We start from the raw sequence: 144,179 nt of genomic DNA on the forward strand, positions 1-144,179 counted from the left end.
CAGTGGGATGGGGGAGAGAATTGGAAAAAAAAAAAAAAAAAAGAAAGTTTGTAGGTTGAGATAAAAATAGTTTATTAGGACAAGAAATAAAGGAAAATAATAATGATAATAATACTACTAATGTGTACAAAACAAGTGATGCACAATGCAATTGATCACCACCTGCTGCCTAGTCTATCCCCAATCAGCCAGTCCCCCAGCCCCGACAAACCACATTAATTGTTCAGTATGATGCCATAAGGTATGGAATACCCCTTTGGACAGTTTGGGTCAGCTGTCCTTGGTCTATCCCCTCCCAGTTCCTGCTGCACCCCCAGCCTGCCTACTCACAGTGTGAGAAGTTGAGAAGTCCTTGGCTTAGTGTAAGCACTGCTTTGCAACAATTAAAACATCAGTGTGTTATCAACGTTATTCTCATCCTAAATCCAAAACACAGCACCCTACCAGCTACTAGGAGGAAAATTAACTCTATCCTAGTTGAAATCTGGACAGAGAACTGTACAAAAAATAAGTAAACCCATTTGTTATTAACATTCATAGGATAAAGAATTAATGAAATTTCTTAAAATAAGCAGAATAAAAATAATGCAAAATAAGCAGTGCAAAAAGCTTTATTTGCTTTTTACAGTGAAAGACCTTTTCACAGGGATAGTCAAAAGGACATTCCCATCATTATTTTTTTTAAGCTAAATTTCTTAAGTCTTTAAAGAACATTAAGTAGTAGGATACAGTAATTGTAATTAAACCTACTTGTGAGGAAAAATGCTTAGTAGCAGATTACTCGTTAAAGAAGTCAGCCAGACAGCTGCTTATTTTGCCAACAGATGTTCTTTTTTCCAGTCATGATAATCCTGAAAGTCATTTTTCCCCATAGCTCAGTGACAAAATCTGTAAGATCCATAGTTCATCTCCAAAGGCATATAAAGGCTGTAGGACTTCCTGGTGTTTAATAAGAAAGGAAAAGTAACAAACAGGAAATCTACTTTTGTAGATTGAATTGTTATCCTGTTATCCTGTTGCATATGCTGATTTTGAAAATCCTTTCAGGAAATTTACTGAGGTGGAGGGGTGGGGGGGGGTGGGCAGCGAGAGAAAGTGGATGTGATAAATAATAATTTGTTATAAAACATTTATAAATGGTTCTAAAAATGCCAGGTTTTATTTTACCTACCAAATGAACACAGAAGATATTGCTCTGCTTGTAAATATTTCAATAATATAAAGGCAATCACATGATTACTGAAAGAAAGGCTTTTGATCATATCTCTAGTAGGCAGAAAAATACCTGTGCATATTCTAATGATGTCTCAGGCACACAGGACCAGTTCAACATGGGTGATTATCCAAGTTACGCAAACTGAATATATTGCCAAATGAGATTCTGTTATGTAACAAGTCTGAATTAAGCTAAACCTTTAATAAAAACTTAGTGTAAGACTTTTTAAAAATAAATTATAATGATAATGACAATACAAATAATAATATAAAGTGCATTGCAATTTTTAAATTTTCTTTTCCTTTTTTTGGGGGGTGGGATTTTTTTTTTTTCCTCTTCTGTTTTTCTTTTCTTAGAGGAAACTTTTAAGAGCTGTTCTTTGCTTGGGAAATGTGCTGACTCCTTCTGTCCTAAACTTGCCATTATGCAGCTTCTATGAATTTATCAAATCCCCAGGCAGAGCTGTAATTTTCTAATTCTTTCCTACGTCTAAAATCTCTGCATTCCATATGGTGTGTAGCTATGAAATTAACGGAGTCAGGTAAATGGAAATTCACATTGCAGTGGCAGTTTTTTGTTTTGTTTTGTTTTGTTTTGTTTTTTAATGTTCAGGCAGGGTCCAAATAAGCACAAAGAAACTGCATCAGCTATAGCCATATGATTTGATTACAGATCATAACTTTCTTTTCTACTAGCCCCCTAAATCTCATCATTCTACTTCACGAGAATCTAAGAGAAAATGCCATATGGATGGTGTCTGGTTTCTAGACACTGACAGCTTAGCAGTTGTCCATATTGACAAAAACTGCTTTAATATGGGATACCTAAAGTTACAGTATTAGAAGTGACAGTAGTATTAAGTGTGAGCACAAAGGTGCTTGAACCAATCAGCTCAAACTGGTTTCAGTCTGGAAACAATCTATTGCATTCATACAGTAGCAAGTTACTCAAATCTCTTTTACTACCAGATCTCTGTGGCATGCTTTGCAACTTTACCGTTTTTATTAACAATGTCTCAGGGCTGTGTTTCTCATTGCATGATACTAACCAGTATCAACTGGCACAAATCAGGAATTTTTCAGTAAGATTTTTTTATTTTTTTTTTTTGGTCAAGACAGGCAAATTAATTGGAGCTTCTTTGTAGAAATATTAAATATCAGCAAAGCTTTAATTAGTAAAGTTTTGTTTGTTTTCCCTCCTAATTCTTGATAGTTCTTTAGGTGGATTAATTGCCTCATTTTTATTTTTTTTTTCAGTCAAGTGAGGAATGTCTCTCTTTTATTTCTGTTTAATGTTGAAATGCCATGGATTTATACAAATTCTCCTCCCCTCAGTTGTAGTCAAAAGATTTTTGTGCTTATTTAGAAAAGGATTTTCTTTCTCTATTTTATTTCTTTCTTTCTTTTCTTTTTTTTTTTTTTTTCTTCTCTTTCTTTTCTTTCTTTCTCTATTTTCTTTCACCATTTATAGTCCAGGAAAATAATTTTACACTAGTGCACATAATGCCATGCATCTTTAAGTTTATAAATCTTCTTTTAAGTGTATTTTTTTTTAAAGTTTTATAAATCTTTTTAAGATTATAACCTTTTATATCATTTCCAATAGAAAAATATCTACTCATAGAATCACCAGAAAGCTTTTAAATTAAGCTTCTTATTAAGAAATATCTTCTCTTTTGTGTCCCCCTTATTGGAGGATTTCCCTACATCATGAACACTTTCTAGACAACCAATTATATTAAAAAATTATATACTATTAATTATGATTTGCAAAAATATGATGTTCAGTGTTCAGACATAAATAAGTGTTCAGAGTCATTTAGAAAAATACACACATCTAGATAGTACCTCTGCTTTTCAAAGGACAGCATACTTTCCCTAATAATTCTTTATTTGGACACAGCAGAATGAGCAATTTTTTTAAAAATATGATTTTTTTTTTTTTTCCTGAATTTTGGATTCAGACAATTAGAAAAAAGAAAGTTCAGTTTTGTTCTAACAACTTATTGTGGCAATTACATGATCTGGAATAGTGTGTATAAATCCTATTCACAATCAGTCTTAGGTGATAAGTACTACATATACAAGGAAAATCTTAAAATGAGAATCTTACAGTACATGTCAAGATTGTATTATATACCATTATATATTATATAAAATCCAACAAGAAAAATAAATTCAATTACTATCAACATACAATTCTTCAGGTTTCCTATTTTACTGTATTGAAGCCCTGTTTACAGAGCAATGGGAGCAAAGTATCTATTTTTAAACTTGTCAGATGAGTTGTTAGGGGAATGGGAAGGTAGGGAACAAAATTCGTCATACAACATTGGATATTTCATTCCATATTGCTGTCAATATAGCCAAGATCAGTCTCAGCTGTTTAGAGAGGTTTGAGTTTCCAAAGCAAGCAAACAAAAACAAAAAACAAACAAACAAACAACATCAAAAAACACAACATAACCCAACATATGGTGATTGTTGTTGAAAGTAACCTCCTTTTCAACTAATATGATGTACCATTGAAAGAAATGCCATTTTCTCATTCATCTGGCCAAGTCTCTAATTGTTTTACAGTCAAGATTTATCTGAACTACTGTGATTTTCACTCCAAGTCATTTTCTGTTCCAGTTCTCCATTTTTCTTCTCATTTCTTCATTTCCTACTCATTTCTTATCACTACACAGCATGTGTAATCACTGACATTTTTACAATAATAACTTCATATTTTTTGCCTTTTTTTTTTTTTTTAGTATCAGTTTCATTACCCCTGAAGTCACAGAAACTATACGTTGGATATTTTAAACTAGGAAGTATAGTATTTTGTGAAAGACAATTATATTGTCCTCTAGGTCTAGAACTTTTAAGTCTAAACATCACAGTATCCATTTATCATAAGTACGAGCTGGCAGCTTGTACTGTTTGTACGAGCTTGTCGTGTTTCATAGGCAGTAGCTATAAATATTTGGTAAAAGACTTTCAGAAAATGTTATCAAAATGTTTAAAAATAATAGATCTAGGTCTCAGCTCTGAAGTAGACAGAATCATGTAAAAATATGATGAAAATATATTATTTTAATACAGCTCATTTGAGAAATGTAGGAGAAAAATAACTGAAGAACTTTGACATAAGATCCTTAATATAGCATTAAAATGTATTGGACATACACCAAAGCTGTCCAGTAGAGCTTATTGGATCATTTGTGAGTTTAAAGTTTTATAACAGACATAAAATATAAGTACTATCTATGCAGTACTTTATGTTTGTAACTCTTTTAGCACAAGCTTTACAATAGCTCCATGAATTACTTGAGTAGTACCAATAGGAAAAAGCCTACTGAGAGCAATGCAAATGAATGAGAACAGAAAGGTGTGTAAGTAGCATAGCACAGCTTCACAAACAAATCTCTTGTTCTGAAAACAAGTTCCTTTTTATTTAACTAAATAATTTCTGAGCCTTTTTGGAAGTGTTTAGGGATGCACTTCCAATCACATCAGTGATATATTTGCAAACAAAAAAGTTAGCAATATAATTTAGATCTACCAAGGTGAATAGTGAAGCTATTCATCTCTCCCCAGAAAGAAAATAGTTATAGCTGAAAAAGATAAGAATCATGGAACTGCCATGATCATAGATTGTATGTTAGACTATTTAGTAATAAATTAATTCATTTAATAATCATGGAATGGTATGTATAAAAAAGTGAAATAAAATTAATTTAATAATATAACCTAAAGCAACCCCTGCCTTTCCAGTGTCCTTACCTTTACACTTTGAAAATTATTTTTCCCCAGATAAAATATGTATGTATAATAAATATAAATATAATGTATAAAATATGTATGTATGCATAGTGATCACACTAGTATGGCTATATAAACACATAAACTGAAAATTTACAGGAATGTTTTTAGTTTATACTTATTTATTTATTTATTTATTTATTTATTTATTTTTCTATTTTGGAATTGCCATGCTTAAAAATAATCCAGTTTAAGTAAAAATACTGAAACCTCTTGAAAAGAAATGCAATCATTCTGGCAGGTACTGACTGACAATAATAAAACTTTACTATCCAAGAGGGGAAGATGTAATATGGTATTAACAGAGAAATGAGAGAAACACAGCTCAGCATCAGTTTGCAAACATTATTAACTAATAATAAATGAGATTCTCATCCAATTTTCTTTTAAATAATGTTTTCCTTTCAGTTCTTCCAGGACCTTTTTACACTTTATTAAATGATTCTCTTCTGCCCTGTCCTTTTTATCTTGCTCTCATACCTATCTCCATCAAACCCAAACTTATCTTACCAGTCCCCAAAACAATATAGCCCAAAGTTGGAAGGACACTGAACTGGACATCTTCTCAGTCAGATTCCTTTTCTTTGAACCAACACTTTTTTTTTTTTTTTTTTTTTTTTTCCCCTTGTATTTAAATACAGATTGCATTTTTAAAGAAAAAAGACACGTTCCTCTGGATTAATTTTTTTGGAAGATGATTTATTTAAATTGATTACAGGAATAATATATCTCTTTCAAACCATACATGATGTGTGTAACCCCTCAAAAATAAATAAATACATGTAAATAATGATAATTTAAATATATGTATATATATTGATATATATATTAATACTTATCAAATTTCATATTAAATATTTGATGATATTTATAAATATTTTTCATTTTTTATCAAATTATATACTTATCTATATATATATGTTTATATATTGATATATATGTATCAATGCCCTTAATATATATATCTCACTGGCAATGTATGGAAAGGCAAGAACGTCATTCAAAATCAGACTCCCCATTGTTTACTGATTATAAAACTTTAATATTAAAAACGAAAAGTGATTTTTCCCCTTAGTTTCCATTATACATGTAAAATATATTTCCTACTTTAAACTGATCTGAATTAATACTTAATGGATTATGAATATAACGTATTATCAAAAAAAAAAAAAAAAGTGTATTTTCATCAAATGTGGCTTAATGGAGATGCAGTGATGTTGAGATCTGTTACATAAAAAAGGCAGAAGAATTAGCTGCTACTTGCATCTCTTTTAAAATGAATTATCCTGCTGTGTCATCTGGGAGAAATTTAGAAGATACATACTTTTTTTTTTTTTTTTTTTTTTTTTCTGTGGCAGAAGTTAGAATTATTTTTTTTTGTTCCAATTTACAAAGGAGAATTTACAGGTTTGAGTCTCAAATTTAGCCATTAGACACTGCAGATGTAAAAGGCATAACTCTTGGAGAATTCCGCTTTAAACAGTGACTTATGAACAGAAGGAGACAAAAGGCATGAACACAATCAACATAAGTAAGTAGTAACACCTTCTGTGTTACTAGCCAGTAGGGCTGTGTGAGTGGTTATAATACTATTATTGGATTTGCAAAGTGTTTGCTGCCTCCTGTGCAGAAACCTTAAGTGGGGAATAGAATCCCTTTTGGAATACTCCTCTTGTACTAAAAGAGCTGTTGTTCTGGTCTAAATGTGCACATTTACGTTTACTAAATAAGAGTACACTGTTATGGCCAAATAAATCCACTTAACCATATGTGCATGTCACTTTACTCTGCATAAACAGTACATGTCTTCCAACCCTTAAGAATCAGGAAATCTCATGAAAGATTATAACTCTCTAAATTATTCCATTTGGAGAAAAATATTCTGCCTTTACAGATTTTTTTAATTTCTTTTTAGTTTAATTACAACTATAAAGAGAAGTTGGATAGCAGTTCTGTTTGCTCAAGAAGACTTTACTTGAGATGAAAAATTGCAGCTGAAAAATTGCTTGGAACTTGTGTTACCAACCTATTAGATGACCTATCAACTCAAGATCTCAGTAATGTATCTTCACAAATATAATATCCCTCCTAGTAATGCTGCACCCCATTAATAATGCTGTTTCTTTGAAATAAATTTGTAGATGTACCATGTATTCCAACATCCATTGCAAAATTGGATTAAAGAAATTACAACAAAGAGGGCACATTCTCCTTACACCCACTTGATATCTAAATAGGTTGATGAATATATACAATTGCATGTGGAAATCAGGGATTAGTATTTTTATTGTGCTAGGCAATACAACTTAACCATCTTCCAAAGAATATACTGTATAATGTCAGCAAAAAACAAACAGAAGAAGGCAGCTATTAAGAATCATGCGACTGGAGTTAAAAATAACAGATTAAAAAATAAATCGTATTGTTTTGGGGATGGGGTGGGAGTTTGAATACTGTATGTAAAAATGTCATATTTTTGTGTGGGAAAGTTATAGGTTTTTTTAGAAACAGATCCATTTTATTAATAAAATTAACAGAGATGAGATGCAGTGTAGCTCCATCAAATTACTTAGAGCTACGTAATAATTGCCAGTATTCCTCTGGTGAACTGGGACATGATGAAGTTAAATTAGTTGCCTAGGACTGCATAGTAAGACTACACTTGACATAAAGTCTAACTTTTCAGCTCAAGTCTACACTCTGCTACTATTCCTGAATTCATTTCCATATCGCCCACTGTGAAGCAAAAAGGATTGCAATGTCTAACACTGAAAGAGAGCAGGAATGCTTTCAAAGATAGAAGCAGCTTTGTTCGCAGAAACATCTTTTGTAACTGTGAGTGGCTACAAAGAGAATATTTTACAGTAACAACAACAACAAAAAAAATCAATCCACAAAGACATTGGAGTAAGGAAAACAGTTTTACAGTATCATATGTGGCTGCATGATTCAGAAGTTGGCAAGACTCATAAGGAGAGGTACCGAGGTGAGACTCCTCAAATGGGGGTGGACCCCCTGCCCTGTAGCCGTCGGGCAGAGGGAGGGGACCTGGGAGTTGAGGAGGAATGGAAAAAGGTCCCTGCTCGACATTGCAGGCGATGCACTCCCCTTCCAGGCCCGGCATTCTCTGGTGCCCTTACGCAACAGGTTTGAGGCCCTGGAGCTTGACAGACCAGTAGCTGAGGAAGAGGTAGCAAGTGTTCCCAGGAGGATGCCTAGGGTGAGGAGGTCGACTCCATGCCTCAGGACTGCCTCCATCAAGAAAGACAGAAGGATTATTGTTGTTTGAGACTCTATTCTTAGGGGAACAGAGGGCCCTATTTGTCGGCCTGACCCTACCCGTAGGGAAGTCTGCTGCCTCCCTGGGGCCACGGTCAGGGATGTTGCCAGGAAGCTTCCCAACCTGGTACGCCCCTCTGATTATTATCCTCTTTTGATAGTCCAGGCGGGCAGTGACAACACTGAAGAGAGAAGCCTGAAGGCTATCAAACGAGACTTTAGGGGGCTGGGTCGGTTAGTGGACGGAGCGGGAGTGCAGGTGGTGTTTTCATCCATCCCTACAGTGGCAGGGAGGGGTACAGAGAGGACACAGAAAGCCCACCTGTTAAACACGTGGCTCCAGGGCTGGTGCCAACGCAGAAATCTTGGGTTTTTCGATCATGGGGCACTTTACTCAGCGCCTGGCCTGATGGCCTCAGACGGGTCCCTATCTTTTAGGGGAAAAAGGATCCTGGGCCAGGAGCTGGCAGGGCTCATTGAGAGGGCTTTAAACTAGGTAGGAAGGGGGATGGGGCTGAAGCAACGATTGTTGGGGCTGTGCCAGGGGGAGCAATGGCAAGGCCGGGGGATAAGGTAATGGCCCAGCTGAAGTGCATCTACACCAATGCACGCAGCATGGGTAACAAACAGGAGGAGCTGGAAGCCATCATGCAGCAGGCAGGCTACGACTTGGTTGCCATCACGGAGACGTGGTGGGACCAGTCTCATGACTGGAGTGCTGCAATGCCTGGCTATAAGCTCTTCAGAAGGGACAGGCAGCACAGAATGGGTGGTGGTGTGGCTCTCTATATTAGAGAGTCTTTCGATGTTGTAGAACTCGAGGCTGGGAATGACAAGGTCGAGTCCCTTTGGGTTAGGATTGGCAGGGACAACAAGGCTAGTGTCCTGGTCGGGGTCTGCTATAGACCGCCGAACCAGGATGAGGAGACTGATGAGGAGGTCTACAGGCAGCTGACAGAAGTTGCGAAATCGTCAGCTCTTGTACTCGTGGGGGACTTCAACTTCCCTGACATATCCTGGAAGCACAACACAGCCCTGAGAAAGCAGTCTAGGAGGTTTCTGGAGAGCGTGGAAGATAGCTTCCTGACGCAGCTGGTTAGTGAACCTACCGGGGAGGTGCCCCGCTAGACCTTCTCTTCACAAACAGAGAAGGACTGGTGGAGGATGTGATTGTCGGGAGCTGTCTTGGGCAGAGTGACCATGAAATGGTGGAGTTCACTATTCTTGGCGAGGCCAGGAAGGGGACCAGTAAAACCGCTGTATTGGACTTTTGGAGGGCTTACTTTGAGCTGCTCAGGACACTAGTTGGTGGAGTCCCTTGGGAGGCGGTTCTGAAGGGCAGAGGGGTCCAGGAAGGCTGGGCGCTCTTCAAGAGGGAAATCTTAATGGCGCAGGAACGGTCTGTTCCCACGTGCCCAGAGACGAGCTGGCGGGGAAGAAGACCGGCCTGGTTCAACAGAGAATTATGACTTGATCTTAGGAGAAAAAAGAGGGTTTATAAGCTTTGGAAAAGTGGGCAGGCCACTAGGGACGACTTTAAGGATGTAGCGAGGCTGTGCAGGGACAAAATTAGGAAGGCTAAAGCTCATCTGGAGCTCAATCTGGCTACTGCCGTCAAAGACAACAAAAAATGTTTTTACAAATACATTAATGCAAAACAGAGGACTAAGGAGAATCTCCATCCTTTACTGGATGCGGGGGGAAACTTAGTTACAAGAGATGAGGAAAAGGCGGAGGTGCTCAATGCCTTCTTTGCCTCAGTCTTTAGTGGCAATACTGGTTGTTCTCTGGATACTCAGTACCCTGAGCTGGTGGAAGGGGATGGGGAGCAGGATGTGGCCCTCACTATCCATGAAGAACTGGTTGGTGACCTGCTACGGCACTTAGATGTGCACAAGTCGATGGGGCCGGATGGGATCCACCCAAGGGTACTGAGAGAACTGGCAGAGGAGCTGGCCAAGCCACTATCCATCATTTATCAGCAGTCCTGGCTATCGGGGGAGGTCCCAGTTGACTGGCGGCTACCAAATGTGACGCCCATCTACAAGAAGGGCCGGAGGGCAGACCCGGGAAATTACAGGCCTGTCAGTTTGACCTCAGTGCCAGGGAAGCTCATGGAGCAGATCCTCTTGACAGTCATCACACAGCACTTGCAGGGCAAGCAGGCGATCAGGCCCAGTCAGCATGGGTTTATGAAAGGCAGGTCCTGCTTGACGAACCTGAACTCCTTCTATGACAAAGTGACGCACTGGGTGGATGAGGGAAAGGCAGTGGATGTGGTCTACCTTGACTTCAGCAAGGTTTTTGACACTGTTTCCCACAGCATTCTCCTCAAGAAACTGGCTGCTCTTGGCTTGGACTGGCGCATGCTTCGTTGGGTTAGAAACTGGCTGGATAGCTGGGCCCAAAGAGTCATGGTGAATGGAGCCAAGTCCAGTTGGAGGCCAGTCACTAGTGGCATCCCCCAGGGCTCGGTGCTGGGGCCGGTCCTCTTTAATATCTTCATCGATGATCTGGACGAGGGCATTGAGTGCACCCTCAGTAAGTTTGCAGATGACACCAAGCTATGCGCATGTGTCGATCTGCTTGAGGGTAGGAAAGCTCTGCAGGAGGATCTGGATAGGCTGCACCGATGGGCTGAGGTCAACTGCATGAAGTTCAACAAGGCCAAGTGCCAGGTCCTGCACCTGGGGTGCAATAACCCCAAGCAGAGCTACAGGCTGGGAGATGAGTGGTTGGAGAGCTGCCAGGCAGAGAAGGACCTGGGAGTGATGGTGGATAGTCGGCTGAATATGAGCCAGCAGTGTGTTCAGGTGGCCAAGAAGGCCAACGGCATCCTGGCTTGTATCAGGAACAGTGTGACTAGCAGGGCTAGGGAGGTGATCGTCCCCCTGTACTCAGCTCTGGTGAGGCCGCACCTCGAGTACTGTGTTCAGTTTTGGGCCCCTCGCTACAAGAAGGACATGGAGGTGCTTGAGCGGGTCCAGAGAAGGGCGACGAAGCTGGTGAGGGGCCTGGAGAACAAGTCCTACGAGGAGCGGCTGAGGGAGCTGGGCTTGTTCAGCCTGGAGAAAAGGAGGCTCAGGGGTGACCTTATTACTCTCTGCAGATACCTTAAAGGAGGCTGTAGTGAGGTGGGGGTTGGCCTGTTCTCCCACATGCCTGGTGACAGGACGAGGGGGAATGGGCTAAAGTTGCGCCAGGGGAGTTTTAGGTTAGATGTTAGGAAGAACTTCTTTACTGAAAGGGTTGTTAGACATTGGAACAAGCTGCCCAGGGAAGTGGTGGAGTCACCATCCCTGGAAGTCTTTAAAAGACGTTTAGACGTAGAGCTTAGGGATATGGTTTAGTGGGGATTGTTAGCGTTAGGTAGAGGTTGGACTCGATGATCTTGAGGTCGCTTCCAACCTAGTAATTCTGTGATTCTCTGATAAGTGGATTCTTTTTACAGTGGATTCTTAAACAAAGGAATTGTTTAAGTAGGAAAATATTTTTACTTTCCATCATGAAGTCTCAAGTGTCCTGAGGCCACCTGGGAGCTTGGGATGGTTCTCAAACAGGCTCTCTCCTCTCACACTGCAGCTCCCAGATAATCCGGAGGCTTGGCTGGCTGGGAAACCCGTCTTCAGGTTCTCCCTTCCTTCTTTCACCATGCCTAATTCCTTGCCTGTTGCCTGGTATGCGAGTGGTGCTCCAAATACTGTAACTTGTCTGTTCAGAGGTAGAATACGACCTCTTTTACTGCAGCCAAGTAAGGCACTTTGAAGTGCTCTGTGCTGTGCCAGAATGCTTAAGACAGAAAGTTCCAGCCTTCTTCGCTTTGTTGCCCTTTACCCAAACTGAAGGGCAATGGGTTCGTTTTATATAGTTTATAGAATATAAATTGAGTGATATATGTCATGTAGCAGAGAACTGTCTCCAGGAGTAGTTTTTACAATCTGTGCATTAAAAACTGTCTGAAAAATTCCACTGGACCTCTCCTACCCAACTTGCAGGTAGACTTCAATAAATAATCTACATTAACATGGTATTTGGTACTTAATAAAGTAGCTTAAATATTCACATCTTCTATAGATCTTATGAAAACACAGTGGATGGAATTAATATTTTTTGTTTCTTTGTTTCTTGATTTATGAATATATGCTGGAGATAGAAAACATAAAACATGTTTTGCAATCTGATCTTAATTGCTCCTGCTATAGTTATTATCTTTGCATCGCATAAAGTCTAAAAGAACAAGCAGATGTCTGGTAGAGTGATGCAGGTATAAAGCATTATTGTGAAACTTACTGCTGCACCTCATCGAAGCCATCAGCAAGCAAAGCTTAATGACATATTGTATTTTTATACATGGCTATCTGTAAACACTATGTAGTATTCTATTCCTTTCTATGACCTTATCCTATTATTTTTACACCTTCTCCTTCAAATCTAGATTCAGTCAGTCAATCAACTTATATACCTGTCTAGACTGTTTTAACCGCATATATTCCAAACCAATTTTTGGAGGAGGCAGAATGTTAGAAAGGAATGTGAAGACGCTTTCTTTCCCTACATAAATGCACTATGGGATTCTGGCGAAGTTGAACACACAAAGAAGGCAGATATCTTTTTGCAGTGCAGTCCCACTAATAAATTGGAACAATGAAAGGTTCTGTTAATTCAATTTCTGAAAGCATGCAGTGTTTTAGAGGCCTAGTATAAGTGCATCCTCTAAACACAACTTTGCAATCTCCACTGCCCTCCAAAGTTTCTGAACTTCTGAAGAAAAGCAATTTGAAGAATAGCAATTTGTCTTCAGTTATGCCTAGGACAGACATTACATGATCACTTACAATTTTAATTGAAACACAGACTGAGGGTCTTATCTACCGATTGTTCTTGAATAAATGAACGATTAAACGCAAGTGTGCAGTTCAGAGTACATGTTAGACTCAGTCCATAAAGTAAGGTTCATTCTACTCTTGATGAAGCAAAAAGTTATTTTTATCCTGGTCAAACAATTACCCTGTATATGACTCTCTGAAAACATGTTTGCAGGTGTTGTCTCCAGACATATATGCACTGACGCAAAGAGCAGCCAAATGACCCTACAAATATAAACTATGTTTCAAAGAAGATGACCAAATTCAACATAAAAATAACACTTGAAGACTTAGAACTAGATTTATAGCTTGGTGATCGCTGGCAATGTACTGTATTCTTAGTTTAACTCCCCAAAGGGATGGTATGAGACTGGTTGATAGACAGGTTATTTTTATATAAGATACGAGTAGATGATTATTTCCCACCCTACTGTAACGAAACAGGCAGTAGATTCCACATTTGCTTGTGTCCCAGCTCTCTTCTTAAAATGACAGGCAGAACTGTGTGTCCTTGTTAACATCAGGCAGAATGTATGCTTCCCACATGCTTGGCTACACTTATGTTCATTTCTATTGATGCATTCTATTTATATTACATTTAATCTGCTATCACAGTAGATTTGCAAGGGTAACTAGAATTAGCTGCTCACTTCTAACTCTAAGAGCCCCATGCAGTTCTGTGCAATACCGTGTTCCATTCTAAGTGTAATGCTTCAGCTGATCTATGCTAACAGAGGCATAACTACATTAATTTTAAGCTGTCTTTCCTGACAATATCCCATCACAAGTGAGAGCCACAGATGTTTATTTGATCTTAAGACTTAGGTTTGTCATGCTTTTCCTGATAGAGAAGTTACAAATCACAGCAGGTCTATATGTCTAAGCATGCCACAGTAAGGATGACGGGCCATATTCAATTAGCCAGAAAACATTTACTTCTTCCAAGACTGTTTGCAGAAAATCTTACAGTGCTCACCTTTAATAGCTTACCCATTGTGACCAGTACCTTTTATCAAGCTTATGTATAGTCAACATTCAAAAATCTGATGACAGATTGACTATGTGCTACAATTAACACACTATTTCATTTCAGTTGTGCTTATAAAAATAGGTTTGACTAAGTGTAATCAGAAGCATTTGTGAACTGGTGTTAATTATGTTTGTCATAATTAATTCACTTGATCTGTGCTTTAAAACTGTAAAAAAAAAAAAAAAATTGGAAAAATAAACTGACCACTTTGAGATGCAATCGATTTTGATAGATTGAGTGATTGGGTGAGTATAGCAGAAATGCTTGGTTCTCATCATAATGGTCCTAGTTGCCATTTTCATTATTGATTCATCAGTTTTTTATTAACACCAGGTAAGTAATCTCATTCTATAACAATGGACTCAGATCTTAATTATCAGCATCAGTTTTTGTAGTTCATATATGTAATATTGTTTGGCTGACACAGCAGAAAACAAAACAAAACAAAACAAAAAGATTAATTGAAGAATTAAATTGGAACAAAGACTTGCATTTATAAGACATCATATTTGCATTGGAATAGATATTTAGACTGGTAGCCTCTGAATGCCCTTGCTAATCAGGAGACTGGGGATTCAGTCCATCCAAATTAACATACTGAAGCAGCCATGAGTCACTAAGTTACTGTTGGTTAGCTGAGTTGTAATAGCAGATTATCTTTCCTTTAAGTACACTCCAGTCAATTGGTTGAATGATTTTAGACTAACAGAAGTTACCTTACAGCTAAGTCAGGCTACAGATTAAACAGGCATTAAAGATGTTATGATTGAGTATCTACACTTACCCTTAATTATTTTTCAGGGCCTGATATTTCTGATGTGGCCTTAGTCAAACTGCCCTATTGAGACAGATTTGGAATTCACTCCTTCAGAGAAGCTGAGTATTCAGATTACTCCCTTTTAAAACTCATAAAGACAAGTCATGACTTTCAATGAGATTTTTTTTTTCTCTCATTGAATATATTTCATTTTCTACCACTTTATTTATTTGTTTGTTTATTTTCTTTGAAGGAAACAAAGTAAAAATAAATCAACTTCACAGCATCAACAACAAGTCTTCATGGCATCCCATAGCTTCAATGAGTTTTTATATTAAGCTCATTTTAGTACTGCTATCTAAATTTGTAAATTTTATAAGTAAATCTGTAGGACAGTTTTTGTAAGACTGCATGCAATTTGTATATGTTGAGTAATGACCATACTGCCACTTCTAAACAGTAAAAACCTAGTCATATCCAAATGTAAGGATGCCTTTTTTATCCTTTCCATTATAATAGAAATATCAATGGCATTTTTCTTTGAATATATTTGATAATTTTATAATTTTATAATCTTAAGTACAGCAATTAAATAGGAATTGCCTCTTTGGACACAAATATATTCACTGCCTAAAATATATTCTACCTATGTATATTGTATTGTGGAGGGCTGACCTTGCCAGATGTCCACCCAGCTGCTTTCTCTCTGCTCTTCTTCAACAGAACAGGGAGAGAAAATAAAAGGGAAAAGATTGTGGTTTGAGATAAAGACAGGTAGATTACTTTCCAGTTATTGTCATGGGCAAAACAATGTCAGCTGGGGGGAAAAAATCCTTTAATTTATTGCCAATCATTATAGATTTGTATGATAAGAAACAGAGACAAATGCTAAAACACCCTCCCCCACTGACCCTTTGTACCTGGATTAAACTTCACTCCTTCATTCCCAACTTCTATCTATCTTCTCTTCATTCTCTTCTTGAGCAGCACAGGACAATAGAGCTTGTGTCAGTTTGTAACATTTCATCTCTGCCACTCCTTCCTCCCCTCTCTTCCCCTGCTCCAGTGTGGGGTCCCTTCCCCAGGATACAGTCCTTCATGAACTTCTCCGGCATGCATTCTTCTCACAGGCTGCAGCTTCCTTCAGGACACATCTATCTGTTACAGCATGGGGTCCTCTCCATGGGCTTCAGTGTGTTCTGGCATACATGTAGTCCTCTCCAGAGGCTGAAGATGGACAAACTAGTTCAGCATGGTCTTCTCCACAGGCCGCAGGAAAATCTATTCTCCAGCACCTGAAGCACTTCCTCCTTCTCTGACCTCTGCAGGGCTGTTTCTAACACATTCTCCTCACTCCTCTCTTTCACAGTTGCTGCACAGGATTTCTCCCTCTCCTACATACCTCTTTCCCAAGGCACCACCAGAGTGGCTGCTGGGCTCAGCTGTGCCCTGAACTGGAGCTACTGGATATTAAATAATATAATGTATATTAAGATATGCATAATTTATGATATAATATGTGATGCATGTATATTAAATATGATAATGTATTTTAATTACATTATAATAAAATACTTTTAAACAACTTGCTTAGTTCTAAATTTTAAGAAGTGTTTAAGTGTTAAGAAGATCCAAATGTAAATATCAACGTAAATCATGCAGAATCTTTGAAGGAAAAATGCAGTATATGAAGGGTGAAATAAGTAACTAAATGATGCAGCTCAAGTGGTTTAACTACCCTGACGGAGTACAAGACAGCCTGAGAGCTGAAATAAAATAAAAGGAACATTCTCTTAAAGCTTCAAAGAATTCATTTAGTAGTAAGTATACCACTCTCTCAGTTCATATTACAGCGAGCCGTTTCCTATTTTAATGCAAAACAGTGGTATCAATTACCCCTAAACCTGAGGTAATCAAACAATATGTAGTTTAATCATTAAGTTATCAGAATTGAAAGCTTCAGTTTATTCCTTGTATAGAGATAATAACTGAAGTTTTGACCATGACAAATAATTGTTGTTTCCATGTATTAAGAGGTCCTGAATAGCAAAACCAGTTTATCTGTAGTATCACAAGTAAGAAAGGTAATCCCATATTAGCAATGCAAGAGACATAAATATTCAGAAATTTTGAATTTTAAAGAAGTAAAATCCTGATATTTTCAATTATTGTGTTCTTCAACTATTTATAGACAGCTAAACCTTATCAAATCCAACCTTAAAATGTTTTCAACTTTAAAATGCACTATTTTTTTATTATAAACATTATTTTTGTTTATTTGTTTGATTGATTTATAGTTGTCCCCTCCAAATAACAGTCTAGAGAAATCAAAGCACACAGGTACAATTCTGTTGATATAGTTATGAAAAGTATGCAAACGCATCTCATCTTCAGAAAAGAAGTTGCAAAGGAATAAAAAGGATATTCACATGGGTTAATAACTTGTGAGGAGAGGATACAGAAAATAAGAAAAAATGGCCATTTTTCAGATATCACATGTATGATCAGAAGAGACTCACAGGTACTGTACTGGAATGAGCTACATGTAATATATTAAGAAATGATTGGGGTGGAAGAGAGTGAAATTATAGTGTTAAATTTCTCAGTACATTAAAAACAAGGGCTAGTTGTGAGGTACTGCAGAAGAACATCACAATACTGAATGACTAAAGGGTGAATTAAATTCAACCTGAAGAGATGCATAGCTGCCAAGAAAACAAATAGAATGTTAAAAGTTATTAGAAACAATCCAAATAAAGGAAAAAAAAAATCATTCTGTCACTTCATAAATCTAAGGTACAGTGATATTTTGAATACTATTTGCAGATTCATCACAGACCCCTCCTGTCTCCAAAAAGCATGCTGTGTAATTGGAAAAAGACAATTGCACCTGTACAAAAGTTTCCAGATGAAGAATGATTAAGCAGAGTAGATTCTTCAGCCTGAAAAAAAGAAATGACTGAATAGGTAATGATAGATATTTATAAAATAAATGAGACATATATAGAAATTGAATAGAAAATGATTATTCGCTCTTTGCACTCATATGGTAAGTAAAACTAGGAGGTGACAGGTTCAAAATAAAAGAACTTTGCTTCTTCACTAGGTGTATAGTGAAGCTGTGGAATCCCTTGCTTCAGCATCATAGGCTCATTCCAGTCCAGGCTGGAAAACAAGCTCAAGAAGGTCTCTTGTCCAGACTCCTACACAAATCAGTGTCAGTTCTGAGGTCAGACTCACGAGATGAGGTCAAATTCATAGTAGGAAATTATATCATGGTCTACTATACCTACTCCACTCTCCAACCCTTTTGTGGCTCTGGGGAACTCAAGGGTGGTGGTGGGTACAAGAGTATTCTAGAGATGGAATACTTCAGTTAGAAACTAGATGGAAAACAAGTGTGCTTGTTTTCATATTTCCTAGCCATGTATTCTTGATGGAGATGAACTATTCAGATTATATATAGTATATAGCAAATATGTATATATATGTATATATGTATATATATATATATGTATATATACTATATAGTGGATATAGTATATATACAGATCTTTTTCTGATCCAGTATAGCCTCTCTTATGTTCATGTTCCATGTTCATGGAGGTACTAGTCAACAGTGTGACTCAACAGTGAAATTTGTAAATAAGTGAATAATGTTTCCAAATTAAAATAAGATGCTGTAATGTAGCTGTAAAAGGAAATAGGTCTATTATAAAGATTAAAGAATATATGTGAGAATGAGAACTCCATTTCCAGTTTTCGCACCAAGCCCACAAGAGATGTCTTAATTGCCACTGGGACAGCATGCTGAAATAATTGTCTGGAAGTGCAGATTCACATTTTTTTGTATTTGAACAGCTTCTTTGCATTCTGGCACACTCCTTAGATCTGGTTCAAGAGAATAATCACAGTAAAATGTAAGAGTTGTAAGCAATTGAAAAAAAAAAAAAAAAGCCACTCTGCTGTCAGAGTTTAAACAGATATCAATTTTAGAGTGATTTTAGCTCAGAGCGGCTGAGTCAAGAATAGTGACTATATAACTAATGCCATTTTGCATGTACATAAAGACTGCTGTGAGGGTGACAGAGCACTGGAACAGGCTGCCCAGAGGGGCTGTACAGTCTCCTTCTCTGGAGACATTCAATACCCACCTGGACGTGTTCCTGAGTGACCTGATCTAGGTGTTCCTGCTCTGGCAAGAGGATTGGACTAGATGATCTTTCAAGGTCTCTTCCAATCCCTAACATTCTGTGACTCTGTGATTATATACCTGTTGACTTTAAATCATATTTATTTATTTATTTATTTATTTATTGGTGCTCAGCATTTCTCAAAAAGGGATCAAGTGGGTCAGCATTCACATTCCTGTGTGTTACAATTATGTCCATCTAACTCCTCTAAAACAGGTGACAAGTGAGTCACCTCTTTGTTTGGGATCGGGTCATTACAAGCGTTAGCCTGAAGGCTATCATTGATATGTGTGAGCAGCCCAAGGAGCAAAGATTGTCGGATAAATTTTAATTTTAAAGTTGGATATGAACAGAAGCCAGTGATCAGAACTCTGCAACATTTAAACATCAGCCTCAAATATACCTGTCCTGGTTTTAACTAGGATAGGATTAATTTTCCTCCTAGTATGGTGCTGTGTTTTGGATTTAGGATGAGAATAATGTTGATAACATGCTGATGTTTTAATTGTTGCAAAGCAGTGCTTACACTAAGCCAAGGACTTTTCAGCTTCTCACATCACCCTGACAGACAGGAGGCTGGCAGTGCAACAGGAGCTGGGAGGAGACAGAATCAGGACAGCTGTCCCAAATTGGCTAAAGGGATATTCCATACCATCTGACATCAAGCTAAACAATTAGTATAGGGGGGCTGGCTGTGGTGGGGGGATCAGCTACTCGGGGATAGGCTGGGCATTGGTCAGAAGGTGGTGAGCAATTGCGTTGTGTATCACTTGTTTTGCACACAGTAGTAGTAGTAGTAGTACTGTTATTGATATTGTTGTTGTTTTTATTATTATTATTATTACTACTATTATTTCCCTTTCTTTCCTGTCCTAATAAACTATCCTCAAGCTTTCATTTTTTCCCGATGCTCTCCCCCATCCTGCTTGGGCATCGGGGCGGGGGGGGAGGGAGGAGAGGGGAGGGTGAGCAATGCGGTGCTTAGATGCTGGACGGGTTAAAACACTACATTATATATCTAACATTCATAAATTTATGCTAAGAATATTACAGTGTAAATGCAAGCATTTAAAAGTCAGAAGCTACTAGAAATAATACAACTTTTGTCCTAACTTAGTCCCTTTATATGTAGTGTAATTTTGTTGTACTTTCATACAACAAAGCTTCATTCACGGTAGCTTTCATTCTCTGCACTATTCATACTCAACATATTTATCTTCATTATTCAGTGTGTGGCCATAAACCTTGTTTACTGAATACTACTCACACTCTGCCTTGAAGCCAAAACTAATTTGTTTGTAGGCTTTTCCACAGTATTTATTGCTGATAGTACAGTGTGGCCCAAACAAATCACTTGATTTTCCCAATACCTTTGGAGAATGAAATGTTATTTTCCTTTACACATGCAAAGAGAAAACACAGAGGGTCAGATTAACCTATTAATTTGGAGTTCCTATTGTGGCATGAGTTTTTATGCTGTGTGACATTATATGGCATTTCATGTGTTCAGGAATAAGCTCTAATTACATTTGCTCCTTACTGAACAGTCTTTTGACAAATCAAATCCTAAGACACTCAGAAAATGAAAGATGGACAATTTAATGACCTATAATAAGTCTGACTAATGTCACCCTCCCAGAAGTACCTCCATTTCTCCCTTTCTTCCTCCAATTTCCAACTTTCTGAAGAAGCAAAGCAGAATTCCTACAAACAGCAGTTTCTTTACATAGTTTTTGTTCATATCTAGAGCATGTCAATTCTTTGCACATATATATATACACATAATAAAGGGATTTAAAATTACATCTGTCATTATTTCTGGACCTGTGTGAACCTCATGACATTCAGCAAGGCCCAGTGCAAGGTCTTGACGAACTTGACATAAGCCTGCAATGTGCACTTGCAGCCCAGAAAGCCAACCATATCCTGAACTGCATCAAAAGAAGCATGGCCAGCACATCGAGGGAGGTGACTCTTCCCCTCTATTTTGCTCTCATGAGACCTCACCTGGAGTACAATGTTCAGCTCTGGGGCCCCCAGCACAAGAATCATAGAATCATAAAGGTTGGAAAAGACCTCCAAGATCATTTGGTCTAATGATCCCCCTACCACCAATATAACCTGCAAACACATGTACCTAAGCACAACGTACAACCTTTCCTTAAAGATCCCTAGGGACAGTGACGCTACCACTTCCCTGGGAAATCCATTCCAATGTCTAACTGCTTTTCCCGAGAAGTAATGACTCCTAATTTCCAACCAGAACCTCTCCTGGTTCAACTTCAGGGCATTCCCTCTTGTCCTATTGCTAGTTATCTATGAGAAGAGGCTGAACCCCAGGTCCCCACAACTTCATTTCAGGTAGTTGTAGAGAGCAATAAGGTTTCCCCTGAGCATTCTCTTCCCCATACTAAACAACCCCAGTTCCTTCAGCTACTTTTCATAAGACATGTTTCAGGCCCTTCACCAGCTTTGTAGCCCTTCTCTGGACATGTTCCAGGGCTTCCATGTCCTTCTTGTAGTGAGGGGCCCAAATCTGGACACAGTATTCAAGGTGCGGCCTCACCAGAGCTGAGTACAGGGAAACAATCACTCCTTGGTCTTACTGGCTACACTATTCCTGATACAAGCCAGGATGCTGTTGGCCTTCTTGGCCACCTGGGCACACTGCTGGCTCATGTTCAGGTGAGCATCGATTAGCATTCCCAGGTCCTTTTCCTCTGCACAGCTTTCAAGCCACTCTCCCCCAAACCTGTAACACTGCATGGGGTTGCTGTGCCTCAAGTGCAGGACCTGGCACTTAGCCATGCTGAACCTCAGCCCACTGGCCTCTGCCCATTGACCCATCATGTCCAGGTCCCTCTGCAGGGCCTTCCTATCCTCTGGCAGATCAACAGTTCCCCCCAACTTGGTGTCATCTGCAATCTTACTGAGGGTGCACTCAATTCTCTCATCCAAATCATCAATAAAGATATTAAAGAGGATGGGTCCCAATACCGACCCCACCACTCCAGCTGGATTTCAGGTTAGGAGGCTGAGTACTCTGAGGATAAGCAGTCTGGCTTGTAAAGACAGATGTAAAGAAGGCATTAAGAACGTCAGACTGTTCCTTAGCCTCAGTAGTCATGTTTTCCCCCTGTGTCCAGTAAAGAATGGAGACTCTCCTTGGCCCTTCTCTTGCCATTAATATATTTATAAAAACATTTTTTGTTATCCTTGACCATAGTGGCCAGGTTGAGCTCATTATGGGCTTTAGCCTTCCTGATTTTTTCTCCGCATGTGCTGGCAACTTCCTTTTACTCTCCCTGAGTTGCTTGTCCCTTCTTCCACCAGACATGGACATATTAGAATGAGTCCAGAGGATGGCCACAAGAATGATCAAAGGGCTGAAGCACCTCTCCTATGAAAAAAGGCTGAGAGAGTTAGGGTTGTTCAGGCTGGAGAAGAGAAGGCTCCTGGGAGACCTTATAGCAGACTTCTAGTACCCAAAAGAGGCCTAAAGTGAAACTGGGGTTGGGATTTTAGTGATAGGACAAGGAGTATTTTAGTTTTAAACTAAAATAGGTTAGATTTAGATTAGATTTTTGGAAGACTTTTATTTATTTATTTATTTATTTATTTTGCTGTGAGGGTTATGGGGTACTGAAACAGGTTACGCAGAGAAGTTGTGACTGCTCTGACTGCTCTGTCCCTGGAAGTGTTCAAGGCCAGGTTGGATGGGGCTTTGAGCAACCTGATCTAGTGGGAGGTTTCCCAGCCTTGGCAGGAGGGTTGGAATTCTATGATATTTAAGGTCCCTTCCAACCCATACTGTTCAGTGACAGAATGCAGTATCGAACAGGGAAACATGGGAAAAATATTTCTGGTAGTTAGATTAGGCTCAGATTGGGAAGTAGAGCACATGGGTGTGGACAGGTCTTAAGGGAATTTAAGAAAGTAAGAAACTGCTGCTGAAGTACAGAGAGTGCAATTTTTCAAAAGGAAGAACTTGGCACCATATGGTCAGATGTTTCCAGTGATGTCAACAGACCAAATCTGTCATGAAGGATAGTTTTGTGCCCCAAAGAACAGATGTTAGCATTTTCCAGTGAAAGTTTCCATATTTTTATAACACTGACAAAAGGCAACTTTTCTGTTTTTCTTTAATGTATGTCTTCAGTATACAGATGAGGAGCAAATATTACACGATACAAAGATTTCTCTAGGACAAACATCTAGCAGATCATTTCAGTGTAATATCTGACAAAATTCTAAGCAACCAAGCACAATTTTTCATAAAATGTCAAACAACTTTCACACTGTCATTAGACACTTAGTCATCATGTGATCAACTCCAACTAAGTTTTTACTTCTATTACAATGTCAAAGAAACTCAACCCCACAGTTAATTATCAGTTCACATTGTTAAAACTTATCTGTAGAGAGAGAGAATTAACATACACAGGAAGGAAGGAAGGCTTCTTCAAAATTCTGTCAAGGAAGATTTCATGTTCTATCAATAGTAGTACAAAATAGGAATTGTATAAATTTTGGTCATTATTACTGCTGTTGGGGGAAACAAGTTTCTTCCTTTATGAATGGAACTGAACAGCAGGACTAAATGTTAAAAATTGCAACAGAATAATTTCTGATTTAAAGAACACTTGGCAAGACCTTTCTGAATTTATAATGTTGGTCATTACATTCATACTATGTACATGTATTTTATACAATAACTATTAAGAGAAAGATTAGACAACTCTTTAGCTCTTATGTCTTTCTGCTTTGTCTACATTGCCTGTTTCTTAAAGCTTTTTTTTTTTCCTCCCCATTGAAGCCATGCAAAGTGAGCAAGTAGATGGTTAAGCATAGTTTTGCTTTCCAACAAAAGTACTTTACCATTAGTTATTTACCTTGAACTATATCACTGTAGTAGTAGATATGCTCTGATAAACTAGGATAATCAGTAACACTGTCCAACTCAGGTCTTTGCTAATAAGTGAAGTGAATGCTCTGAAAACGATTTTGAGAAGCCAGATTAAATAAAATTTTCCATTTTGTCCTAACCACTGGGCAGAAGATTCTTAATTGCTGCAAATACTAGATGTGCATGATGCCTTGGAGAAGATGCTGAGCCATGAACTCCATGGTATTAATCTTCAGAAAAGCTGTAGAAGCTTTGGGAAAGCCAAGGATGGAGCTAACATCTTAACTCACTGCAAATCACCTTGTTAATTATCTTAGTGCCAATGCTTTTGTTAAGAACCTGGGAGTATGAGGAAATAAGATGACACAAAATTTTAGCAACATCTGCCTTACACGTTGTATATAGAAAATTAGTGAAATTGAAACAAATTTGAATTGACCAAGTAAAAAAAATACTGTCTGCACAAATAGGCTATTTGTGCCACAATATAATGAGTTGTAATACTTTAATAAATTATAAATATGTTATTAATTAATACAGAAGCTCTTATCAATTGTAAAGTATAAATCATTACAGAAAAAAATAGACAAGTTATATTGATGTATTGATGCACCGTGAAGTACTTCAGCAACAGCTTATTTACCACTAAATATTAAATTAAAAAGAGGTTTTGATATTGAATCAAGATTGATGGTAGCTGTATTTCTTCTGCTGATGAGCTCAATCCTCAATCTGATTGAAAAAGATTGATTTCTTGCATTGGTTCAGTGAAGTTCTCTCTCTTGGAGGTCATATTTGTGCATAGTTTCTTTCAGTCCTACACCTTTTACTAACTCCACTTGCTTTCTGTAGTCCTATTAAAAGGATAAGCATCATTTGTTAAGGCAACCTCTTGGCTGGAGAAAGAGTAATCTTTTAACCAATGTTCCCATGGTACTCCACATTGTTAACTGTATATATCATTGTCATGAACTACTAATAGTAATTTTCCATAACTATGGAGTCCTGAGGAAGTATGAAAGGACAAAACCAACTGACCAAACAAACAAACAAATAAACCAAACCAACCAACCAAACAAACAAACTCTAGAAACTCTATTGTGCTGTCTTTTTGAAGGGGAAATAGTATTTATGAACAGTTAGAGATTGTCAATCTGACATAAACCCTTAATTTTAATTAAAAATTTTAAATAAAAAAATGAAGCAAGATACTGTCAATGCCATGTAACTAAGAATCTACAGATTGTCAGAATAACTTAATTAGAAATGCATAAAACCAACCAACTAACCAACCAACCAAAACAACAACAACAAAAAAAAGTACGGCTGAAAAAAATTTAAAAGCAATACTATGCTTCCATCTTTTGATACAATGCTTTCCAGAAATTACCTTGGTACTGCATGAGTTACCATATATCAGGAGACTTAAAACTGGTGATTATTACATCTTGAAATTCATTAATTAAACTGGTGTTAATCTCTTTAGCAGAAATATTTCAGAGAATCATTCCTTGGACTTACAGTTTCTGACTCTTATTAGCAAGTCTGATGACGCCAGAATTAATTATAAAGATTTAAGATAACAGAATTTGTGATATAAATAACAAATGAAGGCATATATTAGAATGATACTGTACATTTTATGCAGGTAAATGACAAGATTAAGGAACACAAATCTGAGTAGAAGATATAAAAGAATTATCATAGAGGTTAGTATACATATGAAACATTTATTAGAATTTGCTTTGGATTTTATTCCATGATAACATTTTAAAATCAAGACTGAAAATTTTGAAAGATTTGTTTGACTGAAATTACTGCAGTTCATTCAGACAATTAGAAAGATCTTATAGTATATGTATTGCAGATCAGTGAGTTCACAGAAGTTCTGCTTGGCTTTATGTTATAAGAATTTATGTGAAGAAATATTAGCACATCTCCAGTTTACAGATATAAAATGGAAAAATAAAAAATAAGATTTAAAAGTGTTTGGATGTCAGTAGGAATTTCTTCCCCATCACCTGGTGTTCATATAGAAATAGAGAGAGCATTGTCCAAAAACTTCTTGAAGGTTTGGTGCCATGAACCAAACAGGCTCCCTGGGGAGCCTGTTGCAGTGCCCAAGCACCCTCTTGGTGAAGAGCCTTTTCCTGACATCCAGCCTGACCCTCCCCTGCTGAAGCTTCATGCTTTGGGTCCTATCACTGGTAACCAAAGAGAAGAGATCAGATTATTATAAAATCTGATCTGATAAATTAGGTTTCCTTTCAATTTTCAGTGAATAGAGCTCATTTCTAACTAATTACTTAGTTCATTCCTCCAAAGAGTTAAGTAAAGATTATATAGAAGAGGAATGGAATTTGACTATCTGCTAGAATTCAAAGTCAAGATGAACAACAGAGCAGACAAATAAGTTCTGTCATGTTTGTGTTTCCATCATGACAAACATCACAAATGCTGGGCATTAACATGTCAGTTAAGATATTTGTTGAAAAACAAATCTAAAGAACAATGTTTTATTGATAATAAACTCTATTTGTATTTACATCATTATGTCAGAAGAGATTTAAAGCTAACCTCTCCTTGCAAATACACAGGAGCTATTCTAAAGTCGAAATGACTTATCTTTATAAGACATCTTATCAAATGTAGATGTCAAACCAACTTTATTAACCTGGCCTAAGTCATTGATTTCTCACATTGCTAAGTTTTATCTCTCATTGACAAGCCAGTCACCTCCTAGATCAGTAGTAAATCATCAACACATCTTTCTATCTGTATAAATGACCAAAGCTGCTAACTCAGCAAAACTCACTAGGCCTTACTAAATTCTAATTCTTCTTTTAGTCATTTAATAAAAATAACAAAAACTTAATTTATAAGCTCCCCTCCCCACTACCCACCCTGATCCAACAAGCATGAGTCATAGAATAATTTATTTTGGAAAAGGCCTCTAAGATCAACAAATCCAAAGAATTTTGTTTATGCACACGTACATCTTTTTTTTTTTTTTTTTCCGGGTCTCTCTAATGAATGTATTTCCTTGGAGCAAGTGAGCCTTCTCTATCACTGTTTAAAATATGCTATAGCTCAGTTTGTTTCTGGTGATTTACCTTCAGGTCTTGACAGCAGAAAAGGCAATGCCAGTCCAGCTCAGTTCTCACAAGCACACATAGTTTTGTGTACCAACTGGCTCTTATTACACTCCCCTTTAATACCTATGTCATATGAAGTTTAAATCATGTTAATTTTTAGGGATAGATACTAGAAGTAGAAGACAGGAGGTTGGCTTGCTTTTCACTCATCTCATTAATTTCTATTAGTTTTCATTTAATCCATTTTTGGATGAAACGTGCTTTGTAAACTCCTTGAACTGAAATAGAGTCGGTGAGAAATTGACTGAACAATTTCTGAATTTGAAGAAGTTACAGGTATTTGTCTGAACTTGAAAAAGCTACAGGTATTTCTTCCTTCACCTAAAACCATTTTTACAGTATTTCATACTGTGTTTAAACATTAAAATTAGTTAATTTAAAAAGAGGAAGATTGATTGATCATCCATTGTACTTTTTACACCAGTTTCCCCCTGCTTTACTGCTGTTTTACACTGCTAAACCTTTACATGAAGGATGAGATATTGTTTCCTTTTCTGCAGAAGTACCCATGGTTTAATCAGCGGTGTTTCCACTTGTGTCTGTAATTCACTGTCAACATTATTGAAGGACAAATAATAATTTATATTGTTTTGTAGACAGCACCTTATTTTTCTTAATTAAATTTGACAGGATAGATATTTAAATCCCCCAAATTTAAGTTGATTCAAGCCTATCCCGTTCTATTTAGATTCTTACACTAGACCACAATATTGCTCAAGGACATACCAATTTAAAATGAACCTAGAAAACTAACATTTGTTATGCAGAATTTTTGTCTTGAAGCTTTCACTGGGGAAAGGATACAGTCTTCCTAGTTTGATTTAAAGTAATAAATACTTAAAAATATGGTGTATACTTTTCCCCATATACATAAGATCAATAATTCTCTAACTGTTAAAGTGAAAACCGGGTGCTTCAGAAGCTGGTGTCCCTAAGGGGGCTGTATTGGGACCCCTTGCTCTTTTATGTCTTTGTCAATGACATAGACCAAGATGTCATTGCCTATGGGATCCAGTGCACTCTCAGCAAGTTTGCAGATGCCACAGAGCTGAGTGGTGCAGCTGATACAAAGGAAGGAAGGCATTCCACCCAGAGGGATCTGGACAAGCTTGAGAAGTGAGTCCATTTGAATCTAATGAGGTCCAATAAGGCCAGAGAAAGGTATTGCACCTGGGTCATGGCAATCCCAAACTGGAAGAAGAACTCACTGAGAGCAGCCTGGCAGAGAAGGACATGGCATTTCTGGTGAATGAAAAGCTTTAAATGAGCCAGCAGTATGTGCCTGCAGCCCAGGCCAACTGCATCCTGGGTTGCATCAACAGAGTTGTGGCCAGCAGGTTGAGGGAGATGATTCTCCTCCTCTACTCTGCCTTCATAAAACCCTGTTTGGAGTACTGTATCCAGATCTGGGGCCAATAGGACAAGAAGGATGTATATCTGAACAGGTCTAGAGGAGGGCCACAAGGATAAATAATCAAAGGGCTGTAATACCTCTCCTACGAAGGTAGACCAAGAGAGTTGGAGCTGGGGAGACCTTATAGTCGCCTTCCAGTACTTAGAGGAGACCTTCAAGAAAGCAGGAGAGGGACTCTTTGTCAAAGAGTATAGTGATCAGAGGGCTGGAGCAACTCTCGTATGAAGAAAGGCTAAGTGAGCTGAGGCTGTTCAGATTGCAGAAGAGGAGGCTCCATCACAGCCTTTCAGGACATAAAGTGGGCTTATAAAAAAAGATGGAGAGAAACTTTTTACTTAGACAGATAATGATAGAACAAGGGGCAATGATTTCAGGGGAGATTATGATTAGATGTTAGGAGGAAATTCTTCACTCAGAGGGTGGTGAGGCACTGGAACAGGTTGCCTAGAGGAGTTATAACTACCCTATCCCTAGAGACTTTCAAGGTCAGGTTGGATAGGGCCGTAGGCAACCTGATCTAATTGGCAGCTTTCATAACCACGTCAGGGGTGTTGGAACTAGACAGTCTTTACGGTCGATTCCAGCCCAAGCCATTCAATGATTCTATGCTTATCTAAGAAACGTATCCTTAATAATTCACTGTATGTCGTGGTTCCGCTCGAGTTCCACCTGAGCTCCACCACAGCCGTTCACACCACTCCCCCTCCTCAAAGAGGAATGGGGAGAAAATATGTGAAAAGGGCTCAAAGGTTGAGAAAAGGATGAGAAAGTCATGCAGTAATTATTGTAATGGGCAAAACAGACTTAGCATAAGGAGACAGTAAGATTTATTGCTCATTACTAACAAGCTAGAGAAGTGAGAAACAAAGGAAAGAAACCAAAAGCACCTTCCCCCCCATCCACCCTCTTCCACATCCTCCCCCCAAGTGGAGCAGGGGAACGGGGGAATGGAGGTTATGGTCAGTCTACAGCGCTTCTTTGCCGCTCCTTCTCGGTCACTCTTGTCCCCTGTGCTGTGGGGTCCAACCCATGGGATACAGTCCTTGATGAACTGATCCGGCGTGGGCTTCCCACAGGCAGCAGCTCTTCCAGAGCTGCTCCAGGTATGGGTCCGTACCACGGGGTCCATCCGTCAGGAGAAAACTGCTCCAACCTGGGTCCCCCATGGGCAGCAGCTCCTGCCAGGTCACCTGCTCCTGTGTGGTCTCCTCTCCATGAGCGACAGGTCCGGCCCAGAATCTGCTCCGGCAGGGGTCTTCCACAGGTGGCAGCCTCCATCGGTGCAGGGCCACCTGCTCCACCATGGTCTCCTCCATGGGCTGCAGCGTGGAACCCTGCTCCACCGTGGTACTCCATGGGCTGCAGGGGGACATCCTGCTTCACCATGGTCCTCACCACAGGCCGCAGGGGACTTCTGCTCCGGTGCCTGGAGCACCTCTCCCCCTCCTTCTTCACTGACCTTGGCACCTGCAAGGCTGTTTTTCTCACTCCTCTCACTCTCCCAGCTGCTGTGTGGTACAGCGTTTTTTTTCCCTGTCTTAAATATGCTCTCACAGAGGCGCAAAACAACATCGCTTATTGGCTCAGCTCTGGAGAACAATGGGGCCCTTACCAAACATGGGGCAGCTTCTAGATCCTTCTAACAGAAACCACCCCTATGGCCCCCTGCTACCAAAACCTTGCCACATAAACCCACTACATTGTATCAAAATTCAAAAGAATTATATTGCTCTGGATCCAGAAGCATTATTTAAGAATTAAGAATAATTATTGGGGAGCAAAAGACAATGTTGTTAAAGCATTGCCAATTTTGTATTCCATTTAACTTTAGACATTCCATTCCAACTAAGAGAAGAGAAATGAGACCATAGGTTATACTACCTACAGTACCAGTACTATATTAATACTATGGACTGCCTGCATAGTTCATGAAAACTCTTTTCTTTGTAATGAATCTCAAATGGCAGGTTGCTCACTGATAACTGAGGGAAGGAAGGAAAAGACAGAGAAGAAAAATCTGCTGAAACAAAACATGGTTTCAACACAGCACACACAATAAGTAGCTATCAAATCTGTGGAAAAAAAATAAAACACCTACTTATGTTTGACAAGTGTACCCAGTTAACACTTTGTTTCCCTTTTTCATATTTAACTTCTATATTAGAAGTCAAAGCCCAGTGTTCAGTTCAGTAATTCCAAGTCGGGAAATAGCTCCAGATACTACATGATACTACGTATCAATAAATTTTACATTTACTGGCCTTATTTCTTTGCTGACACTGCCAGATCTCTTCTCTTCACACACAATGAATGTTGTCAAATTATAGATATATTTTCTCTTTATTTCTCATGGATAGAGAACTCACTTTAGATGATAGAAGTAAATTACCACTCCAATGTACAACATAGAGATTCAAGTCAAATTTTAGCCTTACTGAATTTAATTATTCAGTGGTTTCCATAAGCAAAGTGAAAGCATCACAATTTTATATTTAGACTTCTTTGTAGATGGCAGCAGCAGCTTGTTTCCAAAGTACTTCTAAACATAAAAACAATGTATGTGTTCACTCAGAAATAATGATAACTAGTGGCCTTCTGAAACCAGTAATTTCCTGCTTTTTTTTTCTTTGTTTGTTCGTTTTGTTTTGTTTTGTTTTGTTTTGTTTTTAATGATGACTTTAAAAAGCTTTTCTCAGAATTTTCTGATTGAAAAGTACAAGTGTTGTTCTGATTGTTAGTCTAGATTTTTATCATTCTGTTTGTAGTTAGTAAATGATGCCTTAATTATAATTTAAAAAAAAAAAAAAAAAAAGAGTCATTTATCTTGCGACATAATCTACATCACATATCTAGATGTGAGGCCCATTTTGTCTTGACAAGTCACTGATTTTTTTTTAAAGAACATATATATTCTTCTAAGACTGCCTGCACCTTAATTCATAAACTGTCAGATAAATCTTCTCCCAGTTTGTTAAAGCTGTTGCCTTCTCAGACTCTTTTATTGCAGAGGTACCAAATTGAATCTTACACACCTGAAGTCATTTCAGGCAGAGGAGAAAGCTAGCCCTTTCTATAATTTCCTACAGAAAATTTACTGTAACCATTTTCATCTTTATGAAAGAGAGAGAGAATAATTCTTAATGTAAAGAAAAATTAAATATATGTTTTACTTGGTGTAATTCAGCTTATTTTTGTCATTATGAGTGAAAAGGCATAAGTTCTAACCAATTAATTACTGCAATAAAAAAGTTGTAACTTGCAAATAAGTAACTTTGCATAAGGAACTTGTAACTTTGCATAAGGAACAAATTCTCTGCAGTGTTCTCCTCACCCACCCCCCCCCCCAAAAAAAAAAAAAAAAAAGAGCAAAATATTTATATACATGTATATAAATATATATTTAAATCTCTAGAATGCAGAACTAACTAGGAATATCAGTGCATCTAATTTACAGCAACTATTTATCTTTTCAGAATCCCAACTATAACTTTTTTGTTGTCTACATAGTCCTTGAGTAGGACTATTAGTAGGATGATTTAGTCCTACTATGAGTAGGACTAAAAACTGTTTTTACTAAAACAGTTTTCTTTAGTTTTCTTTAATGACATCCCTATCATTAATAGTTGTTATGTTCTGTCTGTTTAACCATTGTATCTTCAAGTAACTGCAAAGTAACTTCAAAATAAATAATTTACTTTTAGAGTGTTTGTTTGTTTGTTTGTTTGTTTTCTTCCTTCATTTATTTATAAGTTTATTTTCAAGATTTCTTGAAAATTTAAGTCATGGTAACAAGTCAAAATAAACTCTGACATCATATTGTGTGAAAACTACAAAGCTTCTGGTTTTTTTTTCCTTTTTTTTTTTTTTTTTTTTAATGTCTAAAGCAGCTATCACAATTACTTTAAGTTTAATGTTTCTCTTTCTCTTTCTCTTTCTCTTTCGCTTTCACTTTCTCTTTTTTCTTTTTCTTCTCTTATGGATTTTCAACTTACTGTTCACTACAAAAATGTAAACAAGGTTAAATTTAGCTGAAATGAATGGGAAGCAGGGAAAGAAAAAGGAGTCAATGCACTCCAACCTCAATGTAAACTAGTTACATGTTAAAATTATAAAATACTTCCTCTTTGACTGATTTCTTATGAGCAGCTGAATTCTGTAGTAGGAGAAAATACCAGATAAATTTTGAGGAAGTTCATCTTTTGGATGCAAAATAAGACTGAAGATATGATATTTAACTGTAGCACAATATTCCTACAGCCAATGCACGAAACCTGATATGCTTACAAAGAAGGAGTAGAAAGAATTTATGGCTACTGCTCAATAACAGGGTAGACACCATGTTTCTCACCAGATTTGCAGAGAGATTTGACAGAACTGAAGGAGCTTCTCATCATTTCTTCCTGGGCATGTACATAAAGCAGTAGCTCAGTAAAAATGCTGTCAGCAGTCACACACAGATACACAGTCACCCTATGCTCTAATGACTAATAACCACACATACACACCAAAAAAAAAATCATTAGAATAGTATATGTAAAGAAGTGGTTCTTTTCCCCAGCAGCCTGAGTAATCAGGCTCTGTGAAGATACCAAAGACTATTTGACACAACAGACAACCAAAACAAGGACCACTGAGGCCTCAGAAATCTGGTCATCCTGAAACACAATATGAACACACAGCATGCTGTGGGCTGAAGTGCTCATCATTGGCCCACACTGAGTACGTCTGAAGGCATGAAGTCTAGTGTTCCTCTTTTGTGCTTATAGACACGTATGCATGTTGTGTGGTTGGCCAGCAGGAGAAAATTAACAGCATCGCAACCAGATCCAGTGCAATGTGACATGCGAAGCAATGTCTTTGAAGATTAATATAGTCTTTTGATTTGTTGGCCTTGACTAGGAGTTTCTAGTGTTGGGATTGGCTTTTTGTGCTAGTTTGCCTTAATGCTAGAGAACTGTCCTATGCACGATCAGGTTGCTCCTAGGGGCAGCACACTTATATTTACAGAACTAAATGAAACCAACAAACATATTCTAAGAATAAACAACATTAGTTTTACAAAAATGAAACACAGAAAAATAAGTTTAAGAGTAATAGAATATTCCCCTGCATCAGTAGGAGAGAAGAATATGTTCTCAACAAAATTTTAAAGATCAACAATACAGTTCTCAGCAGAATTAAAGTGCTCTATTAAAATACCATATATTCTTATGAAAATAATGTCTTTAACTATGACCATTTCATTTGATCCTTATGAACTATTCTAGGAGTTTTTCATAAGAGAAAACATGTACCAGGATAAATTAATTTTGTATTGTAAAATCTTTCTAGGAATTAAACAAGCTATTTTTACAACATATACAGTATTCCACGTTGAGGGATTTTTGAAACAGCAAAGATCCCATGGCTTGCTGCAGCTGAGCAAACCAAGCTACCAGGACGACTATGAGAAGTTCCCATGACAGTGTTCCCACATAGCCCAATTGAGGAATTTAGAAAAATATTGTTGCCAGCAGCTGGCTTCAAGGACAAGGTCTATGTGACTGCTAATCACAAGGGGGTTGTTTTCTTGCAGGTGGGGTTGTTTTCATGCAGTTGTTTGTCTGAGTGCTTTTGACCAATAATTTTGTGTGAGACACTATCCGCCCCTGTTAAGTTCACTATAAAAGTCAGGCTATTCGGGTAATAAAGCAGAGCATGATCTGACCATACTAGTGTCTGTTGTGTTTTCAGCTGTTCTTCCTGCAACAATTACAGATTTTTCTTTTAGTGTGAGGGTGTAAAAACAAAACAGATGTTTTACATATTTGCACCAAATCATCGAAGTTATGGTAAATCATATGCACCAGACTGTATCTACATTACATTAAAATAAATATACAATCAGTTCCTGACCTTTTGACATCAAAAGGAGGTGGGATTTGTGTGTGTGTGTGTGTGTGCTTTTTTTATTATTATTTTTTTTTTTCTTCCCAGATAGGAAATGGGTATTATTGATTTAATTCTAATTCGAATATCAACATACTAATTTAAACATTAAATATAGGCTAATAATAATAGGCTATACTATAAGTAAAATTTTTATTGCAAGTTTCATTTCCATATTAGGTTTTATGGGATAGTGTAATCAAGTATTTATTTACTTTTTTAAAGTTAAAGCCCTGGTGGGGCTTTAATCAAGTATCCTGTTATGTTAGATACTATATGAACATATGCTAAGAAGCAACTCCTGCACTGAATATAGATATTAAACTCTTTAATGATGGGAGAAGACACTTCAAAGACTATGTTTTCATTTAATGTAGCCTTTAGTGTCTTCATTTAGTGTAGCCTCCAAGATCTGGAATTTAAACACACACACAAAATAAAAATAAAAATTAAAAAAAAAAAATCTGGATTTTTTTTTTTTTTTTCTGCTGTACAGGTAACCACAGTGTATAATTTAGCTAAGAAAACCTTAAATGTTTTACTAGTCACCTGCTGGTCAGTAATTAACTTCATATCCACACCTCTGTTTAACACAATATGAGAATATTAATTTGCTTACGAAGGAATGCTGACAATTTTCTTAAATCCTCACCTATTTTTATGAAAGACATAGTTTAGAAAGAATAAGAAGTCTCTTCTTTCTGGTATGCAAATATTATCTGTATTTATGAATACAGCAACCTGATAAAAATATCTCCCACACTTAATAATAGTTCAACATTCTGTTCTTATTTGCTCAATGTATAGCACTTCTGTCTTTCAATCAAGATATGAAAGCCTGATCTCTCAGACACTGGACAGAAAGAGAACAGCTTAAACACCTCAGCGGGGAAAAAAAAAAAATCTCTGCCTTTTCTCACCTGCCTGGTACTTCAAATTTGAGTTCTAATAATGTAAAGCCATTAGTAATTATTGAAGTATTCCAGTACTGCCTCATATACGGAGGTCTTGTCTTTTCCTCTGAGATTTACTGGACAGAAGTAAGCATACTTGAGCATAAACTCTGAATCCAGCCTGTTTTTAAAGTGTTGGCAAGGGAACTAGTATATCTGGAAAATACATTATGGGTCTGTACATGTGTACATGTGCAATAAACTCTATATAGCCATGAGAAGAGCACGTCAAGACAGACCTGGACAGATGGTACCCTATTCATGCAGAGCTAAATCGGGAGTTTTTGTTATACATTTCTCTTTTAAGGTTCACTTCTACTGTGGCGCCTCAGTGATAAATTGTCATGCATAGACCCATTGAAAACCAAGGCATATTTTTTCACTGTTAGGATTAGCATTCAAGAGTCCAGATTTCCAAGCTGTCCTAAGAATGCAGTAGCTCTTTTATCATATTATTATCTTCAATAAATGCAGATATTTTCACATATCACTGCAGAATTACTATTAGAATTACTGTTTAGATTAAATATATTTTATCTGAGGTGTCTGTGCTGAAAAGCTAAGTTAATACTGGTAATGCAGAGATGAAGAAAAGATGTCAAATTTTCTGAATCTTCTTGTAAAGACATTTTTTCCTCAGGAATTAACTTTCTATTATCTTAACCAAGTACAAGTCAGCTATTTCACTGGGAAGAGAGGATGATAGACTGTTCCTTACTGATTACAAGAATATATGAATCTCTTTCAGTCCACTGGTGAACTAGTGAATCCATTAGATTTCATTCAGTATTCCTATAAATAAGAACAGCATCTCTTTCACAATAAACTGGAGAGTAATGTTATTAAACTATTAACTAGATGTCATCCCCAATGCTCTCAAAGTTTGTTGTTGTTGCTGCTGCTTTGTTGTTGTTTTTAATTAAGGAGAAATTTTAAGAGGTAGGATATAGGGAAAATATGTTATGCTTTTTTAAACAGTAAGATTTGACTCATAAATGAAAAAGAACTGTAAATGGTGTTTTGAAACAGCTGAAATAAACCTGTCTCTAGATAACTGGAAGATGACACTTTCCACATTTTGTCAAATCAATCTAAATTAGAAAATGTCTGGTCTGTAAATTTAGATTTCTAAGAACTGTTTAAAAGAGCTTTGCTTGAAGACAGCAGAACAGTTCACATTATCAGATTAGAAGGAAATTCAGTTAATACAGCAAGTATTTATTTTGATAAATATAGTAAATTATAAAGTATAATATTTTACATGAATAGTATTAAAATTTCAGTGGGGAAAAAAAGCATGATAGAAAAAAAGATTATTTCATAGTACAGTAATTTTGCAAAGAAAATGACTACTTCTTCAAAAAAATCTTTAAGATAGCTGTTTAGTGGGAGGTTTTGTTCAGGTTTTGTGGTGGTAGGGTTTTTATTTATTTGTTTGTTGTTGGATTGGTTTGTTTTGGTTTTGGTGGGGAATGAAAAAGATGGTGGGTTAAGAAAAGAGGAGAGGGGGTGCGAAAAACCCGTATTTAAAGGTGTGAGTCCTTTGCTTTATTTCACCTCACTTACACAACTTTCACAAGTTTCACAAGTTTCTGCCAGCTGAAAGCTAATGGGATTTTCTTCCCTCTGTGGTGAATTTCATTTATAAGATCCAGCCAAGCAGAAAAATCTGATACATTATCAGTACTTTTTTCTTATAGAATAGTTCATGTTTGACTTTTAAAGTATATTTCCTGTATTATCACTCTGTGCTCTGTGATCATCAATAATATAGATTCAGATTAAGTTTTTCTCAACTGTTTGCAGGCAGTTTATGTTGCATTACTACGTATTTGTTGTATCTTATCATTCTTTTTTCTGCCAACTTTATATATTCAGTTGTAGCTAATTTTTTAAATCGTTGAAATGTAGAGAATAGTAATTCTGTATAAAATAATCAATATTCCTCATTCTAAAATTAAAGACATACATTAGACATACATTATTTGTCTAGGTCTCACAGCCTTACCAAGTAGTGTCACAGCTAACCATCTGATTTACTTAGTACTAACGCTTGAATTATACATGATAAAAACAACTTGAATATTTCTAGAAATTATTACAAAATTATTTATATAGTAGTCCAGACCAGGTGTTACTACATTCATACAAAATAGAACTTTTGCTGTGATCATATACAGAAAATATCTGTTTGAAATGTTCACATCCTTCTTCTAAGAAAATGAAACAAAGAAACCATGTGCTGTGGTTTAACCCCACAGGCAGTCAAGCCCCACACAACCATTCCCCCCGCAATGTGATGGGGAAGAGAATTGAAAAAAGAGGTTAAACTTGTGGTCTGAAATAAAAACAGTCTAATATGAGTTATATTAGAGTCATATTAGGAGTCTAATAAAAGGAATGGATAATAATAATAATAATAATAATAATAATAATAATAATAAAAGAATATACAAAACAAGTAATGCACAATGCAATTGCTCACCACCACCCAAACAATGCCCAGCCTACCAGCATCAACAGCCTCCCTCACCAACTCCCAACAGTTTTATTGTTCTGCATGATGCCATATGGTATGGAACATCCCTTTGGCCAGTTTGGGTCAGTTGTCCTTGCTCTGTCCCCTGCCAGCTTCTTATGCACACCCAGTCTCTTTGCTGGCAGGGCAACATGAGAATCTGGAAAGTCCTTAACTCTGTAAGCACTGCTCAGCAGCAACTAAAACATCGGTGTGTTATCAGCATTTTTTTTCTTTCTTGTAAATTCAAAACATTGTACCATTCTAAACACTACGAAGAAAATTAACTGTCTCAGCCAAAACCATGACACCATGGTCAGAAGTACAGCCAAACTCATAACAACTGTGGAGAAAAAAATGGTTCTTGAACTGTTTTATCTAGTGCACTGTGGTGTAGAAACAGAATCAATCAAGACAATGTACAAAGCTGGCTTGCATATAGCAATAATACAATTTCTCGTTTTGTTAGCAGATGAAAAGCTGACAAACCAGCCATTGTAAAAACTTTAGGAGAGGTTTCCAGAAGTGAGAAAAATGCATTGCTTAGAATATCTTTTAAAAACTATGGAAATGTAAAATAATATCATTCATAAGACCCCAGTGCAGATTTAGAGCAGCATTCATTTCACATCCCATGCTGCAATTAAATTATTTTAACTGCCTCTAAACTTAACAGCATATCACTTCCTAGGAGTAATAACTGTGAAAACAAGCCATGGATTTATTCAGCAGAAATGATATTCACCAGGTAAAACATTCATATGTGTAAGATATTCTTTAGTAACACAACACGTATAAAAATAAGAAGAATGTGATCTCAAATAAGAACAAAAATCTTTACGCTTGAGTCCTCCAATGTTAGCTTCATTACTTCCAGCTGCCTAAGTCTTGCAGTCAAGAGGCCTTCCATCCACATTGAAAGGAAGATTTTAATAGCATCTGGAAAAGCAGAAGACATGTATATGACTTTTAAGTACACAAAATCACATATACTACATGTAGGTAGATATTATTTTTAGAAAGAAAGTTCACCATTATTCAGTTATAGGCAGTTTGCTTTGACTAAAAGCCTCAGAAAGAAACAACACCGAATAAGTGTGATCAACAGTCTCCAAATAAGTGATTTGTAGAACTGTTTGAAAATACTGAAAAACTGGCAGAAAGAATGAAAGGAAAGAATATTCTTAAAACTTCTGAACAGTTTCAAATTAGAGATCAGATAGATAGCAATACAGACTTGTTTTCTAATTACCATGAAGGGCTTAAGATCACTTAAATTTAGTGTTCTGGCTAAATTAGAGGAAAAATGCATATGAGATAAAGATCAAGAAAATATATTGACAAGAGATTCCTTATTACCAGTTGAGACACTCTTTCTCTTTTTATCTTCTAATATACTGTGACTTTTAACCTCTTCCAGTAGTGTTCAGCTGTGGAGGTGTTTCCATCCAACCTAGCCTGAGCTTCTCTGTGCGTGTTACTGCCACCTTCTGCCTAACACAAGAACTTACATTCTTTTCAGGAGGACACGGATGCCAAAAGTAACCAACCTTTTTGATTACTGTAATTTCTCAGAGACATTTCTTAATCTTCCCCTGTAGCCACTGCCTCTGATTCAGACTATCTGCAATTGCTGTGTTAAGGTTTCAGATTGTTCTTGAACCTCATTATCCATACCACAATCTAGTATGTCAGTTTGGTATGCTCATCTGATGCCTTTTCAGAAGAGATACAGCATTCCTCCTCCAGGGACAGGCCACCACTAGACAAAACTGGGATTATACCTTTAAACACTTATACTTTTTAAACCTTCCTTAAAAGTTAAGTCCCTGTATGCCAGTCATTTCTATTTTTTAATTTTGTTCTGTCCCTTCCTTAGATGATCTGCTGTCTACTTTACCTTTCTCAGGATCTCCAGGGAAAAGCCCCAAAGAATTGTTTGGTTATATTTTGATTTGGGATTAGGGCACACAACTTTCATCTAAAAGAAAACATCTTCAATTGCACAAGTAGAGAATAAAAATCAACCCTCTATTTAGACCGTTGTTGCTACTACATTAAAGTCTGCAGTTTTTCCATGTTCTTACAGGTATCTCGATTCTTTCTACTTCATGGCATCCCATATCTATGTTCATTTTCATGTTCTTGATATGCAAGAATGTGCTCTCCTATGCAAAAATCACAACAAGAACTAGATATAAGCAAGACTAAGTTGTTTAGATAAGCCCTACGTTGATTAATATAGCTGCATGATACTGAAGCAGTTTTTCTTCTTCAGATGAACTCTCTCATTTCCTAAGGAAGAACATTTTGTAGTGGAATACCCATCTGCACAGGTGAAAAGCTATGTCCTGCTTCATCTTCTATGTGAATATAAATTACTGTCCCCTTTTCTCTAGAAAATGACCTAGCACCAAGCCACACAATATTCCAGAACTATGACACTTAACTTTAGATAACAATGACAATTTTCAAACTGTTCCACTGAAAGATGTGGAGTGAAGCCCAGATGTAAATAAAACCTGTTTTTCATTCATTCCACATCAGTTTGACATAATTTGTTATAAAATTTATATGAACAGTGGAAAAACAGGACATGCTGTTTTTTGTCTTTTTTACCTCTAAAAAAAAAAAATCTATTCTAAAGTCCCAGGAACCTTTTAAGAGTTCTTTCTGGTTTCAAGATAAAGAATAAAAACAGAAGGAGAAAATAAAATTGATTTCCTATGTATAAAGATAATCTCAAATTCAGCTAAGAATTATGAACTGTTTGCAAGAAGTTCTTAATAAAAAATTATGCCCGATGGGCCAGAATAGCCTTACAGACTGTCATAGGAACAAGGAAAATGGAAAACAAAGTCAGAGCTTTCCAGAATAAAGTTATGGTAATAAGGAGTATCTTCATTCCTTCACTCTCAGGGATTTTCACTGGCCAAAACACTGGGATTGAACTAATATATTTTTTAAATGACATTGATTTACCTCTTTAACTTGAATAAGCAAATGCTTGTCCATCTACCATCTCTCTGTCTGCCAAATTCCAAGACAGCACCGTTCAAAACAGCAGTGTCTTAGGTACATCTACATGTATGCAGCAAATACTGGCAATTTTAAGTGTTTTTTGTGTAAATGCCCACTGCATGTTTTAGGAAAAAAATGACTTACTGCATCATCATTATTATTATTAATAATAATAATTATTATTATTATTATTAAAGACTTGGATGATATTTCTTCCAATAACAATGAGGAATCTTCTATTATTTGTCCTAACATAATGAAATTAGTGGATACTACCTATTGAAGGACATCAAGCTCTCAAGCTCTAACATAAATCCTTGTTTAGAGATAACAACACAATGCAACTTTAGTAGCAGTAACAGTAACAGTAGCTAGGCTCTAAGAATGTATCATAGAATCATATAATATAGTGAGCTGGAAGGGACCCACAAGGATCATCAAGTCCAACTCCCAGTTCTACAAAAGACAACCCCAAAAACAAACCATTTGTCTGAGAACATTGTCCTTGAGCTCTGTCAGGCATGGGGCCATAACTACTTTCCTGGGGAGCCTGGTCCAGTGCCCAGTTACCCTCTCAGTGAAGAAACTTTTCCTAACATTCAACACGAACCTCTCCTGGTACCACTTCATGCTGTTCCCTCAGGTCCTGTTGCTGATCACCAGAGAGAAGAAATTAACTTGCTCTCATTAAACTTCATATTGTTGGTGATTGCTCAGCTCTTTAATTTGTCTAGATCTCTCTGCAAGGCCTCAACACACTTGACAGAGACTACAGCTCCACCCAATTTGGAATCATCTGTGAACTTGCTCAAAACACCTTCAAGTCTTATATATGGCACAGATGAAAAAAAAATAATAATAAAATACATGTATATGTATATAAATCAGATTGTTAGAATTTGAGAAATTCACAGATTCTTTTTTGTGCAGAAACATGTCAAAATTTTTGACATGTCATATATGTAGGAAAAAAAAAGATCATTACACTGATATAATAAGATTTTGTTTGCATTTAGATTTGCCAGGAATTATTTTTTTAACTACTATTATTTCCTACCAATTAAAAGAAATATATTAATTTTATAGTAAAATAATAATAATAAAAATTCTTCATACCAGAAAACAAAAGTAATATACATCTGACAACAAAAGTAATTTACAGCACTTAACTAGACTGCCTCCAAAATGACAAGCATTCTCTTGCCCTTTGGACATGTATCTATGAGTAGAGCACTGTTGTACTTTGAAAAGTGAACCTGTGACAACGACATCATGGAGTTCCATATTTATTCTTCTCTCAAAGCTTACCACATCACATCTGTTTTCCTTGTAAGTCAAAGGGTGATTTCTATGATTGCTGAAACTTCAGTTTTACCTAAGATCTGAAAAACAAGCCACACATTTATTGGTTTATACATCAACATCAGCAATTATAATCTTGCGGTCAGGAATTACTGACCATTTATGTGCTGTTGATATATGAGACAGAAAATGACATAGAATAGGTTTGTATAGTTGTTTTGTCTTAGCAGCAGTGGCCAAAATAAAATTTATTTATTAGTCAAACAATTAAATTTCTAAAATCATAAATAATCCATATTTTAATGTGTTACACTACTAATGATAATGTTGCTCTCTACAGTTAAAAAAAAAAAAGTGTCTTATTTACTTATTTTGCTAAGAAATAAAATAAGTTTTTCCAATGTTATAGATAGAGTTATATATAGTTATAAGATTAATTGTATTAGATTCATGGAACCTAGCAGTTTTTGGTTTAAAAAATTTTCAGAGGGCTTTTTTTTTTTTTTTTTTTTTTTAATGGAAATATTCCTGAATCCTGCATCAGAAATTTTCTGAAAATTATTTAATCAGATATTCTTGATTAAATTAATTGTTTATTTTTTCACTACTTATAATGTGATATTTTTCTTCTGTAAAATGTTGCAGTTATCTCCTGAGGAAAAAGAAACATCATTACATTTAAGTAGCCAGAAAAATAGGAATGCATAAACAAAACATTTGTTTCCCGTGACTCTGAGATCTATCCTTTGACTAAACACTTTCTGAAAAAAAAATAATACAATTTCAAATTATAAAATACAAACTACGGAGTAGTGCATCTAAGTGCTTGGAGAAGTTGAGGACAATGACTATATTATTTTGCTGATTAAAGTGACAAGGAATATTATTTTCAGTATCAATGACTAGTTGTGTCATTACTGATCATTGCACTGCAAGTATGGCATAGTAGGCAAACAAAGTAGAATGGACTAGTATTTAATTCTCAGACTATAATATTAATCTTCATACTACATGATAAGCAACATTCAAATGTGTTCTTGTTTGTTTTTCATTAAATAGCCTCACAGAGCATCAAATAGCTTCACACAGCTCAAAACATAGTTTAAGCATTAGCATTTACCTCCTCATAAGAAAAAGAAAGTAAAAAAATAATAATAATCTGTCTTGAGTGATCAGAGCACACAAAGAAAACAACCATGTGGGAAGGACTCTTTTCTACATTAAACAAAGGGAGGAGGATGAGAGACTGTTCAATGAGATGAAGAATACCGACCTGCAGGGTCAGGCAGAGTAATTTCAATACTGCTGCTAGCAGAATTTTCAAGAGAGGTGTCTGAAGTAAGTGATGAAGCCAGCATTAACCACAAGGAGAATCTCTGAAGAAAACTACAATGTTTCCTTGCAATTGATGGCTACTTAAAGGAACATTTTCCCTTTCCCTTTATTTACTTTATAACTTCTCCTGTTCCATATATGTCTCCAAAGAAAGAAAATACAGCATATTGTTCCTGTAATGTTGTTTACTGTCTTCTATTTTTTCCTTCTTTTTCTCAAAATGAATGAATCGGAAAAATCACAGTTGTTCAGTTGAACTCATATAGCAATCCTGTGGCTAGCAATACTGATAGGATGCCTGAAAGTACTGAAAGGAACAAAAACAGTGACGTGACCTTGCCTTCAAGCAAACACTGGTTACACAGACACTCAAATATTTTATCAGATATTGTCTGTACAAGCTTCAGTAAAGTTTTGAAAATAAATAAATAAATACAAAGAATTGAAAAAGTTGACAATTCTTTCTGTTGCTGGAAATAAAATCCTGCCATCTGCGATTAATACAGTCAGTTTGCTCAGTCAACCAAGGGCAAATCAACTTGGTCACCAATACACGTCAATTACAATTGAAATTGGGGGGATTTTTTTACTCATAAGAGAAAAAAAAAATAATAATAATTGCAGTCTTTTCTATCCAGAGGCTACCTGTCTGTGCCTACACTGATTTAAAAAATATTTTTTGAGCTCCATGTTCTTTCAAACTGACCATATCTTCACTCCTCCATGTAGGCCACAAGTCCAACTGATAAAGTAATATTCTGTGCTGCTCTGAATTGCTGAAATTGAAAGGAATGGGATAATATCATCCCTACATCCTTTTTTTTTCAAAATGACAGATATAGAAACTTGGTATCCAACTTGAACTACTGTTTCACAAAACCAAAGAACTATTTGTTCTGTGGAAATTGAAACGTAATCACATTGTTTCTAAAATATGTTTTAAAAGCTCCATTTATAAGCTCTCCTTGGACAGCTTTTGCCTAGCAAAGATTATCCTAAAAGCACAATATTTCACTAGGACAAAAAAGACTGAGAAAGAAACATGAATGGTAAAAAACAATCAGACATTTTCAATCGTGACTGTGAGATCAGAAGTTAATAAGCCAACAAATCAAAATGTTGTTCTGCAACTTGTAGGTAGGCTACCTTTTAAACTTAGATAATCAAAAAGAAAAAAGTTGATTCTGGGCCTAAGAGTAGGTAACAGTTTGTGCTCGAATTTATTTTTTTCATCATCCATAATACACATCCATCACATAATACACATTCATCATCCACATCCTCCATAGTAGTGATTCCAAGAATTATTTTTATAGTGTCATTCCACAGCTGAGCATCAGTACCCCTGAAATAAGCACCTTGTTTATCTTTATCCTTATTTCAGGAGAGACTTGTTTTATTTAACAACTTGTATATGGAGTATTCATATTTTCATGGAAAATTAAAACAATCAGAATATAATCTAAAAGAAAAATAAAACATCACCACTAAAGAAGTTTATCTTTTACTAAAATTACATAACAAAAGAGACAGCTTTAAAAATATGCATATATAAAAACTATATGTTTCTCCAAACGGAAGGTAAAAGAATTCATGAAGGCAAACAACCAGTTTTTATAAGTGCAGTTTACAGGCTGGATGATCATAAGACTTAGGAAAAGGGTAGATATTACAAAGGTTGTGACTATCAGTTTTCATGGTGTATTTATTGAATGCTGGAAATCTTGGGATCATTTGGAACATAAGTATCAGTATCATTATAATTGGACTAACAATCATTTTATCAGATTACTAAACCTTAATTAGACTGACAGGAAAGTCTTGGATCCAAGTGTCTTGTGTCCAAGACACACATATCCAAGTTTTGGATATGTGTGATTCATTAGTCCATGTTGTATGAGGTCTTTAGTCCCTTGTGAAATTGAGGCCATTGAGGATTAGTTCTCATTTGTACAGAACATATCAAATCACAAACAAGTAAAATTTTAGCTCTGCTTTTGTGGATGGCTGAAAAGTAACTAGAGTTTCCCCACAGAGCTCATATTGCTAAATTCAGTACTGTGTATTCTGATGAACTTTTCTTTGGAGAGACATGAAGAAAAGGGAAGAACAGCTACCATTAACTCAGAGAGACTGAACTGTCTCACTGATTAACACATTCTGTGTTTCTCACTCTTGGAAGGTTTTTAAAAGATCCCATTTAAAAGATCCCATTACCCACATAGTAGGTAGCATGAAGGCAGGAGGTATTGACTATAATTAAACTAATGTCAAACCTATCAAGGAACAGGTCCTCTATACTTTACTGAGTGAAAAATTCTGCTTGGAGAAGGGAACAAAGAAAGTCTTCTCTGAAATCCATTATTTCTCTGGAACTTCCAAGAGGTAAATATACATTCTTCTGTGTTTATTTGTAAGCTTTGAAATATTTATTCACTCATCCACAGGGTGCAATGTGTCCATGTTTTCTTTAGTTTCAAAAATTTAGATTTTTGCTTCCCTTGAGAAATATGTATGCTCTTTCAGAGGAAAAAAAAAAAAAAAAAAAAGATTATAATAATTAACAGGATTATTATCCTTATGATCTTTAGATCACTGATCTATACATGCCATGAACAGGAGATGAAACTGGTACTAATATTGTTTGCTTGTTTGTTTAGGGTTTTAGCACGCCTTACTAAGGGAGCTTTCTGAACATAGATAGTGGCATACACTTACGTGATGATGTTGCTAATACTGACTGTAAATACATATTCCAAAAATGAAGAACACATTAATTCTTAAAAAGAAGCTGTATAGTGTAAGAAGAAAAATTAGAGCCAAGTTCCTTAGGGCAAAATAATTTCTGTGTACCATATAAACTAAAAAAGCCTCTGCTATCAAGCTTTTCAAGTCTGTCCTGTCCCTGTCCCCGTCCCCCCCCCCCCTTTTTTTTTTTTTTTTGTTTTTTTTTGGGGGGGGGGCGGGGCTATAGTTGGTTTAATGTGGTCCTTACAGGGACAATCAAAATGGCTCACGAGTAGAGGAAGATTAAAAAGAAGAGTACTTTATGAACAGCAAAAGAAAACCAGCCACAGTACCCAAAGCAGTATCATGGAAACATGTTTCAAACATCCATTAAGGGAGTAATACAATGCTTGCCTTCCCACCTTTGTAAGAGAGTTCAACACTATCAGCTTCTGATATAGTAGATTACATGATTACTTACTTAGATTACTTTTTTGCTGCTGTTTTCTTCTTCCTCTCCCTTCTTCCTTCCCCCCCTCCCCATCCTCCCCCCCCAAATAATTCTTAAAGGAAAGATGATACATGTGCTTGTGGGTTTTTATCATGGCTAGAATATTATTCTTTTTGACAGGAATTTGAATACCTTTTATAGACCACAAGAGCTACTTAAAGCCTAAGGAAGCTATTTGATTGGAAGAGCAAATATTAATTTAACTGTGGAAACTATTTTGCAATGAACCCTTTCCCAGTGTGTACACAAATGTGAAATACATAAATTTCTACAGTGGAAAAGAATGGTACAAATATTTTATAATGCACGAGAACTCCTGCTCAAAACAGTCTTACATGTTTTAACAGCAGTGTCATGCTAAAAGTTATTGGGTATAACCAATTCTTTGTTATCAACAAAAAACATCATCTTAAATGCTGTCCAGAAAAGAGATCTCCCAACAAAAACAACCAGCATGCCATATAGATGCAAATGACTCCCATTAGTTTTAGTAGACTCTTAAACACAATCAGCTGATCATGTCTTCCAAAAAGAACAGTAAACTTCTGGCTTCACCTGTCTTGTCTCCTGTCCTGACTTCAAAGTTAATATTTCATGCAAATATCTTCTCTAGCATTAAATAACAAGTCATGAAATAACCAATGTCAATGCTCACACTTCCACATGGCTACCTAGTAATTAGCCTCCCAGATTAGATAGACATGTGTCTCATTCATCCACGCTGTAAACATAAAAATGAAGCTAATAATCTGTATTTAAATACATGGCAAAGCAAATAAACACAACTATTTAATATCATGAGATCAAATAGCATATGGTATAGTTCAATGCAAATTATGTTACTAAAAAAAAAAAAAAAAGAGAGAGAGAAGAAAAGAGAGAAGAAATTGATATGATTATTGGCCTTATACCATTAGTTACATCTACAGTAAGAGTAATTAAAGGATTAAAGGAAGGCATAGGGAAAGAAATTCCTCAAAAAGAAATTCATTCTCCCATTTGGCTTATGATAGTCCTGTTCTGGATAATGAAAACGCTAATTAGCACAATTAGAATAAGCATTATGTCCTTTAAATACTGAAGAATATAATTTCAACATTCAGAGAGTTTTATTTTGAGCTTTAGGTGGACCCATTACTTCTCCATCCCCCCTCATCTCTTTTTTTTTTGTTTTCTTTTTTGAAAAATAAATTATCCTCTCGCACCTTAAATGAAGGGAGAACAGACAATATAGGAAATTAATAGATGGCTAGAGGACTCAAGGAAGATTTATTCTTATCTCCACATCAACCATGGTATTGCTGACATCTTGTAGGTACTTTAGTACAACTTACAAAGTTGCTTGCTCTTTAACAAACATGAAAATTGTCTTGTTGATGTTTCTAATTTGCCCATAGCAGAACAGGACAGATAATCTTGTCAGACACTGATGATCTGAACTTCTCTTTGTAGCAACAGAGGAAACTTACCAACCCACACAATAACTCTTCATACAGACTTTTCAGCTTTGTCAGGTCACGTTTGGATATTGCTGAGAAATGCACATCACTGCTCAGGGTTAATGTACTTAAACAACCCCCCCCCCCCCCCCCCAAACAACAACAACAACAAAAGCAAATAACAACAACAAAACATAATCAAAAGAAAAACACTGGGAATACTGATTGTAAAAGGCTACTGGCTGGTCTGGAACCTCTCTTTCCAGACAGAGTAGCACCTGGTGTTTTCATAAGCTCCAAGTGTATGCACGGCCAAAGAGGCAAATGGGAAGAAGTGGTCTGAAACTAACTGCCAGTATTGACAGTTGTGGTGGTTTTACTCAGCAGCTGAGCTCCACCACAGCCAATCACTCACTCTCCCTCCTCAAAGAAAGAAGAGGAGAGAACAGGCTGGAAAGGGCTCAAGGGTTGACATAATGACTCAACAATTATCATCACAGGAAAGATAGAATCAGCATAGGAAGATTAAAATAGTTTAATGCCTACTGCTAAAAAGGGAAGGGGAGGGGAGGGAAGAGGAGGAGAGTGGAGGGGAGACGAGGGGAGGGGGAAAAAAACATCAGGAAGCTTCATGTAAGGGTAATTGCTTGTTTGTTTTAAGCTATAATAGCTACACAAATATGGTGTGGTGGTATTACTTGGCTGAGCAGCTGAACTCCACCACAACTGCACTCTTGCTCCCCCTCCTAAAAGGTACAGGGAGACAAAATATGATGGAAAGAGCTCAAGGGAGGAGACAAGGACAGGAAAATCACTCAACAATTATCTTCACAGGCAAAATAGACTCAGTATAGGCAGACTAATGTAATTTCTGTCTACCACTAGCAGACCACAAGAGTGAGAAACTAAAAAAAATCTAAAAACACCTTCCCCCCATTCACCCTCTTCTATGTCCTCCCCTACCCCAAGCAGCACAGGGAAATGGGGAACTGGGGCCGTGGTCAGTCCCTAACACTTGGGGAAAGGGGGAGAAAACAGGATGGAAAGGGCTCAAAGGTTGACACAATGACTGGGAGATCACTCAACAATTATCATCACAGGAAAAATAGAATCAGCATAGGGAGATTAAAATACTTTATTGCCTACTGCTAACAAGCTAGAGCAGGGAGAAACTAAAAAGAAAAAAAATGAAAAACACCTTCCCCCCATCCATCCTCTTCAACATCTTTCCTCTAAGTGGTACAGGGGAACGGGGGTTGAGGTCAGTCCCTAACGCTTCATCTCCACTGCTCCTTCACGGTCACTCTCTGCCCCAGCTCCACACGGGGTGCCTCCCATGGGATGCCATCCTTCCTGAACTGATCTTGTGTGAGCTTCCCACAGGCAGCAGCTCTTCAAGAACTGCTCCAACATGGCTCCATACCATGGGGTCCATCTGCCAGGAACAAACTGCTCCAGCACGGGTCCCCCACAGGTGACAGCTCCCCACAGATCTCCTTCTCCTGCGTGGGCTCTTCTGCATTGGCTGCAGCTCCAGCCTGAGGCCTGCTCCTCTGGGGGCTCTCATTGGGCCGCAGCCTCCTCCAGGCCACATCCGCCTGCTGCACCGGGGGCTCCTCCACAGGCTGCAGCGTAGAGGTCTGCTCCATGTGGGACCCATGGGTTGCAGGGGGACAGCCTGTTCTACCAGGGGCCTTGCCACAGGGGAACTTTTGCTCTGTGCCTGGAGCACCTCCTGCCTTCCTTCTTCATTGACCTTAGTGTCTGCAGGGCTGTTTCTCACTCCTCACTCCCAGCTGCTGCTGCCCAGTGATTTTTTCCCCATGTTCTTAAATCTCACACAGAGATGCAAACAACATGGCCTATTGTTTCAGCTCTTGGCAGTGGTGGGTCCCTTTGGAGCTGGCTGGAGCTGGATCTTTTCCGATACGAGGCACCTTCAGAGCTCTGCTCACAAAGGCCTCTATAACCTCCACTACCAAAACTTCATGTAAAATGTGTAAACCCAATACAGGTAGCTGTAACTTAAGCACAACTGCTGGAAAGCTTGTTTGTGCTTCTGCTAAAATATAGTTAGAACATCCATCTTAACCATCCTATTCTGTCTCATGCAATCTGGGGGATTAAGTCTGCTAAGGTGCGGTTTGTCTGGTAGGAGACAGGCTCCCTTTTCATACGTTGCTCAGGTCAGTTCTTTGTCATCAGTTAGTCTATTTTATGTGCCTTCTCCTACTATTTTTATTTATTTATTTATTTATTTATATATCCTGTTGGTTCTCCCTGGTGTGCTCACAGATTATCTATACTTCCTATATTTGAACTACATAGCTTTACTGGCACGTTTTAAACAAAGCAATACAGACACTGAGCAGTGTAAAAGAATCATTTTATGGAAGATTGCATAGCCTGTAATGCAGTGCTAGATGTCTTTAGCAATGGTTATCACAAGTTTTCAGGCAAGCCTGAATGAGCCTCCAGAGTCTCAGTCTGCCTGTGGTTTTATGCCACAGACCTAAACTTGTGTTTCCGGTGGATTTTGTCAGAGTTCTGGTTTAAAAGCAACAACAGCAACAATCATACAGTTCTTCAGTGTTGCGAAGAAAATATAAATCTGTGTTAAAATATCTATAGTGGGTAGTGCATGGTTTTTCAAGTAAACCAGAAAGAGAATTTCTCTCTTTTTTTCACCATTAGAAAAATGGAATTCTGAACACCCATAAAATGTAAGAGCAGAGCATAAACACTCCAGTATGATAGCACACACCATCTTGTCTGAGATATAAAATTGGTCTTTTGGAGCATCTACATGCAGAAGCAGTGAGTAAGTTCTACTACACTAAAATATCACCATTTTATTCTTTTCCTGCATACACTACAGCACGCAGAACAATAACACACAAAAAAAAAAATCCCTCCCATCTGAGCACAGGTACAAGCCAACATGTTAATTATAGACTTATAAAATTGGTATTAATCTTTTCTCTTTCTTTTTTTTTTTTTTTTTTTTTTTTTTCCTGATATAGATTCTTTTCTATTGCCACAAGTTGCCATAAATTGCTCATTAAACGTCAAGCAATACAATGTAATGCTTGCTACCATTTATAGGCAATGCTCTCCAAAGTATAATTAGAGGGAGTATTATGACATAGAACAATGGAGACAATTATTTCTGAAGTTTATTAATGCTAATTAGCATATGGCATCTAAGACAGCTGCTGATACTTCATTGCTAAATACTGAGGGACTAATTAGAGTTTGATGTTAATTAGCTTCTTCTGCATGTGCATTGTCCTTAGATGCATATGCACTATCACCACTGGGCTATTAAAAATCTGGCCTAAGCCTTCTTGCAGTGGCTGGATATACCATTTAGGAGATTTTGCAGACTGTACAGTACAGCTCTCTAATGTGTCCTTAATAGCCATGATGTGATCTTTAACAAGCCAAATTCACAAATTCTCATTGCAGTATGATACAAATTTTATTTTAAAAGGAGTTAAATCATAAAAATTGTTAAAAAAATGACAGTTTTGTACATTTTTAGTTGTAGAATAACAGCCTGAGAGATCAAAAACACATGTATAATGAGCTGAGGAAGAGGGAAACATAACAGAATTTCCCAGGCTTACACTATGCTATCTGCTATTTAATCTTTTTCATTCTGAATATAGATCATATATACATATATTTTTATTTTTTTTTCTTCTTGCAGACATCCCTGTTCACTGTATATTATCAAACATGTCAGCCTTAGAAAACTTTTTGGAACCTTAAGAATATTATTGAAAACAAGAAAAAGCAATAAAGTCTTATCTGTAGATAGCAAGCAGGAAATGAGTATATATGTACTTTCTTTACTTTTTAGCAGGTTACTGTTGCTTTACATGTGTTCATTATTTAAAATCAATCTTTTTTTTTTTTTTTTCTTTTTACTTTTTTTCCAGGGCATAGCAACATTCCAGTGAGAGTTCCATGGGTCAATTATAAATTTTGTTGTTTTATCTATTTTATTTATTTATTTTTTTTAGTCATTTAAAGCAATTGGGTTTATTGTGTTTTTCCCATATAGTTAAAGAGTATGTTTTTTGGTTTTTGTTTTTTTTTTTTTTGTTTGTTTGTTTTTTTTGTTTTTTTAATGAGTAAGAAAATACTAACTAGCAAAGATTGTTAGTTAAGCCTTTTTTTTTTTTTGGGGGGGGGGGCAGGGTGGAGGAGGGGGGAGAAGAGGAATAAAGTTGCCCGTTATTGCCCAGGAGATGCTAAAAAGAATAGGAAAAGAAAATAAAGTAAGGATGATAACATAGGCCCTCATCTAAAATGTGAGAAAGACGTGAAGGGAATTCCCAGTGACAAGAGCAGTGGAGTTTGAAAATGAAGATCAAATCTAATTGTGAGCCCCAGCCTGACTTTCAGATAGGTCCACTTCCTCACCCACTTTCTAGTCTTGATCAAGAAGGCCTTTGACTTTTGAAATCTCTTTAACCCTAGAGCTGCTTTGTGAGATGTCAAATGCATATTTAAGTCACTTAACTCTGTAGAAAAGAGTTTTGCAGCAGCAGCAAGATCTTCTGTTTTGTAAAGTTAGCCAAAAATAGTTCACTGCGTAGAAGGAATCTTTATCACACAAGTTGGGTCTAAAGTGATGTTTAAGAACTTTTGGATAAAGTAGCTTGATTAATTAAGTATATATTAAATATTGTTGAGGCCTGTGCTCTATGTAAAATCTGAAGTTGCTAAGATTTGCTGAATCCATGGGATAAAAATGTTAATGTTGTAGGAGCATTTGATTCACAACTGAAAAATTAGTCTTGTTATTCCAGATGGATAACCATTCTCTTGATGAAAGATTGTGACTGAAAAACTAACTAAATAAAAATGGGGTCCAAGAGGAAGTGTACTCTGGTGATGGGTGACTCTATTGACCTAACTGTGAAATCAAATATCAATAACAAAGAAGGACCTGTTCTGAAAAAAAATAATGAAATTCAAACTGAAAATCTGGCAAGGATAATGCAGGGAGTATATATACTGGAACGATAACAAAGATAATGTTAATGGGAAAGATGAAAGGAATGCAGTAGATTAGCTCCACACTTACACATTACAGATTAAAAGAATTCCTCTCAGGAAAAACAGACAATGTTATAGAATAAGAGAAATGGACTGTCAGTCCAAAGCAAAAGTGACATACTTGTTTTCATTTGGATGCTAGTGTATACAGAAACATGTTGCCATAAACAGTAATAACAACTGTGTTAAAGATATGATATTTAAGGGATTGTGAGGGGTAAGTGTATTGCCACAGAAACAAATGCAACTAGGCAGATAAACAGTAAACTGCAAAGGTTAAAATTTATATCAGCCCCATGAAAAAGAGTGAGCCCTGTTTATTAGATAATCATATACTTTAAGACTAAGCAGAAGTTGGACTTCCTATACAAAAAAACACCAGACTAATTAAGAAATTTCCCCCATGGACTGAAGAAACTCTCAGTGGACACTGGAACAGAGCCGTGATTCCCATACTGCCCCAGTTCAAATCCTGAGGAAAACACCTTTTCCTAAGGTCGCTCTTATTTGGAAAGGCCTGTTGCTCTTGAATACCATCCAGGTGGATAGAAACATCAGGAGTTCGTTCACTGATTACAGAATCAAGAAGATGGTAACCCTTCCTTATGTATAGTCTACAAGGAATTAAACAAAAAGGAAATATTTTCTTCTGGATGGTTTGGAAATGCAAGAAATCTCAACTAGAAAAGTCACATTTGTGCCTCTTGCCTTTATTCTTCATGGAAAATAAAGTTGGGTCTATACCCCTCTAAAATATTGATTGAGTAATTAGGATGCAAAAGGGCTCTGTTCTACCTATGTAGATATTTCCTTGCCTCACCTGTTGGCACCAGCAGCTAGGCACACAGTTAGATTTTCCAATTCTGAGCATGTAGATGGGATGAGGCCTTGAACAAAACCTTTGTAGAGGAAGGTTTTGCCTGCTTCTTCTAACTGGTACCTGACACCAGTGAGTTTTCTATCTGCTGGGTTAATGCTCTCACTGGCAGATCACAGGGGCACACAGAAAGGGTGATCACTCATGTTTCTTGAGTCTCATATTTCTGGGATCAATAAGTCACAGAGGCAGCAAATAAGAGAGGGAAAAGTAGTGTACCTATGCCATAAAGTGATATGTGATAAGGTTGTTATGAAAGAGGAAGGAAGGTACTATTTTCTCTCCCCACTCCAATTAATACATTTAGGTATTTTTATGAAACAAGACAAGGAGCTTGTAACTTTCATGTTCACTGAAGAAATTTTTTCAGGGTAGTCTCCAGGGGTCCTAAAAGAAAACATAAGGCAGATATAAAAAAGCCTAATACTTTCTAATTTTCGCATATCTTCCTAAATTTTCAAATTGGTCTCCTGTTTGTTTTGAGGCCCTCCCATACATTTTTAATAGCTTTGGATACTTTCAGCCTAGAGAAAAGAAGACATAGGAAAGACACGACATGATAAAATTGCAAGAACAATGGAGAAGGTGAATAGGAGTCAATTATTAACTGTCCATTTTATAAGCGTAAATGTGTGAATTAGATGGCATGGGTCATTCAAAATAATACAAAGGAATAGTTCTCTATTGTTTTCTCCCAAGCCAAACAAGTATATCACTTATGATGATAATATTGCTAGTAGCAATGGTCAGAGTCAAGCCTCACAACAGTGTCAGTTTTGAAAATAATCTCATCATCCTAAACCTGCCCATAATCTATTTAGTTTATTCCTATACTCTGTAAACAGCTTCATATGACATTTGGTGATGGTTTTTCATAATCTGGATACTACAGTAAATGATTAGTGACTAACTGGAAGACTGTAGCTCAACAATTGATCTACATGGCAATTTTCATCATTTAACTTGAAAAAATTATGTCCATCTCTCCTAGAAAAAGCACACCACCCTTATACCTATGATGTGTGAAAAATAATATTGTACATAATTTTGCTGCAGAATTTAAAAGGGAAATAGTTATGTGCTACTGGGTTTACTAAATGATTTTAAACAGATTTCTATGACTCCAAATATCTCTGTATAGTCAGAAACATTATGAAAGTCAAATTACCACTCAGTTGTTTAAATGTGTGTTGCCAGAAACAGCCTAACAAAATTATGAAACACTGTGAAAACATGGCCTAAAGAAGAGCTGTCTGCGTGATGATTTGATTTAATTCAGTAGAACTGGCTATTACAATCACAGCCTCTTCCTAAACTACTCTGACTGCAGTTAGCATCAGTATTTCATAAATTGTGGACTGGAAGAGAAGAAAAATAAGGCATTTGGGATTAGACCCAGAAGTCATTGTCATTGTCATGTGAACCCTACTTTTGTTCCTGGAATTCTTTTTCCAATTATCTTTTTTATCACATTGTGGATTAAAAACCTCTTTATAACTCTGAACTATCAAAATGAGTTAATACTCAACTTTGGCATTCCATTTTGTTTTGTTTATGTGAATTACAGAATCACAGAATTGTAGGGATTGGAAGGGATCTCAAGAGATCATCGGGTCCAACCCCCCTTCCAAAGCAGGTTCCTTAGTGCAGGTTGCCCAGGTAGGTGTCCAGATGGCCTTGAATATCTCCAGAGAAGGAGACTCCACAACCTCCCTGGGCAGCCTGTTCCAGTGCTCCATCACCCTCACCGTGAAGAAGTTCTTTCACATGTTGGTACAGAACTTCCTGTGATCCATTTTTTGACCATTGCCCCTTGTCCTGTCCCCACAAACCACTGAAAAGAGGTTGGCCAAATCCCTCTGTCTCCCACACCTCCGGTATTTATACACATTGATGAGATCCCCTCTCAGTCTTCTTTTTTCCAGGCTAAACAGACCCAGGTCTCTCAGCCTTTCCTCATAAGGAAGATGCTCCAGGCCCCATATCATCTTTGTGGCCCTCTGCTGGACTCTTTCCAGGAGATCCCCATCTTTTTTTGTACTGGGGAGCCCAGCATTGGACACTACTCCAGGTGAGGCCTGACCAGGGCAGAGTAGAGGAGGAGGGTCACCTCCCTTGACCTGCTGGCCACACTCCTTTTTATGCACGCCAGGATCCCATTGGCCCTCTTGGCCATGAGAGCACAGTGCTGGCTCATGGTCAACCTGTTGTCCACCAGGACCCCTAGGTCCTTCTCCTCAGAGCTCCTCTCCAGCAGGTCATCCCCCAGCCTGTACTGATACATGTGGTTGTTCCTTCCCAGGTGCAGGACTCTACACTTGCTCTTAATAAACCTCATTTGGTTTCTTCCTACCCATCTCTCCTGCTGGCCCAGGTCTCGCTGAATGGCAGCACAGCCTTCTTGTGTGTCAGCCACTCCTCTCAGCTTTGTGTCACCAGCGTACTTGCTGAGGGCAGACACTATTCCCTCATCAAGGTCATCGATGAAGATGTTGAACAAGACTGGACCCAGCACCGACCTCTGGGGAACACCACTAGTCACAGGTCTCCAGCCAGACTTTGCGCCTCCAATCGCCACCCTCTGAGCTCAGCCAGTCAGCCCATTTTCAACCCACCTTACTGTCCACTTGTCTATCCCACACTTTCTCAGCTTTGCTAGCTGAGCAGTATGTCGTGCTAGAGTAAGGTAAATGACATCCACTGCTCTCCCCTCATCTACCCAGCTGGTGATGCCAACATAGAAGTCTATGAGGTTGGTTGAACATGATTTCCCCATTGTAAATCCATGCTGATTACTGCTCATAACCTTCTTCTCTTCCAATTGCTTGGAGATGGCATCCAGAACAAGCTGTTCCAATACCCTTCCAGGGACAGAGGTGAGACTGACAAGATATTGTCAGTCGCCTGGCCCAAAGTATTGTCACCTGGCCCGTGTGTACAATATGCAGTCATTAGACAAAATCTAAACCTATTGTTACATATGTTAATTGATATCTACCAAGAATAATAGATGCAGAAAATTAGATCTTGTATGTTCATTCAAAAAGTACTGAAACCTAACAATAGTCCTTTTGTAGTTTATACCCTGGTTGTACCATCAACAAACTGGCAGAATTCTAAAGCCTGAGTTTAAATACTACAGCTACTCAGACTACAGTTGAAAACAGAGGAAAGCTTTCAGTTTCCAGTCAAAAAAGAATATTGCCATCTGTGAACTAGTCTTACATATTGCTTTAGAGGTAGCTTCTCATGTATCTTTGCAGCTGGAAATAATCAGATGACTGAAAAAAAAAAAAAAAAAAAAAAAAACACGCATAATCCAAGATTTTAGAGATGTTAAAATGTCTGAAAAAATATCATTTATAAGAAAAGGGCTTATAAAATAATGCATTTAAAATTCAAGAGCAACTTCTAAAATTCACATTTGACATCTCTATACTGTATTTTTCTTTTAATGGGAAAGGTGTTTTTCTTGGTTTTATGGGTCTGGAAAAAGAATACTGTTATTGAAAACTAAGACACAGGACTTTAAAAGCTTGAGAAAAAAAAAAAAAAAAAAAAAAACAATCTACTTTTTAGTAAAGAATTTTTTTTTTCTTTTTTTTTAAATTAAATTCATCAAGTCATGTATGTGGGGGACATGAGATATCCAAATGGCAACTGAAAGTGGAAAATAGCTAACAAAATACCAGGCACCTTTGCCAAAAAATGTTCCATATCCAGTAACTTATCTTCCTAATTTACTTAGCAGCTTCCAGTTCTTAAAAAATACAATACAATAAATGAAATGAAATGAAATGAAATGAAATGAAATGAAATGAAAGTCACAGTTTCTGGGGAGAAAAGACTGTTAGAGAAATCCAATGTACAAGATGACAAATTATTTTACATGGACAACAAGTAAACTAGTCTGGTTAAAGTTTTTGCTTTCTAACTCTATATCAGACTTTATTCAGAGTTTTGAGGGAAGCTGTATGTGTAATGAGATGGATTTACATTGAGTTGGATCTCTTTTGGAAGAATTTTATATGCATATCAAAGTTACAATGGTTTCGTTTCTATTGATATTATAATATGGAACAGAATGGCTGAATCTGGGCTGATCTGTAGATACCTCATGGTGTCTTGTCAGTCCACTTCTGCAGATTTTGGACCTAGTCAATGCACAGTTTGGCTTATATCTGCCTGGTGTGGACTGGTGGGGTCCCAGGTTTTATCCTAAACTTAATAGGGTCATGACCAAAAAGTATATATTAAGAACAAAGAGCTCAAAAGATATCCTAGATTTTTCACCTATTCTATATGTACAATCCTATCCATCTGACTGAAACTTCTCTGTAAAATACTCAGAAATGTTGGCAAAAAATCAAGATTTCCAAAATTAGACATTGTCTTAGTCATTCAGCTCAATCACAAATTTCTATTTCTTATTTGGTGTCTGTGTCTCATTATTCCCATTTCATTGTGTTTTCCTCTTCTACTTCTGTTCTATTTTTCTCCATCCTCTTTTATCTTCTAATGGTGATGTGGTCTTGCACCTAATGTGATAAAACACAGCACAGGGAGAATTGTTTACTGTAGTTGCAGGTTCTGTTAACTATAACATAGCAGTCAGAAGGACAGTGAAAACCAAAATTGTGGGAGAGAGAAGATGGAAGCAGAAAGTTCATGGAACAATAAATTAAAGTAAGCACTAAAAGGATGGCAATTTCAATGGGTAGAGGAAGAATGCTTTTTATATTAATTTTCTAGGAAAAAATAGGCAGGTTTCTATTGTTTTCACTTGGTGGGACTTTTCTGTCCTCCAAAAAGTTTTACATGCATTGTGCTCATCATTAAGATAGATGAGCACAATGCATGTAAAACTTTTTGGAGGACAGAAGGGTAAAGAACACAATAATCTACCTAATGATTTACAGCATTTCAAAATACAGAGTAATTTTTCTCTTTCTTGAAAATGGAGAAGATATTGCCATTGATACTAAAAGAAACAAAGCTATGTCTTTAGACATTAAATGCAAAGTATTAAACTGAAGTTGCTTTCACATTGCCAATGCACTGAGAAGACAAAAAGAACATAGGAGGAGAGGCTGAGAGCATTGAGACTGCTCAGCCTGGAGAAGGGAAGGCTCTGCAGGGAATGCATCAGTGTGAGTAAATGATGGGAGGGAACAGAGAAAAGGCTGCCAGACACATCTCAGTACCAAGTAGTACCTTGTGGCAGGAAAAGAGGCAATGGGCACAAATTAAATCTCCATCTAACCACAAAAAAAGTTTTTACTGTGAGGGTGATCAAACACTAGAGGAGGTAATGATTCTATTTATTCACCTGGTTACATTTAAAAGCCAAGTATCCATAGATTAAATAGGCTTTATTTCAATTCCAGAGAAGGTTAGAGAAGAAGGAGGATCCATTCGGATAAATAACTTAAGAAAATACCCCCCTGCCAAAACAATGTAAATCTTGCTAATTTACAATCCAAAAAACTGTTTTGCAGTTCTTGAAAAGTTCTGATCAAATGACCAGCTGATCAATTATTTCTGTATACTGTGTAATTTACTTACTGCTCACCCATGACATAATTGAACCATTGAATTTTTATAGAGTAGGGAAGAAGACTACTTATGTCAATAGAGCTGTAGAAAGTGATGAATTTGCTGTTTTATTTTTATTTTGGGGGGTGAAGTTGTGTTTCCTGTGATACAGGTTTTGTACATCAATTTCCTGTTTTATTTAGATAGCATAATATTATTGTAGTGTAATAATTCCATGTGTAAAGTACTGATGAAATACTGTTTATTAAACACTCTAGTATCCTTCAAAGCATACATAACTGTATAGAATATTTATGATTAAGTAGTTTAATAGTTTGTTTCTGCATTGTAAAGAAATAGGAAAATATAACTGACTTTGCAATGCCTCTTCTTAACTTCAGGAAAAGACAATTCAGAATTACATAGTAAAAGCAAAACCCACCAAACAAGCCTACCTGTTTAATTTTCAGGAAAAAAATAAAAATAGAATTCAATAAAATGTAATGTCCCCACAGTAGGAATGGTGTTACCATAACTGTGTGTGAAGACTGGTTGTTAAAATCTTCCACAAAACTATCCAAGAAGAAAATTATTTTCACAACTCTTCTAAAATGAGTCTTCTTTTAAAGTGGTTAAATATTTTTGTAAGGGCTTAGAATAATATGGGAAAAATGTAATAGGTAAAAAGTATGCATAAAACATGATGTATAACTGCATCTGATTCAAAGTTACAATGCAGAGTGCTTGAGAGTGTCTATATTAAAACAGCAGAATTTGGACTTGTTAGAAGTAGCTTGATACTTACAAAAGTATTAACTGAGCCTCAAGGAAAAATTGAGTAAGACATTCCTTTCAGCTTCACCATGGTAAAGAATTATCACCCAGCATGCTGAATTTAATTCTTATTCCTCCCAGCAAGATGCCAGGCCTGTACTGGAAGTACAAGGGTGTCCCTTTGTGCATGGAGTTGTCCCTGGTAGCACTTTCCTGAGCAGCAGGGGCTTCCTCCCAGCCTAAGTGCTCTGATTCCCCCTCTTTTTCACCGCCAGGGGAAGGCTGAGTGCCATCTCATGTCCTGGTGTGCTGCTGGGGAGCTCCAAAATGTGTCTAAGTTGTCTTTCATGTGGTTTACCGGACCAAAAAAGGATACTTTGTGATTGGAGTCTACTACAGGTTGCCTGATCAAGGGGAGGCTGTTGACAAGGACGTCTTTTTTTCAGCTACAAGACTCATTGTTCTCACAGGCTCTCATCTTGATGGGGAATTTCAACCACCTGGATGTCCTCTGGGAATGCAACACAGCAGGCTGTAAGCAATCCATTGGACTCCTGGAGTGCACTTCCTGGCCCAGCTATTGGACATACTAAACAAAGGAGAAGTGTTACTGGACCTGGTGTCTACCAGTGCAGATGAACTAATCAAATAAGTTAAGATTGGATGCAGTCTGGTCTGTAGCAGCCACTACCTGGTTGAGTTTGTGGTCTTGGGGCCTGGAAAAGAGTGAAGTCTGAACTTTAGATGAATGCTTTTCCAGCTCTTAAAGGACCTAGTGGATGCGATGCCCTGGGACACTGTCCTTAGGGACAGAGGAACTGATAAGAATTGACAACTCTTTAAGGACACTTTTCTAGAGCACAAGAGCTCCCCATCCCCATGTGTAAAAAGTCAGGCAGGCCAAACAGGAAAACGGCATGGCTAAGCAAGGACCTGCTGGTAAAACTGTAGTCTAAGAAGTAAATGCACAGGCAGTGAAAGCAGGGACATGTGGCCTGGAAAGAGTACAGGGATGATGCCCACATGTGCAGGGATGGGATCAGGAAAGCTGAGGCACAAATGGGACTGAGCTTGAAAAGGGATGCAAAGAATAACAAGAAGGGATTATACAGGTACATTGGTCAAAAAACAAAGGCCAAGGATAGTGTACCCCTTCTGACAGATGAGGAGGAAGAACTGGAAATGAGAGATATGGAGAAGGCTGAGGTACTCAACAACTTCTTTGCCTCAGCCTTCACTGCCAGACAGGCTTCCCACATCTTTCACTTCCCTGAACCCATAGATGAGGGCTGGGGGAGTAAAGTCCCTCCAGTTGTAAGCAAAGAGCAGGTTTGAGACCACTTGATGAAACTAAACAGGTACAAGTCTACGGGGCCTGATGACGTGCATCCCAGGGTCCTGAGGGAATTGGCTGATGTCAGTTGATCACCAATTGACATCAATCAATTGATGCCAAGCCTCTCTCTATCATATTTGAAAAGTCATGTCAATCAGGTGAAGTCCCTGGTGACTGGAAAAAGGGAAGTATCACTCCCATTTTTAAAAAGGGTAGAAAGCAAGTCCTGGAGAAAAGAGTGGTGAGCCTCACTTCTGTGCCTGGAAGATCATGGAAAAGATCCTCCTGGAAGCAATATTAAGGCACATGCAAGAGAAGGAGGTGATACGAGACAGCCAGCATGGCTTCACCAAGGTCAATCATGCCTGACTGATCCTTCTAGCCTTCTATGATAGAGTGACTTCATCAGTTGACAAGGGGAGACTGACCAATGTCATTTACCTGGACTTATGTAAGGCCTTTGACATGGTCCCACATGACATCCTGCTCTCTAAATTGGAGAGAGGTGGATTTCAGGGTAGGACTGTATGGTGGATAAAGCTTGAAGGTCACACCCAGAGAGTGGTGGTCAATGTCTCCGTGTCCCGGTGGAGGCCAGTGACAAGTGGTGTCCCTCAGTGGTCCACCTTGTGCCCAGTGCTGTTTAATATCTTATTCAATTACAGACAGTGGGATAGAGTCCTCAGCAAGTTTTCAGGTGATAACAAGCTGAGTGGTGCAGCTGATACAACACAAGGAAGGCATGTCACCCAAAGGGACCTGGATAAGCTTCAGAAGTGGTCCCATGTGAAAGTAATGAGATTCACCAATTAAAAGTGCAAGGTGTTACACGTGGGCCAGGGAAATCCCAGACATGAGAAGAACTCATTAAGAGCATCCCTGCAGAGAAGGACTTGAGGGTGCTGGTGGACAAAAAGCTCACCATGAGCCATTGATATGCATTCACAGCCCAGAAGGCCAACTGCATCCTGGGCTGGATCAAAAGAGGCATGGCTAGCAGAGGGAGGTGATTGACCCCGTCTACTCTGCCTGTGTGAGGACTCACTTGAAGTCCTGTGTCCAGGTCTGGGGCCCCCAGCACAAAAAGGATGTGGACCTGTTAGAGCAGGTCCAGAAGAGGGCCATGAAGATAATCAGATGGCTAGAGCACCTCTTCTATTATTAAACAGTGAGAAAGCTGGGGTTGCTCTTCTCTCAGCCTGCAGAAAAGAAGTCTCCAGAGAGACCTCATTGTGGCCTTTTAATACTTAAAGAGGGCTTATAAAATAGATGGACAGAGGGTGGTGAGGTGGTAAATCCAGCCTTAAAAAGGTAGACTTAGATTAGATATAGGAATAAATTATTTCCTGTGAAAGTGTTGAGACACTGGCACAGGTTGCTCAGAGAAGTTGTGGGTGCCCCATCCCTAGAAGTGTTTAAGGACAGGGTGGATGAGGCTCTGAGCAACCTGGTCTAATGGAAAGTGTCCCAGCCCATGCCGGGAATGCTGGAACTAGATGAACTTTAAGATCCCTTCCACACAGTCCATTCTATGATTCTATTATTCTATGTTTGTTTTTTTTTTTTTCTTCTTTGTTGTCTGACAGACAACTCTTTTGGCTGTCTTGTGTAAGTTCAGCAAGAGCCTCTCTTCCTCTATGTTTAAACCATTGTATACATATATTCACTGACTACAATAAATCAGAAGGGACACTTAGGTACTGGTTTAGTAAACAGATTTTTTTTCAGATGTTCAGCATGTTACATGCAAAAGTGGTCTAACTTTTGTTGTTCCATTTGGTATGCCCTGCCATTTGAGGAGAATCTGCATACAATTGAAGTGCATAAGAACTGTGTGGTACCATAGGGGAGGAATGTAAAATAGAGGACTGACTGTGACTAAGACAGTCCACCAGGAACTAGGTGTGAAATTTTAAAATGTATGTTAGCAATGTCACACAAAAATCTACAGTGCTCCCTAAGGAGCCTATTATTTCCATATTCACTTCTTCTTGCAGTTATTTGCAGCTCTAAATACAAAGTTTGTTTTGGAGGTGGGCAACTATGTAGCTCTTGGAGGATATTTGGTTGAATTTCTATTTCAGTCCCTCATAAATAGAATACATTTTGTTAGTAATAGCATAGGCATGCTATGGCCCTGAGATTCTAAATGATTTTGCAACATAAACTAATAATAAGAAAAGGTATTGCCTTCTAAGAATGGGAATCATTTTCTTTACAAATTTTTCTTAACAACCCTAATTAAAATTCTGGTAGGTTATAGTGCAGATAGAAATTTGACACAAGTTTTTGAATTTCAATATGGACATTGTATGCTTTCAAACACTACAAAAAATAAATAAATATATATATATATAGTGTGTGTGTTTGTTTTGTTTGTTTGTTTGTGTTTTCTTTTAAACAGAGTATTAACTCTTTACAAAACTCATACATTCTTCTGGAATTTTTTTTTTCCTTTTTCCTACCTATATCATTTACAAGGATGAGAGCAAGAATGCAACCAACTGCTCCATGCTTGAAATATATGTATGTATGTATGTGTATATATATATAGTTACAATATGATGTAGTGGTTTTACTCTTCTGGGAAGCTAAACTCCACCACAACTACTCTCTCGCTCCCCCTCCTCCTCAGAAGAGGGGAAGAAAAAAGTATGTGGGAAAGAAAAAAAAAGGCTCAAGTGATAAGAATAATTTAACTAAAAAGAAAAAGAAGAGAGAAAAAAACAACAACACAAACAGCAACAACAACAAACAAACAAACAAAAACCATAGACTGCACAGAAGCCCAGAGAGAGGAAAATAAAATATATTAGCTAATTCCCATCAAGGAGCAATGTTCGGCCAATGTTCGGTCTGCTAGGAAGCAGGATCTCAATATACGTAGAGGTTGTTTGGGAGGACAGGTCTTTATAATGAGCACCTCATCTCCTTTCCTTTTCCCTCCTTTTATTGCTTAGTGTGATGTCATGTGGTATGGAATAACCCTTTGGTTGGTTTAGGTCAGCTGCCCTCGTGATGTTCCCTCCCCACCTCTTTCCCACCCCTCCTGGTGGTAGGTTGGGAGGGGCGGATTGTTGGAGTCTTGGTGCTGTGCCAGCACTGCTCAGCAATGGACAAAACACTGATGTGACACCAATGCTGTTCTAGCTACAAGTGTTCTAGCACAGTACTGTATGGGCTCCTGCACGGAAAGTTAATTCCAGACCCAGTACATATGAAAAACTGACCGTGTTATATCTGAAAAATTGACCATTTTATATGTGATTTAGCTTAGTCAGAAATGGATACAAGAGTTTGGTGATCAAACTTATCAAAACTTATGATCATTATGAATAAATGATCATAATGGTTCCTTTTGAACTTATAATCCTTAAACATAAGAGAACAATAATCTTTTCAGACATGTGTGGTTTGTATATTGCCCTCTGTTTTAAATCTTCGAAGAGAGTATCTCACCTTTCCTGTCTTCTTTTTTTTTTTTTTTTTCCTTCAGTGATGGAGAGTAATCTGTTTTTAGTTCCATTTGAATGTAATTTTTTCTTTTTATGAACTAAATTACAGTACAGACCATAGGCTCCTGATATCCATTATTTATCTTGTCATTTTAAAGCTCCATCTCTTGATGCAATCAAACTTCTAAGAAGCCTACAGATTCCTGACACTCCTGAGCTTTTTGCAATTTCTGGCTCTAGGGAAGAAATGTCTGGCTTTTGAACATCCCTGGTTAATTTGAATAAAAAATTCTAGATGCCTCTACAGTGAATCCACAATAAAATCTTCTGTGTTTTATATCCAGTTTCCTAGATTTGGTCTGTGCTTTAATATCAGATTTGAATGCCTTGGGATGCTTAGATGCTATGTTCTAATTCATTTATTCAGCTTTCATTTCTACCTTGCTAACTTTAAATTCTTTCTGTTCTGCAATTACAGTTCTTCATTTGATACTAATCCATGTGTGGTTTCTTTCTCTATGTGTATGAAAATATTATGTTCAGTTTTGCACCCTTGAGTGGTTTTTTTTTTTTTTTGGAAACTAATATCACTTATACTTGACCTTTAAGAGCCCAACTGCATTCACATATTAAGAAAGCCCAGTTCCACAGCTGGTAATAGAGGGGGCAAAACACTACTTGCAGTTCAAGGACACAAAAAGGAAAGATCTCAAAAAACTGCCCTGGGGATTTTGTTATGCAAAACAGTCCATAGGTGGTGTCTGGAGAAATTTTGTTCTGGTCTGACTTTGATCATTGACACATTTGATCAAAGACACATCTAAAGCGCTATTGATGACAAAAAAAAAAAATAAAAAAAATAAAAAAATTAGACAGTAGGGAAGGTCATCTAGAAGTTTAGAGAGGTTTAGAGAGAAATCTAAGCTGTGAAAATGGACTTGGGAGGATCTTCTGCCAGGCTGTGTGTGTGATTAAATCTGTGCTGCAAAGGGTGAGTAAAAGCAGCAGCATTGCTACCCTCCCCTTTAACCCCATAGGAAGGAGCACTTGGTGTGGAAGGAGAAAGATCAAAACACCTGGCAGAGGCTTTATAAGACAGGAGCAGGAACCCAGAGAGAAAAAGATAAAACATTTAACTGAAAGGTGATGAAAGCATTGAGTATTAAACTTCAGCCAAAGAATTTTGTGAGAACATATGACTCAGTGAGTGTCAAATAAAAGTTTCCTCCCCTTCCCTCTTACCTAAGAAGATGTAAAGAAAGATAATGTAGGACAGATGAGAGAACTGGCTTCTGCAAACTTTTCTTGTGAATCTTGTTACCTTGGATTGGAAAATAGGCAAACAGGAGCAATTTGTGACTTCTTATGTAGTTAGTATACTTTTTTTTTTTTTTTTTAAGTATATTATCTGTAAATTGAAAATTAAGATGTATGTATAGCTGAAAAATTAACATGAAATCACAGTTGTATGGCAGTACATCTAAGTAAATAGCCATGCTGTTAATTCTCCTCAGTGTAGAATTTATTAATTGGACACTCAAAAATATGCAGTTTACACAGTTTCTAAGTCCTGTTATACAAACAAATTTCTCTAAGTAACTACATGGTTCTATTTCTCTTAACAAGGAATGCCAAAAGGATGAAAGCTTACATTATGTTTTCCAACTGAACTACTGTACTGGGTTTAAGTGCCAAGGTTTTGGTAGCAGAGGGCTGCAGGTGTGGCCTCCTTGAGCAGCTCCAGCCACCTCCAAAGGGCTCTGCCACTGGCAAGAGCTAAGACAATAAGTCATGTTTGCACCTCTGTGAGAGCAGATTTAAGAAAGAGAGGGAAAAAAAGTAAATCTTATGGGCAGCAGTAGCTGGGATAATGAGGAATGAGAAACAGCTCTGAAGGCACCAAAGTCAGTGTAAAGGGAGGGCTGGAGCTGAAGTTCCCCTGTGGCAAGGCCCCTGGTAGAACAGGCTGTCCCCCTGCAACCCATGGAGCAGACCTCTACACTGCAGCCTGTGGAGGAGCCCCCGGTGCAGCAGGTGGATGTGGCCTGGAGGAGGCTGCGGCCCAATGAGAGCCCCCAGAGGAGCAGGCCTCAGGCTGGAGCTGCAGCCAATGCAGAAGAGCCCACGCAGGAGAAGGAGATCTGTGGGGAGCTGTCACCTGTGGGGGACCCGTGCTGGAGCAGTTTGTTCCTGGCAGATGGACCCCATGGTATGGAGCCATGTTGGAGCAGTTCTTGAAGAGCTGCTGCCTGTGGGAAGCTCACACAAGATCAGTTCAGGAAGGATGGCATCCCATGGGAGGCACCCCGTGTGGAGCTGGGGCAGAGAGTGACCGTGAAGGAGCAGTGGAGATGAAGCGTTAGGGACTGACCTCAACCCCCGTTCCCCTGTACCACTTAGAGGAAAGATGTTGAAGAGGATGGATGGGGGGAAGGTGTTTTTCATTTTTTTTCTTTTTAGTTTCTCCCTGCTCTAGCTTGTTAGCAGTAGGCAATAAAGTATTTTAATCTCCCTATGCTGATTCTATTTTTCCTGTGATGATAATTGTTGAGTGATCTCCCAGTCATTGTGTCAACCTTTGAGCCCTTTCCATCCTGTTTTCTCCCCCTTTCCCCAAGTGTTAGGGACTGACCACGGCCCCAGTTCCCCATTTCCCTGTGCTGCTTGGGGTAGGGGAGGACATAGAAGAGGGTGGGAAGGTGTTTTTAGATTTTTTTTAGTTTCTCACTCTTGTGGTCTGCTAGTGGTAGACAGAAATTACATTAGTCTGCCTATACTGAGTCTATTTTGCCTGTGAAGATAATTGTTGAGTGATTTTCCTGTCCTTGTCTCTTCCCTTGAGCTCTTTCCATCATTATTTTCTCTCCCTGTACCTTTTAGGAGGGGGAGCAAGAGTGCAGTTGTGGTGGAGTTCAGCTGCTCAGCCAAGTTATACCACCACACCATATTTGTGTAGCTATTATAGCTTAAAACAAACAAGCAATTACCCTTACATGAAGCTTCCTGATGTTTTTTTCCCCCTCCCCTCCCCTCCCCTCCCCTTCCCTAAATTCATTAAATGTAATTTAGCTTGTTGGAGACAGAAGCTTTCCAAAGGACTATATTGCAAGCAGAAAGTATTGTTGTTTCACTGTTTGTTGATGTGTTTTAAAAATTTCGATCCTACCCCCCACTGCTTTGTTAGGAATGTCCAGGATGAAAGGAAAGCAAAGGGGTTATAGAGGCAAATTTAAAAAAAAAAAAAAAAAGTGAAAAGTGTGGCAATTGTTAAATCCATTACTGTTTAACAGCCTGATCTGAAGTTACAATCATTCTGGGCTGTGATAGTGCTTCATAAAAATGATTTCCTCCAAGAAAAGGGATCATTAGTTCATTGAAATGACTAATGTTAAGAGAGGTTATTAGTCTATTATTTCTATCAGTGCAGAACATAAGCATGAAGATTTCACCAACTGCACTAATGCCTATAAAATAAATGAAGATTAAAGAATGAATGCATATGCTTAGGATAAGTGCATACTCATATGAAAGCATGTAATTTAACTTTTGTAGCTTGCATGAGTTTGAGGCACAAAATTTGGTTATAGGTTTTGTTTGGACTTAAAATTTATGATTAAGAGCATGAACAAACATTAATAAGAACATATGACCTTTCCACATAAATAATATTAAGACTGATAATAATAGAGGGGGAGGACTGGTCTCTGGAACTTAGATTTGACATTGTAAACCAAGTTCTCAGCTATCATTCGAGGATGTTCGTATTTCATTTTACAATGAGACTTGATTTCACTTTTTCTCCCATTTTAAAATAATTTATTTACCTCATTAGAAAGACAGAAAGGAAACCTATCCACATAAGAACAAACTAAGGTCATAATTATTTTACATGCATATGTGGTTATGAATTATCAGTGTTTTAATAGTATGGCCAAGAATTATGTAGATTATGTATCATAGAATTAAAGAATCCTGGAAGGAACCTTAAAGATCATCTAATTCCAACCTTCCTGCCATGGGCAGGGACACCTTCCACTAGATCAGGTTGCTAAAAGTCCCATCCAACCTTGCATTGAACACTTCCAGGGATGGGGCACTGTTTCTCTGGGCAACCTGTGCTAGTGCCTCACCACCCTCACAGTAAAGAATTTCCTCCTTATATCTAATCTAAATCTACCATCTTTTCATTTAAAGTCATTATTCCTTGTCCTATCCCTACACTCCCTGACAAAGAGTCCCTCCCCAGCTTTCCTGTAGGCTCCCTTTAGGTACTGGTAGACTGCTATAAGGTCTCCCTGGAGCCTTCTCTTCTCCAGGCTGAACAACCCCAACTCCCTCAGCCTGTCCAGCCCTTTGATCATTCTCCTGACCCTCCTCTGGACTTGTTCTAATAGGTCCCTGTCCTTCTTGTTCTGGGAGCCCCAGAGCGGTACTCCAGGTGGGGTCTCATGAGAGCAGAGCAGAGGGGGAGAATCACCTCCCTTGATTTGCTGGTCATGCTTCTTTTGATGCAGCCCAGGATATGACTGGCTTTTTTTTGGCAGCAAGTGCATATTGCTTCTCATCCACCAGCACCCTCAGGTCCTTCTCCCCAGGGTTGCTCTGAATCCATTCTTTGCTCAGTCTGTATTTGTGATGGGGATTGCCCAAGCTCAGGTAAAGACCTTGAAGTTGGCCTTATTGAATCTCATGAGGTTTGCAAAAGCCCACCTCTCAAGCCTGTCAAGGTCCCTCTGCATGGCATCTCTTCCCTCTAGCATGTTGACTTCACCACACAGCTTGGTGTCATCAGCAAGCTTGCTGAGGATGCACTCAGTCCCACTCTCCATTTCACCGACAAAGATATTAAACAGCGCCAGTTCCAATACTGACAACTGAGGTGCACCACTTGTCAGTGATCTTCACTTGGACACTAAGCTGTCAACTCCAACTCTTTGAGAGTGGCCATCCAGGCAATTCTTTATCCACCATGCATGTGTTCCATGAATCACAACCACGTCTCTCCAATTTAGAGGCAAGGATATTGTGTGGGACAGCGTCAAATGCTTTGCACAAATCCAGGTAGATGACATCAGTTGCTCTTCCATACCCACCAATGTTGTGTATCTCTATTCATCTGCAGGAAGATAAAAATGAAAAGACACCATAAAAAACATTTTTGAACATCTACATTTGGGGTAGCTCTCTTCATATCTTAAGAGTTTTTCTTTAGAAATAACTGTTTTACTGTAGTGTTGAAATGTCAAAAAATATCTTTCAGAAAATGCATTCAGACCTGAAGGGTTTTCTTTGAGTAGTTAAAACTTCAACTTGGACCAACAAGGTGATTTATGCATTTGTACTGTATTTTATTCTTTAACAAAAGCTTAATGCAATTGGTTTGGGGTTTTGTTTCCATAATAAGCCCTAGGACTTCTGATAAAGCTTTTAAATGGAAACATTTCTACCTCTGCTGTTGATCAAGATTTTAGAGCTGGAGTTAATATATTATGTATGTAGTTGATTTAGATACAGCATGATTTTCCTCATTTTATATTAACAAGATTTGCTTCTCCTGCCAAGTTTATATTTCCTTTTACAGTAACATGCATTGCAATGCAACATTTTTCTTCATTTTAAGAATATTAAAAATATAATAGACATATCAGTGCTGCAATTTTCTCTTCAATAAGATATACAAAATCTTGACAGTATCAGATTTCTACATGTCAGTACACAGACTTCTAACTTGCCCATTTCTTCTATTTATCAAAAACCTTGACTCGTATTCTGTTGGCAAAATGGTAGCATTTAACTACCTGTGACAGACAGGACGGTGTAGCGACACTGCTTGCAAGGGAACATCAGAAGATGCTTCCTTAAGGATGTCATTATTTTTTGGTGAGGGCAGAGTATGGAAATGCAACAACAACAACATCAACAACAACAAAAAGGGAACTTGGTTTATAATTTTATTGGGTCTGGCTGAGATGAAGTTAACTTCCCCCTTAACAGCACAAATAGTGTTATGCTTTACATTTGTGTCTAGAAAGGTGTTGATAATGCACCAACATTTTGGCTTCTGCTGAACAGTGCTCGCACAGTATCAAGGTTTTCTTTCCAAATCTCCCCAACCCTTCACCCTCACACCTACCAAATACCAGTAGGCTGGTAGCTAGGAAAGAGTTTGGGAGGTTGTGCATTAATTACAATGGCTGTTCTCAGAAGCCAAGCATCTAACTTGCTAGACACCGTGCAAATCTAACAGGATTGAACTAACACTGATTAAACCATATTCATTGAAGAAACTGGTTACTTTATTTGCATTGATTCAGGGTCATTGTGCTGCTTAGACTTTAAAATACAGTAAAGTTTTACTGGGGTGCAAAAACCATAGGCCTATTATATTCATCTACTCCTACCTCTCTCCAAATTCATTCCTTTTGCACTCTCATGACAATTTATGTGGAATAGGTTTTTGCATCAGCCTTCTACACTGAAGTAAAATTCACTGACAATTTCTTGCTTACGTCATGCTCAGTCTAGGTTCAGGCCAAACCACCACCTCAGCTTCACATCACTTTCATTGTGTTTCACATTCAGAGCAGTTCAATGGTTAAAATATCTTAAACATCCAGATTTATACAATTTGCCTGTCTTATAGTTTTAGGCTTTCTTCTCAAGCTCTGCTTTCTCACTCTAAGAGTTTTCACATTTCTTCTATCTGAAGAGTACTCACCACCCCATTTCTCTGTTCTCCTCACACTTTAGGGATCACTGTATCATTTTGATAGATATGATTCTTCAAGAACAGAACTAATGTCTTTTTAAAAATTCCCAGTTTCAAAACCCTCAAGAAACCCTGGACTACTTGGCCACCAGTCTCTGGCCTTATGCACTGGCTTGAAAGGATTTATAGGATCTTAAAAGACTGCCTATGACCTAAACATCTTGGTCTTTTCTCTTTCTCTGGTCTTATAGTTCAGTATAGTTACTGTCCTTAATTATAACAATTGGATGTAACAGAACTCATAGTCTGTTCCTACTTTCAGAGGACCTGCTGTTAAGCACAGACATGCTGTGCACCTTTCCTTTTTTATTTTTTCTCTGAGAGGAAGGGTGGACCATGCCTGGCATGGGTGCTCCACCTTCTTCATAGACTAGGTTCCCTGCAAACGGGGAAAAAAACTGTCCAGAGGAAATAAATAAATAAATAAATAAATAAATAAATAAATAAATAAATAAAGTTGAACAAAGTAAAAAGTAAAGTAAAATTAAACTAAAACAAAATCTGGGAAGAAAAATGAAATTTCTTGTTTACAATCATAGAATGTTGATGGTATTTGGCTGTACATATTGAACAAGAAATATTATTAGCAAACTAAACATTTTCTCAAGCCCTTCTGGTTTCTTCCAGTTACACAGACTATCAAAGACATACTGTCATATACCATTTTCTTGATGAAAGGAGTGGAATATACCAATTGCCTGAAGAAATTTTCAGTTAGCTAACTATTTATTAGTTGAAAAGTGCCACTGGTTCACACAGATAGATGTTTCCTAAAGACTCTCAACAAGCACCATTTCCTGAGTATTTATTGACAGCACTCTGTCACTTTTGTAGAAATATATACTTCAAAGGTGAAAACAGACGAAATATATCTTATTTCATTAAAAAAAAAACAACTTAGTGTAAGCAGAAAAATATTATATAGTACAATAATAATAATACAAAAAATATTTTATATTATATCCTTAGTGGGCCAAGCTAGGAGTGATCTCACGCTTAAAATATGTTCATTAGCATAGTTAGCTCTGTGGTATGGGTGGTATGTGTTAATTAGGTAGTGTGTACATGTGGTATAAGTATAAGCTTTTTTTTTTTTTTTTGGGGGGGGTGCTGTGTGAAGCAAAGAAGTAGGAGTTTTTGGTACAAGTAGAAGCAACTGCATATTTCTCATACTAACTGAACAAAGCAGTAGTAGTAGTAAATAGACATACTGTAAATATGGAAAAAATAAAGGGAGCTGTAAAGTAAGAAGAGGAGTAATAAAAGTTTATTCTTACAGGTGATTCACTAAATACATGAATCTGCAATGAACGTACAATGACCAGCAGGATGTCATTACAACAAGACACTACTTAGACTGACATGACACAGTCCCATGACTATGGTCTTGACTGCCAACTCTGCCAATGTGACAGCCAATACAAGCAGTGTCACTTGCACTTCACACATTCTTGCAAACTGTCATCAATATATATATATATACATGTATACATATAATATATATTTATGTATATGTATATATATATATATATGAAAAAAAAAAAAAAAACATTTTTGCTGCATAACATAGAACTTGATGACACGGGATATTTTACAGCTTACCTGCCATAACAGATGCTCCTCTCAGTCTACTGACTAAAATAAAGCAGTTCACATATGCAGTAAGCACTTAAGCTCTTGACAAATGTTGTGGGAGATGTTTCAAAAAGGACAGTGATTTGCAGCCTTTACAGCTCAAAGAGTTGTCTAGCTGACAAACTGATTTGTGACATAACAATTGTAAAGAAAATAATAATTCTAAAATTAATGCCAACTGAGGATAATTTAACCCTTTCTAGGACTTCTGAGTTTGTTAGAAACAATGAAAGAAATTGCAAAATTACCTCCTCTAGTTAGAGTTCATAGAGTAATATGATAACATTGGTGCAGTAAGCAGAAATAATGTTAAGATAAGTAAAAGCCCACATTTGCAAGAGGACAAAAATATAAAAGACAATCTATAAACCCACATTTCCTTAGATGTGGAGATACTAGTCATTCAAATGATTTTCTTGGATGCCCTGCAAGATATGCAAATTGAAAACAACATCAAATGGAAAAGCAACATCAAGGTAGCTGTTGAAGACAGATGGAAACAACATCTCCAACTTCCAAATAATAAAGTCTAAGCAGCTTATGTCTAAAAGTAATGATCAGATTGTTCAACTAGTGTTAATTATTGATAGAATATAATTTTCCTTACATTGACTTTTAAGTTGATACATCAAAGTATTTAAAGTACTTAAGCTAAAGCACTTGAAGATGGAAAAAATGAAATGTAGGTGAAGGTAGGTAATAAACTGTGTACACTTTAAATATAAGGATTATATGAGTCTGCTTACTTTACTCACTTTAAGCTTTCCTTTTGCTTTCTAAAGGGGAGCGGCTGAGGGAACTGGGGTTGTGTAGTGTGGGGAAGAGGAGGCTAAGGGGAGACCTTATCGCTCTCTACAACTATCTGAAAGAAAGTTGTGGGGTGCTGAGGGTCAGCCTCTTCTCATACATAACTTGTGAAAGGACTAGAGGGAATGGCCTCTAGTTGCACCAGGGGAGGTTCAGGTTGGAAATTAGGAGACATTTCTTCTCAGAAAGAGTAGTCAGGCATTGGAATGGATTGCCCAGGGAAGCAGTGGCATCACTGTTCCTGGAGGTGTTCAAGGAAGGTTGGACTTGGTGCTTAAGGACATGGTCTAGTGGGTTAAATTGGTAGTACAGTGATAGTTGGACCAGATGTGCTTGGAGGTCTTTTCCGACCTTAATGATTATACATATCACAGCACCTGACAAATTTGATGGAACAAAGTTTTACTGTCAAGTTCTCTGGTCTTTGAAGTGTTTCATTCATGCTGCTACAGTTTCACGTTACTTCTGTCAAAGACACAGAAACCAGTTCATACAATTCTAATTTTTTTGAAAACAGTTTCCTCAGCCAGGTGCCTCCCATCTCTAACACACAAGGTTGTTTATTTACTTACTTTATTCTCTTAAAATTAATTTAGCATCTTTTTCCTATGGGCAGAGATTGGGAAAAAAAAATCCCTTGGAAATATCGGCAACAATTAAAATTATGATTGTCATACAGTGAGACTAAGTGACTAAGTAATTGATGGATTTTTCTTGTGGGTGATGAGTGAAACCCTAGGCTTATTGTAACGTAGAAAAATTACTGTATTAAAAATATATTGTATATATTTTTACACATTTCCTTTCTGGAGGGAATCAACAACAAGCATGCCAAGCACCGAGCATGATTAAATGACAAGTTATATAACACAGTATTTTTCTATTTAAAAATACATATTTGTCAAATTTGCTTTGGAATCCATTGGATTTAGGGGCTTAGCTATATTTTAGATTCTGGCACACCTTAAGAAACTGACTTCTCTATTTCCTCTTTAAGATCAGCTTGTGTTTATGAATAAAGAGGACTACTCTGATATTAAGACTTTTATTATGTCAGCAAAGTCACAAATAAAAAGTGTCCCATCCAGTTTATACCAGGAGGCCTGACTGAGATCTATCTGCCTACAGAAACTACCTGTAGCAAGAGAATTGCAAGGGGGAAAAATATCACAAAGTCACTGCTTCTGAAGTAACATTTTGTAAGGTGTAAAGCCTGGATGACATCAAAAAGATGATGAAAGAATCAAGGTTAACTGAGAAAAGCAGGCTTCCTAACTCCTACTGATGTTACTGTTGCCTGGAAGACCTATTTCTGCCACTTCAGCCAGCGAGTAGAAGCTGATAGAGCTGGAATAAGACAATTGTTTGCTAAGGGATGCTTACCAGAAATGAATAAAATCTTGACCACAGATAATTTTTTATTTTTTTTTTTACAGGAACAAACATGCCTATAACCTGTTGTGGAAGAGCTGTAGATATGATGGCTACCTAGAGTTTGTTGAAGACTAACACAATTAAAAAGCTTCTGTAGTGGTTTTGACATTCTTGTTCTCACCATGCAGGTAAGGGCATCTGTGGACCTGTATGTATAACATGGGTGCTCCACAGTTATTAACAGTGAAAGAAAATTTTACTGGGGGGGAGCGGAGGGGGGGAGGAGGGGGGTGCAGGGGGAGAAGAGGGGCAGATGCAACCTTGCTCATCAGTAATATAGAAAAGATGCTAATACAAGAAACAGTCTGAAACAACAGAGAGAGTAAGGAAACGCTAGCTGACTACTAGAGAGAGCTCTGAAGAGGTCCTCATGCCCTAAGGCAGTCAGCTTACACAGTGAGCTTACACATACTACTCCAGACAGTATGATCCATGGGACTGTCTGGAGCAACTGTAGTAGAATTCGGTTCAGGTACGTAGCAAAACTTTGTCTTAACTGTCCATACTTCTTGAAAACTGACACCAAGAAGTTTTACCCCTTACGTTTCTATTTAATATTTGTTCAAACTGAACTACAACCACATTATCAATATCTGAATAATGGAAGTGCATTATAAATGGGGATTGTGAAGATGAGACAGCTGATAAGCTTTAAAAGAGATTTACAAGTGCATCAGTACAATACACAGTGGATTGAAGCTTTAACATTATTTCTAAAATATTTTTACTTTTAACTAAAAACAATGATGATATATCACTACATTACCAACATATACCTAATAATAGCAATATTGCTTCAGTCTAGTTTTTTTACTGCTTAACCACAGGGGTGGATATCAATTTTAATGGATATTCTCTCATTTTTGCGAATACAGGAGAACATAATATTAATATTGCTCTCATTGGCAAATATGTCCAATCTTCATTGTTCTTCTCAAGTTGCCTGCCAGAGTTTTTTCTGATTCCCGAAACAGAAACTCAGTCATTGCAGCATAGCCAATATATTTTTTCCTGTTCATTTTAGTCTTCTAAGTCACACATTTTTCTTTTCAATTATATCAAATCATTTTTCAGAATATGAAGGCTTTTCATATACAAAATAAAATTCAGTATTTGAGTTCCTCATACACAATTCTTTCTAGTAGTCATTCTTTTTTATTTTTTAAGTATATCACCTCAGACATCAATGTAGTTCACGATTTGACATTGAGACGAAGCATTTGTCTAGAGCAAATGTTCAGAAGTAAAAGCAAAAAACATATCACTTCTTTCTATTCTTGAATGAAAAATACCACGAAATTTGACCACAGTGCTGTATTACATTAAAATATTTACCTAATGTGCCTTATTTTCATAACAATAAGGGTGTGGATTTTTTCTGCTCCTTTGCTTGTGTTAAGAATACATTCTAATTTGTTGGGAATTACTACACTAAGCCAGACTCAACTTGAATCACAAAATAAAACCCTGGGGCCTGGTGGACACTGACAGTGATACAATAAATAATTCTGTTCTGTTACAGTATTTTGCTTGAAGCCAGAAAACAGCTTCAAGTTCAGCAATTTCAGACTTAAAAATAACAAGCAAACAGAATGCTAAAGTGTTTAGTAATGATTCTCTTTTCCTTTCCTTAGGAGATATAGCAAATAAAAGGGTGGCTCAAGTGAAAAATTATTACCCATAAAATGACAGACAAATTATGATTTAAAGCACAAACCCTTTATAGCTAAATGTCTGAAACCTTTTTTCTGAAGTGTTTTTTGTTTCTTTCATGCTCTGACATGTGTAATTACACATTCATTAATATAATCTACTCCACAGCCCATCACATGCTCTGGGTTCCTCATATATTTTTCTTACTTTTTTACATGACTACAGATGGAAGCTGGAGTTTGATTCATTTTTCCACTAATATGACAACTATTCAAGATACTAGGTAGTAGAAACTCAAGTATTAGTGAAGTTTTGTCCTTTGTAACTAGTTATAGCAAGATAGATCAGACATTTTCTCAATGATTCATTTTGCTCTAGGTGATGTGTAAGCACATGCTTATTTTTGTAATGTTCACCCAGTGTCTTAAAGACACAGCTATGTGTACCCATTTTCCACTGATACATCTTAGTCTCATTAAAATCTATATAATGAAGAATGTAAAACTCTATAAAAGGTTTTGTTTGTTTCTTCAAACCCCAATAAACACACTAACAGGATTTTAGAAGTTCTGGGAATAAATTTTCATTAAAATCTGATTCATTCTGTTATAAATGAAGTCTCAACTCAATCTGAATTTAGTAATATTTATACAAGAATATTTATAAAAGGTATAAAAGGCAAGTAAACAGGGCTAGGTGCGTGGGGAGTCTATGCTCCACCTACACGCACACCAGAAAAGGTAACAAACAATCCCTTAAATTCCATGACTTAACAGTCTCCATTTTCCATTCATTTTCTTGATTACAAACAAGTCTCATTTTCCATTCCTTTTGAACAATATGCCTTGCTTTAAGTTGTCAAGCAACTTGGCCTTCAGCCTTATGTATGCTGTTCTTCCCAGATCGAACAAAAGCATATCCATCTCCTTTTCAAGGCCAATAGGGCCAGGGTCAAAAGGCACGTCCAGGTCAGCAAGGGGTGCAACAGCAAAGGCCTGGGATGGCTGTAGCTGTGGGGGGGCAATGGCATAGCAGTCTGATCAGTAAACGAGCCTGCAGCTCCCTCACTGTCTGGCAAACCACACGTTTCCGACTGTGGGCCCACATGGCTCTTTAAGGCCTCAGAGATTGCTCACCAGGTTCCGAGCAACCCCACTGCAACCTTGTCGTTTTTAGTTGCAGAGTCCCACACCTTGACCTCAATTTGGTTCCATATTTTAGGATCATAAACTGTCTGATTGTTAATAAGGCGAATAAGCTGTAAGGTTACCAGGACAGTCTTTGTTCCTAAGGACGTATGATTCCCCATAATGCGCAACTGCTTACCAGAGAGGGGCAGTTGTGTGCATGGGTCCACTTCTCTCAGCTTCAGCTTCTTTCCAGCTCTGGTGCGCCTATTTCCAGTGACTTTCTGTACGAGCTTCTTTGAGCAGTTTCCTGAGTTTGGCCAAACCTATCTTCATGAGGTGATCAACGTGCCTGTTCCCGTTCTGGTCTCCGTTCTGCTAGCCTCCTCCTTTTCATTCCTTCTTTCTACTTCTTTATTGATGAAGTAACTTCATCATGTTGCCTTTTTTTTTTTTTTATCTTGCGGACAGGCTCCCTCTTATACCCTTCTCCCCACAGCAGTTCTTTTCAAAACAGCTTTTAATTGGTCAAACAACTTTGCATATAACAGCAACAACAAACACCCAGAAATTTCCGTGCCTTAAGGGCTGGAGAACAAGCGACCTGAGACTGCATGGAGTCTCCTGAATCACCCTTCTTTGTTCCCTCTAAACTCTTTTACACTCCTGACGGCCTCATCGTTAAGAGTCTGAAGTTATCATCAACCATGGGGCTTTCCAGCCCCAAGGCCACACTCCCACATCTCCCCCTTCTTTATTAATATCAGCCATCTTCTCGACATGAATTACCACTCCATATATAACAATTCTGAATGAATGGTAAAGCAAAAGGAGACCTTTTGCAAAGGTTTTATTTTTCCTTCTTCTTTCTCTCTTTGTTTCTGTCTTCCTCTGATGTGGCTAATTTTCTGAAAATAAGTGAAGTCCCCACAAACGGTTAGGGAAACTAAGCTCATTGACATCTATAACAAACAGATACACACTGAGAAACACACTGAAAAAGTTTAAACAAAAGTTCGCCAGAAGTTATGCAGTACTGAGACACCAAAAGACATATAATGGGATGATAAATACTAATAATACAGTTCTGACTGTTGCTACTTTATGGTACCTTTCTCTTTTCTGTTTTAAAATATCAGATTGTGTGAAGGGTGGTTCTTTTTAAATAAACAATTTTCTGAAATTTCCTCATAGAGTGATACTTCTCCGCTGATATTCATGATGGTGCTAGCAGATATGGCTGTCTGATCTACTCACACAAACTTTTGCCTTGAATTAAGGAGACAGCACGTGGTATGGTCTGAAATTCTATTATTCATACTTATTTTTGCTTGTGAAATTCTAGTGTTTGTTTTTTGTTTGTTTGTTGATTTTTTTTCCAACTAATTTAAAAATTACTTAACTCAACTGACTTTTGTATTCTTGTTCTGACTTCTTGCCCTATTTTACACCTCAACTTTTTGGAATAACATCATTCCAAAGTAGACAAATAATACAGGTGCACAGGACTGGAATGAGTAGCCAAAATCACCAAGAACTAACCTACAGCGAGAACACTCAGCCTAAACCTTTCACTTCAAGGTGTCTGAGTATGAGTCATAACTCAAAGCTGTGTATCAGCCAACAAGCCTAACTGAAAAAGCATCTAGTTGGATAGGAAATCCATAGTTGATATTATGAAGGAAATTTTCAGATATTATGAAACAAAACTGAGAAAGAATATTAGTCCCATGGAAAATCATAATGAGATTTCTATCTCAGTGTCATTGTTTGAGAAATCTGGACATTTAGGCCCTTTCTGAACAAGTGCCTAAATGTTGTGAACATTAAATCTTTTTCAATATATAATACATATGTATCCAGTAAAAACAAATAAATAAATAAATAAAATCCTCATTTTTCCATGTTATTCCATGGAAATTCCATGTTATTTCCATTATGTTTTTCCATGTTATTAAAATGAAAGAAAGAAAAAAAAAAAAAAAAGGCTGATATGACTAGAAAATAATTTAACATTAGTCCTATTTATATTTTCCTAAAGCTGCAGTTGTTAAAATTAATTTAAGGTTAATTCAGAAATGCATAAAGTAACGCAGCTGAAGTCGACATTTTTATCATTACTAAAAAGATTATCCTGAAGTGTTAATTTTGTCTTACGTATTGTACCCAACTTCTTCCAAGTGAAAAAAAAAAAAATATATATCTTTTAATTTATACTGGATTTGTTTCACATAGTTTATAGTGTGTTTATTTTACATAGTGTGCATGCAAATAAACTGTGAACTCCTGACTGCTCCTCAGGATGAAAAAACTCTTAAGGCACTCTTATGATTTTAAAAATTATTACTTAGAACAGACACCTTGTTCCTCAGTGTAGTGTGATTTCCTTACTTGAAAGTTCAGAAGAATTTTTCTGGCTAGCAAATAAATAATATAGAGTGCATGTTATTCATTGACAACATTAATGGCTAGTTTCTCACCTAAAGAGAGAAGAGAAACCCCAGCTTGATTTCCAAATTTTACCCAAATTTGCAAGGCTGTCATTAATAATTTGTTCTTATATGTAAATTAACGACATGATGTTGGAGTCACTGAAGACGACATAAATTGGTTACCTTGTATTCTTACGTGCATGAGCAGGAACATGAAACCAACAAATCAAATTGATTGTATACTCTTAGGAAGCACAGACATGTTTATACCTATTAAATTGGAGCTATTTATACCACTATACTGGAAAAAGAGACAGCAGAAGTCATTACCATCTCCAGAAAGCAGAGTAGGTTGTGGACTTACCTTGGCCAGTCTCAGGAAGAACAAATATTGTGTTAATACAAACCTCAGTTCTTCTTTCCTTCCCTACACTAGATGTAAATGCAATAATTTGCTCATAAACTAAACCATGGTTTTCTATAAAACACACCTAAGATAAAAAAAATTCTCTCTTGGTATGGACTTGCTGCTCTAGACTATTTGTAACTCCAAAGTGGTCTGTTTGTGGAGCTGTACATCTTTAAATTAAAGGCACAAGTGAGTAAAGGATTTTAAACAAAACAAAACAAAACAACAAAAAACATTCTTCTAGGAGAAAAGTTAGAGGGCAGAGCTTGTAGTATTTTAAATAAGTGATTTAACAAAGTAACAAAATTATATTGCATTTAACAGCAAGAATGCTCAGGTCCTTCCTGCATTTTCACCACTAACATAGCCCAGGCAGTGGAAGCCCAGGTTTGTCTGAATCTGTTAATTTAGATATGTCATTGGACTGCAGTGGGAGCAAATCATTGTGTTATAGCCACTATGAAAAATAAATGTAGCAAGAAAAGCAGCAAGCCAGTAGCTTCTATGTTACTTTATCAGCTGATCAGCAAGAGGTACTCACACCTTCAGCAGCTGTCACTTCCCCTGTTCCTCTATTCACATCCCTCATCATTACTCATCCTCTGAAGAGGACACAAGGTCGGGCCACGTAACTACATCACCTTCACAATACCAGCATGGCTGAGCTTTCTCAGCCAAGTGAATTGCTGAGAAAGAGAGAAAGATGGATGAGGTTGCTTTCAAACCAAGCTTCCCATTCCACAATACTCTGAACAGCTGCTAAGCCACCTGGTCTGCAATAGGACTGTAGCTTATTTAATTGTAATCCACCAGAACTCAAACACTGTATGGCATTGCTATTTCTCACTGCAGCAAATAAATGTCTTTTTTTTTTTTTTTTTTTTTTTTTTAAACTGTTAAAATTTGGATAAAAGCTGTTTTAACTAAATTATGAAGCTTCACTAAAGAAAGTTACAAGAGATAATACACTGCTGACTTGTCAGCAGTTATTAGGACAAACATTCAACATAGAAGTACATGACAAATTTTGAACAGAAGATAGGGACCAAGAGGATTCTTTTGTGAAGAATTTGTAATGGGTTCACAAAACAGCCATGGGTAGTGATTCATCTTTACTATGTTTATTCATTTATCAGAGAGATAGCAAAGACTAAGGAAACTGAAGAGAAAACAAAGAATCATACAAAGTTATGGAAGGACTGCTGCTATCAGACAAAGAAAAACAAAAACTAAAATGAGAGCTTATGACCAGCTGAAAGAGATAATTTGGTAAGCAAAATTGTCTCCTAGTGATTCTTCTCCTAAGACCGAGAGGTTAAAAAAAAAAAAAAAAAAAAAAAAAAAAGTTTTGCAAAAAGAATCAGGATTTCAGCAAAAGGAACAATTTGAAGGTTTTCAACTGATTCATCCTTCTCCAACTGCATCAGGAGTGGGAAGGCTGTAATAGGAATAAAATCACATAAAAGTAGCACTCAAGGTCAATAAGACAGAAGCAGCAACACTGAATGCATTGTTTAAACTCACACTCACTAAGGGAGACCCTCAGGGGATTCTAGCCACCAAAAGCTGTTTTCTGGAAGATTTATCATAGGGTCTGCATCATACTAATGGGTCACTAGAAAGTTCACAGAATAACGTGATGTATTCAGACAAGAAGAATGATGAAAAGTGATGATGTAGGCAAACTATTAACTGTAGCATACAAATCTCTCTCTTCTTTTATTATTAGTTTTAAAAAATATTTTTAAGATAAGACGTGTGGAAACATGTTTATAAAAAGGATTTGGGGAAGATCCACAAAACTAAGAACCTGAAAGTTTACACAATGTATTGGCATTCTGTAGAAAGTATACCAAAAATAGAAATGATGGACATGTGAATAAATGTGCTCTACTGGGGAATAGTTGGTATGTTTGTTCTTATGAAAATGATTTCTGACAAAACTAATGGAGTGTGTTTTTTTTATTTTTAAATCATTTTTTAATTAAAAATTCATATATATATATATATATATATACATACATATATATATATACATATTATGAGGAATTAAGTCCCTGGAGAAGAGAAACATAATTAATATAGTTTACTTATATTTCCAAAAAGGTCCTTAAACTAAGTTGCACTGGAAACAGAAACTCACTGTAATTGGTTAAAAGATAGAATACATGAAACAGAAATCAATTGTCAGTTTTAACACTCAGAAATAGATCACAAGTACAGTTATAGAAAATTTTTTCCTGTATCCTCTACTGTTCAGCATTTTCGTAATGAATTCAAGAAAAGGGTGGGGGTGAGTAATACAGTAATAAAATTTGTTATTAAGTTATTTAGGATAACAAAGAAAAATCTAATAATAACAGCAAGTAAAATTCAATATAGATACATGATGCATAAGAGAAAAATTGCCTTAATCTGTATGAATAGTACTGATCTTTGAATCGTCTTCTACTGAAGACTAAGGAGATATATGAAAACAACAGGACAGGACTCAAAGGTGGTCAAGAAAGAAAGAAGTATTAGGAAAGCAATAGTAAATATATATATATATATATATATATATATATATATATATAAACATTAAAGGACCAAACATTAAGAATATTGTGTGAAGATGGCACCCTTATCTTGAAAAGATGCAACGCAGCTTGGAAAAGCCAGAGAAGGGCAACACAGATGACAAAAGAGGTTTTATCATACATGCAAAGGATCCACAGACAGTGTAAACTTCTTTTAACTAAATGTACTAAAACTCAATCTGTAGAAGGGACATGAGAGCATATAAAATCAGCAGACAAAAACATAGCTAATGTGAAAAGAGTAATTAGGAAACAAATGATCATAAACTTTAATATTTGAAAACATTTTGATATTATTAATATTATTTTTTTTAATTTAAAATTAATGTTCATAAATTATCTAGAACTAAACTAACACTAGAACCAAAACTGTCAGGACAAAACTAAATTTTTTATCTTGTGCATAAATTTTTGTGCTAAATTTTTTATCTCGTGCATAACTAAACCATTGAACTTCTTGAAAGCATTTGTTTTAGCAGGAAAAAAAAAGTACATATGAGTACATATGGCTTTCTGTGGAGCATCACTGAAGCTTGGTGTGTTCTTATGCTCTTCTCTAAGCATCTGCTGCTACACAGCAGTGGAGTTATAACTGGGCATAATGAACCTACACCATGGCCATGTATTCATGTACCATTGATGACTTCTCTTCCTGAAGAAGGAGGAAAACAACTTTGATTAATCTTGAAAGACAAAAATAAGTAGCACAGTAAATAGGAAAAAAAAAATAAAAAATTACAATTGCATCTCTGCATTGAGCTACTAATTTGAAGATTTGTAACTAAATCGGTCATTAGCTTTCAGGTCACTAATGAAGCATATAACAATGCAAGGAAATGGAAAACTACAGTTTTAAAGAATGAGTAGTTAGTGACCAAGAGGTCATAAGATCACTGCTGATTTAACTTAACTTTTCCAGAATGTCTTGCAAAAAAGATCAAGCAGAAATCTTCATTACAAGTAAAAGACTTCATAGCTTCCATTATCAACATTTTTTTTCACCTTTTTGTATGTTTCTGTCTCTCTCAATTTTTACAAATAGTTACAATATTGAAATCTAATGACAGAAAAAAATACTGAAGGAATCACACTTTTAAATTTAATTTCTTATAGATACTAGATTGCAATGACTTCATTACACTGAAACGCTTCATGCCTATACAAGAATATTGCATATTTGAGTTATGGAGATACTCTAAAAGTAAATAAGAAAATAACTAAAACACTACCATATTTAGGAAAACACTTAAGAAAAGAACTACTGGGATGTAGTATAATTAAATAATGCAACTGGTTATTATTGAGTTTTAGAAGTGTGTATTACTACTTATAGCTTGAACACATTGAGCTTTCTAGTTAATGACCATAAAAAAACAACAAAATTCTCTAATAGAGGAAATTATATTTTGAATGTGAAAAGGACAACAGAAATACTCTAAAAAGTATTAAAGTTGCATGATAATATTTAAAATAGTAGCTATAACTTACTCGGTTTGTGTAGATAGTGATAAGTAGGAAGCAAGCTCTTACATCTTAGGAAAGATTATGAAATCTTTAATTTCCATTGATCAGTTGCTGACTACTTCCCTACCTCATTTAATTGAATCTACTAATTATTTTGTGTTTTACAGTAAGCCAGGTCCCAGTGAAACAAGACAGACTTTGTGCTGTATTTCTCAAGAAAATGTGTCATAAATGTGGAGAATTATCCATTTTATTGTTGTTGTATTTACTCTGCAGAAACCTAAGCTTAATAGTTAACAAAGTTTAACAAGTTATCAAAGATTAACAAGTTTAACAAACTATTAAATTAACAATTATTGAAACCCTTGAAAACATACTTTGTTTGTTTTTAAACACAAAAACAGTATTCACACAATAGTCCCTTTTATTAATCAGAGGCCCTAAAACCTGACCCCCCACTTAAGAGGTTTCCCGCTTTACCTCCTCAGTAGGCCACGGGAAGAAAATACATTGGAAAATGCTCGTAAATCATAAAGACAGGAAAGTCACTTAGCAGTTATCATCATGGGCAATACAAACTTGGGAAAAATTTCCAGTTGACAATAGAGTTGGCAGTGAAAACAATGACAAAACAAAGATATCACTGCCCACCTCCCCCTTCCTCACAGGCTTGAATCTTTCCTTTATCCCCATCTCTATCTATCTTGTGCCCTCTCTCTCCCCTCATCCCCACCCCAAGCAGTGCACGGAGATGGGGAATGGGGGTTGAAGTCAGTCTTTTGCTTCCTTGCTTCTCCTTCCTCAAAATTTTCCCCTGCTCCAAGATGGGCTACAGTGCTTCAGGCTCCAGCACACAGCCCTCTCTGTGCACTGTAGGTAACAACCTGCTTCAGCATGGTCCTCTCCATGGGCTGGCTGCAAGGAAATCTCTGCTCCACTGCCTGGAGCACCTCACCCCCCTCCTCCTCCTTCACTCACTTCCGTGTCTGCAAGGCTGTTTCTCTCATTTATATATATATATTTTTTTCCCTCATGCCTCTGTTTCACACATTCTGTGAACTGTTTTTGTTAACTTTCATAAATAGATAATGACACAGGTACCACCACAGGGTATGGCTGGGCCTAGCAGGCATGGTGGTGGTGCCGTTGGAGCTGGCTGTGTCCTACATGGGGCAGCCCAGGCCATGCCTTGTGGAGTAGATCTGTGGCCCTCTGTCGCACAGGTGCACCTGCAGCTGATTGTTGTGGTTCCGCTCAAGTGGGCAGCTGAGCTCCACCACAGCCGCTCACACCACTCCCCCTCCTCAAAGAGGAATGGGGAGAAAATATGTGAAAAGGGCTCAAAGGTTGAGAAAAGGATGAGAAAATCACGCAATAATTATTGTAACAGGCAAAACAGACTCAGCATAAGGAGACAGTAAGATTTATTGCTCATTACTAACAAGCTAGAGAAGTGAGAAACAAAGGAAAGAAACCAAAAGCACCTTCCCCCCCATCCACCCTCTTCCACCTCCTCCCCCCGAGCGGCGCAGGGGAATGGGGGAATGGGGGTTATGGTCAGTCTACAGCACTTCTTCTCTGCTGCTCCTTCTCAGTCACTCTCGTCCCCTGTGCTGTGGGGTCCCACCCATGGGATACAGTCCTTGATGAACTGATCCAACGTGGGCTTCCCACAGGCAGCAGCTCTTCCAGAACTGCTCCAGATATGGGTCCATACCACAGGGTCCATCCCTCAGGAGAAAACTGCTCCAACCTGGGTCCCCCACGGGCAGCAGCTCCTGCCAGGTCACCTGCTCCTGCGTGGGCTCCTCTCCATGGGCTACAGGTCCGGCCCAGAATCTGCTCCGGCAGGGGTCTTCCACGGGCGGCAGCCTCCATCAGTGCAGGGCCACCTACTCCACCGTGGTCTCCTCCATGGGCTGCAGCATGGAACCCTGCTCCATCGTGGTACTCCATGGGCTGCAGGGGGACATCCTGCTTCACCGTGGTCCTCACCACAGGCCGCAGGGGACTTCTGCTCCGGTGCCTGGAGCACCTCTCCCCCTCCTTCTTCACTGACCTTGGCGCCTGCAAGGCTGTTTTTCTCACTCCTCTCACTCTCCCAGCTGCTGTGTGGTGCAGCGGTTTTTTCCCTGTCTTAAATATGCTCTCACAGAGGCGCAAAACAACATCGCTTATTGGCTCAGCTCTGGAGAACAATGGGGCCCTTACCAAATATGGGGCAGCTTCTAGATCCTTCTCACAGAAACCACCCCTATGGCCCCCTGCTACCAAAACCTTGCCACGTAAACCCACTACACCGATACACTGGCAATTCGCTATTGGTCCAAATAACTTGGAAAAAAAAAAAAATAATAATAATCTTATAATTCCAAAGAAAGGAATTTTCAGTATAAAACCTGATGTCATTTATGCATTTATGCTATAGTCAGAAATAAATATAGAGAGAAAATCTGCTTTACTAGTTCAGTTTGAAACTGAAGTGATTCTTTATATACATATATACATACCCGTACACACAAAGTTATGTGGATAGTTAGAGATATACATGTTCACATAAACTTTATTGCCAAGATTTCTGTTTTCCTTACCATGAAATATTAAAGATATATTTACCTGAGTATGGGAATTCTGATGAAAGAATGTTTTAGTTGAAACGTGAACTGTTAATTCTGTGTGTATCAGTCTCATGTAATCAAAATAATTACTTTAAGATTTAAGAAAGATTCCTCTTGAGTAACTATTACAATAAAGTTTTGTCAATACAATTTGCTTTTAACTTGCAGTTTGCACATGATAAAAGCAGTATCTTCTGGTGCACAAGAGTACTGACTAACATGCAAAGTACTATACCTTCTCTTTCCTATTTTTATTCAAAAACTTATAGTGGTTAGTGAAACAGGAAACCGGTTATCTTTTACAATTTGTGGACAGATATCCACTAGCAACCTTGCTATTTTTTTTATTATTTTATTTTATTTTATTTTATTTATTTATTTATTTATTTATTTATTTATTTATTTATTTATTTACTGAGGGGGAGGGCACAGAGCTCCTTTGGAGAGAGGCACACTGCAGAATGGGGGTTCTGTCCCTATGTGGTATTTCAGAGTGAATTTATGGAGCTGCTGAGGTAATTAAAAAACCGACTATCTACTATGGGAAGCTGAGGCAGTTCTGGAAACATGAAGCAGAATGAAACTTTGTGCTTCAGATTAAATCAGTACGCTGCTCTTTTTAATGCTAGGAAAGAGGAAGGATTTCCCATGCTCAGACTATTATAAATATGTACTTCATGTCTTTCTAGGCATAGATCTACAGGCATTGCATGTCAGACCTCAAATTCTAATTTATTTTTTTTTATTTTCTTCTCAAAGATGACCCCATATTTACCTGCTTGCTTTTAAGAATTGTACTTTACTGTAAAGATATATTTCTTTAAGTTTGCAAAGCAAGTGTTTCTGATTGTCAGATTCTGCGAGGCTTTGTACATTCATATTCAGTTTTGCAAGTGTGAGTGATATAATTTCCGAAAGAAAAATTGCTTCATTGAATTTTCTGTTTTAATATACAGCCTTTCCTTTCACTTCCTTGCATTAAAAAAAAAAAAAAAAAAAAAAAAAAAAAAAGAAGGGTTTCCAAGAATAATCCATTTCTTTCTTTGGCTAACTGTCAGAGAAACCTGAATATGAACTGCATTTCAGCACTCAAACAGGAAAAATTAAAAAAAAAAAAAAAAGTATTTACATTCTTGTACCATTTGTGAAGATTCTTTGTTTTGTTTTGCACACACACACTGGAGTGTTTAGGATACACCAAATAGATTAACTCTTTTGGCACCACTGAACAATGACTAGAACACTCCACCTAACAATTAAGGGAGCATTTATCCCTTATTAAGGGAGCATTTATTTTCAGTGATTTTACAGAATCCACTCTGTCCAAGACTGAATGTTCTCATTTGTATCTCAAATGACAAAAAGAGAGTATTCTTCCTAACATTGAAGTTGAAAAAGTTAGTAGACCTTATAAGTACACTAGAGGATGGAATAAGAGTTTACATTACCTTGATATTTTGGAGAGGAAGACTTTTAGATGAATGAAACTCACTAATAAAAAAGCTAGGCTACACATAAAGTCATAGCTGAATAGGAAAATTTCAGTTAAAATAATTGACTGAACAAGTCTGAGATTCTTTTCTACCTTGTGATTGAATCCACATAAGTATATAGTTGATTCTAAATCCTGCAACACATGAGATCACTTCATAAAGTGATGTATGTTACAAGTCATTGTTGACTTAGTGACATCAGTGACATTTCATCACATTGAAATGAATCACAGACTGAACATAAGTCACCTGTATATTGAATTTATGATATGGCAAACCTAGTAGGAGTAAAAAAGCGTGCACAAAGTACTGAGTTCTGCTATAAGAACAAAGGCCTAGAAAATGAGACCTATGAAATAAAATACTAAGTGTGGCTGCTCCATTTGAAGAAGAAATAATGTAAGGCTTGCTAACAGTTGTCAGACATAGATGTTCCTGAGTTTATGATTTTCTGTGTGCGTAAGACATTATAGGTTTGGTTTTTTGTTTGTTTGTTTGTTTGGTTGGTTGGTTGATTGGTTTTAATAGTGGAATAAAATACTTGATTTGATCCTGAATATCAGAAATTTCCCAAGGAAACATCACTTTAACAGATTCCAGACTTAGGCATCCCAAAATACTTCTAGCCTAGATTTTAATGGATCTTTTGCTAGGAAATACAGGAAGGGTAAAGACAATAATTATACTGCAGAATGTTAGATGCAACATTTTAGGGTATTCCAGTTATCAGCTACTTCTGAGTTTTAGTTTTAATATACAAGAGGAATATTGATTTTGTATTTCAACCTTAGAGCCACATAAACATTAAGGATAAATAATTAAAGTGTGGGGACAAATCCTTCTGGGAGATTAAGCAGTTCAGTTTGAAAAAGGTCAGTTTCCAATAGATAATAAAGTTCTGATTACTTTTCTAAAATCTATATGTAGATTTTCACAAAAATAAATTCACTTAAAAAAAATCACATTGTGTCTCTGAAAAAAATTTATATAAATCTCAAATCCTTCACCACCAACCTTTTTGCTTGTGATTGCTTATATAAATACTGAAAACTTGAAGCAAGTTTTTTTCTTGTAGGCTTCTGTATGTGCACAAAAATGTCTGTAGATTTGTAATGTTTTTATGTCCAAATTCCTATCAATCAGAGGCTCTTTTAATATCTGCTGAAATTATTTTGAGTTATAAGAAACATAAACAATTAAGCACACAGTGTAATTAAATAAGAAACTTAGCATCCAACAGCAAACATTACAAAAATTGTTGATTTTTTTTTTTTTTTCAATGTAGAGACTAATGGCAGTTTCCACAGCTGGTTGTGAGGCAGAATCAACTTGAGGAAACACAAAAGGTTGAGAGAAATATGTTAGCATCCATTTATAAAGACTCATAAACTCTGTAATAACAGAAATAACACTCCTTTTATTTTGCCTCCTTCTTCTTTCTCCCAGTGTGAGTTACTAAACATGATGTCTTGGGAAATCTTTTCCAATCAAAGAGTGATAAGATTTTTAGTGTTGTGTTGTAGTTTGCATGGAACACATACAGGTGCTACCAAAGACCATGTTATCTCCAGAAGTGTGAAAAATTCCTTATATCAGATTTAGGAAATAGGTATCTTTTCTGCTTTGAAATGTTGTACCATGCAAATATGCCTTCCTCAAAGGGAAACAAAGTCTCAGGAGAACAAAGAAAAAAGTGCCTATATAGATATGGTGTTTTGCTTTGTTTTGCTTTTTTCACATACACGAAGTAGCACAATGTTTTCCCCTTGAAGTCTGGAATTTGAAAAATTCAAACTACCAAAAACTTAGTTAGTCCAACATCTGTAGATATTCATACAGCCCTTTCCTTCATTAAACATTAAAATATTTCATTTGTGCATTTTCAAAGACTGCAAAAAATCTTCATGTGCTTGATTAGAAAACATTATCACAACAGGAGTACAAATGAGGATTCAAGAAGTACAGAAAATAAGATTATCTTCCTTTCACCCAAAGATTGTTTTCAGAAAAGGCTCCAGGGTAGCTATGATTTATCTTTACTCTTGTTTAATTTAAATTTTCATGTTTTACATTGCCATTAATTTGTAAATTAGAAGTTGAAGAAATTAGTACCCTTGTGATTTACATGTCCCTATTTTCTCTTCACATGCATCAAGACTAAATAAATCCCTGCAGATTTCTCTGTAGTTATCATCACTATTAGCCAAACATTTTATCATATTCATGAAAGATACAGAATTCATTGAATTTCCTAGTTTGAGAATTTACAGAAAAGCATGGCAAGCATTTTTTTGAGGAAAGTATACTTTTTTAGATATGTACCACAGGTAAATTACCAGTGTGAATATGACATATTCAGCGTATGACCTCAGCAAGCTAATTCTGTTATAATAATATTGCCATATTTGATGTCAGAGAGAAAAACAAAAGAGAAGAAGGGGAAAAAATCCATATAATGGTAAATAGTTATATGTTAAATAAATCATTCACATATTTTAAGTACCAAAATAATAGATGCATTATAATTATGTCCATAAACTACTGAGATATTGGAAAGGCTTGGTCTGTTCAGCAGGAAAAAGTCCACTGCTTCCAACTTGAGTAAACTGCATCTGTTTAGCTCTGTTGACAATGAACGTTAACGAATTTGCACCAGTTCTAACTTTCTCCTCCAAAATCCATGATTGATAAACAATGTTATTGTCTCTGGTGCCAAGGGCTAAACATCCCACTGCCTGTTATGTGAAGAGTAGACAGCTTATGTTGGTGTTTAAGGAATAGTTTTTTGCACCATTGACACATGATGAGTTGGTAAGTGTGTGCTTCATTCTCTTTTCTTAGTTAGTATTCCCTTCTTACTTTCACAACACAAGAGCTACAAGCTTAGGAGGAGACAGAAGCACTAGGGAGAGGCTTGAAATAATATAAAATCTTAAATACTGGAAATTTCTGTCGCTCTCCAAAATTAGCTGGGCAAGTTGTTTCTTAGTGTGGTTTTGGTGGTGGTGGTAGTGGTTTTTGTTTTGTTTCACTTGAGTTTCTTGGTGTTTTTATGCTGGAAAGGTAGGATTCCTCTATTTCTTTATCACTCCATAAAATTCTTGGTAAAAGTCCTCCAAATCATATTTAATATACTATCTTCTTTCCTTCCTCCTACAAAAGCAAAAATCCTTTTTAGTTCATTTTCTCAAAAGTTGTTGTCTCCATTCTCTCTCTTATTATATTGTATTGAATACTCAAATACTCAAAAAAAAAAAAAAAACAGATAGATATTTTGTTAGAATTCAGTGAGGATTTTTCATGGTAATAATTACTTTACTAATTATAACTGCAGATGTTCATAATGTTATAAGCAATGCATTAGTCAAAAAATAAATCTTAAATTTTCTTTAACTGCATAGGAGATTGAGTAGAAGAAAGGTTCAAATACTCATAGCACTTTTGTTTTTGTCTTATTTGTTCGTTTCTGTTTGTTAAAAAAAAAAAAAAAAAAAAAAAAAAAAAAAAAACACGAGGGAGGAGGCTACTTATTGGGTTTTAAAATATTATATATTTTACCCCATAAAAACTTTCAGTCTTTTCAAGATATCCATACTGTGAGATATCACATAACTTTAGATATTTGCCACAGAAGTATCTATACCTGAACTAGTAGCCTAGACTTTCTTTTAAAATCAGTGGAAAGAAATAAATACTTAACTCTTGAGTTAATCATATATAAAGTTCAAGATGAGATGAATCATGTCTTACAAGCAATGCCTGTGATTTTAAGGAGAGGCTAAGTGACTAGCACAGGTGCTAGTCACTGCAGTTTGATGAAGTAAATCACACTCCACAAACTAGTACTTAGTGTGAACATCACAAAATAAATTCCTAAGAATACTGTATTGGCCTACCTGTTCATACAAGATTGGAATTCTTCAGCTACAATGCTGAGATTAATTTATATATGGTTATTATAACTGGCATACTCCTTTCACAGCTAGTATTTACCCAAAGTATTTGAATTTTTTTCCTACATGTTTTCTCTATAGTGGCACATATGAATTTCCTTCCTCTGGTCCTAGAGCTGAATAGAAATGATAAGTATCTTCCCTTTCACATCAAAATCATTACACTCATTGTAACTACATGTTTATAAGGGCAAATGAACATGCAGTGAGAAACAAACTTACAATATTAAGTCTGTGCTATTAACTCACATGATTCAAATATATACATTACACCAGGCAGTGCTTATAGGGATGATTACTTCATAATAAATCTGCCCTCTGTTTGCACTTTATGGCAATATCTGAGCTAGCTGTGGATAATGTTGGCTGGACACTAGAAGCTCCTTAGTACTCAACAACATTTGAATTCTATCTGAGGTAAAAAAAGAAGTCCAGAAGAGTAAATCTAGCATGTTAGCAGAATGATGTGCTGATGTAGCTATACTGTTTTTTGGACCTAAACTCATTCTTTCAGAAGTAGTACTACACACATCTGCAGAATCCTGCTAAGCAACTAGGCTGTTCTGGGTTTTGTTGAAATCTAAAGGAACACTGTCATAAATTCCTGCAGGAAGACTTCTGGGATTCTCCTTAAGTATACAATCCACATACAAGTTAACAAAATATATAGCTTTGCATAGCATCTTACCCACAACAAATATATCATATTATGATTAATAATGAAAGCATATAGAAAGGGGAGCACGATATACGTGTGTAGAAGACAGTCACTAGAGATCATGTGTTATAGTAGTTATTTTTGAAAGTTAGAACCAGCAGTTCCTGTCAACAATACACATTTATCTAATTATTTAAAAGGACTGAGTCCTGCATTACTGCAGACATTGCTGATACAAGATAAACTTATGACAGGCATATTGCAGCCATTATGTAGGGTATTGTTGAAAATATGACAGGCCATAACTCTTTTGGAACTCCCCTTGCATATTAATACAGAATTCAGCACAAAGTTTTGATGAAGTTAAATGCTTTGACAGAATGAATTTGGCCTTTGAGACAAAAACAAAACGTGGTTTTCAACGCTCCCTGCTCTCTCTGGTAGCAGAAACATTAAACTACAGCATAACAATATTCATTTCCTCTGACAGAGGATGCAACTTAAGATGATGCAGTGCAAAAGTGTAGGCTAGATAGCATACTAGATATTTCTCTTCATTTAAAATATTAACTTTTTTTAGTTTGTTATTTTTAGATAGAAGAATTTAATCAATTATGTATAGATGGGTAGAAAAGCTCTCCAATTTTTTTGCAGATCAGTCAGGAAACAGTTGCTTTACTGAGCCACATTGTGTATGATCACAATCAAATTGCATTTTCTAGTGATTAAATCAGCATCAGTCATAGAATGTGTCAGTATCAGTCACAGAATCCAGTAGGTATAAGTCAGTATTCTACCTGTAAGTAAATCTAATGCCATTCGCAAAGAAACTGTGAATTCATACAGAACTTGAAGGAATTTTTTCTATTTTGATGGTGTTCAGTAATCTGAACCATTAAACAATTACTCTGAATTTAATATTTGAATGAGCAAAGAGCTCAGAAGCAGTATGTCACCCAGATCCAGATAAAAGTAAAAATTTCTGATTCATTTGACATAGCAGAACTGCAAACTGAAGCCTCCAAGTCTACAAAATGTACTTTTTTTTTTTTTTTTTTTTTTTTTTTTTTTTTTTAATGCAGAACCAACACCTTGGTTCTTCACAATACCACAGCATGGTGCTTCAAGCAGGAGAGCAATAGGGTGCTGATTGATTAGCAACATCTGAAAAAAAAAAAAAAAGTGTAAAAAATAGGGTTTTCTGAAATACATGCATCAGTTCATGTCTCCAGACACTGGCTTGAAATTACTAATCAATTTTACCAGCAACAGAATTAAAGACCTATAAGATCTTAAAAAATCTATAAGGTCTTTCAAGTCCTTCTCAAGTCAGCAGTGTTGGACTGTCTCAATTGTTACTCAGCCATCCTAAATTATGTCAAGCAGAGTTTGGTTTTAATAACAATAATGAAAATAATAATAAATAATACTATTTTAACTCAGGATTATTTAACAAAAAATACTTCTTTGGACATTACTATATGTCCTTTGATTTGAAATAATCTAAAGATCAATATTTTTTGTGCCAGACATTAGACACAAATACTAGCTAGCAGCTTGATTTAGTTGGTATTGCTTTAGTAAGAAATTACTTCAATAAATAATGCAATTTAATTCTAAATGTTACTTTTTTATTAATTCCTAAGACTCTATCTATAGAAATTATTTGTAGGAATGTGAGCAAATGCTTTCTCTTCAATTAACGCAAAGTTGTGTGACTTAACAGAAACAGAGCAAAAGTTCAGACTAAAGATAGCAGTGTAGGGGGGGCACAGGAACCAGACACATTAAGCATCATAACACCCTTTTTTAATTATTTTTATTTTTTGTGGTTGTTGGTGGTGGTGGTTTTATTGGGTTCTGGTTTTATGTTTGTTTGTTTGTTTTTTGTTTCTCACAAAAATGTTCAGTTGTGAGAATGTGGCAAATCATTTTTTAGTATCTATCACAGTGTTGAGATGATTCCCTTAGCTTTTCTGACTAATCAAAGTTGTGGGCCTCTACATATCCTACAAGATTTCTCCACCTTGTGAAATGGTATGAAAACTGTCTGCATTATGAAATTAAGTAAATGAAGCATTAGGAAGAACTGACAAAATTTTGCAATGTTCAGCTTGTCTGTACATTGCTTTCATGTTCACTGGACTGGAAAATGCCCATGACCGGTAAGATTTCTTCTGCTTTGGAAGGAACATCCAGGGAATGATTTGCTAGTCTTTGCTTTCTGGAGTTTTTGAATGTCTTTTTGTAGTTTAGGAAACAAATTTCTGTGATGACGACTGCCAAACTACCCTTTGGTCTGCAGACTCCAGTGATTTTTCTTCATTGCTTACATTAATGGTGGCCTAGGTGGCCCTGCTTGAGCATCTGTTTTGGACCAGATGTCCTCCAGAGGTCCCTTCCAACTTCAACCATTCTGTGATTCTGTGATTATTTACACTATTTTTTTTCATGTATCTCATATTTCTTTGACATGAGTTTTAAACATACAGATTTCAAAGAAGTTCCCATCCCAATCTTACCATTTACTTTGGTAAAATAAAGTATTGACTAAACACTAATATAACTAAAACATCTATACAAAGCAAAGAACTGAAAAAAAGCACTACTCTAGTACACAAAGATGGAGCTGCTCTATTGTCAGTTCAGCTCCCTCGTTCAAATCTAGTCCACACTGGAAAGTTATCTATGTTGATGCCTTTAAAAATGCTCGTTTGTGTCTTCCACTTGTCTTTCCGTTATTAACTTTCTGGATATTTGTTTTTGTAAAAGGAATTTATATCTGAAAAACAGTCTTCTCATCAAATACAGCTGTAGCAACTTGGCTCTCTTTTCTCCTGTTTTCTGGATTTTTTTCTTCCATTTTCCCCCTTCTCTATCCTAAACCAATTCCCTGAGTGTATAGCTTAATTAGTGCATCAATTATAGCTCACTATATGGTCCTGAAATAAAATCTGGGGACCATGGCTACTTATTTTCAATAGTGTTTCTCAGAAATACTCACTCACGTATTTTAAATCCATTTGTAACTCACCTTTATCTTTTCATAGAGATCACTCAAATTATATTACTAATAGAGCTGACATATATACATAATGATTTAGTATGTTCTGACTCTTCTGACTCTTCTGACTTTTTTTTTTTTTCTAAATTTTTTTCTGTTCTGGGGTCCTGTCAACACAGAAGGTGTAAAATCTTTAGTATATAATTACATTACGCATTAGAAATGTGTACTGGGTTTATGTGGCAAGGTTTTGATAGTAGGGGGCTACAGGGGTGGCTTCTTTGAAAAGAGTGTAGAAGCTGCCCCATGTCAGATCAGAGCCAGCTTCAACCAGTTCCAAAGGTACTCACTGCTGGTCAGAGCCGAGGCAATAAACAATGTTGTTTTAGCCTTTCTGAGTGCAGATTTAAGGATGGGGAAAAAAATGCTAGGCAACAGCAACTGGAAGAGTGAGGAGTGAGAAACAGTCCTTCAGACCTAAGGTCAGTGCAGAAGGAGGGCAAGAAGTGCTCCAAGCACCAGAGCAGAAGTTCCCCTGTGGCCTGTGGAGATGCCCCTAGTGGAGCAGGCTGTCCCCCTGCAGCCCATGGGTCCCACAGATCTCCACACTGCAGCCCATGGAGGAGCCCCTGTTGGAGCAGGTGGATGTTGCCTGGAGGATGCTGCAGCCTGTGGAGGAGCCCCTGCAGGAGAAGGCCCCGGGCTGGAGCTGCAGCCAATGGAGAGGAGCCCATGCAGGATCAAGGGGTCTAGGGGGAGCTGCCACCCATGGGGAACCTGTGCTAGAGGAGTTTGCTCCTGGAGGATGGACCCCGTGGTACAGACCCATGTTGGAGCAGTTCTTGAATGCTGATGCCCATGAAGCCCATGTAGGATCAGTTTGGGAAGGACAGCATCCCATGGGAGGGACCCCATATGGAACAGGAGCAAAGTGACCATGAAGGAAGAAGCAGAGATGAAGCATTAAGGACTGACCGCAGCCCCCATTCCCTATTTCCCTGTGCCACTCAGGGTGGGGGAGGATGTAGAAGAGGGTGGATGGGGGGAAGATGTTTTTAGTTTGTTTTTAGTTTCTCACTGCTCTAGCTTATTATTAATATTCCTTTAACCACCCTATGCTGACTCGATTTTACCCGTGACAATAATTGTTGAGTGATCTCCCAGTCCTTACCTCAACCCTTGATCCCTTTTCATTGTATTTTCTCCTCCTTTCCTTTTGAGGAGGGTGAGAAAGGGAACAGCTGTGGTGGAGTTTAGCTGTCCGTCTTAATAAAACCACCACAAAATGGAAGACTATCTCCATATTTCAATGTTTACGTTTAAAAAATGCCAATTCAAGTTAAATATGTCAGTTCTCTGAAAGTACTTAAATACTTTAAGCATTGCTTTCAGTTTGCATCAGTAGATCTCAACAGATAAATTGCACTTTGGTTCGTTGGTTTGTTTCAATGATTTTCTTCTTCCTAGTTGTAATGAAGACAAACAGCTCAAAGAACTAAGCACATTGGCCACTGTATGAATAGGGCTGGAGCTGTCTTCTGAACAGATGACCTAAACGACATCCAGTGACAAGCATGGACACAATAACCACTATGTTTTGCTTGTGAGGACATCATTATTTTATAATTTAGAATGTCCTGAAAAAGGGTTGAGAATCGAGTTGTCCCTGTATTTGGAACTGTGGTGCAACATTTGAAAGTATTAGAAATACTCTGACAGTAAAATTGAAATTACACACAAACACACACACACACAGTTGCACACACTTCTTAATAAAGCATACTATTTCATAGTACATTAAATTATTATAATTATATAAAATTAATTATTGATTGTATAAAATTAAAATAATAATTTATATGCTTCTTAATAAAGAATACTATTTTACATTAGTAACTGTTTTGGATAGAGAAAAGGATATTTTCCTGATGTTACAATGCCTATCCTGCCTTAAGGTTAGACATAAATGAATAGTAGTATATTATAGTACTAAATGAATAGTAGCAAGAAAACTTAAGTTTTGTCCTCTGTCTAGAAAAACAGTTGGATGGACTTTCCATGCTGTGGTGAATTGTATTGCAACAGAAAGTTTACTCCAAGTGTAACACCAGTGGATTTCTCATGCAGGCTAAGGGTTTTTGAACCTCTTGAAATCAAGAGTTTCTCCAGATATCCATCTTACCTTACTTCTGTCAGACATTATTCTAAATCATTGGTAGGGAAGAAAGGCTTCCCTTTGGGTACAACCACATGAGCAAGTGTGTGGATTCAAAGTGACTGTAGAAAAGAGTTTCTAAGTGAAAAAAAAAAAAAAGCTTTGTTGTCTGGTTCTTCTGTCACTGAGCTCATGACAAGAGCTGCTTTGGGACAGAATACAATAGATCTGGGTATTCTCCTTGAGTGAGCAGCAACTTCATAACTATAGCACGAAGCAATGCTGACACAATGGACTCATGCTGAGTCCCAGAACTTAGAAACTGCAACTCACTTTCTTTTTCTTCCTTTCGAAGTTATGCCTGGGGATGAGGAAGTATAGAATTTGTATGCTATTTTTGCCTCAATAGGTTAAGGAATTTTATGTTGTACTTCCTTAAATTAGCATTATTACCCCAATCATTTAATATATTTAGACCTCTGATTTCTATGTATGTGTTGAACGTCAGATCACGAGACAGATTAGAGAATACTGTAGGGGAATTTTTATATTAGTTGCAGATATTAACCATTCACATTAGCAAGCACATTGATAAAAGTATACAATAATGAAATAAATCAATACATACAGAAGGATGAAAGGTAGCATGTCATCAGAATCTAGAAAGAACATAAAAATAACAGTGTGAGGTGACAGTTTTGTGTAGTTTTTGGTTAAAAGTCAGTGCTTTTTAATCAGTAAATACATGTTCTCAAAAATACTAGGCTAAATCCAGTTAATTATCTCTATTTTTCACGGTGAACACAAACAAAACCCCTGAAATGAAACTTCTAAAATCTTGCTGAAGCCTAGTCACTTCAGGTGTAAGCAGACAATTTTTTTGATATATATATATATATTTAATTGTCTGCTTACAGCTGAAGTGACTAGGCTTCAACAAGATTTTAGATGCACACCACAAAGGAATTGTGTGACTTCCATAAAGCCGCAGAGGATCTCTAAACCTAGAAACTCTGTCTACTTTTGCTTACTCTCTGACCTACTCTCTAAGTCATATAAATGTCTTACACATCATTTTCCTAATCTTCCAGTAACTACAGATCTAGCTGTTTGTATTTTGCTATGTCTCCTGACTATAGAAAACAGTGGTTAAAGATGCTGCTGTTATCCTGTGCAAGACTGTATACTTCACCAAGCACACTTTCTAAACAGTTATCCTTCCAGTACCCCTTATATGTACGCAATCCTGAAATGCATAGTGCATTCATTGTAAAATGCAGCCATGTCCTTAACTGAAAATGTAATTAGCAAAAACAGTCCAGGTTTACCACAGTATCTTAACCTACTACTAAGTTTATTTATGAGTATATTCAAATCGTGCATTAGCCATTGATTTTCTTACCTTGCTGAGTCATGCATACAAAATAGATTTGAAGAGCTGTGTATTTTATACAATCCAATCTTTCACAGAATGTATTTAGAGGTAACTTTACAGTAAAGGCAATGATGTTCTTTGGTAATGAAACTTCCCCTCTCTAAGTATAATAGCAGCACTGCCATACTTTTTTTTTTTTTTTTTTTTTTTGAGTAATATAGTCAATAACCACTTCAATAATAACATTTTAGAATTTCCTATCACTGTATAGGAATTGTCCTTGTAATTGACAAAACCAAATAACTCCACACACACACACAGACCTCAAGCTTGTATTCCTCAAGCTTGTATGACTTTTTGCAATAAAACTCTGTTGTATGCAAGACACTGGAAAGATACATTCTGTTTAATGAAAGTCATTAATTCATTTTTACTAGATAGAAAAGCAAATATTATATTCTTTTGCTGAAAAGATGCACTTCTGCCCCACTGGAATCAATTGGAGTTTAAAACATGATTTAATTTAACTCACTTAGAATAAATATTTGGCCTAGATTGAGGATGATATATGTAATTCCATGTCTTTACTGTACAGGTTCATGCATGAAGGGATGGTACAAATTTAGGTGAAAAAAATACTTACATAAGTTCTATTGATTGTTTTATTAAGTCTCCTATATTTTATTGGTGTGAGGAGAAGAAAGAGACCAAAAAATGTCTGAGCCAAGGAATGCATATGTTGAAGATATCAGTACATACTGCAGTGGAGCAGAGATGCAAGGTAACCTCCATGCACAATTGTACCTGTCACCTCCTTGTAAAACCCAAACAGAATAAAGAGTTTTGTCATGGAGTCATGCCTAAAGTATCTGAAAACGTTTATTTTTACTTGCAACATAATTTCAAGGCTCTCCTACACACAGTCATACATAAATGCAGATTTGTAAATATTCAACATTATCTTTGAGGAAGCATTTTCTTCATGATGTGCTTTGTTTTTCTCTTTAGCACCTAATTGTCTGTCCACATATCAGAGCTGCCATCAGAGTTGGAAGCAGATTTTTCTTGGTGCTTTCTCACTTCTTTTGTTTCTGATTTTTTTTTTCTCCAGACTGTGGATCTGCAAAACGTTTTTTTCCATGGGCCTGTTCACTCTCTAGGGCATCACAATCAACAGCGAATGCATTTGTTCAGTGTTTGTATAGGATTTTGTTGAAACATTGTTCTCATTCATGCGCTTATTGTGCATATATATGTATATGTGCATACAACACTTTGTATACAAAGTGAGTCTGACAGAAGTATCTTGGCACAAAATTTATACAACTTACTCCGCTGAAGCTAAAAAGTATTAATTACCTTTATCTTCTTTGGAGAACTAAATATACTCTGTTCTTCTTAAGAATAAACTGAATTAGCATTTGCATTTTTTGCTCTATTTTGTTTACTTGTAGTATATTAATGCCAGTAGAGTTTTTGTTTATTTGTTTGTTTTTGTTTTATATAAGGTGTATATATCGAGACGGTTTTACAGAGCTTTATACAGGAGTATAGTCTTGCATCAGAGAGACTGAGCATAGATGACAGCCTTAGAATTTTTTGAGTTTAGTAATAATTTATCAACTTGAATACCTGGAATTCTTGGCCATGATATGCTAATGTGGACTGCAGGATTATTTGTACCTATTTTTTAGGAGAAATAATTAAAAATAATAATAATACTTCTCTTACTAGGCCTATCACACAGTTTTTTGACTGAAGCTACCTTAATCCCACTCATCTGTCCATCCTCTTCTTCACTCCTCTTCAAGAAAATACCTCTGAATGTCTGGAATATGTGCACACTGTAGATATATGCATAGATGTGAAGGAAATAGCTTAAGTGCATACATTAGAATACAACCTTTTTTATTTCGTCTTCTCTGGGTACTTTTATATTAGGTACATTTTAACATAAAAGAGACTCTAAAAACAGGATATCTGCAAGTTAACAGTGCAAATCTGTTGGCAGATAAAGGGATAGGATGCATAAAAGGGCTACGACCAGCAAGCTATGAGGCTCAGTGTTCATACAATTTAATATTATCTTGGTATACCCAGTGATTTTTCCTGTCCAGACACTTGCAATTTGGGGTGGGAAAGGGTCAGCCTCTTGTGTTCAACAGTGCAAGCAGATCCTGGATGCTGTCATCTACTGATTCTCCTCCATTTGTTTTAATTAGGGTTTCATACTTTTTCATTTCAGCATTTTTCTTCATGAATCCCTGTGCTAGTTGAGATGCATCTATCTGCATCTCAACTATTAAACTTATGTTTGTTTAAACTTGCATATAAAGATAACTCTGTTTCTCTTGTGTTACATTGCTTTAGGTCATACTCTTCAATAGAAATTTTCTCCTTAAAGTAAGACAAAAGCTATGCTTCATGACACTATTCCTAGGCTCTCAGAGAGAGGAACAGGTTAAGCTTTAGCATTAAAAAGCAGGCACACTGTCCACTCACCATTTTGGCTGTATTTGGCTTTCATCACAGGTGAACATAGTGATTTGCCAGCTGTAGCAGCTAAATGTAGTATCAGTCATCATCCAAAGGTTTTGATTTCTGTTACTTTAATTTTTTATGTTCCCTTGGGAAAACATTAATATTACCTATTGTAAAAATAAATAAACAAATAAATAAATGAATGAATAATAAAAAACAGATCATCTTGTTACTGTTGACTTTATCAATAACATAATTAAAACCAACATTTCTATGTTTCTTAACAATTATGAACATTTTAATGTAGATTATCTATGTTATCTAAGTTTTTCTACTGCTCTTTAAATCCAGGATTACATTAAACAGCTCTTTCCAAGGTAAAGTTTAATCAGTGATGATCCATGTATTGCATTATACTTGCACAACAACAACAACAGCAAAACTGTGCAACAGAAATGCATGACTATTTGAAGATACCTACCTCAAACAATTAACAATAAATTTACCTATAACAAATGTTGTTTTCCATGATCGATTCACACTTAGAGGCTTTGATGTTTGGAATCAGATAAGAAACAAAATTCTGAATTTACTTACAGTCCTCAGTGTAGACTGTAGGGAACAGGAAAAAGAGCAACTGTTTTGGAGCTTTACATCTGTAATCCTAGAAAACCAAACTCAGAAACCTTTAGAATTATGTGGCTGATTCCTACCATATGAAACAGATCAAAGCTCTTGATGTGAATGTTAAAACCTGGGCTCATCTGAAATGTGAGACTGATGGGAAGCTAGGTAAATATTAACAGCAAATTAATAATCAAAAACAGTATGGACAGTGAGAAAATAGTTTCTCATACTTCAGAACTTCTGTTTCCCATTGCAGTAGGATTCAGAGCATGTGAAGGAGCATAAAAATTAGCCTGACCCATGGCCTTCAAGAAAGTACATGGAAGAAAAGGTAATGCTTCTGCTAGATTTTCCTTCTCCTTGAATTATAATGGATACTTTCCCATTAATCTACAATTACTAAGAGCATGAGAACCAAGCAGTATGAAAATTGGGTTCTACTTATCAAAAGATATCTCATACAAGTCTATTATATTTCTGTGCGGATAATGCATAGGGTTATATGTTTTATTTTTGCATTATACAAGAATAAAAGCTAAACAAGCAACCCATATCAGCCCAGGCCTTGCAGTCTATTTTTTTTTTAATTATTATTATTATTTTTTTTTTTTGAGAGAAGTGTCAATAGAATAAAACATAAGACTTGCACATCCTCATTTAATTCAGTTTATTTATCTTTAGTAACAGCATTAAAGAGTAAGGCTTGAAACCCACATCTTCCAGAAAACTATTTCATCATCATAGGAAATGCCACAAAATGTTGTGAAGATCTTCATCATGGAAAGAGTTTAATGTATGTGTTTAAAATATTGCACATTTTTGTAGCTCCTTCTTTATGAATGTAGAGTGTTTAATGACTTCTTTAAAACAAAACCAAGCAAACAAACCAAAAGAAACGTAGTGACTATCCAACCATGTGAAACTTATCACTTAAATTCTTTAGCCACAAGTATTATACAGAAATGCCTTAAGTATTGGTTTAGGAATTTCATCTCACATTTCTGTTGCTAGGCTCAGCTTCCCACATCTGGATATTAAAATGTAAAGGGATCTATACATTTCATTTTGTCTCCAAAAACTTTTATTCACTAATGAGGAATAAACTCTTTTTTGTGTCTCCCTCTCATTGAAAAAGCATTACTAAAACAAACAAACACACAAACTTAACTCCAATACCTTTGCTAATTAGCTCAAAATTTAAGAGGAAAATGCCCTATCTTTATTTCCAGCTTTCATTTACAACTTGACAAAGTGAAAAGATTTATAAAAGCTGCCATGCTGTTAGTCTCCTAACAGCTAACAATGTAAATATTTGAGAGAAATCACACATATTCTTCCAATTTCTTTCAATATCCAGGATTCTTCAAATTATCATTTGTTTTATCCAAGTGAATCTCAGATTTTATTGTCATACAAATAATACCCAATCTTTATCTTGTCATACATCCTTATCTTTAATTGATTTCTGTGGGAATTACAGGTTTATAAGGGCTACAGTCTTGCATCATAGCATGCCTATAGGATCTAGTATGGGAATGTTATACTGAAATATGAAATGCAGATTGCACATGCCAAATCATGTACACAGTGTCCCTTTCCCCATTGCCAAGTAGGTTCCACAATCAAAATAGCTACAATCCAATTTGAACCATCTCTCTGCTTTTTCCTTCACCCTCACGGCTCTTCAGTGAAGTCTCAGGGCTAAAGTTATATCCCTGACTTTCATCAGAGAATTTTGTCTCGTGCAGCCTGGCAGGAAACAGGTCCTAATAATACAGTGTGAAGGCAAGATCAACCTGGAAATAAATTTTGAGATATTATTTATCTAAGAGATATCAAATAATCTTTCCTTTTATTGTATGGATGCTGAATCTTGATGGACTGTGACAGAGACAAAACAATTTTTTATTTATTTAATATTTTTTTTCCCCAGACTGGACTGATTACAGGCAGAAAAGAGAGAAAAACTGAACAGTCCTCAAGCCATTCCTTGTCCTTTTTTTTTTTTTTTTTTTGCCCCAAACCAAATCTGTTGATTTTTATGAAACACTTTGCATCTTCTGTCCCCAAATTGCTTATGTCCACAAATTAAGCTTTAGAACACCATAGTCTGTATATTTGAAATCAGAATTAATTTCAGCTAGAAATAAATTCAGCTAGAAAACAAATTGAGCACAACTGCTCAAGCAACAAATTTAAGTCTTTCAAACTTAATACAGAAAAAATAAGGTGTACACACAAAATATGGAAAGCTGTTGGGTCTAGTGAAGCAGTGAGAACATTTCTGTGTACATTAGAGATCAAGAGAAAGCAAAAGTTCTGTCTGTTTCCCTCCTTATACATATTTGTGGCACTGATAAGGTCTCGGTACTGTTGAACTGTTCTTTAGGTTCAGGTAGTGACCAAGTGAAATAACAGAGGATCAGGGAAACAGGAATATTACAGTCAAATGTTAATAAATGAAATCTGAAAGAAGAACAAGAAGTAAAGGAGTAATGGCAAAGAAAAATAGTGAAACAAAAGAACAGTGAAACTGTATATTAAAAATGGGAGGAAAAAGTTAGGTCACCAGCAAAAGTTTTACCGAAGAACTGTGAAAAATGAAAAGACTGCTAGTTTCCTTAACAGAATCAGAGCAAACATTTTGTAGAAAGCTTTTTGTTCTTTTTTTTTTTTTTTTTTTTCTTTCTGGTTGGTTGGTTGGTTGGTTTTTGGGGTTTGTTCTTATTCCTCAAAGTGAGTGAACAATGTGCAAAATTGAAATGCTTTATTTAACTAAAAAACACAATGGATGCTTGAGGTATACTGTCCCTACAGTTTTCTGAAGATTTCTGCATCAGATATTCAAGACTTGATCATCCTTTCCCGATGTTTTCTTCCAGTTGCTACTAATGCAGTTCTCCAATGATAGAAATGGAGACAAGTGCTTTTAAATGAGGCTTTTAAGGATTTCTCTTATAATAAAAATTGAAGTGTCAAGTAATTGTTTTTTTTTTTGTCTTTTGCTTTTTTGATTATGAAAATGCTAGTAGCTGAATTTACTCAGATGAGCAACATCATCACATTCAGTATTACTCTACATAAAAATCAGATGATCACAGGCTATTTACAGAAACAGATTGTGCATGAATAAATATTCTTCATATCTTTAAGGAACCAAATTCTCATGTCCTTAATTGAACCAATGTAAATTCTAAATCAAATACGTCCTATAAAGTATCCTACTATCCTCATCTGTAGCACAAATGGTTTCTATTTGAAGAAATAGCCCTTTGAAGCTTACTTCTATGTAGCCCTGAGGTCCGATCTAACAATTATCACACTTTTTGTTTTCCACTGCTTTGTTCCTTTGAATGTTGGAGAATTTACAATAAATAAATAAATAAATGAATGAATGAATAAATAAATAAAAATCTATTGTTTGGACACTTAAGTGCGTGACTTATTCTTCAACAAATATCAGTACAGTTCTCATAAACCAGATGTTTATTAGTTTCACAGGTGACAATAGAAATTGTAGGACCTTTATGAAGAGTTCACGTTTTGTTGAAGCTGAAAACACTGTGTTAATGGTGATCAAAGTACAATATGTCCAGCCGTGGCCTATATAATGTTCTCATAGGAGAACATTAATTTTCTGAGATCATCTCTTCCTTCCCCTTCCCTCCCATTTTTGTTCTGTTCTCTCCCTTTCTGTTCCTCTCCCCTCTGCTCCTTTCCTCTTCTGTCCTTTGCTCTCCTTTCCTCTCTCTTCCCTCTCTCCCCCTTTCCCTTTTCCTTTTACCTTTCCTTAACTTATATCAGGGAGCATTCTGATAGTATTTGTGACAGCCTACTTAAAAAGAGAGAAGACATTTGGTTATTCAGTCTCTTCCTTTCCAGGAGCTGCTGGCTCCCTTGTGGCAGTACGAGCCACCTTCAACTCTGCCTGCATCACCCATCCTGTGCCAGGGACAAGAGCACAGGGTAGACAAAATGTCATGTACTTGCCCAAGTCATCCTTTCAGTTCTTGCATCATTCAGCCATAACAAAAGTATTATGTTTGTCTTGTGAAGCTATCAATGGCCCATAAATGTATATGTTCTCAGCACGACTTAAATTTCTTAGCACGTTTTTTTTTTTTTTTTTCCCCAAATAGCAACATAGAATTTATCAAAAATTGCAACAGTTATGATATTACAAACTCAGACTAAGTTTCTTAGCTCTAATGAGCCAAAAAAATCTCACTTTTATTTCATGAATGCAACACTGTATAAAAGTTTCTAGTGTGCATACCTTAACACTTATTTAAAACTCCAGATGAAAATTGAATATGTATTTCCATTAACACAGTTATGTAACTGTAAAAAAGTCTGTGAGACTGCATGAATGACATTCTTTACAAAAGAAATGGATATTTGCTTTCAGAAGCTTCATATTAGATTTAGAGTTAATTCCAATGAAGTCTCTCAACCACATTAGTAAACATATATATATATTTGTTATGTTTTTATTATTATTATTAAACTTCAAGCTATTTGTAATCTCCATTAACATCTGGATTTGTGTGTTACAGATAGTCCCATTTATAGCTGTTACTATATGCTGTTACTGGCATCAGTCCTGCAATTAAGTAGTCTAAACTGGATCAATGGGAAAAAAATATGTTGTAGTTAAAGAATTCTAAATGAGGCAAGACAGAGTAGTAGACCTTTTAGTATATTTTTACTCTGATATTCCTTCATCTCTTCAGTAATACAAATGGCTTCCTTTGTCCCTGGAGTCATGAGACATTTTCCATTATAAGAATCAATTTTTATTTATTTCAACTCCACACAATTCAAACTGTTTAGCTGTCCTTCTGATTCAGCATATGTCCAAGAAACCATTAAAATAAAACAACTAAAATGGTTCATTATTTGACAGGCATATAGTAGCAAAAATGCAATTTTTTCCCACTACAACATTCTGGCAAGCTTATTTTTCATAAGCTTTGGTGCTTTGCCTTGTTTAAGGCAGGAACTAGACTTCAACATGAAGAGTGTCCTTTGTGTCAGTAATATTTCTTATGCAAAACCAATAAAAATTCAAAGTCTTCAAATAAGAAATTTTAAAAATTAATGTATTGAGACACAATAAGTTTTTGTTTGTTTGTTTGTTTAACTTGGAACACTTCAGAGATTTTAGGGAACTGTTCTGATAGTTTTATTTATCCTCACAGTTCCTTTAGATGAGTAGTATAAAAATGCATACACACAAAATAATCCACACCTCAGATCGTTTGCCATTTTCTTACAGCTCCAGTTTTCTTTACCTAATTGCAATGGGCTTCCTTTAGCACCACTGAGTATGACAGTAACTTATACTTTTGAAAGATAGGATAAACTGCTTCATTTTTACTTTTCACTAGCAATTATTCACAAAGGATATTAATACAAGATAGCGTGTTCTGAATCCCTGCCAAGATTACTTAAGAACAGTTTCCTCCTGCAGTCATGTCCTAGAGCTACAGGATGCTTAACTGTTTGAGCTAGATATATCCTAAAGTTAACTAAATGATTGCCTTATTTTCCATAGAGCTCTGCTTTTAATCAGCATGTGGGTAAGAAGCATTGTGCTGTAAAAAACAAAACAAAACAAAACAAAAAAACAACAACAACAAAACACAAATATAATCAAAGAGGTGTTTGTCAGACCTTTAACTTGTATATTTTCAGAATCTGATAGCCAAGTAGTGAATAAAACAATAAAACCCACAATAGGGAAGTCATGACAATCTGTTACAGATGGAAAACTGAATGAATACTACCCTCACCAAGAAATAAATTTTATTTATTTATTAACCTCTAATTCATGACCTTGTAATCTTGATGGTGTTCTTTCAGCAGAAGATACCATGAAAGACTTACATGTAACCTAGGTTTTCAAGTTTCAGAGGTGGGTATTAGAATAGAAAGGGGGGTTATTTCCTGGCTTTGGTGAAACCTCTTCAGTTTACCAATGAATCCTTCATTAAGATATTATAGCAGTTGTATTTCCCAAGAAAACTTTCAAAACACACCTGAAAATAAATCTTCTGGGGAACTGCTGTTCAAAGTCTTGTGTTTTTCTCAGTCCCTTGATTTTACCCTTTCTCTAAATGGCACATTAGCTAAATTAAAGTATGAAGAAGCATTTATCTGCAAAGAACACTTTTGAAACCTGACATATGATTCATCCTTCTCCCCCATTTAGAACTTTATATAGTTCCTAATAAATTTCCTACAGAACCAAGCAATGACTTTTTGTTTAGAAGTGTAACGACACTCTCTATGATACGGACAGTTGAGAAAAGCTGTTATTCAATTGCCATTGTTGAAGAGCCTACTCTGCAAAACTTGTTTGGACAAACATGTTTCATGTTTTAAAAGCTCTCTAATGAGTACATTATGACATGGTATGTAGGCTGTTTCTCCACAGCACAGATTAAGGTGAAATGCAATTTCACCATCATATGTCCACAACGCTATTTATTTAAGTTGTAGGAAGCTGCCTTGTCCAAGACAGCAATCTAGCCTGCCTATAGTCAACAGAGATATAGTCATCCCTGAGAGCCATCATATCATTCTAAGACACATGCCTAAGGTAGATCATACACCTTTCTGTACAAGAATGTCTCAATTTACTCTGTAGAAACCACAGGTGAATAAATATTTAAGCAGTTTATCTTCAGATGATTAAACTGGGGTGTGGTGGGGTGGGGGTGGGAGTGTTGTATGGAGTATATTCCTGTTCTCAACATTCATCCCTTTTTCTCCATAAAGGAAAGCTTCAGTGAAATGCCATATCTTACAGTACCACATACTAAATGTCCCTTTGTGAAAGTTATATTTGTTTTGTTCTGTTTTTATTTGTTTGTTTTGTTTTGTTTTGAATAAAGCATTTTGCCTACAACATTGCAAGTATTTATTTAAAAGTCACCATGGAAAACGAAAGAATATATAACATATTTTAAATGTCACAGCATTGAAAATTAATAGTCTGGAGACAGAGCCTGTATTGATGGCATATTGTTCATTATGTTACACACAAATGCAATTGCTTTCTCTTACTTGCAAAATTGTATATCAAAATTAAGTTATGTCCTGTTAACAGCTAAGCTGTTGAAAAAGATGGGGACAAAAATTGATAAGTGACTTAATGTCAATTACTTTTGAGAGAGAAAAGCACAAAGATTTTCCTCTTCTGTTTATATTTCTCCCATTATTTTTAAAAATGTATTCTATTTGAAAAGATCAAGAATACTGCAGGGAAAGCCATTTGCAATGGGGAACTCCAGATCTATATAATCAATATTCAGGACTATAAGTGCTTCCTCTAAACACTAGAGGGGACATAGAAATTAAAATGAGTACCAACAGTGCTTTCTTTTTTTCTCATTCCTTTTTTTTTTTTCTTTTTTTTTTTTTTTCCACTTTTGTAGTTGTTGTTTGCCTTGTTTGTTTTCCATTTATTTGTTTGCTTTTTGCTCTGTGCAGGATCTTATGTGGCATCATTATTTCTGCATTCAGTTTTGTACTAAACAAGGGGGAAACATAGTCCCCAGCATATACTTTGGGAAGAAAGACAGAGAGAATTTACTTGCCCAAAGTCCTGCAACAGATTTGTAGGAAAGTCACACTTCCCAAGTAATATTCCTAGTGGAGTGTGTTAAAGACAAACCACTAAACTTCTCTGTTTCAGTGATTCAGAGGTCCCAGACACAAACACCCCCCAGAAAAACATGGTAGGAACAGAAACAACAGAGTTCTTTAAGGTTTATTTGCACTTCTGTGTTCAGTTTTTGTAATATGTATTGTATTCATAATAGTAGACGTGGTGACACTTCCTGTGAGAGAGAAGATTGCAGCAAGCAGTGCATCTCTGAGTTTGTGCTTTTTGTTATCACTCTTCCAATACTCTTGATTTAGGGTTCATACTTGGCTCTAGCAAATCTCTACAGAACACATACCAGAAATATAGGCTATGCTTGGGGAGAGATTGTGACCTCACATAAATTGTTTTTTCTATGGGAACGCTTTATATTAAAGCCTTGCTCCAGGATGAAAATCCTTCCTAGAAGTTAGAAATTTAAACAGAGAAAGAAAACACAAGATCTGACATCAGTCAGTTATGCCCACAGACGTGCAAGGAAATATAATTTGGAATGTTCTATTTTACAAGACTACTTATTTGCTATAAATAAAGATCATTTGCTTTACTGGCATAATTGGGGTAGAAATGCAAACATTCCCCATCATCTTTTTTTCTCCCCCTAATAAATATAGCATAATACAATGGCTGTCTGATAGTCCACAGTAGAAACTTTTTACCAATTACAGTCTAGGATATAAATATTGTCAGTTCTGAGACATGACTGTTATCTGTTTTAGCAAGAATAATAGCATAGTAGATAACCTCAATGAAAGGTAATGATAAACTAGCACTGGTAGGTTTCTTGCAGAGGTCTGCACTACAGCTACTGTCATTCACTGAAAGACTCCATGAGAATCTTTTATTTCATGTTTTTTTTTTGTTTGTTTGTTTGATTGTTTGTTTGTTTTTTGTTTTTTTGTTTTTTTGTTTTTTTTACAAGTGATTTGTTAAAAACACATCTCCCTGTAAAGAGAAAGGTGATAATAATAATAATAATAATTAATAATAATAAAAAAATAAGGCTGCAGAAGCAAAGGTACAAACAAAATATGACAAAAATCTTCCAAAATTGTCATCTTATAAACCATAATTATACTGGATTATTCTACAAAATACCCACAGTACCAGGGTAAATGATGGCAAAATTTCCAGGAACTGCAGTGGCTGAAATATTCAGTTTCTTATATAATCATTTGTGTATTCTTCTACTGCTTTTTTCTTCATCCCCCCACCCCCCCACCCCGAAACTTTTTCTGTATTAGCAATCGTAACAAATTTACACCTACATTCTCAAATTTCTTAGATTTAAATGTACCTCACTATGCTACAGTGCAGGATTTTTGGTTGGAAATATTAATCATTCAAATTCAGATTTATTGTCTCTGATATATTATAAAATATCTGTGGAATAAAAGAATAACTACAAATCTGTACTGGATTTGTAACATGGCAAGGTTTTGGTAGTAGGGGTGCTGCATGGGTGGCCTCTGTGAGCAGAGCCCAGCAGCTGCCCCATGTCAGATCAGAGGCAGCTCCTGCTCCCGCCAACTCCAAAAGGGACCCACTGCTGGCCAGAGTTGAGCCAGTGAGCGATGCTGGTTGGGCTTCTGGGAGAACAGATTGAAGAAACTGAAAAAACAAACAAACAAACCTGCAGCAAAACTGCAGCTGGGAGAGTGAGGAGTGAGAACCCGCCCTGCAGTCCCCCAGGTCAGTGTAGAAGGAGGGTAGGAGATGCTCCAGGTACGGGGCAGAAGTTCCCCTGCAACTTGTGGAGAGGCCCCTGGTGGAGCAGGCTATCCCCCTACAGCCCATGGGTCCCACATGGAGCAGATCTCCACACTGGAGCCCATTGGGGAGCCCCCAGTGGAGCAGGTAGTTGGAGGAGGAGGCTGTGGTCCATGGAGAGCCCCCACAGGTGCAGGCCCAAGGCTGGAGCTGCAGCCCATGGAGAGGAGCCCACACAGGAGCAGGGAGTCTGGGGGGAGCTGCCACCCTTGGGGGACCCATGCTGGAGCAGTTTGCTCCTGATGGATGGACATAGGAGGGGGTGAAGGTAGTTTTAGTTTGCATTTAGTTTCTCACTGTTCTAGGCTGCTAGTGGTAGACAATAAATTATATTAGTATGCCTAGGTTGAGTCTGTCTTGCCTGTGATGGTAATTGGTGAATGATCTTGCTGTCCTTATCTCAACCCTTGTACCTTTAGTCCATCATATTTTCTCCTCCTCTTCCTTTGAGGAGTGGAAATGAGCAGGCATTCTTGTGGAGAGCTCTCCATCGGGGTGAAACCATCACAAAAGCACCTGCTTAACCATCTCACAGCAGCTCAGGTGATGTGTTACATGTATGCTCTATATTTGTTTGTTTGAATACTGCACTGAATGTTTGCAGTAGCCCAGCATATTTTTCCTGGCCTCTATTCACTCTTAGTTATACCTCCAGGTAATTAAAAACAAACAAACAAACAAACAAAAACAGTTAACAGAGGGAAATAGAGCAGAGAGCATATTTTGCTAGCAAACCAAGGGTGTTAGTTTCAAATTTGCTCCAAACAACAAATCAATCAATGAGTGTTCAAACGCCTTTCTTTGGCTGTTGAAGGTGGGTGAATGAGAAGAGCTATAGAAGCCAATTCTTCTCTAGCTACAAAGCCTGTCTTAACTACCAGCGTGCTTACCAAATTTGCCAATGTCTGTTTGAGATAGATTTTAGAGCATTATTTTACAGAATGCTCATGCACAGAATTGTTCTCAGCAGTGCTTAATAAATTAAATTTATTAATTTAAAATTAATAAACTATTTTTTGCATTAACAGCATCCCAATTTTCTTTTCTAAACCCTTAGCTAAGTGGCATTATGAAGCATCAAAACATCATAAAACATCCTAAAAATACAGATTTGTAAATCACCATTTAAAGGTCTAAGCTCACTTTACAATTCAATTTTTTATTTTTTTATTTTTAATAGTAGGAAGTATTTGTTTTCATTGGTAACGAATACTAGCTTCCTTGGGCAAGAAGATGATTTGGTGCTTTGTCTGTATGGTAAGTTATATAGACTACTTTCTCTAAGACTGCTATGGACATGAGGATGACACAGCTATAGTCCCAGGCTTCTGCTACACATGACAAGGGGAAAATTGAAGTCTGGTACTCCTAGCCCAATGGCCCATGAGATTCTCCACCATATATTTGTCAGGAGAACAGGAATGATATGCAGATAACAGACCAAATGAACAGCAATGAATTTCAGGAGAACACAAAGGATATCAAAGAGCATCTGGGGGATTCCTATTAATAATTTTAAAATAATAATATATTTTTTTAAACTTGCGTAAAAGAAACGTTCATAAATTAAGAATGATATGGTTTATAACTCGTGGTACTGCAACAGACATGAAAGTTGAAGAAGAATTAGAAAGTTAAGTATTGTTTTCATTACAGTGATTTGCACTCAAAGCTTTGACAGTATGTTAGCAGCAGTATCAGCTCCATAAAAGCCATCTAAGCAAAACACGGACTTTTCTTTGTAAGTCATTGCCACACAGATGTGTTCCTCAGAATGACAACACCGTGCATACTGTTCAGTGTTTCTTCACTTAGCTAAGTGTTTATTGTCATCTCAGTATGGTCATAATAATGGTCAGTATGGTCTGTCCTGGTTTTGGCAGAGATAGTTTTCTTCATAGTGGCTGTTTTTTTGCTATATTTTGAATTTGTGAGAAAAAATAATTTTGATAACACACATGTTCTAGTTGTTGTTGAGCAAAGGTTACACTTCGTACAGTTTACAGCTTCTCATACTTCCTTGCCAGCACAGGGCTGGGGGTGTGCAAGAAGCTGGGAGGAGACACAGCCAGGACAGCTGACCCAAAATGGCCAAAGGAATATTCCACACTATGTGGCATCATACAGAACAAGAAAAACCAAGCAGGGTGGCCACTGCTTGGGATCTGGCTGGGTATTGGTCAGCTGGTGGTGAGTAATTGTGTTATGTATCACTTGTTTACTATCACTATGATCACTATGTATCACTTATATATAATAATAAAACATTATTATTATTATTAATAACATTATTATTATCCCTTCCTTTTCTGCTGTATTAAACTGTCAGACTTGTCTCAACCCACAAGTTTTACTTTTTCTGGATTCTCTCCCTTCATCCCAACTGGGGGGAGTGAACGAACAACTGTAAGGCTTAAATGTCTGCTAGGGTTAAATCACAATACTGTCTCTCTCTCTTTTTTTTTTTTTTTATTATTATTATTATTATAGGGAATGCGTTGAAAAGACGCACTGGGTGAGAAGCTGAATGAAGAAAAATTGTGTGAGGATGGCTGCATGCACCTTAAAGACAGAAACACAACTTCCACAAAAATTTCAACTGTGTATATGTATACATTTATAAGTAGTTAACCGATCTATACATTTATTTGTGTGCTCTGAACAGAAATAGGTGTAAAGTAGGAATACCTGAGGTCTGCCTGAAAACATTGGATCTCAGTGTTAGTTGTCTTTATGGGATTTTGTAGATGTGGGACACCTGGGACACAGCAATACGATAAAGATAAGAAAATGAACACTGTAAAGCACTAGGTACATTGCTAAATGAAACTTAACTCTTGTAGAGATGGAGGTACGATAAAACCTTGTACAACAAACCCCTTCATTAATTTCTTAGTTCTAATGAAGAACAGTTTTAACTAGAATAGGAAAGCTAAATGTGTCAGGTCCACTCTCACAGTTAATATTAGTTGAGCAACAAGAACAAATATCAAAGAGAGAGATTGGAATGTCACCATACACTTCTGGTTGCATGGGTCTCAGCCTGATTGAAAAGTAGATCATAATATATTATAACAATAACTTTTTTTTTCCTGTTTGGAACTCTTTTAAACAACATACTTATATCTGCAGAGATTTCTTACTCCTTTTTCAAATGACATTAAAACATTCTCAAATCTAGCTAGACCTCAACTGAAAAAAATCAGTTTTGGCTTTTTTCCATTGTGAGAAAATGCACACAGCACAACTAGGGCAACAAAGAATCATTTTGTCTTAATAAAAAATACATCTTTCTCTCACCTCCCTCTTCGAGTGCTTGGCACTGTTAAATGGTTTTGTTGTTTGTGATATGCTACACAGGCTCAGATTTGCTGACTACAAATATTTTTAGGACTATTTGTCATATTAGTTAAGAAAAAAAAATCAACCTTTAAATCAACCTTTCAGAAATTGTTAAACCTTTCCCCCCCCCCCCCCAGGTGATACATTTAGTTATTGAGAGTGCTTAAAAGTCAATAGCATTACTCACGTGAGTAAGTAAGTAATGAAAAATTCTTTCAGTATGAAATTGTTTATCTATGTGACAAGAACAGACATTTTATATTTTGGAATATCATGGTCACCAATCAAATGTTTTCAAATATTACAATTGATTATTTTTTCTTCCATAAGAAAAGGAAAAGAGGAGAAAAATTAATATGTGGAATAACTAAAAGAATAAATGTTGTCTCTTTTGATTAGGGGGAAAACAAACAAAAAAAATAAGTGGTGAAATATTTTGTTTTTAAATTAGAACCCTGAAAAAAATACATATCTGATTTCAAGATACTCCCTTTTGCTCCATTGGTGCATGTTAGCCAAAGAAAGAAACAGAAGCTCAACATGAAAACAATATGGCTTGCCGACAGAGTAGGAGACTGTAATACCTGTGTTGGAACACAATGTCTGAAGGCATTTTTCTCAACATAGAGTTTCAGCATTCAGGTCTTTTTGCAAAGCTTAAGACAAGGAAAACATTTAAAATTATTTCTTAGAGAAGAAATTTCTTGTTTCTTAGAGGAGAAAAGCTGAAGTACCAAAAGGCTGAAGTACCAAAGTATAGATTAAAATGATACAAGTAAATAAGAAAGGAAGAAAGAATATATGTAAATTTGGTACAAAAAGAAAGATTGGAGTAAATTTCAAGCACAAGCTTTTTAACTTTAAATATTTCTAAATGTGACCTTCTTTAAAAAGAAATAATTAGCCAAGTGCCCTTAATTCAATAAATGACTAAAAGAAAAAGTATCAGCACAGTTTTTTTTTTTTTTTTTTTGAAAAACAATGCTCTGCCACTTTGCAACTCTCTATTTAACTTATACTCTTCATCTCAAAACATCTCTGCTGATTTATTTATTTATTTATTTATTTATATTTCATAATAAACATTGAAAAGAGTATTTATGCAATTTTAGCACACTGAATATTTCACAGAGGCATTCTTACAATGCTACCTATGACAGATAAATTGTCAGGTAGCTTTATGGATTTTGCTGTTTGAATAAATAAGACAAAGAGAGAAAGAAAGAGAGAGAAAGAGAGAGAAAGAGAGAGAGAAGGAAGGAAGGGAGGAAGGAAGGATGAAACATCATGATATTTATTATGTGTCATCCAAAATAATGCAGTATGATAGAGATTGATTTTACTTCAGATACCAGATATATTAATGTACATTCAATATCTTCTAAAGAATTGCTTCTGTTTTAGTAATCAGACACAGTGAATATTTATGGATTCACAAAAGGTCTTTCTTAACACTAAGTTTCATAGAAAATATAAGCTTTAAGTAGGTTATAACTGGAGAAATTAAAGTCAATTGAAAATCATTTTTAGTGGAACTAAAGGATCCATTTACTAACATAAATTACATTTTAGATAATGCAAAGAACTTCTAAAAATTATTTTCCACCATGAAGTGAAATATTTCCAAAAAATTCTACATACCGACTCCAGAGTTTATTTTCTATAGCATTGCTAATGCTTTTTTCATACCTGGCTGGAATTTAACTGCTTTCAAAACATACATAAGCTGTGACATGTTTTCTAGCTACAGGTCTATCTTTCATTTCTCTATTCATTTCATGCAACAGGTAGACTGATGATATTGGTGTTTTTTGTATTGGTTGCATGTACTTTCTAGGTTCCATACGTAGAGGTCTTCACTGGTGGTCATGCCATTGTAAAAGCAGAGTATAAATCAGCTATTAATAAATGTGGTAGGACTAATCCATGTATTTTAGTTAGGCAGATATCCCATGGAGAAAGGGAAATCCTGATTGTCTTAATTAAGTTTTAAATTGTAACTGACCATTCAGACCTATATATAATTCGGAGGCACTTCAGGAATACAAGAAAACAACCATGGCAGCGTTATGAATTCTAATTGGGTTATTAATGATGTACAAACTTATAAAAATCCATTTAGCTAGCCATTCAAAATTATAATATTTGAGGTATTCACCTCTGAGACTAGAATTTCAAACATAGCTCTCCACAAATTTTGTTGCTATTACTTGACAAAGCAAATTGCTTCAGAAATGAGTACTCAGAGAAAATTTGTGTGTTATTCCCAGCGTGAACAAAACTAACCTTGCCAAGGGGTACTTCCATGTACTTTCACAAGCTTTGGGTTAACAGTCATCTACATGCTGCACTGAAAGGAATTATCAGCTGCAAGGTAGAAAAAAAAATAATCATGCTTTCTACCTGAAACCTTTCCCTGATTAAGATCTAGTAATGCTGTCAGTAACAGAAAAACAATAAAATACTGTAGTTTGATGATGTGAGTAAATGACCCAGTGGTCTAAATCCAGACCAGAAAAACACATATTTGGTTTATACTTCTCTCTCTCTCTCTCCTACTTGCTCTCAATCTCTCTCTCTTTCTCTCTCATGTAACAACATTGTTTCAACCTTTTTTTTTTTTTTTTTTTTTTTTGATGGATATGTAGGGTTCTCTTAGAAGAAGTTGTAATTTGTGGTCTTGCAAATGAGGAAAGCCAAAGTGATGCAGATGTTTGGAGTAAGAGTAAGTTCTTGAGTTGTTAAGGACTCCCATCCAGGAATTAAACAGCTACAATTATTTCTTAAGGAGTGATTGTATATTTTCTTCACGAGGTGAAAAATTCATATTGGCTACTTTATAAAAAATAAAAGTTTGCAGATAGAAAGAATATCTCATTAGATCAGCTAATACATATGGAAAAAAATATCAAAAATTCTTTTATGTAGTCAAATCTGTTTTCGTGTCTAGACCAAAACTGGTTAGAGAACTCTTGATGAGTAGGGAATTTGTCTCCATGTATTTAAAACACCTAGAACTCCCTAAAATCTGAACTGATATTTGATGTTATTTCTGAGCAAGTAAAGAGCATGAGTAACAAAGGCTAGAGGCTCACAGCTAAGACAAGAACATGTTTTCGTTCTGAAGATTGCTAAATGCCACCAAGACATTTCCAAGAGGTGTAATAAAAATATATTACTTTCATTATGTACTACTCACAATCCCTTCCTTCATCCACTAAATGCCAGAACAAACTAAAACAGTTTAGTATCAAGTATTGTCTAAGCTGTAACAAGCAAGCTTTTTTCATCTCTATTATGTAAGATAATTTAATTCTGCAACTTTGAGCACTGCAATTAATTTGTCTTATTTCCTTGCCTTCTTCTGTAAAGGAGAAAAAAATAATGAAAAAAAATACTGTACAAGGAAAAACTGTTAATGTTTGAGTTCTTTTGAGCAAATTGTATAAAAGGTGTTGGATGGCTGCAAAAAAGAAAAAAAAAAAAGAAAAAGGAACAGCAAAATTACCTTTGGTGAATGGTATTTCAGAATTGCTCAGGTCCCACTATTGAAAAAGACTTCATGTTACTGGTACCCACTTCAGTGGAGTGGTTTCTGGTTTGGAAAATTAGTTGCAGTGTATGATCCTGCTCTTTCACCAGTGAGTTGTGTGTAAATTGAACTGTGCTATGAATTGACATTATATGTAGCACTAAAGTCTAAGCAAACCTTATGGTGCTCTGATTATAAAAACATGGATAGACCAAACATTTTTATTTTACCCAGGTAAATTGCATTTTATTACATGCTTAAGTGTCTAGAAAAATTAGGGATGTCGAAAAGGCAACATAGAATAAGATATGGAAATATTTAGGCAAAAGCACAATTAAAAAGGTGTTATGTAATTAATGATATGTGAAGGGTATAAAATAGAGTTTTGATTGTTTGTTTTCCTGTTTGTGTTAGAATGCATTCTTCATTAACAGCTTAAAGATAATGATATATGCCATGTAGCAACAACACTCTTTAGAAAGAGTGTGCATTAACTTCTGACAACTGAGATTTTGCTTCTGCTCCTCTTCTTAAAAATGATACTGGGTCTGAATGTTCTTTTGCACAAAAGGTCAAAGGAGTCAGAAGGTACTGTCCCTCATTGCAGGAAACAAATCAGGGTCATCTACAATAATACCTCTCCAGGTCATTCTTGAACAGTCATACTCAAATATGGCCAGGCAAAAGACATAAATCATACTGAAAGAATAATCATAGAATCATTAAGGTTGGAAAAGACCTTCAAGATCATCAGGTCCAACCATCACCCTACTACCAATATCACCCACTAAAACGTCCCCAAGCACCAGGTCCAACCTTTCCAACAACCCCAGGGAAGGCGACACGTCCTGGGCAACTCATTCCAATGCCTGACTACTCCTTCCTTCTCAAATTATACAGTGTGGTTAAACTTACTTCATCATCTCTCTAATTTGATGTCATAGTTGTATCATCACGACAAAACAAAAAAATATTTTTTCTTTCATAATCTTGTTAGTCCTCCATTCATAATTCAATCTTTCCCTCAGCCTGTGGCTCCTATGACACAAGGTTTAAGGAGATGAGAAAACCAGATAAACATAGTGTTGGGAGCAATGGGTTAAAAACAGAAGATTGGCAAGGAGGATGGTAAAAGAATGGAAGACTGGTGAGGAGGATTGTAAATATGCTCATGTAACCTTGCAGCTGGCAATGCATAAAGTCTGGAGAGCAGCAATGTAGAAAAACATATAAATTATGTGGGCTGCTGTTTGTGTTCTGTGTATTTGGCAAGTAGCACATCTGTGCATAGATAACATATGCAAAGATATAGATAACATAGATTTGGTGGACTCAGAGGCACCCTATTGGCTGTGCTTGATCTCCTGGCCCTGGTACAGAGATCAAAGAAGCAAAGTGAGAATCATAGGATGGTGGTAAGAATCCACCTGTTTGAACCCTGTATAAAAACAGGTGAAACCAGCAGGCCGGTGATGGTTCCTGCATCCCCATTTGTGTGCCTCTGCTTGGGTGCCTCCACTCAGGTGCTGTGCTTCTGGGATCCCCCAGCTGGCCAGGTAACAAGAATTAATCTACTCTTTGAATTCTAGCTTCAAGTCTGTGACTGCTCCTGCTGCCTGCCTGTGCTGACTCACACACATGGGGATGCAGTACCACAAGGCCTCTTCTGCGATGCACCTGTGCTCATGTAAGGTTTGCCTATGTTGTGGAATATAACATGTGCAGTCATGCACCAACTAAATTTAGTGACAGAATACAGATAAATCCCCTTAATGCTACATGGACGATGGGTCTCATGTACCACAAGTGGAAAAATTGAAGAAGAACTGATATGAGCTTTCCTGCCAGTTCAGTCCTCTCTCCTGCAATGATGAAAATACATTTTGGCCTTGCAGGCTTACTCTTTGTAAAAGCAAGTACATTTCCATGTGTTCAGAGAGTTATTAACACAAGCACATTGAATGCTTTCAAGGCTTGCACAGGTATATAACCACCAATATTCATTACTTAATGCACACTATTTTCCTTTCTACATCAAAATAAAGAAAAAAAAGTAATTTTCCATCCCTACCATTTCTAGTAACTCTTAAGTGTTTGAAAACTGGTAAATACTCTTGCAGTGGTAATAGATTTTCAATCCAGCCAATGAAATTGAGAATGGCATAGAACTGTAGTGGGTTTTCAGATGCTTCAATTACAGAGAGTGTGGACCAGGACTTCAGCCGCAGGAGAGACGTTGAGCAATAACAGTTCTGCTTTGCAAATTACAGTAAGTGCAATTAGATCTCATAAATATACTGGTCAAGCAGTGCTGGGTCGATCATAAAAATGAATTTTTAAATGAAGTCTATTATGAATGCTCAAGACGAGTGGGTATTACCAGTGCTTTATTTATTTGTTTATACAAGTCCTTGCTTTATAAAATGCAAACACTGCAGTGGAGCATGTTTGTCTTTTCCTAGTCCTGCATTCTGAGATCAGTAGGAAACATCCAAGAAACTTCAGTGAATATTAGGCTGAGCTCATAGTGTTTTCTCCTTTGGCTCTCACTCTGCAATAACACTCCCACTGGAGTCACTGAGAACGATCCATGAGCTCAGATAGAATACAGATTGAAGTATGAGACCATAAAGTGAATGCTGACAGCAGTTTCTGGATTTTTCCAAAATGCAAGGTTTATTGTAGAGATTCCTAGATACCAGAAATATCTGATTCCCTGTGGAGCCAAAACATGTCATGCAATATACTTATTTGGATTGAAGAAATCACAAGCCTCCCATTCTCTAAAATAATGAAGTTCCTACATTTTTCAGAATGAGATGTACTGATCAAAGCATGTATTCTGCCATCACCACTACTAAATTTCTGTAGGAATAATGAATAGAAGAAAGAAAATAAATGAGAGACAGGTATGAAATATCATGGAAAATGGCATAAAGAAGAATGACAAAATATCCAAAACCTCTTAACATCAAAGTAGCTAAAAACAATTTTTGGCAAAACATTGCTCACTTGAAATACTAAGAGCAGAAATTTAAAACATCTTCTTTCTGTCTTTCTTTTGGACAGCTTTGGCTTTTTAATCACTAAAGAAAGCAAGTTGTAATAAAAGCTAGCTTAAAATGACATTGATTGTCACTTTGGAGCTGCCTCCCTTTATCTTTAAATCTATACACTAATACTTCTCTGACACCCTGATTTAAAGGAACATCCAAAACTATGGTTTCAAGTGGATCTTTAAAAAATGATTCAGGTTTTAAAGGGAAGTTTAGGGAGGTACCAGAACTCTTTGTTTAGCTTCATTCATTCATTCATATGCCAGTCATTCATTGACTCGCATAACTGGTGACACCAACACTTATAGTGTTTCTGGTATTTTTATGAGTTTTTGTTGTTGTTGCTTATTATTATTATTATTAACTTTATTTTGAAAGACTTGGGGTGGAAAACATATATCCACACCTATGTTACTCTACCTTTAATAATCTAAGATGCATTTTACATTTAAATAAATGTCAGAAATCAACGTCTCCCGAGTAGAAATTACAGTCAGGCTTGGACTAAGTGTAAAGATTTTATTGTGTTTCTCCAACAGGTCTAACAGACAGTAGGACAAAAGTATGTTGATCCCTTCTAAATATATATAGAGAGAGAGAGAGATATAAAGTAAAAATTACCACTCCTTTTTACCCCAGGCTTCTATCAAGCATTTTGTCTACTGTCAATGCAGAAGCAATGCTGGCTTCTGTAGTTCCAGACAAATCAAATACATACATAAACTCATGACAAAATAGTCAAGCTAAATTACATATTTTCAGAAAATATTTTCAGAAATAACTGTGGTCTACTTACATCCTGAATCAAGACCCTGAGTCAAGACAACTGACAGGTAAGTATCACGAAAAAGTGATCTCACAGTATGTACTGAAGGAATTTACAGAAAATCTTCATAGATGCAATTGGAAGTATTAGGCACATGGAAGGAGTTATGTTTTGACAGCTAAAATTCTACACAGATGTTAAACTCTCAAAAGAGCATTAGCTTAAATCCAACCTATTACCTATTTTGAAATCACGAATTTCAGAACCCTCATTTAACTATGAGTGAACCTCAGAAATGTGAGACAGGTCTTTTCCACCTCCTCTGAAAGAGCAGAGGGAATAAAGATATTTAATCAATCCTCATGGAAATAAATAAATAGAAACATTACTGACTCTCCTCCTAATCACCAAGCAAAAAAAAAAATAATCTTTCTACTCATTGAGAACATAATCTCTGTCTATCTGTCTCTGGTCTAACAAATATTTAAATATTCTACTTAAAGTGGCAATTCCTTAAGAAAAAAATGAGAAGCATAGAATCAGTGAGGTTAGAAAAGACTTCCAAGATCATCTGGTCCAATCATAACCTATATCACCCACCAGACTATTTCCCTAAGCACCAGGTCCAACCTTTCCTTGAACACCCCTGGGGGGGGGGTGACTCCATCACCTTCCTGAGCAACCCATTCCAATGCCTGACTACTCTTTCTGAGAAAAAATGTCTCCCAATTTCCAACCTAAACCTCCCCTGGCACAACTTGAGGCCAATCCCTCTAGTCATAACACTAGTTATCTGCGAGAAGAGGCCAACCCCCAGCTTCCCATACCTTCCTTTCAGGTAGTTGTAGAGAGCAATAAGGTCTCCCCTGAGCCTCCTCTTCTCCAGACTCAGTGGCTCTACCACATGACAGAAGTTATGAATCTGAGTCCACACTGGAGAGACAGCCTTCCTACACCCTTGGTGAGTGTCACAGAATCATTGGTTAAGAGCATGAACTTCTTGCTATTGTCATGATATAAAATTATTTACAAACGTTCAGGACAGGGTTCGTATCACATAATACAAATCTCAGTAATGCAGAATAGGTCACCAAACAGGGCTTACTTTAGACAACCAAATGGTCATAAAAACAGTTTTAATTTTACAGCTATATATATAGGGGTTTTAATCCTTCCCATTCAGAGAAAAGCATGGGTTCGTCTTATCATATCCTGGTGGGGGGCATAATATAAATACCTGAATGTACTGAAGTTACCACTGAACCAGCATAAAGAGGAGCAGAACCTTTCCCTTAAAATTTATTAGTTTAACTGCCTAATTTACTGTAATGAAATGTCTTTATGACATTTAATTGAACCAGGGAGGAGAACAATTAGGTGTTTAGTTTATGCTTGCACAATGAACAAAGTTCTTTTCAAAAGTAAACACAATTTCAAATTAAATAAATTCACTAGTATCATTACAAGTCTCCCAGGTGAAGCTTTAAAGGAATAGACACCATGAGAATTGAGTTTTTATGATCAGAGATACGACTGGTAGAAAATATTTTCTTTCTTTAACATCTTCTCTCCTTCTTCTTCCCTCTTCCTATGATATTTAATGAAGTCTTCCATGTATCCCCCCTATTTCCTGACATTCCCAAACCCATTTGGTAATGGAAGAGCACAATGTAAGCAGAAAATAAGAAGAATATGGCCTGGCAAAATTATATGTCATGTGAAGGAAAAAGTGCATTATTGATCTGAGAAAATGTCACTGCTGCACACAAATAAATGAGATTTAGACACAAAAGATAAGCAAGTCGGAATTTTTCTTCTATTTTGTACTGTATCTATCAGAATAGCATCCAAATAAGAATTGTAAGCTCACTGAGAATGCACTGTACCAAAAATGCATTTTCATAAAAATCATGGTATTAGCATCTCATTGATCCAACTTAACAAATTAAATGGTAAATCAAGAAATTGTTTTCTTCTTTGTCTCCTGGTCTTGCAGCACTAATTGTTAGAATTGCATTGCTTGTTTGCTCATTTGTACACAAGTGAGCCAGTATGATTGATGTACCATAAAAGTGTGACTACATTTTCCACTTCAACCTGCACCATGCACTCTCAAGAAAACTTCAGTGCAATTCTGTCATGGTGCTCTGATCTTTCCCTTAACTCAGCACATAGTAACCTTAGACCATTTACTTTCTTGGCTTCTGTGTTAGAAAATAGACTTAAGAATTACTTTGTTCCTGCAGTCTTCTCTGCAAGCTACTACATGAATCTACTCAGTCTCCCTGCAGACATTCTTCCTGCCTTTGTGAGCCATCACAAAGGATTTTCAAGACCCCATCTACAAATGGCCTAGAAAAGGAGCTTGCCGACCTTTGCTTAAAATTGGTAAGAGTGTTTTCGGATACACTTGTCCCTACCTCTGCTAAAAAAAAAAGAACAGTTTCTCATCTCAGTAGGTGGAGGAGGGCTATAGGTGGCTGAGCCACAGCTTTGCACTGTCAGCAGCGTCATTCAGGGGCAGGCAGGCACTCCTTAGGGCTGTGTCGAGGACCCATGCAGATGAACCACCTTTGCTGCCAATCTGAAATAGCACTGACACACTTCAAATAGGACCAGTGAAGGACTTGATCAGAGCTATGATGGTAAAAATACTTGCAGGTCTTTGCTACCCTACATTTCACTACATCACTCAGACTCTGGACATGGGAGAAAGAGAAAAACATATTACAAGATTGTTGAAGTCTGTGGTGTCACAACTTCCCTGGTGACCAAGCATTAAAATATAGATTGCTTTCTAGTTACCATAATGATGAAGTTTTAACTTGGCTTAACAAGAGTCGTTACTGGATAAATAAGTGCAGATGTTAGAATCAGCCCCCCAGAGCTTGTATACAACACTCTTCAGCAGCTCAGTCTACCATAATAAGACCACTTGCACTTTGTGCAACATTTTCTTAATAATATCCATTTGTTAGGGTTTTTGCAAGGGTTTTTACTCTGCCTTCCTCATGAATTTTAGCAGCCTGGACTAAGCATGTATATATCTCTTATTGCGTCTTAAGGGTTCTTTAACTTGTGACAAATACTTTGAGAAAGATTTTTTTTTCTTTTCTTTTTTTGGCAAGCTTTCTCTTAGAAATGTATGACCAAGTGGGGCAGACTGATTTTTTTTCTTTTTCCTGAGCTACAAAAAAAAAAAAAAAAAAAAAAAAGGAAAATAATAATAACCTGTTAAACTATTAGATAGATAAGACCAGCCTGTGTTTAGGAAATTAAAAAGAACGTTTACATTTTAAAACTTTTTTCTTTTCTTTTCTTTTCTTTTTTTTTATTCTGAATGCTTTTATTAGCAATTTTTTTTCTAATAAATATTCTATTGGATGACTTAGATGTCTGAGATGTAGAGTTAATGTTTACAAGCCAAATAAAACAGCACCTTTCTTTTTCCAGAAACAGAGACATCACAGAATAAAAAAGAGGAAAAAAAAAAAAAAAAGAGAGCAGAAAAAGTACAACACACATATTTTCATCCACAGAAGGCTGCTGTTCTGAAGACAAGAAACTTCATTTCATCTTCTTTTTGTGAGGCAGCTAGATTTAGCAGAACTAAACACTCATGTAATTGTATGAGTCCACACATGCAATCAGATTTTGAGAAAATTATATATAAATGAAATAATCTGAGACTATTACCATAACAATTCTGAGACTTTCTTTATTCGGTTTTTACAGTCATTCCAATTTGTTAAAATCCTAGCAATGTATAAGAAGCTGGAGTTCATAAAGAAAAGATACACATTTTCAGAAAGAATGTACAGTCTATGCCATCTCATTATAGACTAATTTGAAGAGAATCAATTCTGCATTAAAGATATAATTAAGGACAGATTATTTCAGAGGGTTTGCTAACAATAAAATCATCCTATTGTTATAAGGAGTACAGTAAACTGATTTGTACAGAGCGTCTATCTTTCATCCAAATTTTCTATGCCCTCCTGTTAAAACCAGAATTGCAGATAAAATGACTGAAGAATAAAGACATATAATCATAGAATGGCCTGGGTTGAAAAGGACCTTAAAGATCATCTAGTCTCAACACCCCTGCTCTGGGCAGGATTGCCAACCGCTACAACAGGAAGCCCAGAGCTCCATTCAGCCTGGCCTTGAATCCCTCCAGAACCTCTTTGGGCAAACTGTTCTGGTGCCTCACCACCTTCTGAGTGAAAAACTTTCTCCTAATTTCTAACCTAAATCTCCCCTGTCTTAGTTTAAAACCATTTTACTTTGTCCTATTACTATCACTACATGTAAACAGGCCTTCCCCCTCCTGTTTATACGCTCCCTTCAAGTACTAGAAGGCCGCAATGAGGTCTCCCCAGAGCCTTCTCTTCTCCAAGCTAAATAAGCCCAGTTCCCTGAACCTTTCCTCATAGGAGAGGTGCTCCAGCCCTCTGATCATCTTAGTGGCCTTCCTCTGGACACATTGCAAGAGCTCCACATTCTTCTTGTGCTGAGGTCCCCAGGCCTGCACACAGTATTCCAGGTGAGGTCTCACAAAAGCAGAGTAGAGGGGGACAATCACCTCCCTCTCCCTGCTGGCCACCCCCCCTCCACACCGCTTTTTTAATGCAGCCCAGGACACAGTTGGCCTTCTGGACAGAAAAAAAAAAAAAAAAAAAAGACATGAAAGAAATAGGGCAGAAACTCTTCTTTCTATATGCTCCTGCATGCACAGGGTAAAATCCTTAAGTCTTGGTAACATTTCTTCCATTTTCCTTTCTACCTTTTGCAGAGCACTTTGCTGATTGCAGTGTACAGACCAGTTGTCATTCTGTAAGCTCTACCCATTATAGCTATCTGTAAAAAATTAAATTCTCATGCTCATATTGTTTTCTGGAATATCTTTCATCTGTCCCTTCCTCCCTAGCAAAAAGTCCACAGTTTTTAGGTCCCTTTCTCGCAGAAATAAACACTGAGAGAATTACATATGCAGTTTGGAAGCAAGTTTCTTTCTAAAAGTGAACAGGTTTCCAAACCTACAAAATGCTGCTTGTCTTCCAGATTCTGGGAAGGAGGCTAGTTAGCATAAAATCTGTAGCTGCAGCTTTTCTGGATCACTGTTTTATTAGTGCATAGTTCTGAGATCATGTACTCTCTGAGCTGCAGATCACTATTTAAATCATAAGGGTGTATGGGAGACCAAGGTCTAAAATTTGGGCCAAAAAAAGCAACAAACAAACAAACAAACAAACACTTTCGCTCTTTCCAATCTAGTATATAATTTCTGCTCTGCTCAGTCTGCTTTTCTGTTCCTGCCTTATATTGCTTTGCTAATGATTTCTTTTTCCCATATTCTAGATACTGGAAGTCTCTTATCCTGCAATGCTGAACTATTTCCGTCTACCTCCCTTTGCTGACTTCATATCAGAAGAAATTAACAGTGTGAGAGAAAAGAAGACTTTACCATCAGTTCCAAAGTCTGGATCAAAACAGCCTCAGCAGCTGAGAAAATCATACCTATCAAAAGTAATTTCTGCCTTTGGGTTTGATCATGCTTAGCACAAAGAGAAGGTGGAGAAATTGGCCTCCAGGTTCTAAAACTAATTTCTGAACATTTTAGCAATTAAAGACTTATATGTTTTCATAACAGAGTTGCCTGGACTCCTGTCACTCTCAAGGATGATGTTGAAAATATTGATTATCAGAGCATTCATTTTTCTTAATGAAAAGTAATATCACCACTGCAATACTGAGAAAGAAGAAGCACCTTCATCAAAGAAACATTTTGTTGGGAAGACAATAAAGTGAAAGCAAAGCAAGCAGAATTAAGATTTGGAACTGTTCACCTTTTATTTTATACCTGGATGCAACCAAAAATATTACATCAGGCAAATTTTCCTAAATGAGAATTGGCTTTGTTTAAGTGTTCAAATGCTGCTGAAGGACAAATACAGTATCTACATGTTTACAGTCAGCATGTATAACTGGTCATGTAAGAGGCAGCCTAGTGCAAGTACACAAGTATATTAAGTTTCTGTCCTACAGAAAACCTGTTTGTCTCGTTTCTTTTCTCAGTGAGCAAACCCATATTCTCTATAGTTTTAAAACAGCACTTATGGAACTCTTGTTAGTCAGAGCACTTTGGAAGCCAAGAAATGAGTGGGAAACAGTCATGTTTTATTCTAACAATATTTGCAAGTATTTGAACAGTATTATATCAAGTATTTGAACAGTGTTATATCCTGTAGCTCAAAACAAAGAAAAATATCATCCCAAACTACTTTTCTAACCTCTTTGTGGTCATTTATAACCACATCAGTGAGGTGCCTATAATGAACTGCTGACACTTAGCAGTTTCTTTGTTTATTATAATTATTTTTTAAGAAAATGTGCCATCATTGCACAGGCTGATGCAGAGTAAAAATTCAATACAGAGGACTTTTTCTCACTGAAATGTGTCAAAGGAGAGGTGCTTTACTTTATGAAAACTGTTACTAGCTAGTCAAAAGGACTGCATGTGGTTTAACAAAAAAGCATTTTAAAAGGGAAATAATTATTATTTTAATTATTCTACCCATTTCTGATGTGTCCTAAAGAAGGAAAAAAAAAAAAGAGAGAGAGAGAGAGAAAGAATTAATTTTCCAGAAAGGAAGAATTTCAAAAAGAAATTATCTATTAAAACTAACACTATCACTGCAAAATCTTTTCTCTGATAGATGTATCCTGAGGCAGATGGTTTTCAAAATTGCAGTTTCTGTGTGATGGGGGTCAAGATATGAGGTATATAATAGAAATTATACTTTGGGGATTTAAACTTAATGGAATTAGATTAATAACTGCTTTCTCTTTATTATTATTACTACTTATTATTATTATTGCTGTTGTTATTTTAATCTCTACTTTTCATAAACTTTTTACTGTGATTTGAATTTAGAGTAACTTCAAGGCAATAAGATGAAAGCCTTCTGTTTTCTAAACTGGGACTTTAGTGGTTCTCCCCAAGATGCCTAATGCATTCAAGAACAAAGTATGCCTTCAGAGGACCTTGCTTAGGAGAATTGGAAAGCAGTAGCCCAGTGGTAACCAGAATAGCATAAGGTGATTGAGAAACGTATTTAAATCCTATGATAGCTGATATATTTGTCACATTCTTAGAAGAAAAAGAAAAAATATTAAATCACTGTTTCACCCTCTAGATAAGGAGACACATAGCTGGACATTTAAATGCAGTTCTTTTCAAAATGCGTTTGGAAGTGAGGGAGGAAGGGAAGGGAAGGGAAGGGAAGGGAAGGGAAGGGAAGGGAGGGAGGGAGGGAGGGAGGGAGGAAGGAAGGAAGGAAGGAAGGAAGGAAGGAAGGAAGGAAGGAAGGAAGGAAGGAAGGAAGGGAGGGAGGGAGGGAGGGAGGGAGGGAGGGAGGGAGGGAGGGAGGGGGAGAGCCTGCCTCTGTGTTTTCATGACTTTCTTAGGAAGAAAGGCTAAAAATAAAAACTAATACTATTACAAAATTTTCCTAAGCAAAACATAAATTGTTGTACTAATAAGTCAAATTCTGCTTCTCTTAAAGTCTGAAGGAGTTTTAGAATTTAACCACAATGGCTTAAATTTAAAATTCAGTAATGTGATTCAGATTTCTTGTTAGATATTACTCTATGTGAGGAAAAATGGCAGCTGATGAGAAATCAAATGTGCTTTGTCTTGTAGACTTCCATGAACAATTATTTTCAAAACGACCACTTGGCAGTTGACAACCTGGGCAAAGCCATATTTTATGCAAAGACTCTCTGCTGGATGTTCAGCAATAAAGATAATTTATTTAACTTCTATCTGCAGTCCTGCTCAAATTCAGAGCTGATTTAAGCAGTCTGTTCATATCAAAATAAATGCTCACATGAAAAAACAGGTGTTGTGCGGGTTTCTGTTTGAACAGAAAATAAATACAATGCCCAAGCAAGTTTACCATTTATCATGTCTGAATGGAATAATTCTGTTGAATCTGAATCTCTAGGAAGCTGACATAAACCATCAATTTCCATGAAATTCCGTGGAAACTGAGGAAACTTAGTAGCAAGTGAGTTTTAATAACCACAAGAATATTCTAAATGTACTCTAGCCAGACCCAGTACACTATTACCCTAATAAGATTTAATAGACGTCATTTTGCAAATGAATAGGCACATTAATAAGTGTCCACATTAATCTTCAAAATCTTGATTTCATGTTTTCTGAGGTTTTATATTCAATGTATTGATTTGTGGAATTGATGGCCATAGTATTATTTTCATTACTTGCTTTACATATCCTCTACTAAAAGCAAAAATAAACCAATGAAGTGTTCCGTTGAGATCAGTCCAGAATATTTAATATTTATATTTATATATATTTATATATATATATTTAATATCAGTCAAGAATATTTAATATTCTTGATCTATACTTATACCTTACTTAATTAAAACATTCTTTAAAAAACAAAAAAAAAGACAGACAAGTGCTGACAAAATACTATGCTATTGAAACAAAGAACTCCAAGAAGTGTCAATAACATTTTCAATGTCACCTATATTTTAATTAAGTGTTTTATCAAACTAAAAATCAGTAAATTGAACAGAAAATATTTTAAAAGCCGGGCTGAGGTACATTTGATGAAGTAGAACTATCCCTAAGGAAAAGAACTTTAAAATAACCTTCCCAGAAAGAATAATTCTTGCTAATCACTTTTTTTTTTTTTCTTCTTCTTAAAGACAGCAAATGAAGTAGCATCATTAAAGTGAGTTGACAATATGACACATTTTCTAGGTAAATTCTATATAAAAAAGATACAGTTATGAATACACTGTTTTCCTTTAAATGTAAATTTATTTATGTATCTATGAATTAATTTAATGGCTTGATATTATGTCCTTCTTTATGTTGCTACCAACAGAAAAGGAATAGCAACATCCCTAAAAGAAAACACATTCTAAGCCAAGTGCCTCAGTGAGGCACAAGTTGCTATACTCCAGGAGAACAGTTGTACTTTATTGTACCATAAGTGATTGATAGCTTTGCCCTATGCAACGACTTTGTGGTTAGAAGAGCATATGATCGTCATAAGTCATTGTAGCAAATGCTTCCTCTAATGTCAAACAGAAATCTGCTTCTCCAGTGAACACATTGTAAAGAAGCACATGGAGCTTTGAAAGTTCTAAGCATTCATCAGGAAAATTAAAAATTAAAAAAGGCTCAAGTTTGGTTACCAAAATGTAAATCATTCACTAGTCACTAATTCATATTATAGTAATGTAAATGTTCACATTTAATGTACAAATATATCTACATGCAGGTATGTGTACAGAAGTGCAAAAGAAACTTACAATCATTTATACATCTGATTTAGTATTTGACATGTATTTAATTTTAGATATAAAAATGGCCTCCAGTCAGCAAATCATTTTTAGTACTTCCTGTGGGAAGATAGGAATATTGCTTTCTTCTCTATTTGACAGCATTTACAGTTTGCTCAAAGCTATCAGATAGAATTTGCACTTTGCACAAGATAGTTTTCAATTTAAGCCCCAACATGTAAAATCCAAAGGAAAGAATGATCCCTTCCTTTCTTTTTCTTTTTCTTTTTCTTTTTCTTTTTCTTTTTCTTTTTCTTTTTCTTTTTCTTTTTCTTTTTCTTTTTCTTTTTCTTTTTCTTTTTCTTTTTCTTTTTCTTTTTCTTCTTTTTCTTTTTCTTTTTCTTTTTCTTTTTCTTCTTTTTCTTTTTCTTTTTCTTTTTCTTTTTCTTTTTCTTTTTCTTTTTCTTTTTCTTTTTCTTTTTCTTTTTCTTTTTCTTTTTCTTTTTCTTTTTCTTTTTCTTCTTTTTCTTTTTCTTTTTCTTTTTCTTTTTCTTTTTCTTTTTCTTTTTTTTCCTTTTTTCCTTTTCCTTTTCCTTTTCCTTTTCCTTTTCCTTTTCCTTTTCCTTTTCCCTTTCCCTTTCCCTTTCCCTTTCCCTTTCCCTTTCCCTTTCCCTTTCCCTTTCCCTTCCTCTCCCTCTCCCTCTCCCTCTCCCTCTCCCTCTCCCTCTCCCTCTCCCTCTCCCTCTCCCTCTCCCTCTCCCTCTCCCTCTCCCTCTCCCTCTCCCTCTCCCTCTCCCTCTCCTTCTCCCTCTTCCTCTTTTCTTTTTCTTTTTCTTATTCCTATTCCTTTTTCCCTTTCCCTTTCCCTTTCCCTTTCCCTTTCCCTTTCCCTTTCCCTTTCCCTTTCCCTTTCCCTTTCCCTTTCCCCTTTCCCTTTCCCTTTCCCTTTCCCTTTCCCTTTCCCTTCCTCTCCCTCTCCCTCTCCCTCTTTTCTTTTTCTTTTTCTTTTTCTTTTTCTTTTTCTTTTTCTTTTTCTTTTTCTTTTTCTTTTTCTTTTTCTTTTTCTTTTTCTTTTTCTTTTTCTTTTTCTTTTTCTTTTTCTTTTTCTTTTTCTTTTTCTTTTTCTTTTTCTTTTTCTTTTTTTTCCTTTTTTTCCTTTTCCTTTTCCTTTTCCTTTTCCTTTTCCTTTTCCTTTTCCTTTTCCTTTTCCTTTTCCTTTTCCTTTCCTTTTCCTTTTCCCTTTCCCTTTCCCTTTCCCTTCCTCTCCCTCTCCCTCTCCCTCTCCCTCTCCCTCTCCCTCTCCTTCTCCCTCTTCCTCTTTTCTTTTTCTTTTTCTTTTTCCTATTCCTATTCCTTTTTCCCTTTCCCTTTCCCTTTCCCTTTCCCTTTCCCTTTCCCTTTCCCTTTCCCTTTCCCTTTCCCTTTCCCTTTCCCTTTCCCTTTCCCTTTCCCTTTCCCTTTCCCTTTCCCTTTCCCTTTCCCTTTCCCTTTCCCTTTTTCCTCCAGAATGAGAAACACTGTGAGTTTAACATGATATTAATAAGGAACTGAGGACTTCTCATAGCGATCTCTTTCCCCTTTGGCTGCATCCTGTTAAAAATGCTGTATGTTTTTACTGAAGATTTAGAACAGATGAACCATTTAATGTCAGTACAATCAAGGAGAATGATAACTCTGGACAGTAGCACTAGATGTGTCTGGAATGGGAGTGTGATTGTTTTAAGACATCTGCAGTTTTCTTGTAGTTTATCAATCTAATGTCACTAAAGGCAATGACTCCAATAAAATGGGAAACACTATCACTCAGTTTTAGTATATTTCATAGAATTTACTGTGCAATTGTAAATACATTTAATAAGAGTTTGACAAATAAGCAAATCTTACATGACATTTTTACCATCTATTTAAATTCATTAATCCATTCAATAGGATACGTTATATCGTGTTGACTTTAGCAGAAATAAGACATTTACTATTTCAAGATACATAGCTCACTGAAATTAACAAACAGACATGCTGTTTAATAGCAGACTATAGCAATATACTTTTTTTTTTTTTTTTTTCCAGATTCAAATCATAAATCCCATTGCTTTCAAGATATTGTTCTTATACTGAGTACTAAGTGTGTAGTATTTAACATATACATCTAAACCAGCAGAATAGCAGTGTTGCTGTCTGGAATGTACTAGATAGCACTATTGGTGCAGAAAACAAATACTAACCTTCAACAAATCTAAGCTGAAAAATTTGGATTTAAAACCTGAAAACCATAGCTCCTCCACTTGCAATATAGAGATCACTCTGCCTCTCTTAACACTAGCACTCCAATATGATATGACTGAAATATATTTTCTTCCTTGTTTATTAAAACAGTTGTTTTTGTCACGTCTGCTTTCTTAGACTGATTTGGCAACCCTTTTTTCCATTGTTCTTTAAAGCTTCATGTACATCTCCTTGTGATACACTTGTTAGAAAAGCAAATACATTTCTGCAAAACAGACAAAAATCTGTCAGCTTTCTAGAAAGCTTTAACAGAGCTGCTATTCTCCACTAATTTGGAGAAGAAATACACATAATACATACCATAAAAAAAAAAAAAAAAAAAAAAAAAACACAAACAAACGAAGTACCACCAAAGCAAAACAAAACAACAAGTAGTATCTGATGTTAAGCTCTAACAGTTTGTGCTTTGCTTTCTTTTTTAGTTTTAAGGAACTAGAATTACATGCCTAATGAAGACAATAAATCTGTTGAGAATTAAGGAAGCTATTCATTTCTGAAAAAAAGCAGCAGGAGGGGAAAATAAGATTTTAATTTTAAAAGAGCAATTACATGTCTTAAATTCAGTGATAACAAAACTGTTTTTAGAGATGTTTCTGTAGGTGTCTTTAATTTAGAATTTCATGGAAACTAATAAGAAAGATTCTGGAAAGATTCTTAGATGTTCTTAAAAACAAAATTCTTTAAACAGGTGTGGACTAGAAATTTATTAAACTACTTACAATTAAATGATTTTTCAAGTGTCATGGGGACATGCAACCCTGGATACAGACTGGGGAATGAGTGGATGGACAGCAACCCCACAAAAAGGGCTATTGGGGTTTTGGTCAAAGGGAAGCTGAACATGAGCCAACATATTCAGTGCCCTGACATCCAAAAGGGTCAACCATATATACTCTGGGGTGCATCAAGCAAGCCATTGCTAGCTGGTCAGGGGAAGGGATTTTCCTGCTCTGCTCTGCACCGTTGCAGCCTCACCTCAAGTACTGTATGCAGTTTTGGGTGCCACAGTATAAAAAGGACATAAAATCATTAGAGACTGTCCAAAGAAGGGCTATGAAGATGGCAAAGGGTCTAGAAAGCAAGACATGTGAAGAGTGGCTGAGGTCCCTTGGTTTGCTCAGCCCAGAGTAGAGGAGGCTGAGGGGAGGCCTCATGGCAGCCTGCAGCTCCCTTATGAGGGGAGCGGAGGGGCAGGCGCTGAACTCTGCTCTCTGGGGACAGCGACGGGAACCAAAGGAACGGCATGGCATGGAGCTGGAGCAGGGGAGGGTCAGGCCAGGTGTTAGGAAGATGTTCTTCACTAAGAAAGTGGTGGGGCACTGGAACAAGTACCTCAGGGAAGTGGTCACAGCACTGAGCCTGCCGGAGTTCAAGATGCGTTTGGACAGATCAAGATGCTCTTAGTTATAGGGTCTGATTTTTGGTTATGTGGTCCTGTGTGGAGCTAGAAGTTGGACTCAATGATCTTAGTGGGTTCCTTCCAACTCAGGATATTCTATGAATCTAAGCATGGAGGTTACGTCCTTCTCAGATAAGCAGTTGTAATTGCAGAAATTCTCTGATTTCAATGTCAAAGTCAGATGCTCGAATTAAATGATAATGGTTTTGTCCTCTGCATTTCTAATAGAGATATTGTATTTTAGCCACATGTTTGTCCCTAAGAAAGTTGTAGCTTATAACACTGGACAGAATATTTCTGACATAAAAACTAAGTTCTGACATATAAATATACTTAGATAGTCCATTCACATCAATGCTAATTATGATTTCATCAACAATGAGGTCTTTAAAAGACATTTATATGTAGAGCTTAGTGATATGGTTTAGTAGAGGACTTATTAGTATTAGGTCAGAGATTGGACTAAGTGATCTAGGAGGCCTCTTCCAACTTAGATGATTCTGTGATTCTGTGAATAGCCAGTATGAATCTTCCAACAGCAAGAGACAGTGATGCTGACAAAATAAAGAAAGCTCTTACAATATATTGAATTCCTCCAAGAAATCTTTAGGTGCCGAAATGTACAACAGTTTGCTATGAAGAAAATTAACTCTTAGAACAAAATGAAAGAGAAAAATCACTATTCTTATCTTCGTAGTGTATAAATCTCATCTCTGCATTCTGTTTCTATATATGCTCTTATTTTCAGGTATTTAGAAAAAGTCTAAAGGAAGACTGCTTGATAGTGCTTTATAAAATATACTAGAAATGCATTTATACATACATATGTTATGTATATACATATGTGTATGCATAAACATATAAAATCCTTTTTAACATATGAAAATTTTTAATTTTAACTCCAGTTACTGCATTCTGTTTAGATCTCTAGAAAATAATCATAATCATAATCATAATCATAATCATAATCATAATAAATTTAGTTCCTTACACGAATTTGGTAGTACAGAATATGTACTACCAAATAGTGTCCAGATAAATGTTACCCCTTTGGAACTCAATCTCAAGGTTCTCTTGAGAAGCTTTTTCTCTAAGGCAGCACAGATCTGAAGAAATTGATTTAGAATAGCTGCAGCTTGGGTTTTGCTCAGAGCACTCACTGTCCATTTTCTTCTGAGATGAAATGGGGAAATTGAATGAGTATAATTCAAGAATCAACTAAACAGCTGACATGTTCAAAAATAATGCTGAGATCACACACTGCTGACTTGTCCAGGCTATCTATTTACACATAATAAATACAGAATTGCACTGATAACTCAATATTTTGGTGACATCTTTACTTGCAGGAACTAACCAGTGTTAGTTTGCCTCATGATGTCATAAAGCATAGTTTAATCTTACTTTTGCTGAAACCCCAAGTTCATTGCAAGCACATACCACCTACATTTCTGGAGTTGAGAGCCAATATTCTTTATAATTCATTTCTTCAGAGGTAGAGGAATTATTTTCCCTGTCATAACTGGTGGTTAAGAATCTGATGACTGCAAAAGCAACCACTCAGCTTTACCACTAAATGCAAGACCTCACAATTTATGAGGTTATTTTTCCCTTTTTCCATCCAGGATTTGAGACAATAAAGAATTCTGAGAGTACCAGAAGACTTCAGAAAGCATTGAGGAACTATGTCAGTTTATATAATAGCAGATCTTCTGTGAACTTATGTAACTACAACAATCAGTAGGCTTTAAATATTATGAACATTTCCTCTTTACCAATAAGAAAGGAAAGAAAGGAAAAAACATACAAACAAACAAACAAACAAAAGACAAAAACAGAGAGAGAGAGAGAAGGAAGAGGAGAGAAGAGAAAGAAGAGAAGACAAATTCTTAGCACCAAGTCCTAGGGTTACCACCATATTTGTGCCCGAAGACATCACTTTTGGAACCTGGAACCTCTTAGCAGATTTTCAGGATGTAGATGAATATGGGTTTTGTTCCTAAAACCAGCAATAATAAATAAGTTTTTCCCTTGTTCCTTTTTGACTCACCAAGTAAAGGTTTATTTTCACTTCCAACATGAAAACATGTTTTACTTTTCATATGATCTTAACCAGTTTCAGGATTACATGAATCAGGATCATGGTTCTTCTTGACAGCTCTTCAGGTTCACTAAGGTGCATCTCTTTACCTCCAGCAGTGCCTGCAACTAGACCCAGCTGGAAAAGTGGCTGACTTTCATTATTAACCTTTGAGCTCCTGAAATGTGTCTATTTCTGTCTAGATCCTTAATGTTACTTTCAATAACTTCTAGAGCTTCTCTCCCATGTGTAAATCTTTCATCTCACACCTAACCACTGTATCAGCATTATATCCACAACAACACATGGTCCCCTCCCAGTTGTCAGTTGAACACACATAGGGGAGAAGTTTTTGTTTGTTTGTTTGTTTGTTTTTTCCTATAAACACTGCAGAAGATGCAGTTGGCAAATTCCTGACTATTCAGTCAGCTAAGAAAACTGCTCATGCCTTTTCTACTTTTCTACTACCATTTCATTATGTCTCTTTGTACATTCTTTGAATTGTTTTTTGTTTGTTTGTTTCTTTGTCTGTTTTAATCTTGCAGAGTGTTAAAGGTGATTTTGAATTGCAACATACTTTTGTAGAAGAGTTTAGAGAGGAAGATTTTTCTTTAGAAATTTTTTTGATTGTCAGTAACTCTCAATATAACTTTGTTTGCAGGTCACTTATCTCAGTGCTGTCTGGTTGCTGCAGACACCTATTGACAGATCCCCTTCCTGCATAGCACAGTGTTGAAGAGTGACACAGTCAAAAATAAAATCTCCATTTTGTAACCATGTAGACCTAAAGAGAAGACACTTCACATATAGCACACTACTCCAAGCAAACATTACTCCACACAAATGAGAGGTAAAAATGAATGCAATCCATGGATTTAGACAATTTTGGTAACTATTGCAAGATCAACAGTACAAGCAATAAGACCACATATATTTATAACTTTTTATATCATTTCTGTTAGTAGGCAGTTCAGCTTTGCTGAACTCATCTTAGTGATTTTTGTTGTTACTGTTTGTTTCTTTCCTTTCTGTGATCCTATGCAGTCTTGTGCTACCCAGACATTCAGCAATATATATAACTAGCTCTTTTCCTGGGTATCAGTCCTACTGATACGAGATAATTGGGTGACAGGCAGAGAATAAGTACATGTGCACTAAAGTTAGTTGCTTAGGAAATAAAATATTTTTGTTCTGAAATTTTGCTGTCACTCTGAACTTTGTCACTTGTATTGGTTAATGCTCACTTCTGGTGTTCTAAAAATGAAAACCTTGACCTGCAGAAAAATGAAAGTTTCCCCTTAAAAAGTCAAAGTATACAAGTTCTGTTTTGATGGAAAATTTTTACCCAGTTCTAAAGATGGGCTTTTAGATTAACTAAAATAACATTAAAAAAGCATATCTGTAAGATGTAGGTTAGTAGACAGTCTAACTTTGTCATTATTTAGTATCTGGTGCTTCAGTTTCATTTGTGTAGAGAAACAATAAGGGATAAATCAGGAATAAATTTTGTGTTTATTTTTTGTTGTGATCATCTTCTCTTTTTCTTGTTGTGGTTTATGTTATTTAGTATTCAAACAGCAAGCCATCAGATACAGACACGTGTTGGGAAACTGATCTTTAACCACATAAACCATTTTAACCATATAACCATATAAAACTTAGATTTAAATACAAGTTATTTTAAGAGTAACCTCTGAGAACTCTAATGTGTTAATACAAAGCATAAGAAATTCTACATTTTTTAGAGAAAAATGTGTTTATGGTTATCTTGAACAAAGAATAAAACTATACTACTACCACTTTCATTACCTACTTTGCAGCATCACATCCAAATTAAGGAATAATCAAAAACTAATTAAAAAAAATCTTCTTGGTATAGCCAGAGCCAAAGTAGGCTAAACATTGATGTTTCATACAGTTTTTCTAATAACACCATGCAATGTTCAAATAGTCTTTCTGGTAATATTCAAGTACTTTAATGTTATCTGAAGTTTGAAATTTTAACTGATTTAGTAAAAGGTACAATTATATCTTCTCATTGCTTTGTCCATTTATAGACAGAGAGAATAGTTAGAGAGAGAATAACCACGTTAAATTCTCAGTCATTATTAGAATGTTTTTTTGAAAATACCTAACTGAAGTATTTGAAAGGGAAAAAGGGTAGAGAGGTTGTTAAAGCCTATGTTAAGTTAGTCTGTACAAACTTGCTAGAGAAGGAAAATTATTTATTCAGAGTATTTTTCAGAGAAAGTGATCGTAAAATCTCTGCAATTCATGAGTATTTCAGCATCATTTTACACTGTGTTGAGAGCTGTGAGATTCATTTTTTGTTTTATTTTAAAAAGAAATTTATTTTGTGCTGCAAATCGATAAGAGCCCATTCTGGATAGAAGCTTCCTTTAACCTGGTAAATAGAAATGAGATGAGATATTGTTCCAATCACCACTTAAACTTGTTGTGGGGGTGGACACGATGTGGGTATTGTCATCTTGACCTGGAACTGTTACTCTAGATGATTGAAAACAAGCGCACTACTGAAATCCATATGTTTTACCAGTCATCGGTGGCTCAAGGACGATCCCTTTAGACAGCCTTATATATTGACAACAACCCTACTTCCTCTCTATCAGCTATCAGTGATTATCTGAACCATCTGACTTGGAATTGTGGAAGTTATAATGGGGTGAATTCAGAGGTAAAGGCTAGGGTGTATAACAAGGCAGACAATTTTTGTTGCTACCATTTTTCTTCTGATTAGCAGAGCTTTACATTTTGATGCTGTTAAGCTGTGATCACACAAAGATCATTTTCTGCTTCTCACCTCTGTGTGACTGCCAGGTATATCTTCTCAGAAGATATATATCTATATCAAGATCTCTTATCCTTCTCAATATTCCCTTTCTGCTATGAGGCAGTACCGAGCAAAGACCACCAAATATTATATCTCAAGTTTGTAATATTTAGTTTTCGTAAAGCCATAGACGCTTATGTTAGGTATAACATGAGAACCCCTTGTGAAGAAATTGATAAGAGCTGAGAGTGAGAGAAAGGTTCCTATACCTTCACATGGAAAAAGACTCCAATCATACCATGTAACACCCCAGAAAAGCACCTGAAATCTCATTATGCACATTAATAAAAACTGTTGAAATGTTAGTCTTCATTTAATTCTCAAATAAAAATGAGTTAATAATCACAAATTAGCCAGTCTGCCTAGTGGGCTGAAGCTCACTACATGCATTCACACATGCAGCAAGATAAAGGGGTATTTGCTGTGTACATTGAGGATAAGGGGGAGAGGGTGGAGATTTAAAAGGTTGTAGTGGGTTTACGTGGCAAGGTTTTGGTAGCAGGGGGCCATAGGGGTGGTTTCTGTGAGAAAGATCTAGAAGCTGCCCCATGTTTGGGAAGGGCCCCATTGTTTTCCAGGTCTGAGCCAATAAGCGATGTTGTTTTGCGCCTCTGTGAGAGCATATTTAAGACAGGGAAAAAAACGCTGCACCACACAGCAGCCGGGAGAGTGAAGGGAGTGAGAAACAGCCTTGCAGGTTCCAAGGTCAGTGTAGGAGGGGGAGAGGTGCTCCAGGCGCCGGAGCAGAAGTCCCCTGTGGCCTGTGGTGAGGACCATGGTGAAGCAGGATGTCCCCCTGCAGCCCATGGAGTGCCACGGTGGAGCAGGGTTCCACGCTGCAGCCCGTGGAGGAGACCATGGTGGAGCAGGTGGCCCTGCACCGATGGAGGCTGCCGCCTGTGGAAGACCCCTGCCGGAGCAGATTCCGGGCCAGACCTCTGGCCCGTGGAGAGGAGCCCACGCAGGAGCAGGTGACCTGGCAGGAGCTGCTGCCCGTAGGGGAGCCAGGTTGGAGCAGTTTTCTCCTGAGGGATGGACCCCGTGGTACGGACCCATATCTGGAGCAGTTCTGGAAGAGCTGCTGCCTGTGGGAAGCCCACGCTGGATCAGTTCATCAAGGACTGCATCCCGTGGGTGGGACCCCACAGCACAGGGGATGAGAGTGACCGAGAAGGAGCGGCAGAGAAGAAGTGCTGTAGACTGACCATAACCCCCATTCCCCCATTCCCCTGCGCCGCTCGGGGGGAGGATGCGGAAGAGGGTGGATGGGGGGGAAGGTGCTTTTGGTTTCTTTCCTTTGTTTCTCACTTCTCTAGCTTGTTAGTAATGAGCAATAAATGCTGAAGCATTAAATTCTTATGCTGAGTCTGTTTTGCCCATTACAATAATTATTGCATGATTTTCTCGTCCTTATCTCAACCCTTGAGCCTTTTTCACATATTTTCTCCCCATTCCTCTTTGAGGAGGGGCAGTGAGAGAGTGGCTGTGGTGGAGCTCGGCTGCCCACTCGAGCGGAACCACGACAAAGGTGAAGAAAGAAAAATCAAGGTTCAAATGCTTAAATAACTGAACTGCAGGTCAGTTGGACAAATGAGGGAGGGGGCACCCCAATAGTATAAGGGCAGGGCTGTCTTTCCTTTTTGAGGTTACTCACAGATTCAGAGCTCAGACCCTTCCAGGTGCCTGGTCCTCTTGCCATTCTAAAAGGTTTAGACCAACAGATCCTACCAAATAAAATCAAAACAAAGCTAATGCAAAGCAAAAATAGCAAGGAGCCTACAGAAAACACATGAAAATGCACAGCACATTAGATATGCTAGATGCTGAAGGCACCCACACACTCTCTGAGGTTCAGTCACTGAGCTCACAGTCGGATGATTCAAGGCAGCCAAGCAGCAACAAATCATGGCCATGGCACAACTGACTTGTTACAAAACAAAGACATTAGTCTTACACAGTCAGCTCTCCTTATTCATTGTCAGTACGTTGTCAATAGGCACCAACTCTTGCTTGAAGTTTTTTTCTT

The sequence above is a fragment of the Netta rufina genome (assembly GCF_964035555.1).
Source record: "Netta rufina genome assembly, chromosome: 2".
NCBI lineage: Eukaryota > Metazoa > Chordata > Aves > Anseriformes > Anatidae > Netta > Netta rufina.